At 40.4% G+C, this 144179-nt stretch overlaps 2 protein-coding genes across 7 annotated transcripts; both read left to right on the top strand.

Moving 5' to 3' along the window:
- The first annotated feature begins 782 nt into the window (after positions 1 to 782).
- On the top strand, positions 783 to 99474 carry LOC124155333 (DNA replication ATP-dependent helicase/nuclease DNA2). 5 transcript variants are annotated; one of them, XM_046529060.1, is made up of 18 exons: positions 783 to 942; positions 1081 to 1712; positions 8865 to 8996; positions 11369 to 11510; positions 14163 to 14375; positions 19940 to 20308; positions 20993 to 21126; positions 34198 to 34398; positions 45658 to 45852; positions 52263 to 52496; positions 58486 to 58638; positions 66051 to 66202; positions 75717 to 75976; positions 81655 to 81851; positions 85456 to 85657; positions 92820 to 93023; positions 95545 to 95733; positions 98474 to 99474. In XM_046529060.1, exons 1-18 carry the CDS (start codon positions 925 to 927, stop codon positions 98732 to 98734), a joined length of 3888 nt encoding a protein of 1295 aa, XP_046385016.1. In that variant the 5' UTR covers positions 783 to 924; the 3' UTR covers positions 98735 to 99474. The 5 variants fall into 5 exon arrangements, with proteins under 5 accessions (XP_046385016.1, XP_046385017.1, XP_046385018.1 ...); XM_046529061.1 differs by having other exon boundaries at positions 19940 to 20092; XM_046529062.1 differs by lacking the exons at positions 45658 to 45852; positions 52263 to 52496.
- Positions 34405 to 39453, top strand: LOC124155335 (piggyBac transposable element-derived protein 4-like). 2 transcript variants are annotated; one of them, XM_046529067.1, is made up of 3 exons: positions 34405 to 34937; positions 37057 to 37125; positions 37230 to 39453. In XM_046529067.1, exon 3 carries the CDS (start codon positions 37258 to 37260, stop codon positions 38212 to 38214), a length of 957 nt encoding a protein of 318 aa, XP_046385023.1. In that variant the 5' UTR covers positions 34405 to 34937; positions 37057 to 37125; positions 37230 to 37257; the 3' UTR covers positions 38215 to 39453. The 2 variants fall into 2 exon arrangements, with proteins under 2 accessions (XP_046385023.1, XP_046385022.1); XM_046529066.1 differs by lacking the exon at positions 34405 to 34937 and having other exon boundaries at positions 35639 to 37125.
- Positions 99475 to 144179: the final 44705 nt, after the last annotated feature.

Here is a 144179-nt window from a genome sequence, read left to right on the forward strand (position 1 = left end):
ATTGAGCAATACGTGGCAAGTACAGAGATGCATGTCAGAAGAGGTGAGGAACTGAAATGGAAGCGATGATGGCAAGAAGGGCACAGAGAGAAGAAATTGCTATAGATAAATGCAGAGAATGAAACAAAATCAAAGAAAAATGTTAAGAAGTAGCGGGAAAGATTTAGAAGATGAAGAAATGGAAATCTTTGCTTTGGTACAAATTGTTGGCAGTTACCTGAATTAATAAATCTGGTCACCAAATGTATGACACCAATATTTTCACACCAAGTTCCTTGCTGTTTTATTGATTTTGCCTGATCTTTCAAACCAAAATATCCATTGATCAATCGATCGGGCAATGTGTGGACGGTTTTACTATTTATTTTGCTGAACATACTGTCTCATTTTGTAACTTACTACATATTTCTTATCTGACTATGTTTTCATACAAATACAAATCAATGATTATGGAAAATATGTTGATCTACGTGTGTACCCAAACGTGTTTGGGCACCTGGAACGATTGACATCCTTAAACCTTCAACTACAAAATTGAAATATAATTGCAATATACATCTATGGGCATTGGATTTCGTGGAAAATAATGAAATTTTAATTTATGAGAAGATTTAAGCTATTCCTATGATTAAAACATCTCGTGAAAACTGGAGAAAGAATGAGTGTTGAGTGCAATATGCCGAGTGACCCGGACTTTTAAATTACGCGGTTCTATCGACTGCATCATCTCGTGCCGGAATCGAATCCAATCGAAATATGACACATCGATATCACGGTATCGACCAAAACGCGGGAAAATTGTGAGGGGATGTCAGCTATACAGTTTACGCTGAGAAAACGTGTAAAATACACGTATAGCGGGTGTAATTCTCTCACGATCATTGGAATTTGTATGTCAACTGAGTAAAAAACAGCTTCGTAATCATGAGGAAGCGGAAAATGGTATGTACGAGGTATCCATTCAATGATATTGCCATGACATGGAAGCTACCTTTTTAATTGATATAATAAGTTTGAGCAATGGGCATAGGAAGTGTTCGCTCTAGTTTTTTGGTGATGAAATGAGTGAATTTTTTTCAGGTAGCAGACCACTGTAATCAACAAAGGATATCTAAATTTTTCGGTAAGACTGTTGAATCTGGTACTTCCGATGTAGGGCCCAATAGTGAACGGAATAAAGTCTTTCGTGGATCTGGATCGAACACTTTAAGTGTTGGCCCTGTCAGATCGAAAGATGACCTAGTCACATTGTCCGCCAATGGTAACTCAAATGTTGATTCGGAGCGATCGTGTAAACCCACCTCAGTCGGCACGTGCATCGGCAAGGAAATTCCAAATTATTCCCCAAAGTGTGGCCTAGACTTAGAGAAAGAGGCCGACCGTTTGAAGCCCTCCAAAGGCCGTGGGGAGGGCAGCAATACTCATACCGCAGATGGAGATGTGGAGACGACTTTATCATTAATTGAGCTGATCAACTCGTCTACGGGCGAGGTATGTGAATTACCGCCGATCCGTACCGGAGGAGGCCCAAGCCATGAGGAAGAAAGTGAAGCAGCGAAGACAACCGAAAAGACGGCCGTGCCTCTGTCGGAATTGGTGCAGGCAAAGGCAAGCCCTGATCACGGCTGTTGCCCATCATCGGTGGTTTTTGAGGAGGACCTCTTCCTCCTCGACGATTGGGACTCATTTTGTGAAGATGAAGATGCCGATGGGTAAGTTAATCCTAATTATTTTTGAACGCATCACTACACCATAGTGCTTTCAATACCTCTCCCTCCTTCATTCAAAAGCCAGTTATATGTTTAGCGAATTAAGTGGCTTTGGAATATTGTATCTATATAATATAGTCATGGTATGTCAATGTGTGGTTATCTCTATTTCCCATGTCTTGGAGGTAATTTTCAGGTAGTTATACAATTGCCACCGTTACGGAATATGATGTGACCTCTGATAGCCTAGTATGTGTTATCAGAAGCACCCATCCCATCCCTTTGACCTATCGATTAAACAAACTATGCATCAGAATCTGTTTTGTTGGAGAAAAATTACCCCCAGAGGTCGGAGAGGACTCAGGGTTTGATAATGTTTTTAGGTACCTACCTCAGCTGCTTGCCTTTCATCTGTATGATCTAAAGCTTACTTAAATATCTTGGACTAACCAATAGGTCAGATCTTCTGTCAAGCAACAATGCAAGCGAGTATTATGACAACCTTCTCAGACACTGAATACATTTATTTGACTTTGTAATGCCACTTATTTCCAAGACAGTTCGGTGAGAACAGTATCACATTCCAATGAAAGAAATAGCAACAGTAATCAAATGTCCAGTCAGCATAAAAAATTTTTCCTAGCAAAAGCAAAAACCTCAAGTAACTCAGGTTGCCAAACCCACTACAAAAATGTAGAAAGTTTCTCGAAAAAGTTGTGTAATTTATACTTATAGAAGAGTCTCTTATATAATTACGTTATTTATAGTGGAATGGCAGGTCAAAGCAAAAACCTCCCATGTTGCGGTGTTGAGAACAGAACAAAAAAAACATTAGTTTTTTCCATTTATTTAAAACTCATACGCAAGAAGGCAGTACAGTGCAGAGAAATAAACAACGCACTCAAATGGAGGCTATGGCACAAGAATACATATGAGAGAGTAGTTTGCTGGTAGAATATCGCTACCAAACTTGGTACAATCCAACACCTTTCCTCAGGAATAAAAAAAATAATATTGCTCCCCATCTCTGCTCACCACCTACTTTCCTGGCGCTCACTTTCTACAGAATATATATTGGCGACGGACTTGTACCCCATCCTTTCCAAACACAAATCCACCTCCCAGATCTTCCCCTCTACTCCTCATATCACATTTAAAAGAGACCACCGAATTTAAATACCGTATTTGAAGCCACCCGCCCTCTTCAAAACATGTAGTCAGTCACCACCATCCCACCCTCACCTTGCAATCGTTCCAGGTGCAAAACCTGCAAGATATTCTCTTCACCCCCTGCCTCTTTTCTCCCCAAACTTAAAAGCCCACCGATTTTCCCCTCCACTACTTGTACATCCACCAATATCATTTAGCTCCTTCATTGCAATTTCTGCCCCACTTTCTATGTCGGCCAATGCACCACCCCCATCAACCTCAGAATGAATAATCACCGCACATCCGTCCCCTCCACACGCATCTCTACCAGAACCTACACATCCTCTCTCTCTCTCTCTCACGAATCCCTTTTCGATCAGTGCTTCAAATTTTCAGTTATTGCATTCCTCCCCCCCTCCCACTGACTCCACCCTCATTCTCCAAACCTTCGAGTTGGCGTGCAGGGCAGGCCTGGAAGCCCCTCCCCCCTCCCACAAAGCTACCCCCTCACCCTTTTCCAACGCACTTCTTTCCCACAACCCATTTTCCCTTTAGCTGCTGAAGAGGTGATAACCTTATGTCTTATATTATGTACTTGTATTAAATGTGGTTGTGGTACCCTAACTTTACCTTTTTTGACACTAAATATCTAGAGACTTGATGGATTGGGTGAGTACTGTGAGCATTAGACATAACATATACGAGATTATTATCCGTCCTTGCAACTGCAACTATATTTTCCACTTTGTTAATTCGTGCCTCAAATTTTACCCACTCACATTTTTCCATGTATCTTTCTTACTAGGCAAGGGACAGCAATCCATTCTATTTGTTTGGACAGTTCCCGATATTTGCCGCGAGATGCTAATGCTGATAAAAGCTTTGCACTTGTAAAAAAGTTTTCAAAACAGAAATTCACCTCTGGAAAGTTTCTCTTGAAAACATGCTTTCTTTAGGACAACGGACGCACCATGCCCTACACTAGGTGGTTGGGTGTCGCCAGTCTGTTTTCCCTGGTATCAATCTACGTCAAGGGTGTATCCCTGACGTTTGGCAGCTACCCAAGCTTTAAAATCAAAACATGTTGGTTTTCCCCTAATGTATTGTTTGCACCCATCCCTTCCAAAATAAGGAATCTTGGATTGTCAACTGATACATGCCTCGTATCTGGAGCGTTTGCAATGAATGATTCATTCAACTTATTTAGGAAAGGTCTCACTTTAGCCATTTTTCGCCTGGAGTTATAACATCATTTTTTCATACAAGTAGAAATTGAAAATCTCCTTGAAACTCTCCCAATACATGCATTGGCGGGGAAGTGGGACATGATCAGTCAAATGTAATGCACCAATGAAATAGTACGTCTCCTTTACAGTTAGTTGAAAATTAGGACAATTCTTTGGAACAGCAGATATGATATATCTATACTGAATAATAGGCATTGCTATACTCAATATTTTAAACCATTAACTTAAATTTTATTTTTTAAGACATTATTTTTGAATACCTGATTTCCAGTAGGGAGTTTGAGTTGCTACAGGAAAAATTGCCTGTATTTTTTTGTTTCAGCCTAAGAACACAGTTGAAATGTTGAGATAAATATGCGTGGCATATACTTTTATAAACATGTATCACTGTACCTCATCATGTTTTCAACGATGACCTATATTTGCCTTTCGTAAATACAGTAAAATCTCTATGCAGTGAACCTCTTTACGTCATAAACCTCCCTACTTCATACCACCCCTACGGTCCCATCAGATTTACATGTAAATTTATAGGCAAACCTCTTTGTAGTGAACCTCTATATCTCGTAAACCTCCACTTATCATACCAAGGAGACACCCCCCGAGATGGCCAAACTACCTCTGCAAATTGTACCGAGACAAATGGACTTACGTACATAGAATGACATTTTCAGCGATAAATGTTTCACACCTTTTTTTTCCTTATACACCTTTAATGTGCTGTAATTTTCACGTTAACCATTAGTTATGGCCATTTTGTTCCGAGTATACCTAATAGTGAATAAGAAAAAAGGTATCCGACTATCATAATAATTTTAAGTGACTGTTGAATGAAGAGAGCTCGCATTGTTTTCTCTCGAATCATGGTAAAAATCACACGATAGCACTCGCTTTCTATAATTATTAAATAATAAATATAAGTTCACTAATGCATGCATGTTTGGTTAAACATGCATGCATTCCTCCACCACATTCAACCACAAGTATATGAAGAAATGGTGCCTATCACTAAAACCTCCCTATAGTGAACCTCAATTCATCAAATTGGCCAAATTTAGGTCCCCTCCATAACGATGTAGGTTTTACTGTACTAATAAATCTACTAAAATAATCTACTTACCAATATTGAATTGATCTCCCAAAATGTCTTCTTGAGGCAAAATTTATGATGATATTAAGATTGCTTATAACTATTGAATTACTCCTTTCACCAATGATATACAGCATTAGAAAGCTAAACTAATAAATTGTGCAGTCTTCAATAACAGTTTTTTCGAGAAATTTTCAAAGTTTTATTGAATCAAAAGAAATTAGAAAATAAATCCTGTAAACTATTTATTTGCTTCTAATCACTGCAAACGTTTAGCAAATGTGTGCAATGCATTAATTTCTTACACAGTTTACTGTATGTTTTTGTTTTTATATCTTTACCTCTCGGAAAAACAACACATCTTCCAACTTTTTTCCTTGTTTTCTTCTTATCCTTTCCCAGGCTCATTTTACACATACTTATTCAAGTGTCTGGAGATTGTGTTCATTGTTGATCTAATTTTAATGCATGGGAAAGTTAAGGATCTATGTAATTATCCCACGAAGAAAACTTCTGCAGTTTTGATTGTGAATTGGAATCCCTTAATATAACAAATGCATTGATGTCAGCAGTGTTTGACAAATGAAAGAAAATGGCCATGGACCATCTCCTGATGTTTCTGTTGGTATGATATGTGTAAAGTGTTCCCGGGTAGAGGAGGTCCGAATTAACAACCACATAGCCCATTTAGATAAACGCTTTATTGCTCTCGTATCGTACGTAACACTCACAACCTACAACGTACCATTACAACATGGCGCCCACTCCCTCACGCTAGAGAAGTTACATACATCTCAAATACTCTCGACCAGTGGTGACATCTACAAAACAATAGACGCACACACACTTAAATACATTTAATCCCTTCCCCAAGTTACATACAAAATTCCAATCCCTGATAACAATGGTAATTATAATGGCAGTTACAAGTGACATGTTACAAATGTACAATTTTAAAATAATAGAAGTCCTAAAATTCAGCAGGTTTCAACAATTTCCCGTCATCAAAGGCTACCATTATCCCCTCATCTGCTGGCTCCAAAACCTTTTGTGAACCTCTAGACTTCATTTAGGTATCCCACTACCCTGCCATGATACAAAGTAAAACTATATTAACATATAATATTTTACCACAGATATGTACATCAGTGCAACATAAGCTTTTTTTTTTTACAAATCCAGACGTTTGGGGAGGACCACTACTCTATTACTTCGGCGTAATTGCGCTTGGGGAACTGCAACCCCCTCACTTTGACGTGTGATGGCTGTAGACTCCAAGCCTTGTCTCTCACCTCTCCCTGGCTCTCTGCATTGGGTGTTTGGGGCATACTTTTTTGCTGACCACATGAAATCATCCCAGGCTCTATGGTTTCCTTTATTTAATTTTATTTTAGGTTGAGTGTCACGCAGTTTCCTCAATTGATCTAGATGTACTAACCTTACTCCGTTTGGAAGTGCTACTTTGAAGGTCGCTTTGCTCATAACAGCCACTATTTGACCCTTAATATATTTAAATGCCCCTGGATTGGGATTCCTCACCAATACTTCTTCATGAAGTCTAAACTCTGGGATTGTTTGCCCCTTACTAACAGCTCTTGGAGTCCTTAGAATCCCCCCTTTGGGGACTTGCTGCTTTTGAGCCCTAATTGGCTTCAGCGATGCTAACGTGGTCCTCGGCTGATGCTTATAAATTAGTGATGCTGGTGACACTGTCGTGACCGAACAAGGGGTATTTCTATAAGAAATCAGAAAATTTAGTAAGTGGTGTTCTATACTACATATAGTGGTGCTACCGCCGTTCACATCACGACGCTGTGAAATTCAGGCCGCTTTCAGATGAGACGACTCTCTGCCACGCTGTGGGCTGAGGCATGAACAGTGGCCCGGTCCCAGCCAACGCCCGTGTAGAAGTCAACGAAATTGTTACATTATACCCACACTCAAGGTTTTCCTGCAACAAGTTATCCAATAACGCTGTCTAATGCGTCGCGGTGAGTCACCGGAGTTACTACTCGGCATTGACGCATGCCGGGCGCGTGAGCTTGTATTTCCGCTCTTCCGCGGCCGCGTTAAATTTCTTTCAGCACATTTTAAAGTTATAATATCTAATTATTCAGGTGAGAAAGCGCCTCATTCTAAATATTTCAGGATTGATACATGGGAATCCAAGAGAGAGGCTGTGTTAAATTTAATGGCAAATTCTGGCGGAGAAATCACTACAGTGCGCGATATTACGCTGATGCGTTATGCGCGAGACTAAGCTAGCCAACTGACCATGGAATCGTAATGAGATAGAGCAAATGAACGTCGGCAGTGTTAAGCAATGAAGGCTTAGGCTTTAATAGATTATGACTCCTTAGATGTGATTTTTTCTCTAATCCACCTAAAAACGTGAAATTTCGTTTTTATTTACTGATTTCTCGCTATTTCATGATATTGCATCTCGCAAAATTCACAGACCTCTAAATATTAGCAATAAGTTAATGAATTTACCTTAAAATAGTATTCTTTCTAAATTTCAAATAATGCTCTGCAAACTTTGGGAGGGATTTATTTTAGCTATTCTTGAAACAGGTATTCTAAATAAATGCTTCAAGGAATGTCTCTACATGTCTCCTGATTAAAGTAAAAGAAGTAAAAGAAGTTTTTTCTAGTACATTTTTATGAAAAATAATTGAAGTAATGCTTATCTTTAATTAAAACTTATCTGATGCTAAAAACCTCAGTGTGATTTTCAACCTCTCAGAGGGTGAAATTGCTCTCCGAAATTTTGTATCCTGGTGTTTAATCTTCGGAGAAACCCTTGCTAAAAGAAACTTGTTGTTCTCAGGACATATTCGAAAACATTGTGGTGAGAAGATACATCCTCATGTAAAAGCTCTCTCAAAAACTTCGTATGCTCTTCTTAGTCTGGATTTAATATCCATTACTGCACCCATGTTCCTTAGTTTTTTCTGCATTTTTTCTTCTTCAACAATCATGCCACAACTGCTGCAGCAGCTAATTGCCTGACACTCCTCTGGCCTTGGTCTTCTCACCCTCTCTGAGAGGACACTGGCGTGACAGCAGGTGAAGAAGTTAAGGTAGAGCTGCTCTAAACTAAAGCCTATGAGTACAGCAGATGAAGAAGTTAAGGTAGAGCTGCTCTAAACTATAGCCTATGAGTACAGCAGATGAAGAAGTTAAGGTAGAGCTGCTCTAAACTAAAGCCTATGAGTACAGCAGATGAAGAAGTTAAGGTAGAGCTGCTCTAAACTAAAGCCTATGAGTACAGCAGATGAAGAAGTTAAGGTAGAGCTGCTCTAAACTATAGCCTATGAGTACAGCAGATGAAGAAGTTTCCGTAGAGCTGCTCTATGCCTGCGGAGATTGAGTCTCTTGAGAGTAAAATTTTGCTCTGATGTGAACAGTCTCTTGAGTAAGACTCACCAGAGAAATCGAACCCTATCCAGAATTTGCTCTACAGTGTACACGTATGTTAAGCATTTCTGTCCTGAATTCAGCAGTAGAGAAAATTCTAAAGAATACGAGCTCACAAACACAGACATCAAAGAGCCACTGAATGAAAGCAGGCAGATATGTCTTGCATATATATGTATGTAGTCACATACTCACTGCAAGTATAAGTATAATGAGCATCGCTGCAAACTGTGCTGTCTTCTTTTTCAGGTACACATTGGATTTGAGCAAGGTGCATCGCTGCCGTGTGGAGGGCGTGTGTAATGGTCCGGCTGGTAAAATACTCACAGTGTCGTCAACAGGAAGCAAGGAGCGAGCCAAAGTTTTGGTCCAAGGCATGTGGTATGTTGTACCCCTTTAGTACATATCGCATGCATTTGTGAGCTTGGCTCATTCTGTGGAGGGCAATAGGATCTCTTGTGCCACATTCGTGTCCACCATCTTCCCATGTGGAGCTACCTACATTCATATTTGGTGTAGCCACAAACTCGCTTCCTGCTCGATGATTGTTGCTCTCAATGGGTCTATGCACCATTCCCCTCTAGGCTTTGCATGTGAGGGGATTAATTGCGACAAGCATAGACATGAGACTATTTTTTTATCATCATAATGGCGTTTAGGTATTTAAGCAGTGTCATTTCCAACATGGAGAAGTGAAGGCTCCACTTTCTGCTCTCCTCAAAAACATACCGAAAGATTAACGAGGGGCTAAAACAGCGGCTTTTTTTTTTCAAAGAAATGAAATTTGTTGTTGGGCATCTTGTTATTATATTGGAAGGGCTACAGAAGACTATGGGAAGCGGCAAGCACAAGACACATTTGGTGTAATTGTTGCTTTTAACCCTCTAGCGGGCACGACTGTTATTTCTACACAACCGGGCAAATGGCGTACCTTGCCCATGTTATGTGCATGTATGATAACACTCGATTATTGTTAAAATTAATCTTTATTAGTAGAAATTAGTAAACTTGCAATATAGACATTCAAAGTACATTGTAGGAATATACGAGACCATTCTAGCCCAGAATATACTTACGATGTTGAAATCCTTGGTTTTCGAACATTGATGTATTTTAGACGCCAGCACGCCCGGTCCAGGGTCATCAACTTTTATTTCATCCTATTTATTAATGGAAATTATATTTTAATTAATTATTTTATATTAATTATATTTTCGGAGTGGTTCTATAAGCACATAGGTACTGTGTAAGTGAACTCCCTTTGGAGTAAAGTGAATTAGAAGTGTTCGAGAAATATGGCATTTTATAATCGTTTTGTGTTCTTATTAATTATGTCTGTACGCATGTTGTTGATTGCCGCCAGCCTTTAATGGCATGTGCTCTTGCAAGGGTGGTTTTCATTTTTAAAGTGGAAGTTGATCATTATAAGCAATGAAAAAATGAACATTTTGGTGCACACCAACCCTTGCTAGTGTAGTCGTCGTATCTCCGTGTTTGAAATGACACTGCTTAAATGCCTAAACGCCATTATGATGATAAAAAAATTGTCTCATGTCTATGCTTGTCGCAATTTAAATTAATGAAAAAGTTGACGCCGTATGATCACAATGAAGACAACAAAATTTACAACCATCACAAAGCCTTGAAACCTGGTCCCCTGGGTGGTAGCCTTACACGCAACCACTACCCCACCTGACCCATCTGCTGAGCGGTGCGATATCATGGAACTATACGCGGCTTGTTAAAAGTACCGCATGAAAATTAATTAATTACAGTCAAACTAAGGCCCATTCAACGGAACCACTGCTAAGAATTAAAATCTAATGCTTTCCTGGCAAATATATTCAAAAATGGCTATTCGGGCTTCCAGCCGGGTGGTCTCCTTCCGTTCAGAATGGAGGGATATGTACCACCCGATTGGAAGCCCAAATGGCCTTTTTTGGAACCACTTCAGGGATGTGTTCACCATTCTATAAAAAATACGGCATTGAAAAAGGCGGAGCAACTTTCGTGGTCTCCCCTTGTCAGTATTATCTTTTTTATTCTATAGCAAGTATAATAAGTTACTATCTAGTTATGAAAATAGTCCAAAGCCATAAAACATATCATCTGTGTCTCTGCTGTGCATGGGATGGAGTGAATCAATCTATGCATGGTAATGCGTGTGTACTAAGTACATACATTCATAGGTACTTCATTACATTTCAGGCATTTAGCTCCTGTTGTTATGGATTAAAAATTGTTTTCATATTGCTATTGCTGGTATGTGTTATTCATCAGCTGAACCCATCGTGCTCAAATGATGCTTTTTAATCTGCCCCTTTGCCTTCTGGAGGTATTTGTTACGATTGAATAACAGGTGGTTCGCAAACGAATCCATGCAATCACAAACTCATTCCGTCTCTTCTTCACCTCATGTAATCCTCTCCTGTTGTTCATCTCTCGGCTCAAGGAGCACCTTCTCTCCCTCACTGAGCACCAGTATATACGCATCAAATGATCTCACCGACTCATGAAAATTATACCACAACTTTGGCATTGTCTTATTATAAAGAGAATGGCTGCATGAGGAAGATTTGTATTTTGTCATATTTCCCTTCTCCTCTTTGGATGAATTTCATTTTTGGGCTTGAGTGAACACGACCCCAGTGGCACTAAGTGTCTCTTCAATTTGTTACATTTTCTTCATGGGAAAGTTGACCACAACACCCTCGCAGCGCATAGCGCCTGATGAAGTGTCCGAATGTGCGCAGGTTGCCTTGCCGTGCAGCCGCTGGGGACGTGGTGAGCATTCAGTGTGCCGCTCAAGACGATGCCACGCGCCTCTGGATGCTCGGAGGAGAGCCAACGCCTGCACGTCTCCACACCCACCCCTCCTCGTCCCTCTCTGGACTCGTAAGTACCCCTCCCCCCTCCCTTCCCCCCTCCCCTCAATTTGCTCAGCCCTTGCGTTCTGGATGCTCGGAGGAGAGCCAACGCCTGCACGTCTCCACACCCACCCCTCCTCGTCCCTCTCTGAACTCGTAAGTACCCCTCCCCCCTCCCTTCCCCCCTCCCCTCAATTTGCTCAGCCCTTGTGTTACCTCTGCCAAAATCGTGAGTAAAATTTCTCTGAATTTACAAAAGGTTGACCATTTAAGAATCTTCTAAAATAAATCAAGATTATTTTTCCGCCTCTGATTGTTGTCTGCAGTGAAAACAAAATGAGTAGACGTCGAAGTTAACTTGAAACATTCCCTGTCAGCAAGTAGATAAAATAATTCCACTTTAAGAAGGGGATTCTAATGGAAATAATCAGCCCGGAGTAACATTGTATTTAAAAACCCCGATATCTTTGTGCTTTTGCGTGCGATTTTATTTTTTTTTAAAGATAGTAGAAAACTTGGAAGGCCATTAAACTCATGCACGCATAATCCACAACGCAATGGGATAAATGGGATCTGCCGTAGTATTTTCACTGCTGGAAATCTATTTAAAATTCTACAGTGCTTAAAAATGTTATTTATTCTTATATAAGTGTAAATTACTGAAAATCATTAACGATACTTATTTAAAAAAGAACTATTGATGCAATAATTTGACCGTAGACTCCTGTTAAGAGTGGGTTGGATGGTTTAGTCCAGTGGTCACGGTAATGACTACGTATGTGCGCCATTGAGTAGGGTCCCAAATCGGAGCAATAAGAATGCCAGTGTAACTCACCCCCCCCCCCCCCCCCCCACCCTCGGTAATAGATCTCTGTTGGGAGAGGATTAGAATACATAATCTTGGCTAACTTGTAGCACGGGAGCATTTTCCTTTTGAAGGCACCTGCTGCAGTGAAGGGTTAGGGTTGGGGGTATTTCATCCACATGCTTTTCTGCTGCTGTGTATCTTAATCTAAGTCATAATTGTGTGGTCTTTCAAGAGATAATTATTGCTAGGACCTTTTTGTATCAATTCCTATCAGCATTTTTCATGTGGGCTTTCGATCACCTAAGTCAGATTTTAGAAAGTAATTTTGGCTGTTGATTACTACACCTCAGTTGCTATTCTATTGTTTGCATATATTTTTCCAAATTCCTCTCATAATAATTTGAGCCACTCAATGAGAATTGTTGTCAGATTGAGATTCATAATTAATTTGTTCATTGCTGTAATCAGGGTCAGAAACTAAATTTATCTCTACTCGATATCTGTCATTGAATTCACCCACTAATTGTCCTTTCTCCCATTACATACTTTTCCCACACATTTGACCCAAGCTCAGGTGTAACTGATTTTCAGGCATCCTAACACCATTGCGGTGTGACGTTCACACTGTCCCCCTTCTCAGCTGCTAATTTAACTTTCGATAATATATTTTTAACAAATGCCCATGTAAGTATCCTTCATTAAATGTTCTTGAGGTCGCCACTGGGTTGCAGGAACTGCATAACTGCTGACGTTTCGATGTCCAACTTAGCCATTGTCCTCATTGGGGCTGTGAGCCAGGTCCGAGTCAGACATGGCAACGTTGGCAGCTCCTCACGCAGTGGTGATCCCGAGAACATGTTACCAAGTCTATTTGCCGGGAAAGCATTAAATCTTTCTTTGCCCACATAAGTATGATTGCATTTAACTCACAATGCGATACTGGCTTCCAAATCAATTGCACAACGCTCCATAATTCCTTGAAAGTTTTCTCTATCTTTTAGACGATGGCCAAAAAATATGGCCGTGCATGAGTAAACAGTGACTTTTTTCGCATTTGTTGTACTTGATAATGATCTCTATGGTTCAAAGCATGTCGTACGGACGAAATACATCAGTGGAAGTCAACGAAGTTTCCTTTTCAATTTCGAATATAGTTGAGTTTCCACATAGTTGAGCGTAATACCATTGAACGAATCAGTGCAGAATGAGCAGTGGGTGTTTCAAACAAATCTGTGTTGTCAGGTGACAGAAAATTTTTCTTGTCAGCCATTAAATTATGCATGTCCACCATCGTTCTGCAAGCCATCAAGGTCATGTTCATCTTGGCATTCATTTCCTCTGGTCATTCATGTTTATCTTGCTTTTTGCGATCTTGCGTGTGTTTGTGTTCATTGAGATGTTTGCCTACATCAACTCATGGAATCTGATGCTGTCTGTATGGTCAAATCAGTGCTAGTTCAGCTGCTTGCAGTTTTACCTACTGTCATTTTTTAAAATTTGAGATTAAAATTTGTTTTTGATGAGAAATGTTTCTTTGAGAAAAGTTTCATGAGATCAAGATTTTGAACAGAAATAATTGAGTTGTTTTCTTTTCTCTTTTGATATTGCCTTTGCATTATGTGTGTAAATAAATTTTAACTCGATGGATGTGTACATATATTTCTCAGTTTTTCATGGAAAAGAAGTTTTTTTGTTCTTTTGTAATCCAAAGTCACTGAATAATGCATTGAGGTTTAGTTAAGATGTTGAGTTTTTGTAATCATAAACCTTCTGATATTTCTTCACGTTTTTTGGCTTTGTATGTAAACAAGTTGGCAAGGGTGCATTGTTGCACACTAAGTTAATGGCTAGTACTTGCTTTGTTCATCGCAGTCTTTCCTGGTTGAGGAGCCTGATATGCTCATCTCGGGCACAACTGTCGTGGGGAGCCTATTCTGTGCTCGAAAGAGTGTCCTTGCTGAGCGCTTCCGTGGCTTTGAGGCGGCTGCCGATGCTTGTTGTGTGGAGGCTGCTGATGTGGCCCAGCCCCAGGCGGCAGCGCGCTCCATGCTGATCGGGAGTCTGGTGCATGAGGTGCTGCAGAAGGTGAGTCACAGACAGCAATCAATTCGAATGCTTTCTTGCAGAGAGTGAGTGGATGCAGAGCAGGGAGGTTGTGAGCGAGGCAAATGAATGTCAGGGAAATAGTTAGCCGAGCTGCTGATGAAATTGGACAAGGTTGAAGGTCGACTTATAAAAAAAAAAAACGATTGTTTTCAATGGTCAAGGCTTCTTAATTTTTGCACACTTGAAATTTTGCAATTTTTCGTGATTTTTGTCACATTTTCAGTTTTTACACTAATTTTAATGTTTTTGGCTTTTTTTTAAGATTTGAATAAGATTTTGAGGGGGATAGAGACCCTCGAGGTTGTGGCTGTGGTCTCCATCTAGAAGGCAGGCGATGAATGACATGCTTCTTCCTCACTTTTGATGCTCTGTGACGTATGACCAAACAACGTACGTTACGAGGAGCGAGAAAAAGGGGGGCAAGATAGGGACAAAAGAAAGAGAGCAGAGAATGAGACAAGATTTTTGCGTCTTAAAGGAATATTAGAACTTTATCGACACACTTAGGTCATATTGTTGATCCCTTTCAAATATCCTAAATGACCAGGGACCAGGAACGGAGAACGATGAATGCGGGAAAACGATCAATGCAGGAACGATAGATCAGGGTTACACTGTATTTCATATGGCAAATGCACAATCATTGCCGTGGCCTTGCATTCAGTTGAGTACGGCCCAAAGGAACTGGAGATTTCGTAGCATTCAGGCATGTTTATGCTGAGACTAGTCAAGGTCAGACTGAAGAGGAAGGGAATAGTAGAAGTGAAGGAAGCAGGGGAAATGGAAGTAGAGGTAGCATGAGTCATAGCGAGGCACTTGCCTGCGTAGACAAGTTGCCTTAAGCCCTGTTTTCCCATAACCGGTGCTGGACGATGGGGTGATTGCATGCTAGTTGCCTTCACGGGAGTACCCTGTTCCTGTTTTCCAAGCATTGCGGTGTACGATCGCGCACAGTGTTCATGTATCTGCATCCTGGGCAACTTGTGGGAGACACGGCGTTGTGCCTGACGGTGTAGTTTCCAACGTTGTGCAGTGCTTTCGATGCACTTGTTCAAACCACGTTTCTGAATCCGTATTCTCGCAGCTACAGATTTTCAGAACTGGGTGTTGCACGGAAATTCCGAAACTGGGTATTCTTCTCTCTGGGTATTCTATCCATTCTGGAAGCCACTGGTTTTCGAAAACTAAGTATTACACGGAGCAGTAAGAATACCAGTACAATTACATTATCGCCGCTAAGAAGATCGTAATTCTCTAGATAATAATAATCGAAAAAGCTCTTAATGATTCCGGAAAGCATTCTGAAAAGACATGAAATGTGGTAGTGGAAGAGCCCCGATGCTCAAAGGGGTGTCGCCGATCGATTGGCTGGGATTTTTGGAAGGAAACTCATAGATTTCCGAGAGATGATTTTATTCACCCGTTTACATTATTTGCCGTCACACGTCTGACTCCGCGACGTTCGTCTCCCAGTGGCCCCCATCTGCTGACCCTCCCCTCCTCCCCCTTCCTCATCCTCAGTCATTGTCTTTGTCTTCCACCCAGCTCTGCAGTTTCCCATGGGAGGATGGAAAAATGGCCGCAGGAAATGAGAGCAAAGTGACCCGACTCTTTGCAGAGACAGAAACTCATGACTCATGGGAAGGAATATGAAGGAGAGTGTGGGTGATGGGTGGGGGGGCGTGGAAAGGATGGGAACGGAAGTTGAGTCTGCTGTTTCTGTCTCTTACAGTAGATAATAATAGATTGATTGAATTACGTATGTATATGATGAAAATTACGAGAAATTAAAGTGAAAGTTTGGATTATTCGTGTTTTCTGATTATTTGTGCCGCCTCTTCCCATCATTTGGATGATCGGGAGTACATGTGTGAAAAAAGTACCAAACAAACTGGGAAATGCATCTACATTGTGAATATGGATGATGCCACCTAATTTTTCTAGTAATCAGTGTATTTATGTTGATGGCGTTTCGGTTATGGAGAATGCAAGTGGTGCAGAATATGCCATACTGAAAGTGGTTACAGACTGAGGGATTAAGTTTGAGATGTGGTAGCAATGGCTACACATTGTGCTAGTTACATGTGTTGACTATTTAATTCAGTATCATGCAATGGAGATGAGTTACCTAACCAAATTTCTTTTTCTCCAAATGATGTCGTCCACTTCATTGGCAACGAATTGAGGATTTTATTTGTAGGCACTCGAAAAATCCTTTTAAAAGATTCAATATTACTGTAACATTTCTATAAAAGGATCAGGTTGATTGGAGAGGTGACGACTAATATGAGCAGGATTAAAGTTAGTAAAACATCTGCGAATATTCAATGATACTGCTGAAAGAGGAGTTACATTGGTAGGAGAGATTTATAAAATTATCACGCAAAATAAAAGCCGTAATCAAGTTTTGCTGAAGGCTGTGACTGAATACAGTTGAAAATTTCCAGACTGCCAAAGAGCACTTTATGAAAAGAATTTTGAGAACCTTAGTGTGCAGTAAAAAGGACTCTACATAAAGTTTTAATTATCACTTGTGAGCGAAAGTAACATCTTTGCGATTGTGATAAGAAAACTTTTATCCTATGATATTGGGTAATTGTGGAAATTGATTTGCTAGAAAAAAAAATAAATGTAGCATAAGAGTTATTAAATGAAAAAAATTGTTCATTTTACAAATTGAAATGTGCATACTTTCTTTTATCACTTTTATTTCATTAAATACGGAAGCTGAATACTATGTAATACCTCATCAAAGAAATCTAGTTTCCTAGTTTGCACAAATCATCAACAGATATCCCGGGAACCAAGAGGCAGAAATGAAAGATATCAAATATGCCGTATGTAGGATAGTTGCCAACTTACATTAAGGGCTCAAATCAGAAATTTCTCAAAATGGGACAATTAATCACCACTGCTCGGGCCCCAAAGTTAAAGATTTTACGAACAAGGCTGAATTTAGACAGAAGCACTTAGATATAAGATTTAGGTATGGAGAATAAACCACTGCTACTATGCCCGTTTTGGTAATAAACAGAGATTAATATAGCATCTATAATATGTACAACCTGATGCGTGGCATATACCTCACTGACCACTGACTGATTCACGTATACAAATTCCCGACCACTTCCTGACATGCTGGGATGACGAAATTTTTACCGTTGGTGGCGAAAAAATATTGATCGGGGGAAAAATCCGAAAACTCGAAAAAGTCGATCGGTTTTCGAGATATATTGATCCGAATTAACATTGGAGCCTTATGGGACTAAAATTTTTTCCTTTTATTGCCTACTTGTAAATGTACATGAAATTTCTCTGACGAAAACTAGATTTTTTGATGTGAAATTTTTTTGCCATATTTTGATTTGAAGTATTTTTTTTTTTTTAAATTTCCAATGCTTTTCTTATAGGCCTATTTTGGGAATTTTTTTTGACCAAGTTTGAATAATTATACGACAAATTCCTTGAACCAACAGATACTAAATTTTTTGTTTGATTTTTTGGCCATCTTTGAATATCCATAAGTTGAATGAATTTCGAGTAGTTAACGATTATCAATTTTCCATTGAAATGCGACTCCTACAACGTTTGGTAACTTACAACACATCCGCCATGAAGTTTGCATTCCCTCAATACACAATTTTAGATTTTTGGGAATTTTTTTTTTTTTCCACTTCCAGACGAGGAGGGTTTTAGGGGTGGTGCACAGCCCCCCCTATCGAGCGCGTGCAGTGCAGCGAGCGCGGCAAGATTATATTGACGAAGTTTAAAGTTTATCTAAAGAATTTTATGCTTTTACGACGAGTGAGAATGAGCAACAAAAATTGGGAGTCCATATGCAACCCGCAGAGTGCCACCAACCAAAGTGCCTGACTGCAGTGGGGGTGCACAGCGCTCACTCACTCTCGGTGCGACATCTCGGAAACCAAAGGGCGGAAAGAAAGAAATTTTAGGACATATTCTGCAAATGTCTAGCAAATCATTGTAGAAGGCAAAAAAGTGATAGAATAGTCCGAGAGTAACATCATCTTCACACCTAAAAAACCGAAATTTCAAAAGTTGAAGTGCGATGTGGCACGTTTTCCCAGTATCTTATTGCAAAAATAATTTTCATGATTTACTTTCTCACCAAATGGACAAAACTGGGGGGCATCCCAAAAGAAATTCGAAAATTTTTAAAATAAGGTCCACCCTAATGTCACACCAAGGCCAAGAACCCTAATCTTGATGACTCTTATAAAATTAATTTAAAATAAATAAATATAATAAAATAAATAATATAATATAAATAAAATTATCCATTAAGATATTGTCGCGTCCTCAGGTGAGGTTGCGGGAGTTTAGGGACGTAATTGCTCAGAGTTAGGATCGCATGTCAATAGGAGTGGTCTTTAGGAAAGAAAACACACATTTTCTTAGATAGTTCCATTTAATACACAGTTATTATAAGTACATTTACTCACAAACGGTGTGACATGGCGCCGAAGTCAGGGGGCGAGGGCCTCAAGTGGAGAAGTTGGCTGGATGACACGTAGGCGTCGCGATGATTAGCAGAGGGGTCACGGGCCGTAGCTTCGCCGTCAGAGTTCAGACAGTTAGAGAGCGTCTTCATCGGAAGACAGGGTATTTATAGTCTCGTAGGAGAAGCTTCTAGAATGTTCCATGACACGCCCTAGGTGTTACACGTGGGGTGGGAGGTGGCGTCAGAGACGCATCCTCTATACAATGACCTTTTGAGGGGATGGAAAAATACCAGCTCGAGAAAAAGAGGCGCATAAGCCCAACTAATGATGCATCGCCTTGAAGACGGAAGAATGCGGTCATCTGAATGCATCACTAACGAGTCAACAACCACAGTCCAGGAGATAATGGCCTAGCGCTTATGCAGGTCGCTTGCGACACCTTGGGCGCGGCCTGCATCGAGGGAAAGGAATTTAATCTTAAGAAATTAATGGGATAATGGCTGTGGAAAGTTTTGGAAAGCGGGCTCCGATGCGCCCTGGGCCGATGCACCTGTCGATGGTCAGATAATTGGGTATCTAACCTTGAGGCTCACCTCCAGCGTCTCACCTCTAGAGGATGGAATTCGGGGGTAGTTGGAAAGGATAATAGAAATCGGGGTGAGTCGGGGTGAACGGAAAGAAGTTACGGGCAGGGGCATAGCAATATGAAAGTCATCATCTTATAAATTATAAGTAATAGAAATGTTTACACCATCAATGATGTGCTCTATTTCACAACAATCCTCTTTGCTGGTGCTTTCTGGATTAAAATGTATATCACTAGGAGTACATTACTAGCAGAAGTTGGACGACCAGAATTCTCGATTGGATCTGTGATCACATCACATTTTGTTACCTCTAACAATGCTGACAGCAATGTTTTCACTGTGTGAGCTCTTGTTGAAGGGCTAAAAGGGCATCCATTTTTGCTGATCACATTTTCCTTGGCTGTCAGACCTTGACTTGCTGTCTGTTGTAGTGGTGGTGGCTTTGTGTGTATTGCTCCCCGAGTACATGTTTATTGCCCACATTTCCCCTCAGTGTCTGTCGAGTGGGCTCTGCAAGCCATTTGACGTTGGCCGGGCATGCCACGATGTTCTGCGTGGGCGCAAGGCAGTCTGGGACATGTATGCAGCCGGTGTGATTGGAACGAGTGCAGAGGTGCGCCAGGAGGTGATGCAATTTGTGCCGAAGGTGAGCCGATTCATGGAGCGCTTTGTGAGCGTGGGAGGAGGGGGGGCGTGGGGGAGCGGAGGCGATTCGGAGAATGTGGATCGCAGTGGCGAGTGGAGCGGCTCGATTGTGGAGGTGCGGGACATTGAGGAGAGCGTGTGGGTGCCGGGCCTTGGCCTCAAGGGCAAGGTGGACGTGACGGTGCGGGCACGCAAGGGAAGTGACGGACCAGTCAAGGTGAGGCTCCTCTCATTGCGACACGAAAATCAGTATTAATTTGAAAAAAGTGTTTTAACCTCTCCATTAATTGATAATGCTATTAAAGATGTATTGGAAAAAAAAATTTGGAAGTGCATATCCCTGTGGGCATACTAGCCAGTTGGCCATCTTCAGTGAGGAATACTGGAGTAACCAATGTTCGACCAAAAATAAGTTTATTCGAGGAATTGCATCATAAGCACTCAAAGTCGGAGGGTGAGGGGGGTTTGGAGGGAGTGTTCCTTCGCTGCAAGGGCACATTCCTCAAAAGTTGAAGAATTAGAAAAAATTTGCCTTGACTGGAAATTGAATTTTGAGAGTAATAAAAGAAGTTCAACGACAGCAGCAGCATGCATTCAGGAGATGCTGGTTTTGATTTGATCCCGCTGGTCACGGCAAATGAAATTCCTGTCAGTGGAAATTTTGCACATTACAAGTAAAGTAGCATTGATGGTGAGGGTGTCTGGTCACCGCTAAGCTTGTTGTTTGATTCTAGTGGCTCCGTGAGTGAATTTTGATGTATCATCAGGGTTCTGAAAATTTTTGGATTCAAAGGAGTTGCATTTTGGATTTCTATGTACGTAATGTGCTGGAAAATTGAGTGTTAATCATAAGTGGTAAATAATGGTTTTTGTGTAATTGGATGTGCTTGTATGACGACAGGAAATGCCGCTCGAGTTGAAGACGGGCCGAGGCAGCTACTCTGCTGAGCACCAGGGTCAGGTGCTGCTGTACAGCGCCATGATGGAGGCGGTTGGTGGTGCACCAGTGGACAGTGGCCTTCTCCTCTACCTCAGGTCTCTCTCTCTCTCTTTAATGCCATTTGGGGAAGAGTGAACTCATAATGATAATAATAATGGAACAAGTTATGTTACACCCACAGACGAAAGTGGCGGCTTTCGTCGACCGACCAACGGGTGGCATTTCTAGCAGTTGAATCAATTAAATTCTACTGCAATAGTTGTGGTCGTGGGCTTCGTAAATAATATATTATAATGGTATTAATTCTACCGTACTATGAATAGGCAACTGCCATTAAGGAAGCAACTTGAAAGGCCTCATTCAAGAGAACTCTCAACAACAATAATTCGCAATTTTGAAAAATGTGTTTTTGAGAAATTATATTCTGGAAGTCACTGATCGCCGGAAATTTTTTCCGAACTCTGAGAAACATTACGTATTTTTCTAATTGAATGCATCCTAGTTACCCCCCAGAACTACCCTTTTTTGCCCAGACTAAGAATACGCACACTAGTTACATCCATTTCTGAAAAGAATGACTTCGTGAATAAGGATAGCATTCAAATCATAAGTTAGAGAATTGTGAAGTTAGGTGGAAATTTCTGGATGATAGTCTTATGTCAAGAAACAATGGGAAACTTATAATGCACGAATAAACTCCTTTCTGACAATCCGTACTCTAATGGTGAAGTAATGCAAAACACAAACCAAATTACTTACTTCAATGATGCGAATCATCGTCGGTAATTCGGAGAAAACCTGTGTGAGAATAAGGATGAAAATAATACAAAAAGGCATGAAATATTATAAAACAAATTTATTTATTTTCAACTTTGAAATATGATAGCAAAGATGGTTGAGATTTCTTTCCCCTCAATTCTTTCGCCACAGCATCTTCCACTGTTCTAAACGCACTCATCACACTCTCTGAAAGCCCCTTGCACAAAATAAATGTTTCAATCGAGTCCATCGCTTCGCTTACCATAACAGAGTTGGGACACTCGGTCTCAGGTCCATCATCTTCTTCCGGTGGCATCACTTCCTCCGTTGGCACCTCCTGCAGATTGGGTGATTCATCGCAGGTTATTAAATTGGTGTCTACCTCTGAAAACTCACCAAACGACACTTATAAGTTCATTTTTTTCGAGAGATCCCGCCAGACCTCGCCGATTTCGGCATCACTCTCCGCCGAGGTGTCCCAGATTTCGCTGTTGACAACGAACCTGGCTTTTGTAAAACAATTGGAAATGGTGACTGATGTCACACACTTCCATGCTTCGCAAAGCCGCTGCAGCATTGCGTGCAATACAGTCCACTTTAAATTGCGGAGATCACTTCCATCCATGCAGCACACCATAAACTATTAGCATACGACGGTAATGCCGCTTCACTGCCGAAATAATCCCTTGGTCTAAGGGCTGCAGTTTACTAGTACAATTTGGGGGGAAGAAAATAACCCGCACGTTTCTTAAAGTCAGCCCTTCAGTGCTGTGGGCCGTGCACCGATCGATGAAGAGCACTATTTTTCTATTTTCCCCCCCATGCGCATGCGCATCAACACCCGCCAACCACCGCCGAAATAATGCTGCTGTCATCCAAGCATTTTTGCTGCTTCCATAGGGGCAAGGCATCACTTTAACATTTTTAAAACAGCACGGTTTAGCGAATTTACCCACCACAAACGGAGGCAACTTCTCCGAGCCGTCACTATTGGTGCACAGGAGTACCGTAAATCGTTCCTTTCTCATTTTACCGCCATGGCACGCCTCTCCCTTTACAGCCAGAGTACGGTCAGGAAGCAAATTGTAAAAAAATCCTGCTTCATCTGCATTAAAAATGTCCTTATGACTGTAGCCCTCCCCAATTAAAAACTTAGATTCTCCACCACATCCGGATTCACGGAGGCTTCCTCCTCACAAAGAGGCATGAGGTTCCGCCTTTTTTTAAATTTGTGGAGCCACCCATTCGATGCCGTGAAGCCATCTATTCCCAACTTCAGGGCCTCCATTCTAGCTTGCTCTTGCAGGATGGGCCCTGAAATTGGAATCATCCTCGCCCGTGCCCGAGATAGCCAGTTGAAGACAGCCTGGTCGAGGTCCTCATTAATGTTGGTGATGAGGCATTTTCGGTTTGCCCCCTGAGAGGCAGCGTTGATAACTTCGGTCCGTTGAGACAGGATCATGGACAGAGTTGACGGCCGAATATCGAACATTTTCGCCCCGTCCGTCTTCTTCATTCCGCGATCCAAGGCCGTCACAATATCCACCTTCTCCTCTGATTGGCCCTCCCACGCTACGGATATGAGATTACCGTATAAGTGCGTGTAAGAGGCGCACCTTTTTTCCCAGAAATGGGGCCGAAAATGAGGGTGCGCCTCTTACACACACTTCTTATCTTCCCCCCTCCCCTTCACCGGTTGCAAGTCTAAGGGGAACTGAGTGGCCTTTGTTTTCAGTGTGAGTCAGTCATCTGTAATCCTAGGTCAAAAACAAGCGGCAGGCAGGGGAGTTTCTCCCTTAGTGACGTATTTTTAAAATGCTCCTGTTTGCTTTTCTTGTAAGAATGGCGCCGTCACGTCGGTACCCCAGAGGTGAACATTGAAAAGATCACGCGGGGGTTTTTCGCTCCGGATGGCGCGCTAAATTTACTGCCACGAGTGGGCATCCCGCGGCATTAACACATTCAGTGCGGAGCACGTCAATTGACGTGGTCCCGTCCAAGCCGAGATACGGAGCACGTCAATTGACGTACTCTGCCGGTCGGGCGAAGAACCAGTTTCTCCACCTTCGTACATGACGAATACCCTTTCCGGAGTCTTCCGACCGTGTTTATGGCCTTCAGTAGACCTTTGGTTGTCATAGAGTGTGCGTCGTTTCTGAATTGCTGTGTTTCAACGTAAACTGTGGCTCGAGAGACTCTCGTCTGTTTTCGTCCATATTTTGCAGTTCACGTAAGTAATATATACTTTTTTTTACCAATGTTTATGAATCAGCTACTTATGTTACTTTAATTTTTGTAAACCAATTTATCTTTCTTAAATTTTTTCATAATTTTAATTTTTTTATTTTCATTTTTTTTATTTTTCTCTTTTTTTCACGCCTAATTACACATTCTTAAAGCAAAATTTTGCATTATATTTTAACTTTTTTATCCTTTGTCTAATTATTTCCTTCTTCTTTTGTAGAATTTGAATAACTCTCCATCTTTTGAGCCCCGTAAGTTTTTTATATTTTTTTATTTGCGGTTAATGTTATCATATTTGTGTGTTTTATCTTTTACGTAAAATTTCTCTCTATCGTTTTTTCATCGATATAACCACTAATTCATCTTATTTTTAATTCAGAACCAGGTCCATCTTCCAGACCGGAGTTTTACTCCGAATCACCATCGGCCTCATCGAGACCTCAGAATAAGAAAAAATCCTCGGTTGCTCCTGGTAAGTGTGGCAGAAAATTCTCTTGACAACTTTGCGTATATATTTAAGCTTTTTAGTTTAAATAGGAGATTGCCTTCACATTTCATAGTGATACCGGGAAAGGTGCGTAATAAGTTAATAAATATAGAAGTAGGATTCGCATCGAAAGCATTATGTATAGTGAAAATAATGTTGCTTATTTATGTCTATTTATGTAAAATTTGCGAACTTAACTGTTACTTTTATGATGACTTCAGCACTGACTTCCTATGAAATGATCTGGCTCTCTATGTTTTAAATTATCCAGTAGCCTGAATATCAGCTTATTTACGTCTATTTACGTGCGTCTAGTACCCCTTCAAGCCGATGGAAAGGTGTGTGGCAGAGGTTACGGGCGTCTAGTACCCCTTCATGCCAACGGAAAGTTGTGTGGCAGAGATTGCCGTTGGCAGGCATTCACTGCCATTCAAACACCATATAAAACTATCATTGCTACATATTTTTGATAGGTATAGCCATAATTAGAATATGGTCGTAATTTTCTCCAATTTAACATTATGGATGAAAATATTTTTTATATTTGATTTATTATCAGTGTTTCACTATGCGCGATGTGTAAACCCTTATGCTGGGGAAATGCCCAGATTTTTAAATAGATCCACTGCGTGAAGGAGTTTGATATAATTGCATTTTTTACCACGTCTATTTTTTCATGCAAACATGCTTTTTCTGTTTTATATTTTGTTACTTACGTTTGGAATATCAAAGTAATAATAGAATGAATTCATCTAGCTATTGCATTCACCACATGGCTTTTTAGATATCCGATCTTCTATTTTTTATTTCAACGATCCTAAAATACGTATTTAAATGCATCCATATGACCTTGTACGGAAAAACGCATCGTTTCATTGCCATACATTACTTTATAATTTCAAGTAATTCGAAGAGTTTTGAATACACACAAGATTTTTTTTAGGCTCTAAGCATTTTTTCTTATATAAAACGAATGCACATATTTATCTCTCTCTCTCTCTTCCTTTCCTTTATCTGCAGTACCGTTCTTTATTTTTCAGGGCGGCTTCCTTTTGAAAAGGAGTCTTATTTGGTTACGGACGTGGATTCAGCGGAGATTTTGTCCTTCCTCGAAGCGGCGGATGAGGGGGAGACTGATGTGGGTAGTTCGGAGGATGAGGAAGAAGAAAAACAGGACCCATCTGGGCGGGAGGCAATTGCCATTGCGCATTTACCTTCGGTCCCTTTTTCTGGAGTCAGTGGTCCTACTATTCCACCCGTAACCACACCCTCTACCCCTGTCTCTCTCACCCAACCTCCCTCCCCTTCTCCCCCGCCGAACCCACAACCTAGACCTTCAACACCCTCTCAACCAAGCGGTATTGTATGGGTTGATAATCTTGTGGACCCTCCCAATATCCCTTTTCGAGAAAATAGTGGCCTGAAGATTCAGCCAGTGGGAGACGGGCCGCAGGATTATTTTGATCTCTTATTTACGGATAGGTTTTTTCAGTCAATTGTCGAGGAAACCAATTCTTTTGCGGAGGAACTCTTTCTCAGAGGCGTCTCCGAAAGAGCTCGCATAACAGACTGGAAACCCCTATCCGTGGAAGAGTTCAAAGTTTTCCTGGGACTCGTCTTCCACATGGGGATCATTCCTCTACATCGGCTGGCCGACTACTGGAGTACTGATGCGAAATTCAGGCTTCAATATTTCTCCCATAATATGTCCCGGGACCGGTTCATGATGGTGAGACAAGCCCTCCATTTCGCCAGAAATCCAGTGGAAGGAACATCTGAAGACCGGCGGATTGTTTACGTGGTCGATGTCTCGTCGGGCGGGCACAACTTTGCACTCGCAAAAAAAACTTTCACTTGTTGCCGTTGTGGTATATTGATATTAAAAGTCAGTATAGTACGGCCTTATCATGGAAAATTGACACCAATTCTTTTTCTTATGATTATCCACAGCAAAAGTAAAGTAAGGCAGCCCTAAACCGATATAATTAGCATTACTGAAAACTGTGTAAAAATTGCCTTTATCCTGAAATCTAGGCTACACGTTCAGTAATTAAGCCTGGCGATCGTGAAATACGGAGCACGTCAATTGACGTATTGTCAATTTTTGCAAAATTAATTAAAAATTTTACTCAAATCATATATAAACATGTATTATGAACTCTAATAAATACAATTTAAGTTTAAAAAAAAAATTTATTTTCGGCCGTTTCTGACGAATTTCATGAAAATCGGGCCCGCATTGAATGTGTTAATACTGCATATAGTAATCGCTTATCAAACGTAGAGAAACGAGTAGTTTTGATGGAAATACCTGGTTAATAGTCAACATCTGTCTTGCCGAGTAATTTCCATTACGCTGAGGACATCAAAGAATCTTCAAATATTGATCAAGAGTTTTTTTCCTTCTTCGTCAGCACTGCTAGAGCAGGCATCCAAGTAGACTTGAAGCATTCCTTGTCAGCAACTGAATGTAATAATTCTAGTGATGGGTCGGTTCGATTCCTCGATTCTTGACCAAGAACCGGAATCGAAAACGAGTACTTGCCAAGGTGAAAAATCGATTCCGATTCCAGTAGTACTTCAAACCACAAAATATACGACCGCGTTTCCAACATTCATTTGAACTTTCGCGCCACGTAATCGTGATAACAAAACACACATCTTCTAGGGAAGTGCGAGTTGTCGAAAATTCAAGTCGAGTCGAGTAGTTGGTACTCGACTCGAGCGTTTCGAGTAGCATTACGAATGTCGAGTCGAGTAGTTAAGGTTACAGAGCTTTCGAGTCTAGTAGGCCCAGCGATCTGCCGACAGGAAGCGCTATTATGAAACTCATGTAATAATGCAGTTTTTAAAGCCGAATAGTCATTCTAATGCCTTAGCCTGGTAGTTTCAGCTTGCCGAATACACTATAGTTGTAGAAATGGGCGCCGAATACCTTTATGCCAGCCGCGGCGGCCGATCGTCTTCCTACCCGGCGCACACTGGTCCGAAATCGGAAAAAGCTGGAATAAAGTCCAAAATGACCTTTTTGGGGATAGAGACTTGAAACGTAGCATAAATACTCATAAACCATTGCCAGATATAGATTTATATGCCATTTTACATAAATACGACTCTTTAGTGAGATACAGTGGCCCAAACATGACCAATTTTTCAATGCCACGCGAGATATTGTTTTTCCTAAAAAAATCTTTGAATTTATCCAGGTGGTTTTGCGTTGATATGAGTTTTATGGAATAAAAAAACGCAATATTTCTTTGACCTGGTGCTTTGCCTATACTTTCAATGACTTTTGAGGATTTTGGCTCTCATCTGTCTGCTTTTACAACACAAAATGGCCGACCCGTTTTTCACGTGAAATTAGACATCACGTGAAAGTAGACATTATCTTTCGTTTACGAAAAATATCACTCGGAAAATTTGAACTACAATATAAAGTAAAGATTTCTAAAGATTACTTAGTAGAAATCTTGGAAAAAATCTTGCGACGAAGGAAATTAGAGCGATTTTTTAATCGCGCGTCAAGGATGACCTACACGCCGCGGAACTCTGAGGCTCGGTAATAGGCCAATTTTTCAAGTTTTTTAAAACATTAGCCTTGAAAATCGCCACGTAAAGCATGGATAATCGTCTTAATTGACTTAAAACACTAAACTGAGAATGTTATAAAGGATTATGTATAGATCGACTTGGCCAGTTAGCGCATTACTCAAAAGAAAATACTAAGGATTGGATATTTTTCGGAACCATCCCACGCATAAGAAATATGGCTCGGGTATTGAAGTAAAGTGAAGAAATTAAGTCAGCATGCTTAAGAGAGAAAAAAAGGAACTATTTCCATGAAAGGCAACAATTGATACCCTTATTCCCTTTCCACCTTCGCCGAGGTGAGTCGCGCGGAAGGAGGAGTTTTCATATCACAAGGCATCTTTTAGCCTTTTTTATTACTGCGTCCGTCCGATGTGAATTTCATTTGTAGAGCTTAGTTTCATTCTTGAGCTTAAAAAAAAGCAAGAGATTTTAACGCTGATTAAATGACGTGAGAAGTATAGAATTTTTTTGGCTCTACAAAACTGAAATTTAGTTCTATAGTTCGTTCGCTTCGTCCACTTGAATTCCATGAAGATTCAAGATCCAAATAAATCGTTCATATAATTTTTAATAAAAATTCCAAAGTCTCCAAAATCTTGCAATTTTGGTAGGAAAGTCACACAAGTGTGCAGCAAAAGCCAATTTTCTGCAGGCAGTAATACTGTAACATATGGAGATGTCAAAACCAGCTGGCTGAGCATGTAAAATAATTGGATTTTCTGCTTGAGAATTTGAAAGGGCCAAATATTACATGATTCATATGCTTAGTATGTAATCTTTATTAAAGCTGCAAAAATTACTATACTCAGGGGTCTCCCTTGTAGTTTGGATATATATTATATGGTCGACATATTACTTGGGGTTAATTAATTTCAATTTTCCCTATAGAACAGTTGAAGACGCATTAATTTTCATTCATCTCCTACTTCTGGCAATAACCATGAACGATCCTCATTATATTTTCCTTTTTACATTCATCATAGAAAATTGGGGTAGAATATATAGTAGTATGCATTGCTGTAATGCCTGGTTCAGAAATTATCATACTCGACATGATACTTGCAAGTAATTTTCAACTCCACTCGAGATCAAAAAGTGCTACTTGGAAATCCCTTTTATATTCCGGAGGAGCAAATGCAGACTAGGGAGCCTGTGACAGGTATATAGTCAGAATACAGTGATGCATTTGGAAAAGTACCCTAAGTCACCATAGCAAACCCTGTTGAAGCTGAAGTGGAAGATTATTTATCATAGATTAATGCACCACCAAATTCCTTCCCTGGGAAATACTGGAAGACTTGTATCTCCTATCCAAGGCTGAAAGTATTAGCGAAGAGGTTTCTTGCCATACCGCCATCCCCTGTGTTCAGTGAAAGACATTTAGTTCTGCAGGAAAAATATGTGAAGTAAAATGCAACAGGCTTTATGCTGACAGAGGGAAGATGCTTTGCTTTCTGAGCAAAAATTTAAAGTCTGTAAAAGGAGACTAAATTTGTGAGACATTGATAATGATAAGATATTATCAATAAAAGATAGATATTAAAGAAGATACTTTTATTTTAAATTTAAACATGAGTGCTAATATTCTAAAGTAATACCTATCATGTAACACCACTTTTCAGGTATGTTCTGTTTTGAAGTTTAGCTATTATATTTTGATTACATAGTGATGATACGAAAGATGCTTTTGTTTGACTGACTCTTTCACAGAGTAATATTTTTTTAAAGTGGTTTTCTTGTTGCCTGGAATTAAGTGATATTTTTCTTGGAGCCTATGGCATCAGAATCGATGGAATCGGTATCGGTAGAATCGGAATCGGAATGTCAGAATCGGGATCGGAATCGATAAAATTTTGGAATCGACCCATCACTAAATAATTCTATTTTGCGAAAGGAATTTTTATAGAAATAATAAGTCCAGTGTAGTCTTGCATTATAATCGAAATATCCTGGTGATTTTGCGTCCTTTTTATTTTTTTTATAAAGATCACGGAAGGCATTGAAGAAGTGTAAGACTCATGCACGGATAATGTGCGACGGACGGATAAATCACTGCCGGATAATTGGGAGTGTGCTGTACATATATAGCAAAGAGTGTTTATGGTATGTGTATCTAACAAATGCTTAACTTCTTCCTTTAGCATTTGCTTTGACCCTTCTTTATCAAGGTTTTTACCATTAAAAAATGTATTTACTATGCTAATAAGCATTTTTACTGTCGAAATTATTGTTCTTGGGATAAAAAAGAATATATTTATGACGAGTGAATTTTTATGACAAAACTATTTTTTATGACAAAATTGAAATTTTAAACCGAAATTGACAGATTTATATGACAAAATTCACAGTTTTTATTCACCGATAATTAATCTTTGCCTCCACACATGGGGTTTGTTGAAATAGTGGCAAAAGTTTATCATTGTGGCAAAACAGTAAGTAAATTTTGTTCTGGCTGATTCCAGAAATGTACTGACGTTATCAACAGAGACTCTGAATATTTTTTTGTCTCAAAACGAAGCATTACATTGAAAGGAAAATTTTGCTAGATGAAATGTTTACAGTTTTGAGTGAAACAGTAATCACAAGAATTATCCAAATGCTTCAACATACCGTCGTAAAATTCTTTACTTATTACCGCCTTTTAGCTTCCGGGTGTAAATTATAAAAAAGATCAAATCATCACAATCAATATCTTTCGCAGAGTAGCTGTTTTTTCTTTACCTCTGAATGAAAGAGTCATCAAAATGAAAGAGTAACTCAGAAACAGGTATATTTATATGAAAATATCCATAAGTTCTCTTATATTTACGCCAGTGTTACACGTACAGTCATTTTCAAAAGAGGAAAATGTTAGTGACACCACCTCTTCTCAAGGAAGTTTAGTATCCTTTACACCTTTTGTAGTTTTTGGCTCCACTCCACAAATATTCTGCTTTTGAGTGAATATGTATGCACTCATAGGGATAAATTTTTTTATAACTGCAACTTTATCATTCTGCATCTATTTATGATTTAATGATTAGTTCATGTGCATGCACTCCATACTTATGATGGTTATCATCGTAAATGCTGACACGTAAATGTGACTGCAGTGTCCAATGTTTGGTGTTGGGGTGGGGAAGGTTGAGTGATCAAGACTACCGTATATCTCCGAATATAGTCCCCCCCCAAATATAGTCCCCCCCCCCCAATTTTGAGACCTCAGTTTTGGGAAAAATTTTAAAATGTAAAGGAAGGCAATTTTTCTGTGGTTAGCAAGTTAAGATTCTAGATTCGATAAAAACTATTATTTTCTGTGAAGATTAAGAACAAATCTGTTCACATATTTTCCATCACAACAAACTAACTATACCTAAAACATGTTGTGATCCATTGCATGTATCAGTAATTTATAGTTCCTTAACCAGATGTAATGAAGAAATGAGAAATTTTTTTAAGTATCCAAGGCTATTGTATTTTTTAAACCTTCACAAATTATTGATATTTTTGATTCCCAAATGATTACAGACAATGTCAATATATAAGCTTTAACTTAAAGCCCATAAACAGTATTGCATTTGGCCCTGAAACTTCCTTAGATCCAGTGTAACACACCCATCAAGTCATCACAAATCCAAGTAACCTGAAGAATTTAGGAAATCTAAATAAAATTGTGTTAAATAAATTATAAATATTATAAAAATATTGCTATCAAATGCCTGCTAAGCAAAACAATTAAACTACAGGACTTACAAATATTAAAGTAATAAAATTAAGAAATAAACTTTTTCCAACAAACATTAAAACTGAAAAAAAATTATATCAATTTTCAATGCCTCGTCGCGAATCATTGCATAAGTTACACAAAGAGCTTCTGCTCTGCATTTGCGCACAAATTCGACGATATTTTCCTCTAATTCTTTGAATCTGCCACATCGAGACCCCCGAAATGACTTCCGCGATGTATTAGCGCTTTGCAAGCGCTGTAAATACTATGATTTACGGCGTATTCTGCCACGGCTATTTTTAAATTGGCATCGAAACTCCGTCTTTGAAGGCCTCTAATCTGCGGCAGGATTGATCCTCATCTTTCTACTTGATCCATCACCTCACTGTTGAACGTAAAATTATTTTTAATAAAGAAAATATCGCGGAAATAATTGCGAAACGTTATGCGACGTAATTTATCGATCCTATTTACCCTGATGAATTGAAGATATTCCTCAATAAATTGATTACACTTTCGATGCTGAGTCGCTGTATTTCGATCAAATGCAGTAATGCCGGCGCTTCTGGTTTAAAGTCGTCGATTATTCGCCTTTTCAGAAACAAATGCATCACCTATTGCGCATTCTTGTCCTGCGAAGGCGGTAAAGGCAGTGGTTGTAAACACGAACCGCACGGGCACATGGACGTATAGTAGCTACGTACGCAATGAAATGCTAAATCGTCACGAAAGGTTCACTTTATCTGTTTATTTTTCGCAATTATTTAAATCGTGTAGTTATTAAATGAGCGACGGGTACATATACTATTGATTCAATTCTAGTGTTCGATTAATGTAAAGATAGTGTGTGTTTAGTTTTCATTTTAATTATTTACTGTTTTGCGTCATTAAGTGATCAGTGTCGATTGAATTATTCTAACAATACTTTTCCAAGAAAAATTAGCGGCTACCCGATGGATTCCGTGAAAACGCATATTCGATATGCTATTTGAATCGGAATAATCGTATCTGTACAACATTTGTGGTAAAAATTGTCTTAATTTCCGGTAAAACGTGGCAGTATTTACTAATATCTCCGATTATAATCCTCATAAATATACTCAAATAGAAAGACTACGAGAACATTAGCCATTATGCCGTTATTTATTACTTTATGGTCACCTTTAGTATGCTAAACTGGATTACACTCGATTATAGTCCCCCCCCCTTACTTTTCCGTGGCCATTTTTGGAAAAAAAGGGGGGACTATATTCGGAGATATACGGTATATGTATGTCATAATTTTTTTTCTGTTTTTTCTCCTGTTTATTACTTATTTAAAGGTTTTTTATCAATGTAATTTTGCTGCCATTGTTTTACATGTAGTTATTAATGGTGATGCGGCTTTTTAACATTAGGTTCAGGTAAGAGTTCAGGTATCCTTTATTCGCATGCATAGAATGTAGGGACTTGGGAAAGTGGGTAACCCAGCAGTAAATGGTGGATAAAATTCTGGCATTGGCGGTAACGTTGCAGTTTCAAGTCTGGCCTAAGCATTCACACATTTTGTTGTATTATTTGACACTTATTCTGTTTTGATTAATGGTAGTTCAAAATATTTGCTAGTGTTCACTCAGTATGCACTTGCCTCTGTTTCCTCTGTTTTGTGGCATGACTTACAAAATTATCCGTTTTTATTATTTACCATTTGTGCTTCTATTTATTCCCATGGCAAAACCTCCCAGTGTAAGTTGTGCTTGTTTCCGCTTAGTTGATATTGCAATTTAATGCTTCAGCTGTTTCTATAAATAACATGTTCATTGTTGTTGTTATACTTCTGTCTTACCTGACTGAATAAAATGGAAAGCTCAATACTGAATCGCAGTGGAAGTTTTTTTTAATCCTCAAGGCAAACCTAAATTCTAAAATTTTGTCAATTTGGGGACCATCATGAGGGTGGGTGTTTGAATGTGGTGTTGGTGGATGTTGCCCTCTTGGTATGGACTGCTTGGCTTGAGTGGGGAGGCAGGACGCTTGGCCAATGAGTTTATTCACCAACTGCACACTTCCTATGTTCCCTCCGTCATTCATCTGCTTCTGGCTTAATGTTGCTGTGGAGTGTGTTGATGGTCTGTTAGCTCCTTAATGGACGCAATGTCTATGGCAAAAATATACTCTCTGCGTTGCGTTAGTGGGTGTCTCTCACCCCCTGTACTAGAGCAGCCTCTCTTCTCTCAATGCTTCCAATGCAACGCAAGTTTTCCCAAGAAGAAGGAGTTGTCAGGAGGCATGCCCTGCTGTCTGTCTGATGGATTGACATGGCAGGGCTGGGGGAGGTCTTCCTTTGGCAGATTGTGCGCATTGTGCTTGCTTTGATGTGTGCATTCTTCTTGGTTTCAGGGCAGAATCAATGCGCGAGATCTCGGCAAGCCGTCACGCCCTACGTGACTTGATAATGCTGCGCAACGACCTCGTCAGCCACTTGAAGGCGGGGCCGAGGAAGGAGGGGTTGCGTCTGCCGTCCCTGCCCCAGCCGATTTTCCACAGGAAGGCCTGTGCCAGCTGCCCCTTCCTGCTGCCCTGTGCTGCTCATCTCCGCTGGTGCGTCTCACCAGGGTGATTGAGGGGGAATCGTAGTTTGCTGTGGGTTGTCCATCCGTCTCCTATTCCTCCCTGTGAGGGCTCCTTCCATTCCGCACGCGCTGCTGCGTCTTCATCCCTGTCTTATCTTATCTCAATCCGGTGTCCTCATATGCAGTGGGGAGAGAGTGAGACAGCGCTTGTTTCTCCATGTGGTCTTGAAGAGTTTATGGGTTTCAAAGAAAACTGCGGCAAATTCGTGATGAAGATGAGGGAGATGCGGTTCAAATAATCGGAAAATACGGATAATCCAAACTTCCCTTTAACACGTTCAACGCTGACTGACGACGATCGTCATCCGCCGGTTGCTATCCAGTGACGCCGGACAACGATCGTCGTCCAAGTCCGCTCTCCCTTTCCAAGGCCATATACGAGAGACGCCGACCCATAGTGCTTCCGTTTCGCTTGTCAGTCGTTCATTAGCCCTCAGAGCAAGTGCATCGCCAGTAGCCGGAGCGATTCATCTCCAGGAAGGTTCCTACAGCTGTTTCTTTTCGGTGGTAAGTTACACTTTTTTTTTTGTTAATTATCACTCTCCTTTTGTGGTTTTAATGTGTACCGACCCCTATTTAATGTAAAACAACTTTCGTATGTGGTAAAAATCATTAGTTGAAAGTTTTGCATTTTTTTATTGGCGATTTCCTCCCCCCCCCCCCCCCCCCCCCCCCCACACTCTCCCCCCCTTACACCCCCGCATTCTCCTCGTACCCATAATTACGATTTCATCGGTGTTTTTTTTTATTTTTTTATAATGTTTTTTTTTGTAGATATATCGCTTGTGATAAAATTTTGAAATTGCGTTTACAAAATAACTTCGTGAATGTAAAGTTGTTTTCTTTAATTGTATTTTTAAGCAGAGAAGTAAAGTCGTTGTTCAGTAAAATTGTTACATTATGTGAAAAAAATTTCCGTTTTGGTCAGATACTCATTATTCTAGTTTGGATTGAGGCTAAGCATTACAATGCATTCCGGACCATGTAATTACATTGCTGCATTTAATTTTACCAGGAATATGCTATTAGCAAATATTTTACATTTTTTTTACTACAGTAGACTCCTTCATACGAACAACGTTATTACGAAGTTCTCGTTATTACGAAACAAATAGTTGGTCCCGACGAAAAGGCATATGCTAGCTATAGTAAAAGAAACGTTATTGCGAAATTTTCGTTTTTACGAAATTACGAACCTCAGTCCCGGTCCCGGCGGCTATAAAATGAACTTTATTACGAAGTTCCCCGCACAAGCAACGGCATTTAGGTGCATATTCACTACGCTGAGTTATAATAATCGCGCCGCGTTTAAGTTCTTCTCGTGAACTGTACCCAAGAGCGTCAATTATGGCTCTTTCTTCAGTGTACACGCAACATCATGTAATAAGTTTCATTCCTGTGGAGCCATAGTGACCCACTCGTAACCACTCTTAAATTGGACATACAGTAAGTCCTCTTCCTACGCGCATTCGATTTACGAATTTTCAGAGATACGAGCATCCAAAATTTTCAAATTTCGAATTTGGTGCCTTTCGATTAGGCCGATGCTTCGCGGTTTGGCTTGGCGTAGAGGAACTCTCACTTTGGGCACAATCTGAAGAAAGTATTATTGAATCCGGTGTGAATTTAGGAACTGTTCAGCGTTTCGCCCGTTCATCCTCTCCGCGAGTAGTGTTATTTTTCGGCTCCGGCTGCGTCGCACGCCCAGCTAGATCAGTTCTTAATATCGTGAGCTAGAGCACGATTGTGATTCAGTGTTGCATTTTGTAGGATGACCGTATTTCTCATGATGCAATTTCATACAATCCGACCGGCGACAGTAGCCCGATGACGGCACAATAGGAGGGGCGGATAACCCTCCGCCAGCACGGTTTACAGTCAATCGCTGTCCTCCAAACGCACCCTCGCCTTGTCTCTCAACGTTATCAACTGCATAAGGCGCCCCGAAATATGGCTGATCATCAAAAAATTCCTTTCTTCGAATCACCAAAACAAGTGATTCTTCCTCTGGGTCCATCACGCGCGGCGTCCCTTCCGCATCCTTTCTTCGTGGAACCCTTTGTAGGCGTTTCCCTAGCTGGCAACCCTGCCCCTACCCTGACCTAATTCATTCTGTGTCATCGGACAACTCTCAGCGGCCGTTCTGTAGGTTTATCAACTTAGGGAACAAGGTCTTGGAACGCAACCAGTGCGTATATCGGACTTACTGTATTCGGGAAGATATCAACCCTCGATTGCGTCGTGGCGCTTTCTTCTGCTGAGAAACTGGAATGAATTTTCCTGTTTAAACAAATTTCCGCGTAATTTAATCCTGATTATTTAATACGGTTTTTTCCCCCGATGATTTCTAAAAGAAACCTTGATACGAACTTCGTTATTACGAACCTCCGGTTTTTTCGGTCCCGCGAACTTCGTAATAACGAGAGTCTACTGTAGTTTGTCTTCAATAGGTGATAATTTGCAGTATTTTACTCCAGTCACTTGTAACTTGAATATTTCCTTTATGACATTCGATAAATATTTATCATCATTTGCGCTTGTTGTTATTGTAATTTTATTAAAAGTACTATTATTGATTTGCTTCAATTCTGTCTGCTGATATTGTTTCTTTTTCTCCTGTATATAGCAAACAAGTGGAAGCGAAATTTTACAAAAATTTCCTGCTAACTACCGATCCAAGTGCTTTGGCAGTAAGGTACGTGATATCATAAACATTACTCAATTATTTCAGTGCTATGCGATGTTTTTTCTTGTTATACATTCATATAAACACGTACTTGTAAACATTCTTGTTTTCAGAAAGGAAACGCGGGGGTAACACGGAGGAATGGACCGCAAAGGGAAGGGACTACCGGGGAAAGGGGTCCCGAAGAAAGGTAAGCGGGGTGTCAAAAGCCCCAAGAAAACCACCCAACTGCCCTCAAAACTGCCCCTTCCAACCTCCAGCAGTAGCCCCAGCCCTTCGAGTTCTGGTGAAAGCCGCCAACCCCCTGACACCCCTTCTCGTCCCCCAAGTCCGCAGCCATCGGCCTCGCGGTCATTTCCACCCCCAAAAAGGAAGAGAAGGGAGGAAGAAAGAAGATTCGGGAGGGTGCTTTCTGCAGAGGAGATGGCGGAACTTCTTTCAATGGATGAAGAAAGTGAAGATTCCTCCTTCGGGGAAACGGAGTGGGGATCCTCGGAGGATGAAGAAGAAGGCAGGGTGGGTGATCCCTCAACATATGCTTCTCCTTCCCCTCCTGGCCCTCTAGGCTCTCAGTCCCCTCCCCTTACGACGAGAACTGCGACAAGGACGTACACTTGGACGGACAAAAGACCAACCCACCCACAATTCCCCTTCACTGACACCCCTGGCCTCAATACCCAAGACTCAGGAGACGATCCCCGTACGTATTTTGACCTCCTCATGACAGATGACATGGTGGACTTGATAGTGACGGAGACAAATAGACAAGCAGACGTTTTAATTTCTGCTAATGTATTTCCCAGAGCAAGAATAACGAAGTGGAAGCCGCTCACATCGGTGGAATTTTTAACGTTTTTAGGGGTTCTCTACCACATGGGCACATGCCCATTGAGTAGAATATCAGATTATTGGAGTGTAGACCCCCTTTTCAATTATCCTTGCTTTAGGAAATGCATTAGCAGGGACAGGTTCGCTGCGATCATGCAAGCTCTGCATTTTGCGAGTAATCCTGGTTGTGATGAGCCGCAACCGTCTGATCGACTCTACAAAATAAGGCCCTTATTGACATTTTCCATAGAACAATGGACGATATTGTGACCCCGACTCAAAGACTGTGCATAGATGAATCCATGGTTCTCTGGAGAAGTCGTCTTATCTTTCCTATTTATATGAAAGGTAAGCGACATAGGTATGGGATTAAACTTTACATGCTCACTGAACCTTCCGGATTAGTTCTAAGATTTCTCGTTTACACTGGGTCCTCCGATTCTGATGTGGGCGGGCCGGGTCATGTTGACAATGTTGTATGGAAATTGATGGAGGGGAGATTAGATTCTGGGCGATCCCTCTTCATGGCTAACTATTACAACAGTGTTGACTTGACCCACCGCTTGCTTGAGCGGAGTACCTATTGTACGGGAACTCTTAGATCTAATCGGAAGGGGAATCCACCTCACGTTCTTTCTAAAAAACGAAAACGTGGTGAAGTAGTGGATGCATTCAGTTCCGAAGGTGTCTGCGTGATGAAGTGGAAGGATAAGCGGGATGTACTGATGATCAGCTCTAAATTTGGGAGTGAGCTGATCGATGTCCGTCGCCGGCAAGGAGGTGGCGTCACTTCCAAACCGGAGGCCATTGCTCAGTACTACGAGTCAATGAGTGGCATCGATCTCCATGATCAAATGATGTCATATTATCCCATTGAGCGCAAGACACTGAAGTGGTATAAAAAACTGGGCATCCACATACTTCACCTCGTTTTAGTGAATAGCTTTTTCCTATTCCGTAAAACCCACCCTAAATTTCCTCTCTATGATTGCCGCTTATCTGTAATTAGAACACTCCTCAGTCCGTCATATTCCGAACCTATTCCTCGTTCCTCTCCCAGCCTAACCCCCAGGGTCCTTGGATTGTCTAAGCACTTTCCGGAGACACATGACATCGACCAAAAACGAAAACGTGTCCCTCAACGACGCTGCACGTTCTGTAAGTCTAGAGGGTTCAGGAAGGATTCGGCATATTTTTGCCCCGCCTGTGAGGGATGCCCACCCCTGTGCTTGAAGCCATGCTTTGAAGCATTTCATAGAAATGTTCAATGTTAGTCCTCTCCATGATTTTATGTATTAAATATTACATTTATACTTACTCCATTATTAAATGTTATGTAAAATTTAAGTATTAAATGATAATAATTTCAAAATATTTTTTATTTTGCCTGGTTTTCAGTCCCCCCACCATGTACCTGGTGAAAACTGTTGTTTCCTTTAGGGAGTGCAGAGGAAGAGCGAAAGATGTAAAATTCTATTGTTTCCTAACTTTGGTATTCCCTCCTGGAACGGGTAAGAAGCATTAGCGCTTAGCATTAGAAGATAGGGATCAGCACCCAGGTCGGGTTCGGGTGATTAGCACTTCGGAAGTTGTCGTCTAAACCCAATTTTTGTATCCACTCGAAATGTCGTCTCCTTCTCCGTATTACTCCTCCTTTGTTTGTTTCAACGCGAAAATATATTTCCCGGAAATTGCGCCGAAAAAATAAAAACGTGTCTGAAAAATTATGCTTCGAAATATTTTATACATTTTAGTTTCAACGAATGAAAAATCATTTTTTATACATAGATAAATGGTTAGAGCAGGTCCTTTTTTTCATTTAAAACAATATAATTTTGAAATTTGGGCGAATTTACTTTGAGACTCATGACAACTGAACATAATATAACTCATTATTTTCAGAAATAATAATTACGTATTGTTTTCAACAGAAATACCATTGTTAATGCTAAGATAAGTTTTTAAAGAATGGATTTGAACAATATTACAATAACACCGTCAATGGGTAGAAAAACGGCATTGAATTCGATAAAAGGAATTTGTGATCAAATGAACACTAGCCGTCCTTATAGGTGGGGCGAAACTCCCGTCCTCTTAGTGTTAATTTAAATATATGAAATTTACATCTTTATTTGTTTTAAATTCCCACCTCGTCTTTCATTTGAAAGATATATTCCTCGTCGGATCTTTCAAGTAGAAATTCAAAAAGTTGAAATAGAAGAGGTTATGCCACATAATTCTCTATCAACGACTAAGAAATTCGAATATTACACAGCCATCAACGTTCTTGCTAATTAATATTTACGGCACGGATCAATTTATATTCAATTGACATGTCAGATTACATACAGAACATGGCATACGGTAAAAAGAAAAAGTCATCGGAAAAATGGGCTCGATTATGCAACCACGCATTACACTACTGCAATGCTATCCGGTGACGTCGGACGATGATCGTCGTCAAATTTTGAAATTGCGATTTTTCATAAAAAAAATTTTTTTCGTAACTTCCAATGAACAATCTATTCAAAATGAGACCAAAACCATCTAAAACCAAAGAATTAAAATTCAGTCACCGGCAAAACTTAAAAAAATTACCACCACGTTGAAAGTGTTAATTTCTTGTAATGTTCATAATTATTGTAAATCAAAAAATGTGTTATTATCTATACGCATATTCTTGAGCAAATTGTTTTCAAGATGTCAGCTGATAGTGACGCGTGTAAATGTGGCTGCTGCGTAAAGTCAATGGAAAGCAAAGATAAACTCGTTAGCTGAAACCATTTTTCACATAACTGTATGGGCCTTAACCCACATATGGATTTACAAAATTAGTTACGTCGTTGGATTTTCGGCGCCGCAGCGGCGCCGCGTCATTTTATGCTATTATCTTTCAAAGTTAGCCTAAATTTACAACTTTTCTGATTGATAATGGTATATACATCTATTATCTTTATTTCTTACCGTGTTTTGCTAGATATAAAGCCTTATTGTTGAAGTTATAACTAAAAATCTTGAACGCTGCATTCTTTTTCATTTCTTGCCGTAATGCTCTTTATTTCAGTTCCCTTTTTTTGTTATTTTCAAATGAAAGTTTTAATTTCGTGTGTAATGGTTGTTTGAAATATATATATTATATGCACAGCTCGACAAACTCTGCTTTTTAATGTTTATATTGTTTATAATTGTATGTATCTATATGCTAAAATGATGACCGAATAAAATTCGTTTATGCCCATGTGACATAATTTTGCTTCACTGCGTCCACCCATATGTTATATCTTTGCAGTGTATATAGAAGGATAAGTTATTACACGTTAATAACGGAACAGCTGTAGGTTAAGTGTTAAGAGACGAGTGTTCTTTCGTGATTTTTACAAGATTCTGGCGATCAAGACAAATCTTATGAATATTCTGGGAGCTTACATCCTGCAATTAAAAAAATCAAGTCTTTTGGGTTTTGAAATATAAATAATATGGGATAATAAGCGGCATGTCGAAGAACCCAACGATGCTTTGGAGGTGGAGCTAGAAGAGTCAGCATTCTTCATTACTCTTTTCCAACCACGGAGCCCGATTTCCCCACTGCGGACGTGTAGCCCAAGGGAAAGGTTTCCTTGGATATGGACGGGTAAATGTTTTGCTTGGGAGTGCATCAAATTAGGTTTTACTCCTGGATAGGTGGGAAATCCAAATAAATAACTTCTTAGAAGTATGGGTTATTGGTGGTAGGGGAGAAGGAGCAGCTGCCTTTTTTCTTTCGTCCAGCTCTGCGTGAGAAACTGAAGGAGGAATGTTCTGGAGTGACAAAAATACCATCACTTTGGAAGGACTTCCCTTACATTTTCTTTCCGTAGCGTTTCACTGACCCAAACATTGACACTATCCATGCCTTCCCACTAAGCTCCTTTATTCGTCATTCACCACCTTCTTCCCCCCTCCCTCAAAACTTGATTGAACTTCTCTCCACCCTAATGACCCACCCGAGCTGCACATTCTTGGAATAAAGGGAGGGCCACTGCGGGGCGTTTTGACAAGGCTTTTGTTCCCTGTCCCTCATGCAGCGTTGGAAGGATGAAGAAAAAGCAGGCTTTTATATCTAATTGTCTCCTTGCACTCCCAACCTTTTTTGCGATAAGGATTTTCTACTCCTACCTGTCCTAACGATCTGGGTATTCCCCGATCCTTGGCAGTCGACACACTACCACCCCTTCACCTAAAATCAACCTACCTGGCATTCCTTCTCCTTTCTCCTCCTCACTCTCCCCTTTACGTTAGTAACACCCCCAATGCATAAAATATCTGTGCATTTAGGTACACAAAGGAACGAGAAATATGTTCACAAATTTTCACCTCACGGTAAATTGTCTTTTCACCTATTCATAATGAAACGATTTTTACCATGTAAATTCTAAACTCATCGTCAGGAAAGAGAAATTTTTTTCTATCACACAATTAGTTGGGTAGTTATCTTGATTTCATCCCAATGGTAAACTGTCATGTCATCTGTAACTATATAAACGCCAGCAATTTTGTATAGACTATCGTAGCCGCAAAGGGATTTTTTTTGAATGAAAGGTACAAGACATATAGCAATAACTGAGCGATGTGTTCTTCACGGTAGTCAGTGAAACTTCTGATCCTCCTGGCAAGTTACAGTGACTCGGTCAGCGAGAAATATTCACACAACGGTGAGGAAGCATTACTCTACGAATTCGGATAATGCATTGTGTTAAATTTTTCTTAGAATTGCTGCCTGGAGTAATTATAAACAGAGTCACCCTAGGATTTACCAAAAGGTGACTATCACCACGGCAGGTACGTGGACGCGGAGCGGAGAAGGTGCCCAAGCCAAACTAAGTCGGAAGCCATGGAAAAAACAACCTTGGCTAGCCATGTGTTTCTATGAATAACTCTTGCGAAAAGATGAAGTTTTGTCAATGAACATTATAACGAGGCAAACGTAATGATTCTTAGCTAAAAGAGAAAGCACAATTGGTAATGTAATATTTTCCTTTTTTCAAACAATTTCACTTGGTTTATAAGTTTAAATAATAGGATTGTAAATATATTATGGCATTTCATATAAAACATAATTGCTTTGACATTAGCGTTGAGGGCGCAGTCCCGGACGTAGCGACGAGGAAATTCTCGGCACAAGCAAAACTAAGTCGGAGGCCCATGAAAAAACAACTTTGATTAGTCATAAGTTTTTATGAATAATTCTTGTAAAAAGATGAAGTTTTGTCAATGAACATTATAATGAGGCAATTATTTTGATTCTTAGCTAAAATGGAAAGCAAAATTGGTATGGTAATATTTTCCTTCTTTTAAACAATTTCATTTTGTTTATAATGTTTAGAAAAATAAATAATATGATTATAAATACATTATTACATTTCATACGAAACATATATGCTATGACATTAACATTGAGAGCGCAGTCACCGACGTAGCGACGAGGAAATACTGAGCGCCGCTGCGGCGCCGTAAATACAACGACGTAACTTTTTTCATTAGAGGCCAATAAAATGTAAACTATTGACACTATGCTAACAACATTTTATATGTGGACGAAGAAAGTAGAAAAAATAGACTACTGAAAATTTCAAAATGATCCATTGGAATGGAAAATTTTTACACCACTTTTAAAACCACTAGCGCCGCTAAGGCGCAGCAAATCCATATGTGGGTTAAAGAAATACTATCACTAAAAGCCTTATCTGAAGACCCACATATACTCTGGAAATGTTTCTCCTGCCAATAATTTCACAAGTTTTTTTGAAAACTTCATATTGCTCTCTGAACACTGCTTCCCAAAAAAAATAAATACCCAAAAATATTGGTAAAAAGCCAAGGATTAAGTGGTTCACCCATGAATTATGAAATTTATGTTCTGAAGTAGTACATCTGCACTCCAAGTGTAACAACTCGGGCAACATTAAGAACAAAAGGTTTGGCTTCTTCTAAAGAATGAGCACATTAACCAAATTAATCAAGCTAAAATCAATCATGGTAAATGGTACAGTGACGGAATAAATTAAAGCCCATTGGCGTCTGTAGGACTGGCGCCTGTTCTAGAAGTACTTGTCTTCCAAAATTTTGCACTCGTATTGCTCTTATAAAACCTGGAATTTTAAAAGCTACATGCCCCCTTATACTGGGGAAATAATCATATCCACTGCATTATGACAATGTGCCAGAGGTCCAGCTACGAATTCTTCCCCATACCCTCAGAATGTGCTTCGGCCACGACTCACCTAGCATGGAGTTTACTACTCTCCTCGGGATGACTGTGGACACAGCCGACATATTGGGCATTGAGACTGCCTCGGGCCACAATCGTTCCAATGGTGTAGTGGGTAACTTATCATGCAACGAATCATAAGTTCCATGGATCAAGTCTCATTGTCAGTGACGGATGATTAAATGCTGCACACACTCTGAGGACATTTTTCTGATCTTGAAACTTCGAAAAACCTATCACGAGGTCCAGAGGATGTTGCATGACCATTGAATTCTCACACGCTTATTTATGTGTCGAAATTCAACCCCTATGTTGCACAAGCAATTGGGCATTTGACTGTGGAGTGAATTTTGACTTCCTTTTCCGCATTGACCAGCCCCACCTCAAGGCCCGTAACGTTAGCTGCATGTGGGATGTGTCACGGCGTACACTTCTTCCTCGTTCAAGGGATAATTCCTAAAATAAGTTGCTTTGGAGCTATGAGAGTCTGGGGCAATAATAAAGATTGTAGGTAATTCTTCTCTTAAATCATGATTCCTTAACCATTGAAGAATCTTCTAAAATCAATTAATTTTATTTTTTCCTGCCATTGATTGTCGTCAGCAATGCGATAGCAGACGTCCAAGTGCACTTCAAAAACATTCCTTGTGAGCAATTATGTAAAATAATTTCATTTTACGAAGGGGATTTTAATGGAAATGATAATCCCAGTGTAGCCTTACGTGAAAATGTAAATATCCTGATGCTTTCACTTCCAATTTTATTATTTTTTATAAAGAGATCTCGGAAGACTTCGAAGGAGCGTGAACTCTTGCGCGGATGAGCCGCATAACTCGGATGAGCCACAGCCTCGGATAATTGGGAGTAGGCTGTGTCAGGAAAATTTCTGTTCTACTTTTTTGCACGAAATTAAGTGTGCACTCCTTATTTTGCGCCAAATTCTCCGCGAATCTAAAAGGGATTCTGAAAGATACCAATGCAGTGGAGTGCATTTCATAATATGTAATGATTTTACACTGCTTATTCAAAATCAAGTAGAAGACACCAAATTTTCTCTAAGGACTCCGAATGGAGCATGAAGTGATCCAAGCACAAGGCTGGGCACGCATAGATGAATATTTTCATCAAATTACGTTGATAACTTTAGTCTGGTGTCACTCGTGAGGTGAGCTTGTGAGAAAAGACCTATGTACCTTCAGAGAGCTTCACTCTGAACGCAATTCCCTTTGCTGCCTTGCAAAATGCTCATTCACTTGCATAGCTATTTTATGGAGTTTAATGTGTGTAATTTGATTGCACAACTTCTTAGCAGAGTTCTCATCAAATGCCTTTATAGAGGGTATGGTCAATCGACTTCATGCTTTCTCGGACACTTAACAGTCCGTCTAGGTTCCCGCAACAATAATCGCTGCGCGTATCGATCACTGTGTGTGGTGGAATTTGCGATTGAAGTGCCCTCATTGCAGTGGTACAGATGGTGTGGAGGCTCTCACCCACGATCACCCGCTGCGACTGCTGGTGCCCCCTGCCTTGAAGCACCTGACGGATGCGCATTTTGCCTTCTTTGCGCACTGGAGCAGCTTAATTGCAGTTGAAGTGGACGACTGCGCACGCAACGGGGGGGAGGAAGCTTTGCTGTGGACAATGGAGCCGAATGAGAGGTGAGTGCCATTTTTTGTCTTCTCTGTTTGCCTGCATCGTCGAATAATTGTAGTTTTGAGACATTTCTCTCATTTCTTGATATGAATGATTCTGTGCAGCCCACTCAATTGTTTCAGGCATAACTTTGTGAAAATCCATTTCTAAACAATAAAAATGTGTGGTACTTTTTCACACAATTTATTTAAGACGACTGGTTTCGTCACAGAGGCGACATCTTCAGGTACAGAAATCGTTATTTTGTTGTTTATTTAAATTAAATATTTAATTTACTTATGACGTGGGATATTAATAATGCGATATCAGAATGATAAAATATAAGCATATCTTTACCTCATATATTTCAGTTATCAGACAAATGGATGGTAAAGTCGCTTCTTGTTCGAATAGTATACCTGAAATTGATGACATGACCCTCATGGAATTTGTTATGACAAATTATTGCTATAGGTTGGCAGAAAATCGTGACGTAAAGGAAACTTGTAATATATGAGGATTACGATCACTTTAATTATGCACGAATGACTCTTTCACGATTTATTGTGATGATCCATGCTTCGGTGCATTTTCTAACCAAGTGCCACTCCGTTTAATCCATGTCCATCAAGTTTTATGCTTGGGTAAAAACACTTATTACTTGACACACTTGTAGATATTCAAGGATTCTTTGGAAAGTATCTATGTCAAAGGTTTACTGGGAGAAATAGCTGGTGTTGACCTAAGGAATTATACACCAACACGTCTTTAGATGCATCGACTATAATATGTGTAAGTTTCAACAGGGTCTAATAAATAAAAGCGAACAAACTATGTATAAATCCACCAATTTATTTTTGTGGTACTACTAGTTTCGACGCAGCGGCGTCATCATCAGGTACAAAGGCTATAAAGAAACAAACATCCTTATATATCATGTGGTATCGGGAGGAAGAAGGTAGGTGGAAGATACCACATGATATATAAGGATGTTTGTTTCTTTATAGCCTTTGTACCTGATGATGACGCCGCTGCGTCGAAACTAGTAGTACCACAAAAATAAATTGGTGGATTTATACATAGTTTGTTCGCTTTTATTTATTAGAATGAACCTCCACAAAGTTGAGCCTGTTACGATAGAGATTTCAACAGGGTCGCTAGCCCCTACCTTTGTAACAAGGGAGTTCAACAGAGTTGTGATGCCATAAGCGACTCTTTTTGGTGAGATTATTTATTTATTTATTTATTTATCACATCCCCCGTAAACAGCACATAACGGCCTTTTACAACGAGGGTTTCCAATATTAACAAAGTACAACACAAACATCCATGCCCTGGATAGGGATCACCTACCCAGGCGGGATTCGAACCCACGACCTACGGTTTGGCAGGCGAGGACTTTACCCCACCGCCACCGAGGCCGGCAAATAGTGAAGTGAAATATGAACCATATACCATTAAATGATCACCTTAAAAATCATCAATGGACTCACTTATGGGTTGAGTAGGCACGCTTGAATCACATATTAGTGCGCTGTTAGCCCAGCGGTGGACTGCTTCTGGCAATGCCTTGTTATGCTTATGAGCCGCGCTGTTTAATTTGGCAATGACGCATTAGCGGAGAAGGTAGTCCTGTCCGTCCTACGGTGGTCTGATTCTCTTCCAGCTGAAAATGCTGAAATCTGGAGAGCCGTAATCACAGATAGAATCACTTAACTCCTGTGAAATAACAAATAATCAGTTGCTCTCCATTCTTTTCGTGTAAATAGTGGCGTTTGGAAAGCTTATGCCAGTTCAGAGAGCACAAGAAAAGCACTTTCTATGATAATGAAAAAAAAACTTAGGCCGTTATCTATGATAAGCAATGGACTGTTAAAGAAACACAAGACATGGAGTTATTGTTAAAAGAAACTTTTATTTCGTAATAATATGACATACTTTCACCATTTCCTTGGTTCCACGAATATGAATTCGCAGCAAAACAGTCTGCACACAATTTGCATGTGAGATCACGAATCGTTTCCACTGCCAACACACGCACAAGCTACAACATATTTCAGTAAGAGGGTAGTTTCCTTCATCAAAGAAAACGAAAGGCATTCATTGCGATTCCTTACCCACCATTAGTGTATTCATAATATACAAATTATTTGGTTTTAGAAATACCGGTTTAGACGAATGGCAATGGTCAGTTTTTATCCTCATTTGAAAAAGGCCAGATTTGCTGAGATCACCAATGCATGCATGAGGCACAGAGTTAAGGGAAACATGTGTTAATAATCACCTATTAAAACTGGCAAAGGTCGGAAAGTTTTCTTCGTTTGATAAGGTATTAATAATCCTTATTTAATCAAAGTGCTACCAGCTAGCAGGGTACTCAGCAACCTGCTAGCATCCTGCGTCATATCAGCGCTCAGAGCCTCGTCCCAAGGTCACCTCATTTGCGGCAGCGGGAACCAGAACGACGTCACACGGAGTTTTCCCGGCATTCATACATAGCCGTCGCGTTTTCGCGCGCTTGAAATTTTTCACTTTTTATTTAATCGCGAAAAATAGATATCATCATTTAAAAATCTAAAAGCGTGAAATACGTAATCCAGGAGTAGCAATATTTCGATTTAGGCTATAAAAAAATAATAGGAAACCACCCTATTAAGGAAAAATCTATGAACGATATAGAAGCTCACACCGTTAACAATAATGGGAAATAGGCATATACAATAATAAAAAACTTGAAGTAACTACCATTCTTATATTCATCGCGTACAAAAAACAATATAGAGCTCGTTACGATGAAAGCTATTATTGATTCACTGTATCAGCCCATGTAAGCGGTGCAGGTGACTTTCTCACTGCTATTCGTTGAATTGGTTGATAAACTAGAGAAACAAACATCACACCCAGCTTTGATCTTGATAGCTTGATTGTGAAATGTCATAACTACGGTGAATGATGCAGTTGAACATGTCACTGATGATTTTTGCATTACTGTCAGACATTTATTGATAGCTTAATAATGCTGTTTACAATTCAGTCACAATGGAGCACTGATAATAACAACTCTAGACCGATACTTTCCAACCTTGTCAAACTTTGTGCGTTACAATCACTGACACTGTGATTACCAGCAGTAGATTAATGGGAAATCTCACGTTGAAAATAACATTATTTCGGCACAAAAGATATTCATAGAATTCTCCAAGCAGCAAGCAAAAGTTGAATTCACCTTTTAATGCAGGCACAGGCATTCCTAAACGACTTATTTTCCGATACCTACAAAGAAATAGATGAAGTTATTGTATATAAAATCATAGTGGACATTAGAAAACATCACAATTTTTCAAATTACATAAATGAATGAGGTGCCGTCAATAACACCATCTTACAATCAACGTATCCCCCATCCAAAGAATACAAAATATGAGAGCTTCCGAGCCTTTATCGTCGGATATTATGCTTTAAATTGGAAATAATCAACACATCTTACATACGAAGTTCTCACCACTGCCTGCAACTATTACAAACAATCACAATAATTGCTTTGTGTGATGTTTCGGCACCTATGACATAATCGAGGCTTCATCGGCATTGGCTTGGGGGTGAGGGAGTTTTTGTCGTGCTTTAAAATTCGTAATATTTATCATTGAATATCTCGCGAAGGAAATCTCAGATTTACAGGTAGTTTTACTTGTTTAATTGAGAAAGTAATTTTCAGTCTGCCTGTTAAATAAAAAGAATTCATACAAGTTCCCCATTGGTATATACAGTGGAACCTCGTTAAAGCGAGTACGGGCTATAGCGACACTCCCGCTATAACGAGAGATAGCCGATGCACCGTCAATTGACCCTAAAATAAGCGTGTTAAAAAATTCGTTTTTACGAGACCCTTTGGGTGTTGGCTCTCGTCATAGCGAGGGTTTCACCGCCGGAAGACTTTCATCAAGACTCCTTAACCTCTGTAAATGCTAGCGATCTGTTAGAAATGAAGTTAATGGAGTGCTCAGTCTCAAATTTATTTGGTAAACTGTCGTTCGATAAATAAGTAGTTAATTTTGGTGAAAATATTGTGGCATTAGCATTCGCGAATGCTTAGTCTTCTTTTGTTCCTCGGGCGGCAGAAAGCAGTCGGCAGCATACCCGCACGTCCGTGAGTTGCGTGAATAGAAAGCATTTGATGGCAGTCACCATGGCCAAAAAACACCAAACACGTCTAAGCGAGAAAATAAAAATAAAGGAGTAATATGAGAGTGTCGAAATCAATTTATCTTCCTATTCGCTCTGCAAAATTAAAAAAAAAAAAAAAAAAGCGCCCAAGGAATGCAGAGGATGAAGAGTTATAAGGAGCTTTGTTCGGGTGGTTTTGCCCATTCAAATCTGCGGGAACTTCTGAGAAAGGGGCTACGCCCAAGCCTGAAGCGGAGTATTTTAGGGATAGATTGCGAATCGAGAATTTTAAGAGTGCAGAAGGTTGATTATACTAATGCGAAGCACCAAAGCGTTATCTCCATTCACAATTGCTGGTGATGCCTGCGGTGTAAACCTGAAGTCGTAAAAGAAAGGACTCTGATCATAAGTATCTTTAGAAGTATTCCCCGCGTCATATAACATAGACGAAACGGAACTTTTTTTTTACATACAACTCCCCGACAAAACCCTTGCAGTATGAGGTATTTCTTGCAATGATGCCTCTAAAGGCCGTTTTACACGGTAGACGGTATTGCGCAGTCTGACGTACGTGTGAAGGCGCAACCAAAATTGCGTCGTGTAAAGCGGTGAATTTCCATGAACACATGCGAGAATGCGTGGATGCGAGACGGCAAAATAGCCCCTGTTCTAATTTCGTTCATGCATTCGCGCAATTCCAAGCCATTTTAGAAATTAATGCAGCTCTAACCTGCGCAATTCCGTGTACCGTGTAAAACGGCCTTAAAGGTAGGTAGTGCGCCTTAGCGATGATATACGATGTACGAAGCAATGATACTCAGCGTGAATTGTCCGGATGGACGTATTTATTCTCCGTTGCGGATTTACAAGTGTGAACTATTCGCGTCACTGGTCGGAGTCATACTGGCGCTCTCTTTTGTCACGTGGGTAGCCGAGAATCCCCTGGTGGCCGCTGGAAAAACTCACAGAACAACTAACTCTCGTTTGCAGTGCCGTGATAAACTCGGTGTATCATTTCAAATACGTCGCGTGCGTAATACTCAAAAAGAAACTTTTTTTCAACAACGGCAATTTTAATCACGTCATTTTTCAAGCTTAGCAAACTTTTTACCGTAGATGATGAAGATATTACATTATCTGATAGAAAAAGTCTTCCAAGGCGGGAACGTTATAAAACCTTCCACCGTTTTCGCCTGTAGAAACAAATGTAATGCGTTATTTCACTTCACTGCCGCTTAACGTACAGAAACAATAAACATACACCAATGGAAACCTTTGAGGCATTAAATAACCGCGATACTGTTTTATCAGTTAATTTTTGAATTTTCAGTGGAATATACCAAAATAATAGAATGATCACGTAAATGAACTAATTAAGTGCATAGAAAAATGACTTTGTCGGATGTGCATTGGCATAATGATTGACAAAACAATGATTTCCATGATTTTTATTCAGTGCGGCGCTTATAAATTGTTTGAATAGTTAGTCGTTGTTTGAGTTGTAAGGAAATTTAGTGATGCAAAAAAACATCGCCTTTCGTCTGGATTTATGCTTACGTTTATCGAATAGATGTTTATCTGTCGCCGCACCACTCCTGTTCCTGTATATCTGTTCGCAACAGGTATATTGACTATTATTTGCTCCACCTCCGGTAAAGCGACAATTCGCTATAGCGAGTGTTTATTAGTGCACCGTGGGGTGTCGTTATATCGAGGTTGCACTGTAAGTAACAGTTATTCCTCCAAGAGACCCTTAATGTATTATAATAATATGGAGATTACTTCCAGGTACACATAACACAGGGAAATGACACAGATGAAATTGTGGTCATCTTGTTGTACGACAAGGAAGGATGCAAGTGTTTCAGCCACTGTGACAATTTCGATTCGTCCCTCTTGTTGCCCTGCCGAAATTGGACATTCATAAGAGTTCATTTGTTATTACACATATTCCCAGTGCTTATTGGGTTCATCCATATGAGTGAAGTGCCGCCACTTTAATCCTAGATTTCAAACCAAGTGGACATTGTTGTGCATGTGGCTGTGCTGCACTTCACCTTTAAGGACATTTTTGGGCCCCCTGGGCGTAACCCAAACAGGCCCACAGCCACAGAACTAAACGTTTTGTCAAGTGTCGTGTCGCATCCTTGGTTGACGTGCAATATTGCTGTCTCTTGGCTGGTGATGTCGGCATTGCATGAGATTGGCTTCAGTGACGCTGGTTTGACTCATGAGTGCGTGGCACTGCCACACTGTGGTGTTTTGCTTGCAGGGAAGCGGCTGGACGGTGCGTGAGCGGCTTGCGCGTGGACAGGGTGTGGGAGGAGGAGATGGGGCTGGAGTGCGTGTTTGTGCACGCATTTGCGCGTGGGGGAGGTGGCACCCCTAGCGCCGTATTCACCATTGGGGAGAGGGTGGTGGTGAGCTGCTCAGGGGTGCGCGTGGCCATTGCTTCTGGCTGTGTGCTCTCGGCAGATGCGCACTTGCTGTGTGTCGGCATGGACAGGTGAGCAGCCACCGATTCTTCTTGTCTCAGTTGGATTCGTGGGACCACATGCTCTTGCTCGTGTGCCTTTTTCCTTCCTCTGTTAATGCGCAATTTGATATTTATGATGGGAATTCCCTGAAATGCGAGTACTGTTTCTATCCTACTGTCTGTGTGTGCGTATCTTTCATCCTCTATTGTGTGCACATTTCTTCCATGGTGGTGGGAAATGAAGCCCCATCTCTTTCCATCTGTTGGCTAGTCGCACACACATTTGGGCCAACTGGCTGCATGAACTTCCTGCCTGCACACACTACAGAAGTACTTGTTAACATTATCTCATGTGTCTGACGTGGCTCATTGGTCTAAGCAACTGAAAGGAGGAGGTCTGTGGTTTGATTCCTGGTCATAGCATGTGATTTTTGCCTCTTTGGAAGTATGTATTGAGATTAAAGTGCACTTGCGGATGACTCCATGCAGGTGCACCACTTTCCAGTCCACTGTGTTTCTTTGCGCAACATCCAGTTGGTGAGTGCCCTTACATTTGCGCTCCAGTCGTGGTCGGAGCTGTGTGCATCCCTGCAGCACATTTACGCAACAATTGGACCAAAATTAATAATTACGTGTGTATTCAATTCATAAAGGGTTCAAAATTCTCCACAATGACATATGGTATGATGGTTTTTGAGCTAATCACTCTTGTGAATCAAACATTAGAAAGTATTGTCAATTAAATACAGAAGTACGCGTGTAAGAGGCGCACTTTTTTTCCCAGAGATTGCAGCCAAAAATGGGGGTGTGCCTCTTACACAAAATTCTTATCGCCCGCCCCCCCCCCTCCCTACCCCCGGTCGCAAGCCCTAGAGGGACTGAGTGGCCTTGGTTTTCTGCGTGAGTCAGTCATCTAAAAACCAAGGTCAAAAACAAGTGGGAGGCAGGGGAGTTTCTCCCTTTGTGACTTATTTTTAAAATGCTCCTGTTTGCGTTTCTTACTCGTAAGCATCACACTGTCACGTCTGTACCTCCGATGTGAGCATGGAAAAGATCGCACGGGGTATTTCGCTCTGGAGGGCACGCTTAATATACCGCAGCATTTATACTGCATATAGTAATCGCTTATCAAACGTAGAGAAATGCATACTTTTGAAGGACAATACCTGGTCAATAGTCAACATCTGTCTAGCCGAGTAATTTCCGTTACTCTAAGGGCCTGATTTTTCAAAAATCATCTTCAGACACTATTACAAGGGTTATTGCAATTGAAAATCATATTGGTGTCAAAACTGCAGTTTAAAAAGTTCAAACGAGTGTGTACATTGTTGGACTAAAAGGCAAATAGAAGAAATCTGAAATGCTTGCAAGTGAAGAGTGCTGAAGGAGAGGTGGAGGGGAAGGAGCGAGCTCTCTCCGTCTTTCACGAAACGAGGCTACGGGCGAAGGAGAAAGGGAAGAACTCGTCTGATCTTGCATGTGACGTCGTTGCCTTCAAAGCGAAGGGGCAGCAATGTGATATGTATGCAGTTTAAGTTGCCTGAAGTTTCCAGTCCCTCTTGTCTTGTTTGAATGTGCTCATGCGTGGGCTGATGGAGGGCCAGGGGTGATTTTGTGAAATCTAAGCCGTGGTTATTTTCTTACCGTGCTGAGATTCCCCCGATTGTTGTCCAATCTCTTGGGAAGATTCACTCTATGTGCCTGTCGTGTTTTGCTTTAAAATTTTCCACGGCTGAAATTCTATTGCAATACGTACTCCTACAAGAGCCTTTAAAAAAATTGTTCTTGTGTAGGGCAAGCATCATTGTGCAATGGCGTATACGAAGGGAGGATCAGAACTCTTTCTACTCCCTCTTATGGGACGTTGCATTTACTAAGAAAGCATTGAAAATTGAAATTTTGAAAATTGATTGAAAATTTTGGGTTGAGATTCAATTTCTTTGACGAATTTGGATCTGAGGTGCATTAAGGTGAAGGGTAGTATTCGTGGATATTTGGATCTGAGGTGTCCGATCTGACTGTTCCTAGTAAGCGTCATAAGGTAAAGACTACAAGTGAACTCCTACTCATCTCCGAGTGCCATACATATCGAGTTAATTTAGCTGAAAACGCTGCGTGAATAATAAGTATTGAAAGTGGAAATTTTGATGACTGTCGAAAGGCCAGGCATAAGTCTGCAACACCATAGTGATACCACGTGATAGTATAAAAAAAATGCCGAAAAGTTTTTTTTCTTTAGCTCCGGTGTTCAAAATAGAGGTGCGCCTCTTACACACGCATACACTGTAATTTGTTTGGTGCGTTTGCTGCTTCAGTATCATTGATTACATTGATGGTATCAATACCTTTGCAGTTGTTGCCATGATTATTTCAAATTTAAGACTTATATGGCAGTGTGCAACCATTTAAATAATGTATGGTAAGAAGGCTTGTTATAAGCCAAAGCAGCACTCCACATTGTCTACTGCATATGTACGTATGTAATTATTTGTGTACTGGTGGTGGCTCATGCTGTTTGAATGTAGTTTTCATTACATAATGTTCTTCCTTTGGAAGTTTTGCAAATCGAGGACACTTCATCAGTGAAAATTTGTAAATCAAGTTATAAAATTTAAAAGCATCGCTGGTTGTACTTATTTGCAGACATAAAGTATCCTATTATCTATTTATGCACAGTTCTTAAACAAACCAATCTCTTGCACTGTCGCGTCACGGGGCCGTTGTGTCCCGCCCGAAATGCAATTCATGCAGGGCCGGAAATTAGCCTTACATTTACGACGAAAAATAACAAGAAAAGAGAAATGAGGGACTGGAAACCAAAGAATTAACTAAAGTGAAAGGAAGAAATGACGGGGGTGGAAGAAAATAAGTAAGGGAATCCCGCCTTACCTTGGCTTCCACCCTAACTCTGCACCCCATGCGTCCTTCCACCACTTGATCCTCGCCCGAGCTTCGGCGAGATAAAAACGCGTCTTCGCCTTGACATCAGGTGAACGAATGCTGTCCTCTTCGCCTGGACTCAAGCGAAGGAATGAATACTGGTGCCAGGGCTGCACTATTCTTCCTGGGCTTCTCAAGCCCTCTTTAGGCGAAAAAGTACGGCACAAAACAAAAAAAACCAAGGCAGGCGGGAAAAAGAAGAAAGGAGGGAAATTCAAATGAAAAGAAAAGAAAACCATAAGGCTGTTCCGGCCCAAACATGCACACTATTGATTTTTCAACAATTGTGCAGAGCGGAGAGTAAACTTTTTATCTTGATTTGAATTAAGTTAAATGTAATGTTATCCTTGGTTCTTTTTGTTATACCGATCTGTCTGTGTTGAGAGTTTTTATAATGTCCACATGTACAGCCAAATAAATACAGGGTTTGCTGCTGCACTATCGTGCAAATTTGTGTTTATACAGTAAAACTTCGATTTTACGCACTTCGATTTTACATCAAGTCTCGTTTTTACGCAGCGGCACTCAAGTCCGGCTGGAAAGCATAGGGAATTGCAATGGTGAAACTTCGATTTTACATCTTTTCTTGATTTTACGCAGTTTTTCGATTTTGCGCAGCATAACCCCAGCCCCTAAGAGGTCGCTAATCTTGATTTTACGCAGTTGTCTTTCGGCTTGTTTTGAAAATCCGACTAGAGCAATATGCAGTTAGGTTATTATTTCGTCTCAATGAGTTGCAAAAATGAATACAGGAACGGTTGAAATGACATCGCGCTGTTGAACGTGAAACTAAATACATCGCGAATCTAATTATTGCTTCCCCGTGAGCCCTCTCAGTAATATTTCAGGCTCCATTACGAACGCGAATGTCGCTCTTAGTTCAAATTCGCCGTAGAAGGAAATCGAAACCTAAAACACACGGCAATCGCCGTGTATGCGTAACTACTTTTAATTAAGACATGATCGCTGGAGATATTAACATTATCACCTTTCGTTTATTATTCGACTAATTGATCGACGCTGTTTATATCCAGAATTATGAGCTACGGAATATGTATCCCCAACGCAAGGCTTTCTAGAATTTTGCCAACGCTATGTTTTCCGTCGCCCCAGCGAAATATAACGGCGAAATGAGTCGTTAAAAATACTCCCGTGCCAAAATTTTGGCTTCCAAGGTGATCTAACAAAGATAGTCGTACTTCTAGTATTGACGTAAGTCGATGGTGATTCAACACGATGGTAAAAGCAGCATGCATTGTCTCATTCCCGGGCTAACCCCACATCTGCGGGACAAATGGAGGCGAGGGAAAATTGCTTGCGCTGCACGCTTATCAGAACCGACTCAACTTGTATCTCATTGTCAGACGGTTTAAGTTTAACATGGTTGGAACTTGAATAGCTATTAGCTTAACTCCGCTAGGTGGCAAGCGTTTTAACGGAACGGGAGTTAATGCCCTCGGAGAATAACTCGCGTCGTCAATCGTCATGTAATCATTGAAGTCAAATTCAAGACGTGAGTGATAAGGCAGTCCCTTTAAACTCAGGAATGGCTTAGTACCATTCAATCGAAATACAAAAAGTGTCCAGTGTTGTTATCAGATATGGGGAAGCAAAATATTACGTGAAGCTGAGTCACACGGCTTGTGAGTCGAAGGTCCCGGCGCTGAATTTGCGGAAGAATGCCGACAGAGAAGCTATTCCCGGAAGAGTCAATCTACTAATGCTAAAATTTCATGGGGAAATGCTTTTTTAATGCGTATTAATTATAGAGAAGGAAAAATTTTCAGGACTATTAGTCATTTTTTATTCATCACGGGCGGCATGACGGCAGTTGCGCGGTCATTTAAATAGCTCACTTCAAAAAAAGTGATCTTAGCACCGGAAAAATCTGAATTTCCGAATATCCCGGGTCCTGTGTGCTCCGTATTATCTATGGTATGCTATTTGGAGGTAACCAACTACTGGGGTCATTAGCGCCGTGAAGTAAGGGCTGGGGGGATAGGAACCCTATGTTGGCATTAGCCAGGTTGTAATGATAAGCTCAAAAGGGACCAGGACTTAACTTCCCATCTGATGGACATAGTGGTGCACTGGAAGTGCCCTCCACATTAGACTCAAGTAGGGATAAGGCCATCTCTGATAAGTCTTTGCTACTGCCAGGACTTGAACCCAGGCCCACAGGGTGTAAAGCCTTTGTGATGTATTAGCAAAATTTTGCTCCCTGTTAATGGGGTTAATTTGGATGACTATCCTCAGGTATCTCATTTCTTCAATCTCCAATCTTTGTTTGTCTGCTGGTGGTTAAACGGATATCCTGAAAACTGCTTTTAATGAGAATATTTTCGAAAATTAGCTTCTCTGTGACCATTTAGTATCACCATTCCGAAATTTCTCCTGGGTAACAGAAGTAATCTTAGTGCCAGAAATGCTGGCATTTCAACCATTTTGTTCAACCATGGGAAACACTGTTCAGGAATGCAAAGATATTTCTCTTAGGGTAACACGTCATCTGTGGTGTTGCTTTTGAGTAAATAAGATTATTAGGCTTCATTTTCCGAGCAATAATGAGCTAGTGTTATCCTGAAAACTATACTCCTCCTCAATACCAACTCTTGATTTTACACACTTTGATTTTACACAGTGCCCATATTTCGGTCCCTCCAACTGCGTAAAATCAAAGTTTTACTGTATGTCTGGTTTCGCAGCTATGCATTGCTTCCTATTGTCATCTACCAAAAGCGTGTAGAAGAGGTCCTAAGTTGAACTTGACTTATTTGTATTTCAATTCGTTATAGTGGGCAAATTTTCTGGAAAATAACTAAAAAGTTTTGCACCTAGTGGTAACCTCCAAAAATTTTGGTTTAACATAGTGTAAGTTCAGAGCCAATGGGGAATTGCGCCCTCTTCACCCCCGCTCCTCATAGGTGATGTACCACTGTTTGTGCGCACACCATTGGAGAACGGATGGCGCATCTTGTGTGACGTGAGCTTCTCAACTGTTGTGTTGGAAGTGGTTGAGTGAGGTTTCCGTGTTGTTTTGTAGCTCAGTATCTGATGTGTGTGCCCTGTTGCTTTTCAGGGACTTGCGCAAGCGCTTTGGCCAGACTGCATTGTACCATGTGGACAAGTGGGCATCTTCATCGGGCTCATCATCACTTGGACTGACGTCGCTTGCAATGCTGCTTGTGGATGCGCAGCCTGCTCTTCGACTGAGGCAGCTATTGGTTGACGGGTGAGTTAATAATAATAATAATAATAATAATATATATTTATTTGTCCAATGACCTGTAGATTGAAGACACTAGTTACATACAGTCAATAATTAGACTTATTAATAGAGGTCCGTGAATTTCGCGAGACGCAATATCGCGAAATAACGCGAAATAAAACGAAATAACGCGAAATCGGTGAATAAAAACGAAATTTCGCGTTATTTTGCGATTTTAGGTGGATTAGCGAAAAAATCACAACTAATGAGTCATAATCTATTAAAACCTAAGCCTTCATTGTTTAACGCTGCCGAAGTTCATTTGCACTGTCTCATTAAGATTTCAAGGTCAATTGGCTCGTTTAGTCTCGCGCATAACGCATCCGCGTATTATCGCGCACCGTAGTGATTTCTCCGCCAGAATTTGCCGTTAAATTTATCACAGCCTCTCTCTTCGAATCCCACGTATCAATCCTTAAATATTTAGAATGAGGCTCTTTCTCACCTGAAGAATTAGATATTACGGATTAAAAATGTGCGGAAAGAAATTTAACGCGGCCGCGGAAGAGCGGAAATACGAGCTCACGTGCCCGGCATGCATCAATGCCGAGTAGTAATTCCAGTGACTCACCGCGATGCATTAGACAGCGTTATTGGATAACTCGTTGCAGGAAAACCTTGAGTGTGGGTCTAATGTAGCAATTTCGTTGACTTAAACACGGCCGCTGGCTGGGACCGGGCCGCCGTTCACTGCACGACCCACAGCGTAGCAGAGAGTCGTATCGTCTGAAAGCGGCCTGAATTTCACGGCGTCACGACGTGAACGGCGACCGGCGAAAAGTCGTTCCGTCAGAAAGCGGCCTCAATGTAGCACTGCCTGTATTTCACGCCGTAGACGGCGCACCGCCCGGCCGGATTGAAATGGGCGCCGTGGTGATCACGGCGGCCGTCAACGGCGCCGTGCGGTCAACTGCGCGATTCGATTCGTTTGAAGACATCCGTAGACACATATGGTTATTTGGAAGCACTAGCAGTGGGGGAAGGGAAGGAACAGAAAGGATAGGAGGAGAGGGGATTCTCCTTATTAGCGGACGGATCGTCAGATATTCGGCTCTCCTCTGAGCTATAATGCAAAAAAATCATTTCGACATTGGCCAAATCTAATATCTAATTCTTTGGGTGAGAAAGCGTCTCATTCCAGATGTTTCAGGATCGATAAATGGGAAGTAATTTTTCAAGTTTCTTTGAATCCGATTATGTTTTGTTAAGTGTGGCTAAGTAAGATAAGCTTCTTTCACTGACTTTCCTAACCGATTGGCAACAGCTGTAATAAAAATTAAGCAATTTTGTTGTATCTAGCTGCTTTCCTACTTTCCCTCAACACCTGGGTGAGGGGTATTGAATGGGAACCCATTACATGAAACATTTCGGCCAATTTGTAAGTTGTACAGTACTATGGTTATACTGTAGCTACCCAGCACACCATTGTGACAGGTTGTGTTTTGCTGTTGGACTGTTTTTTATCGTAATTCCAGCTTTAAATATCGAACAAAGGATAGGAATTTTAAAATGCCAAAAGCTAGTGATAATGTTCATACCAGGGCAAGTGAATTCACCTGAGAAGTATTTTATGTGAAAGAGTAATACTGTGCAAAGTTTGTGATAAAAGATTTTAATTCGAAAGATGTGACACTTTGTTAAAGCACATCAGTAGCGATACACATAAACATGCGAAAGAAAGGGGACCCACAAAACGACAGCTATCATTTGAAAACACAGTCACTCAGTCAAAGAAAGCAAAGGAGGAGCTTGTTGTTGCTACTACAGAAGCGTTTTTAAAGGCTTTATTTAGTGTAGAGAAACTTGACAATCCAAAAATTCTGGAATGGCTCTCGAAGTATACACATATGAGGTGGTGGGAATTTGCAGTTTGCCGATCGTATTCACCAAGACTAAGTACATATTTGAACCATTCATATACCTTGAACCATTTCTTTCATTTAGTTTTACAATAAATTTTGTACAATCGAAATTGTGTTAAATGTTATGTAAAATGCTTAATAAAAGTAAAGTATTCATGAAATGGGTACCATAAAAAAATAAAATGCGTATAAACGTGGGAATATTGTAGCATTATAATAACACCGCCAAGATTTCCTATAACACCGAAATCACATGGTTTTAAAACGAATTTTAGCAAAAAATAAAACCACTTTCACGGACCTCTACTTATTAATCATACAAGCAACAATTCAGTGTTATATACATACCACAACAGGTTAGAATATCCAAGTTAAATTTTTGTCTTACAGGTTAATGTACTTATTCAAATTCTTCGACACAGTAGTACATTTCTTATGCAATACTTTTTTATCTTAACTTTGAGTGAATACATACTTATACAATTTACAATGTCCATTGGTAATTTATTATACGTACAAGCGAATACCCATTTCCTGTGGTCCCAGTTTCATCTTTTGAGTTCTTATGGTTGAACATATTTGGTTTCTACATCTGGTTGAGTGTGAATGGTAATTCCAGTTATATGAGTATTTATTTATATTTGTTCTTAAATAAGTCAGTAATGAAAATAAATAATGACAGGGAAGAGGGAGGATTTTAAGAGAATAAAATATTGTCTTAAGGCCCCATCCAGAAACCGCACCACTCCAAATTGCTGTAAATTGGTGGGAGGCAGTGTTGCCGTATTTATTTTGGGCTAGATTGATGACTTATGTAGCGACGTAGCTAAATGTTTATTAGTTGCAGAAAAGTTTTTCGGGTTTTCCACCGGTTGATGTCGTCCATGTCTCCCGCTGACGTTTCGATCAGCAAGTCGCGGATCATCCTCAGAGGATCTTCCGAATCAGGATCCCCTGAGGATGATCAGCAAGTCGCAGATCGAAACGTCAGTGGGAGACATGGACGACATCAACCGGTGGAAAGCCTGAGAAACTTTTCTGCAACTGATACGCCGGGAAAACCTAAGATCATACAAATGTTTATTAGATTTGTGAAGTAACAGTACGTGTCGTGTTGCTCTCGATTTTCTTCGTGAGTACTTTTCCTGGACAATTGTGTTTGTAAAGTGTGTTCATTTTGTTTATTGAATTGAAAGTGATCGTTATACTCCTCTTGATGCTAATAAAGAAAAGTTTGCACACTCATTTCTTGTGATGGTAGTTATTGTTGAATAATCCTTCACATCACCAGTGCAATTCATCATTGTGGGTAACAAATATACTCGTACAACTGTCGATCGTATTGGTGTAGTTGGATATTTTAGACATTACCATAATATAATAAATATGTCTTGTATTTAAGTGCCCAAAGGTGTATGTGGCATTCATAATGAGATGAATATCACGGGTTATTGTAAATGGATGGAGAAGCAGTACATGCCATGCAGTTCCATTGACCCCTGAGACATTCCCTTAAACTTTTACTCATCATTTTAGTGACAACCAGGGTTCCCACTCAACTGTGAAAACCTTATAATCGTGAATAAGCCGTGAATTTTGCCATGAAACCTTAAAAATATCTCAATCTTGATGATAATACTACGAGTGACTGATCAAATTCGATATGTTAATCATGTTTCATGGTCAGGCACTTAATCAATGAATTTTTTACTGCATGCAGCACCTTTTAGTTACTTAAAATAATACTTTTTATTCATAAAAAGCCATTCCAATCATTACAGACCCTAAAACCTGAAAAAAATGACATATCCTCATTTAGTGTTTTTCTGCATTTAGTTTTTTAAATTTTGTCCCCCCTGAAAAACGTTAAATCATGATTCTACTGTATTTTTCTAAGCTAAACAGAACTGTTACCTACACATGGAATTTTATTTGATTGCAATATATTAGGTATAACTATTTCTGGTTCTATAAATATGAAGCCCTACCATGTCTTTACATCAGACAGGTGTAAACACATTTTTACACACATATATGCAACAAAAATTAAAATGACAAGGGCTTTCTCGGGTACCGGGTAAGTGCTTTTTGTATAGGCAAACTTGGTGTTGGATGAACGCAGTCCAGTTGTTTGAATGAGGAGACAATCTGATGCTAGTCTCTCACTCATGTCTGAAAAAAATGCCAAATGCTGAAATGTAATGAAATGCACCCAACTGATGCAGTTTCTGAGAGAATTTCATTCCCTAGAAAAACAAAAAAAAATTAAAATGTATGCACTGAAATCATTTGTATGAGTTTGCCTTTGACAACTATGTCGCTACCACTGTTCCACTGTTAGATAATCAAGCATCTGATGCAGTATTCCGATGGGTTTTTGCATAAGCCTGTGAATGACTTTTTCAGTGTAACCTTCCTGTCTGATATTCTAATAGGGTGGTTTCCTATTATTTTTTTATTGCCTACATCGAAAGATTATTACTCCTGGAGTATGTATTTCACGCTTTAAAATTTTTATATGATGATATCTGTTTTTCGAGATAAAATGAAAAGTGAAAATTTTCAAGCGCGTGAAAACACGACGGGTAAGTATGAATGCCGGGAAAAACTCCGCATGACGTCGTTCTGCTTCCCCCTGCCACAAGTGAGGTGACCTTCGGGCGAGGCTCTGAGTGCTGATACAATGCAGGATGCTAGCAGGTAGCATAGTACCCTGATAGCTGGTAGCGCTTGGCTTAAATAAGGATTATTAATACCCTATCAAACGAAGGAAACTTTCCGACCTTAGCCAGTTTTAATAGGTGATTAGTAAGGCATGTTTCCCTGAGCTCTGTGCCTCATGCATGCATTGGTAACCTCAGACGATGTAAAACTCCTATCTACTCCTATAGAAACTAGGTCCCTGTGACGTCACGTGGAGTGGCATCGCATGGGCACCAATCTGGCCTTTTTCAAATGAGGTTAAAATTGACCCTTGCCATTCGCCTAAACCGGTATTTCTTAAACCAAATAATTTGTATATTATGAATACAGTAATGGTGGGTCGCAATCAATGCCTTTCGTTTTCTTTCATGAAGGAAACTACCCTATTTGTTGAAATTCCAAATACGTAATTAGGTTTGACAAACGTTTATTTTCATCTTATTAATGAATATTATGAAAGTACTGCTATACTGGTATATGTTCGCTGTTACTACCGAGGGGGTGCTATTATTGCTTTTTAATATCACAAAAATACCGGTACTTTTTTACGTAGCGTCCAGGCCTAGTCTCACGCTCTCGTGGCACGCTTGAACATGCCCTGCTCACGAAGCATTATACATATTTTTCCTCTCCGGCTAACGCTCTGAAGCCCAAACGAAGCAGTTGAGCAGTTTGTGGGGAAGGAAGGCAAGAGAAAGGTAGAGGGGGAAGGAGTGAGACCGACAGAGGGAGGGGAAGTGGAGGTGGGGGGATCCTTCTCTGGAGGACAGCAGCGCCAGTTCCCTGCTGTCACTGTGAAAGAAGTCGAGCCGTAGAAAGGCCAAAACATCCATCGCTCTTAAGAAGATCACGCGAATATTGTTACAGGCATGCACTACAGGTATATATACATTTGAAAGTGTGAAAGAAACATCTTTGAGTCAAAGTTTTGAATAGTTCTGTGTCTCTATTTGAAGCGGAGTAATTATCAAGAGAAAAAGTCCAAATTTTTGGGAAGGTAGCAATTTTTTTCCTCCCAACAGGTTTCTCATATGTAACTGTAAAAAACATATTAACCAAAGCTACATCTTTCCTATGCTTTCCAATGGAAAGGGTTCCTTGTTACATGCAAAAATGGCCCCCTAGTGATGTTAACGGTAGCATACTGCATTTTCAGGTGTAGTACCAAGTCTCCTTAAAATTTTCCACGGCAGAAATTCTGCTGCATACCTCCTTAACAATTATGCTTGTTTTTGGCAGTGAAAATAGGTTTCAAACTGCAGAAAAACTAATCGACTGTATTCTAATTTTCCTCTCTTACGTTTCCCCCTTAATGTTTTACGTGTAATTTGATATCATCCTTTGAAGATAAATGATTTATGGACTATGCGTTTGGTAAGGGAAAAAATTGTCAGAGGCGTTGGCTGATGGAGGTTTTGTGAAATCTACATCGTGGTTACTTATGACATGGTTGTTATCCTACAGCACTGATATTCCCCTGATTGTTGTTCAATCTCTTGGGAAGATTCACGCTATGAGCCTGTCGTATTGTCCCTTAAATTTTTCCACGGCTGAAATTCTGTTGCAATACTCATAGGAGAGCTTTTAAAGAAAATAGTTATTGAGGAGGACAAGCGTTGTTGTGCGACATCACATGCGAAGAGAGGATCGGAACCCTTTCCACACCCTGTTATGGGACTCTAAGTTTAAAATTTCGGATCCAAATCCAATGCCTTCAAGGAATTTGGATCTATAGAATCCGGCATAGGGCAATATCCGCGTATATTTGGATCCGAGATATCCGACCCGACCACCTCTACGGAAGAATAATGAAAAATTTTCACTGCCTCCAAAATATTGTGCAAATTAGCATGAATGGATGTCTGTGGAACTTTTTAGGTTACAAGTTCTGTATCTCATGCGGAAATGTGCTGGATAAAATAGAAATGTCCAGCTAATTGTTGACTATGGTCCTGTGCATAAATTGGATGGCCTTGAGGTACATAATTTAAAGTCATTATTTTTAGAAAGGAACTCTATGAGCAAGATAGAGCCTTTGGACATGGGGAAATGATACAAAACTCTAAAAGTATGCATCATGGCTATCTTCTCCAGCATTTTAAATACAACATAGGTATGATAAAATACAATGGCAAATTATTTTATTTTAATGATGTTGATCATGCACATTTCAGCAATGTAAAATCTAAGATTTTTTTTACCATAGATCAGTGATTTCATAAAAAAAATTTTTTTTTACTAATTCCCATAAATCAGACGGTAAATAAAGTATATAACTAAGTTTGGTAATTACACAGTGCAAGTGTGTTATCCCAAAAATTTAACTCCTCCATACCAACTCTTGATTATGCACACTTTGATTGTGCAGTGCCCATATTTTGGTCCCTCCAACTGCATAAAATCAAGGTTTTCCTATTCTAAACTCGTGCTGAGAGAGAGAGAGGGGATTTTGGCTTTTGCTCGAAGGATACTCTCTACGAGCGTTGTCGACACTTCTCTTTCAATTTTTCTCTCCCCATGATGTAATCTCTAACAACTGGCTGCCTTCTCCCACTTGCCTCTTGTCTGCGCTTCCTCTTCTGTGGATGTGGGCTCAAGCACACTGCTCACTACTCATGGTTTACATCAATGCAATGATTTTGGGTTGTTTCTGGATCTCTGTGGTGTGGAATTTATAATCTTTGTTTGAGTGAGACATTGCCATTCTCAAGCATAAGAAAACATGTCATGCAAAGTTGGCATGCTTGTGTGTGGATAATGTGTGTTGCGATGCCTCAGGTGAGTGATGATGTGGATGACCACCTTTTGCAGCAAGGCACCAACCTTCCGGTCGAAGCTGAGTGGCCAGGTGGTGTCCAAGTGCATGCCTGTCCTTGAGGAGTTGAACGAGAGCCAAGCACGGGCTGTGCTGAGGGCGCTGGCTGCACAAGACTTTCTGCTCATCAAGGGGCTGCCAGGCACAGGTGTGTCTTTTTACAAGAGCATTTAAGATTAAGTTTCATACCTTGATGTTTAAAGCCGTAACAAGTTAAAATTTGCCATTTTAACATTCGTGAAATTTCACAGTTAACCTTTTTTCATGAAGTTGTACAGTTAACAGCTACTAATGTTATGTTTTTGCAAAATTATGCATATTTTAAACATAATTGATGATATTTTGAGGAAAAAATATGATAATGTGAAAGTTTTCTATTGATATCTACATATGTTCCAATGGATGGGTGTGTGTTTTCCTCTGTTTTGGTGACTCAATGTTTTTTCCACTAAGAGACTCTCCTTGACTGGAAGTAATACCTTTCGGCAATGATCCCTATGCTAAAAAATGTTAAGGAAACCTCCCTATCACGAAGCCAAAGCACCAATCCCTTCCAATGGACAATGCATTTAACAAAACCTCTCTAAGTATGAAAACTGAATGCAACGAAGTCTGCGCTTGTGCCCAAAGCAGGCAAAGTGCATCTCTATACGTAATGGGTTTTTGTGAAAGAAAAGTACTACAGTAGACTCTCGTTATTACGAAGTTCACGGGACCGAAAAATTGGAGGTTCGTAATAACGAAGTTCGTAAGAATGTTTCTTTTAGGAATCGTCGAAAGGAATAGTGTATTATAAACGCGATTAAACTACGCCGAAATATATATAAACAGGAAAATGCGTTTCAGTTTTTCAACAGAAGACTGCACCATGACGCAACCGAGGGTTGATATCTTCCCGAATACATGAACTCCGATATTCGAACTCGATGCGTCCCAAGACCTTGTTCCTAGGTTGATAAAATTAGTCCGGCCACCGAGAGTTGTCCAATTAGAGACAAAATGGTCTAGGTCCGGGGAGGGGGCAAGGCTGCCAGGTAAGAAAGGGAAACGCTTACAAAGTGTTCCGTGAAGAAAAGATCCGGAAGGGACGACGAGCGTCAAGGACCTAGAGGAATAATCACTTGTTCTGTGATTCGAAGAATGGGCTTATTTTGGTGGATCAGGCTTATTTCGGTGTTTGTTTATGCGTTTGGGGGACAGCGGTTGGCTTTAAACCGTGCTGGCGCAGGATTATCCGCCCATCCTATTGTGCCGTAATCGGACAACCCTCGCCAGCCGGACTGTATGTAATTTATAATGTAATTTTATGTAATATTGAGTAAGGTTATCCTGCGGGATGCAACACTGCATTACACGTATGCGCTTACTCACGCTTGTGGCGAACTGATCTGCGATGCATTCGGAGCCGAAAAAATAGGTCCCCGCGGAGACGAAGAACGGGTGAAACGTTGAACAGTTCCTAAATTCACACCATTTTCATTGATACCTTATTCAGATCATGGTCACAGTGAGAGTTTTCCAGCGCCACACCGCGTAGTATCGGCCAAATCGAAAGGCGCCAAATTTGAAATTTGAAAATTTTGAATGCTCGTATCTCTGAAAATTCGTAAATCGAATGTGCATAGGAAGAGGACTGACTGTACATCCTATTTACGAACGGTTATGAGTAGGGCATCCTGACTACACACGAATGAAGCTAGTTATATGATGTTGCGTGTAAACTGAATAAAAAACCATAATTGACGCTCATAGGCACAGTAAACGAGAATAACTTAAACGTGGCGCATTTATTGAAACTTAAGCGTAGTGAATATCCACCTAAATACCGTGACTTGTGCGTGCAACTTCGTAATAAAGTTCATATTGTAACCGTCGGGACCGGGACATAGGTTTGTAATTTCGTAAAAACGAAAATTTCGTAGTAACGTTTCTTTTACTATAGCTTGGATAGTCCTTTTCGACGGGACCAACGGTTTGCTTCGTAATAACGAGAACTTCGTAACAACATTGTTCGTATTAACGAGAGTCTACTGTATTCTGGGTTTACTGGTAACTCTTACGTGGTCATTTTGAAGAGGTTTTCTATGTAATGATGTACTTTGCTAATTCTGAACTTAAAACTAGCTCTTTGCCTTTACACAACCACCTTTTGTCACAATCCTTCCACCTCCAATGGCTTAGAGTACATTTAAAAGTTAGCATTTCCTGTACCTATACAGTGGAACTTGTTTAGTACGTTTCTGAAGGGACCACAAAAAATGAACGTACTAACCAGGAAAACGTGCTAATGAGGAAAGTAAAAAATAACAGTCGGGGTAATTGCATTCTGTGGAAAAGTCGTCATAATTACAATTACTATCGGTAGTTCTTGTAGGATCGCCTTCCTGAACTCTTTTAACCTTTAATATAAAGAAAATGGGCGCTACATTGAAAAACAATACCATGTGAATAAAAATCACAATGTTTCATAGATTTCCCGAAGACAATTACATGAAAACGGCATCTTTCTCCCGTGATTTATCCTATATGTATTTATAGAAAGAGGACAAGTAAAGCTAAGTCATTTCTGTGCGAAAAATCCACAGAAAAAATCATTCGCCTTGACCGGGATTCGAACCCGGATCCCTCGATTTCCGGCTGAGTGCTTTAGCCAGTTAAGCTACCGAGGTGTCATTCTTCCCTGTGGAAATTTGTGGACTATACCGGACATGGTGGTATGGACTGCCGAGCATATTATGCGACGAGCAGTCCAAATCGTGCGCATGGCGCCACAGCCGGAGAGTAAAGCCCAAACTTTGAACACAAAGTGACTCACCTAGCGTTTGGCCTCCAGAAACTGGGTGAAATGAAGCTAGGAGATCAAAAAAGGTCAGTCGGTGAGGCGGGGTAAGGATGAAACGTTTCCATTGTAACTTGAGATTTTCCTTCAAAGATGATGAATTATTGTCTTTGTGGTCACGGAAAGGAAAAAAACCTTGGAAGCATGGGCTGATGGAGGGCCGAGGGTGGTTTTTGTGTAATCTATGTCGTGGTTATTATCTAATGGTGCTGAGATTTTCTGCAATTGTAGTTCAATCACTTGGGAAGATTCACGCTATGTACCTGTCGTGTTCTGCCTTCAAAATGCGGTGTGTTTGGTCGCATTCTCCAGGTATTTGTCTGCAACACCATGCAATGGGATAAAAAAATTGCCCGTAAAATTTATTTTCTTAAGCTCTGATTCTCAAAGTGTTACGGGGTGTGTCTCTCTTACATCGAATATATGGTAATCAAGAATGTTGGAATGAAGTATGTATTTGAGAACTGGAAGTAGTAAACTATCAGGCAGAATACATTTGATGGACCTCAGTTTATATTGCAAGAAGTTTTGAATGATTTAAGTGTGCAATTTTAATTTGTCCATAAAGCAAGGTGAAATCTTAGGATCATGATTGAAGGGTTGGAAATTTCTGGATCCAAATGCGAAAATTTCTGTGTATCAATCTTGCCATGAGGAATTTAAATTATTATTTTATCAAGAAAACAACCTTACTTTTTGCAATGATGTCCACTCTGTTATGAAAACTAATAGTTATGAATTCAACAAAGATGATTGGCATATGTTCATTGATTCCTCTACGGTCAGTTTAAAGGCTGTTATTTTTCATAATTGAATGAACTCCCCATGATATTGCTAGCTCATGGAACTGACATAAAAGAATCTTTTGAAATATTCAGTTACTTTCAGAAAAAATCACTACGAAAAATGTGGGTGGAATATTTGTGGTGACTTAAAAGTAATTGCAATTTTACTATGCTTAAAGTTTGGCTACATGAAATATTGTTGCTTCATCTGCGAGTGAGATAGCAGAGACAGAAAATATTATTGCTCGAAAAAAATATTTGCCGGATCATAAAGCACTCGTTTCTGGATCTACATAATAATTTTCTTTTTCAGCTTTCTAAAAAATATTCTTTTACCACCTCTACATAATAAATTATGGCCTTAGTGACATAAAGATCAAAGAAGGAATTTTATTGGGCTACAGGTTAGGGAAGTGCTGAAGGATTAGGAATTTCAACAACAATTTCGTCAAATGGAAAAATGAGTTTGAGAGGCATTTAAAATGTAGTTGAACGTTTTCTAGGAAATATCATGACTGAATATTATTGCGATCAGGTCTTACCAAAAAATGGGCTGCAATATGTCTTTAAAAATTCACTTTCTTGACTCACACACGGACCTCTTTCCATCAAACGTTGGCACCGTTATTGATGAACACGGTGAGCGTTTCTACCAGGATATTTTCAAATGGAAAAGCTGTACCAAGGAAAGTTATTAGCAGATTACTGCTGGACATTGATAAGGAACTTATCGAATGCAAAATATGCGAGAAAATCCTAAGTAAGAATTCATTTTTTTTGCATATTTTGTATTCACATTTTATTTGCTGAAATGTCTTTGAAACCTTATTTTATCCAGTTGTCGTAAGAAAAGTAAATGTGAGAAAAATCTGAGCTCTGATTTGGAATCAGCACAATAAATACCTCTAGTATCACTCAACAACTTGCCTAGAGTAGAAAAAATCTTTTTTTTTTGTTGACCAGTGTAATATTTCACCATGTTTCAGTATTTTGCATTTTTTCTACTATTAATTATAAACATGTGACGTGGAGACAAAAAGGTCTCAAAACAACTTAGCATAGTTCACATTTGTTGATTATGAATAATTTTTGCAAAAAGTTGAAAAATGAGGGCAATAAAAGAAATTGAATTTAGTCGATAATGCACCCAACTGCGTAACATGGCCACGTGCACAGACTGAATGGTTAACTGGCTGAAGCACTCGACTGGAAATGGGGAGATCCAGGATCGAATCGCGGTTAAGGCGTGATGATGTCTGTCTGTTATGCATTTCCATAAGGCTGCACAGATTGTGACCAATGTTAGTTTGTCGGTGCATCTCTTGCTATAGTGCTATTTTTGGTTTTGTCCTACACATCTTTTGCATTGGTATGTCTCTACCGTTTGTTATGTCACATCGTACAACTTCTGCAATTGGACATGCGGCTGGGTATGCATACCTACCTCTCATAGGCACCATCAAAGGGGAAATATAAAAATCCTCTATGGTTGTGAAATGCAAGTTCCATGTTTCCCTTCTCTTGGTTCTTCCCGAGCAACGCCGTGTGGTCTGCCAGTGGTAATATAAATGTGTAATGAGCCCAGACATGACAGAGACCGTATTTAAGTTTTTTAGGCATAGTACCAGTAATTCAATTTATCCACCAATCATGAATTAGTACATTTGACTGCATCCAAAAGACATTTCCACAATGAAAATCAATCCTTGTTGAATGCCCTTCTTGATGTCTTTTGAGCATCAGTATTAGGTATTTTCTTATCCCCACACATGACCCACTGATTAAATGGCTGCATATTTCATTTTAACCAATTCAGATATGTACCAAATTTTTGCATTACTCTAATTGATACTAGCCTAACTGGCCTGAAGAATGTATTTCGTTGGTATTCAACATTTGTTTACATCAGTTGTCACTCTCGGTTTGATATGTTAAAGTGTTCCTGCCACTATATTTTAAAACTGTTGCGAAATACGTAGTTATAATGGTGTTTTTTGCATCTTGCTAATTATAATCCAAAATTATTGTAATATAATGACGTTTTAATGTTGCTTTTCTTTGGGTTATGTTGATGTGGTGTCATCTTGTTGTTGAATAAGTGTCTGGACGGAGTAATTATTAACCCCTTCCAATTCGAATAATTTTCCGAATATCGTTCTCCAATACTCTATTTATTTTTTCTGTGGTTCTCTTTTAAGTGATAGGTAGAGGTCCGTGAATTTCGCGAGACGCGATATCGCGAAATAACGCGAAATAACACGAAATAACGCGAAATCGGTCAATTAAAACGAAATTTCGCGTTATTTGCGATTTAAGGTGGATTAGCGAAAAAATCACATCTAATGAGTCATAATTCATTGTTTAACGCTGCCGACGTTCATTTGCTCTATCTCATTACGATTCCAAGGTCAATTAGCTCGTTTAGTCTCGCGCATAACGCATCCGCGTAATATCGCGCACTGTAGTGATTTCTCCGCCAGAATTTTCCGTTCAATTTATCACAGCCTCTCTCTTTGATTCCCATGCATCAATCCTGAAATATTTAGAATGAAGCGCTTTCTCACCTGAAGAATTAGATATTGTGAACTAAAAATGTGCGGAAAGAAATTTAACGCGGCCGCGGAAGAGCGGAAATAAAAGCTCACGCGTCCGTTACGCGTCAATGCCGAGCATTAATTCCGGTGACTCACCGCGACGCATTAGACCGCATTAGAGAGCGTTATTGGATAACATGTTGCAGGAAAACCTTGAGTGTGGGTCTAATGTAACAATTTCGTTGACTTAAACACGGCCACTGGCTGTGACCGGGCCGCCGTTCACGGCACGGCCCACAGCGTGGCAGAGAGTCGTCTCGTCTGAAAGCTGCCTGAATTTTAGGGCGTCGTGGCGTGAACGGCGGGCGGCGAAAAGTCGTCTCGTCAGAAAGCGGCCGCAATGTAGCACTGACTGTATTTCACGCCTTAGGCGGCGTACCGCCGCACCTTAGGCTGAAATCGAAAAAAGCTGGACAAAACCTCAAAATCGATTTTTTTTGGGTGCGGAAATTGAAACTTTGCAAAAATGTTGTCAATACATTAGTGCAAATTTTGACGCATGCCGTTTTTCATTGGCATTTTTTTTAAACAAATTACTTTGTCTCAAAGTGGAACAAATTTTGCAAAAATTGCCCTCATTGAATTTTTATCAAAATTCAGCATGTTAAAACTAATGCCACACCTTCTGTAGTTATTCAATAGAAACAAAAATTTACAATATTATTATGTGGTTTATTATTGTTAATTCTTGGCAACTTTCATAACTCAGTTGTATTATTTGTGGCGGATACGATACAAAATGGCGGACCCTGTTTTTCGTCGAAATTTTGTGTTCTTGTAGGATTATAAAAAAAGATCACCGAGTTACCTCGAGATATTTACGTTGAATTACATTAAACGTTTTAGAAAGTTCATCCAAAAAAATTAACTACGACCATTAGCATCAAGCAAAATAAAAATCGATGTTTTGAACCGCGTGCAGTCCGTGAGTATAAGTTGAACCATTTCTTTCATTTAATTTTGTCAGAAATTTTGTACAGTTAAAATTGTGTTAAAGGTTATGTAAAATGCTTAATAAAAGTATAAGTATACATGAAACATGTAGCATAAAATAATAAAACGCTCATAAACATGGGAAAATTGTTGCATTAAAATAACACCGCCAAGATTTTCTATAACACCGAAATCACATGGTTTTAAAACGAATTTTAGCAAAAAATAAAACCACTTTCACGGACCTCTAGTGATAGGTAATGAAATGATATTTTGTAATCGACGTAGACCCATGAAATAAAATGTGATTACGTATTAATCATGGAGAGCTACACAGTTATCGCTAATCGAATAAAATCATTTTAATCCCTCCAATGCATCATGTTTCTTAAAATATGAATTATTTATGTATAATATTGAATGAATAAAATAACTTTGTTTTATTCCACCCTTTATTTTAAATAGCACGACCTGGGTTTCAACATCTAGTGCTATCATCAGGTACAATTAGATGGGTGGCATGCTCTTAAATAGGTAAACGTGGGTGGATGGGGGGGATCAAAAAAGGGGGGAAGGAACATTGATGGCGGGTAAAGCTGATTTTTGAAGAAAGGAGTGGGGGTGGCCTTGGGGTGGCTTGCATGGGAGAAACGACAAGGAAAAAGATAAAGGGGGAGGGGTTCTCAAAAGGTTTAAAAGACGAGGGAGTCAAGTTGATGGTCGTAGGGGGGTGGTAGTGTGACTTTAAGCAATGGTGACTGGGAGGGGAACATATGGTCATTGCAAAGTTTAGTGGGCGATTCACTATCTCAAACTGTTCTAAAAAGTCCATTTTTCTCCCCTTGTCTATACAATGTAAAATCCTGGGTTCAAAATTACACCAATGGTTTTCGTCACGTATATGTTTTGCTATTCCAGAGGATTCGTCATTATTTAGAAAACATCGTCGATGTTCTTTCATTCTTACGTTAAAGTTTCTCCCAGTTTGTCCAATATATTTAATCTCACAGGTATCACACTTCAACTGATTAACACCACTTTTTTGGAGATCGTCATACTTGTCCTTCGTATTAAAAAGGATTTTACCCACTGTTACAGGATTATAAAATGACACTTTTACATTATGAATTATATCACACAATTTGTATGATACATGGGGTATGAAAGGTAGCTTGCACCAGCATGAAGGATTTTCTGTATCAACTTGAAAGGAAGTTATAAGATTTATGGCTTGTTTTTTGTTAGATCTTTCAATAAGTTTATCGATCAGTTTTGGGTCGAAGCCATTTTGTTGGGCAATGTACTTAATGGTATTTAATTCCTTCTTAAAATTGTCTTGAGACAACAAGTATCCCTATAAGTTCGGGAGCAATAGCTGAATATGTGACGTAAGGTACCCCAAAAGTCGATTTTATTTTCCACCATTTTCAATTTTTTTGAGGGGAAAATCGGGGATTTTCAGAGTTTTCCCCCGATCGCCTTCAGCCCCCCCGTCGAATGATATCAATCTATTCACCACTCCATGCCCGTTTCACCTGGATGCCTACGGTCCACACCACACGCTCTGAATAAGATTCCACTGACATAAATGGAAGCTTAAACATGAGTGCGGACCGTAGCAGGGCATGGAGGAGCCATCCACGTGGCCCCTCTGCGCCATTTGCGCGTGTAGGGGCCACAGGCACAGCGGATGGCTGATGTGGACCAAGGAGGTTTGCCAGTAGAATTAGAGCGAGCTTGGAGATAACAGTGTGTCTTTTCGCTATGGATAGTCTAATTGACACTGGGGAAATAACTGAAAAAATTATAGTCATCAGTGCGTAGTTCAGTGAATAAGGTCATAAAAGCGGGTTTTAATGTTCTTCGTGCCACAATAATGGGATGCACCCAAAACCTCCTTTGACGGGCAGTTTTCTTCTGTTTTTTCTTACCTGGTACACAGCAATAGCTTGAATTGCACTTGGCTGAGTGACGTTCTTCTACCTTGGCAAGCTACACACAGCTGACATGGTGCCTATGTGAACAATGTATGCGTCTGTTCATCCACGCCTATGCAAACAACAGCGACCGCTCTAGGCCCGCATGCATAGAGCTGACCATCCACATCCATGTGAAACAGGCCTTATCCGCAAATTTGATGTAGTTCATCAACTTGCCTAAAACGACGCTGCATGCTCTAAACAACTAGAGTCCTCTATGTTATTTCCTAGTCAACTACGAATGACGTGCATGCGGCAGATTTTGGTGCAAAATCCAAAGTATTCGAGATCGTACTTGAAGCATAATTATTTGAGATCTCGAATATCGAATACCTTCCAGTATTCAAGGTAATCGAGTATTCACAGATACTATTTGCACATCACTAGTTCTATGCTTTCTCATTGACATTACAGCAAGGAAATTATAAAAAGATTAGGGGTGGAAATCAAGGAATTTGAAAATGCAAAGTTGGCTCTTCCCTATTTGCGTGGACTGACTCCTTGTTCGCTAATGCTTCTCTTGTGCTTGTAGGCAAGAGCACGGTGATTGTGGCTCTCTTGCGCGCCCTGGTGGCCACTGGACGCAGTGTGCTGCTCACTGGCCACACGCACTCCTCGGTTGACGGCGTGCTCTGCCGCCTGCTGGATGCAGATGGGGGCGCCTCCATTCTGCGCCTGGGAGCCACCCACCGCATCCACCCGCGCCTGCACCCGCACGGCGAGGAGGCCATGCTGCAGAGCGTGGCGGCGTGCCACTCTCCTGCCGACCTGCACACTGCGTTCCTCTCCAAGGTGGGCCTCTTCTCCTCCTTGGTGTGAATTTTGTCTCATTCATTGAGAGGCGGAATCTTTTGCTCTGTGTGAGTGGATAGTTGGCATTGGCCGCTAGATGTGATTGATTGGTGGCTGGTGGGAAAGTGTCACTCATACGAGTTTGCTATCCTCCCAGTGGACTGTAAATCATGCAAACTTGATGATGCGTACAACCTTTGTTCCATCGTGGCAGCCATTACTGAATGGTAAGCAGCCTCACACCTGCAATCTGATTCAAAACAAACGGCTCTGAACACAGCAAAAATACCCATTCCTGATCTTCTCTGCTGGAACTGAAACTGTGATGAAAATTATGTGAAGGATGTGCGATGTGGCCTTTGTTGGAAATTTGGGTTTAGTGAGTTGTATCTCGTTTGTCTTGTCATCGGCAGAGTTATCATCTCACAGCGCGGCATTCAAAGTGGCAGGATGGGAGTGTGCCAACTGAAGGTTGAGCATAATTATTTGCTCTGCGTGGGAATATGTTATTTAATATTAAAAACAAATACAGTAAACTCTCAATTACATGAAGAAGGATATTACAAAATTTTTGATATCATGTCACGCCATCCCTCGGCCTATGATCCGATGGGACCGCCTACCATTAGCTAATACCTGGCAGCTCTCGGCAGGCTCCGATCTCTTGAGTCGTGGGCTAACCTCATAGGAATTTCTTTTTACGGGCGCCAGGCAACCAAAGTTGCCTTCCTATGGACAGCACTGAAGGGAGGGCTTCACACAATTGTCACACTTAACATGGCAATTAATTTATTGCACATTTGGACAAACATAAAATTTCCTTTTAAACAAATACCAAAAAAATTACAATGCAACATACATACAAGATTTACCATGAGAATAAGAATATTGTCTTTTCTTCTGGTACCAAACTTGAAAATTTGGGACAGGAGAATGCTGGATCTCGGCTCATATCTGCCAAAAGGCAGCCGAACCTCAGCTACGTATATCCAGGAAATCACCTGAGTGGCGTCCACAGCCCCAGAGTACTTGCCCTGGAGAGAACAAGAGATAGGATCGACCCATGTCTCAGCAACCGGCCAGAAACCAGTTAATTGCACCCAATGCTGTGCACTTGCAATAATGAGGCTGATCCACTTACCGAAGAGCGTCGGGAGATACAGCTTGATATCCTTCGGGCGCTTTCTCTAAACATAGGCTGGACACTCATCTGAGTCGACCACCTGGTCTGTCTCCTGTCCTCTGTCTCTCTCACACACACACGACTCGCTCGCCTCTCTCACCCAGACTCGCTTCCTGGCTGACGCATGGTTACCCGGGCTCTCACGGCCAGCCCACCGACCTATCCAGATGGGGTTGATGGGAGGTGGGTGTGTAGGTAGGGGTAGGATTATTTGGGAAGGGGAGGGGTGTTTTCCTGAACCAAGGCTGTGCATACCCAGCGAAGGGAATGCAGGGCAATGGGTGAGTGAGTCACAATGGAACCGGCCGGTGAAGGCAAGCCCAGTGGAGATTTCAGGGTGAACGCTACAATCACTAAGTGAAATTGTGGTCCCAGCGAAAAGCCTTTGGTAAATATGTGCATTGTGCAATCTGAATGTGCAAAGTTTTGAAATTACAGTCTTTGGGCTCAATCCCCAGGAGCAAATGGAATTCGTTTATACGAACAAAGGCAAAAAAATTGTCAACAAAGCTAGTTATGCTGGCTCCATCACCGAAAAACTGAGGGTAGGAATTGAGGGAAGGTATGAGGGAATTCAGCGAAAATATCGTGGCTGACACGATGCCCCTATTTACATGCAAACATCGGGTCGACAATACTTCGTAGTTTAACATGCGAAGAAGGTCGTGCAGGGTATTTCTTACACTCCTACTTAAAACCCTACGTAATTGGATCATACCAAGACAATGTGAGGAGTCCAAAAAGTTGCTCAAATTTCAGCGTTTCAAGGGTAACTAAGCAAATAAACAAATTATATATCTTAAGTATTGGTCTCTATTTACCACCAAATTCTTTTTTTGGCTACTCTTAGTGAGGAGGCACTTCCAACTCTTAACCATGAACTTTCCTCTAGCCTCCTACCTGTTCCACCAATCCGAGAGAACTTTCTTTCCAAATCCTTTGCTTACTCTCTCCCACTGATCTTCTGGTGCTGAGCTTCCTGACACCCAACTGACGGCATCCCAAACCTCCCATTTCCCACCCCTCTCTGAGCTTGAGTGCGATACGTTGTGACGGACGAGATGTCACCCGCCATCAACGAGAGGACAATGTCAACGGGGTAAACATTTTAAGGCATCAAGAGTGAGGGCTCAACAATTGCATTTTGTTGTTATGTTTCTTGATTTATATGTCTTTTTATTTATAATGGACATTATAAGTGGAATGTCAATTTAAACACCAAAAGGAAGTTTCACTTGGTACCCGTAGCGGAGTTCTTCCTTTTTTTAAACTTTTATTTACATTTTCTGTGTATTTTCGAAAGAAATTATGTATATAATGTGCGGAATTTTATTAATGTATAATTAAATATTAGTTACTAAAAATTAGAGATGGGTCGAATAGCAGATTTCTTAAACTCTAATATCGAATTCGAATATTAAATCATTGCTCAAATATTCGAATAACTCGAATACTAGAATTGCACAAAGCATATTATTTCTTTAAGCTTCTTATTTCTTACCAAGTTTCTATTTCCCTTGATGAATGTATAAATAAAAAGTTATACAGTGGAACCTCGATCTATCGTTTTTCAGGGGGGACGAAAAAAACGATGAATGCGGGAATGTTTGACTAGGTTGCCTATGCTGCAGGAAACCCAGGATTTTGGCGAGTAATTAAGATTTCCTTTAAAGGATTCAAACCGGAATTTAGATGATTAATGGAATATTTTAATTTTATGGAAACAATTTGGGCTCATACAGTGAGTCCTCGTTTAACGTCACTTACCGTTCCTGAAAAATGTGACGATAAACGAAATGACGTTAATCGTAGCACAATATCCCATAAGAAACAATGTAAAAAGTGAATATTGGCTCCTAGACCTCACAATTCCTACGCGAAAAAATTTTAGCGTATCATATTTGGGCCATTTCTTACGATGGGAATGCCAAACTATGGCATAAACACGAGTCCCTGTCTTCATTGACGGCAATACCAGCAGCGATGCACATCCTTCTCCATTTTTGTATCTTCCCGCGTTTGTTTTTTCGGCTTTGCGTGGTCACCTCGGCATCATCGCCTGGGCATCATCATCGCTGAAACATCGTCGTAGTTACAGGAACCAAGATTAATGAGAACACGGCGAAAAAGTGACGACAAATACTCCGAGTTCTACACGGAAAAATTCCTAGAAATCACTTTTCAGGTTCCAGAAAACTGTTATGTCAAGTAAAATTTGCTAAAACTTTACTTGACATTTACACACTTAACATTTGCACACCTACCTAAGAATTCATTTAGCAGAAAATTTGCTATAAACGTAATCGAAATTGACAATAAACACACCGTTTTACACTTCGTTTAGACTGACTGTATTACCGCCCACAAAACGAACAACCTGCAACGCCCGCCGCTTCGCATTTTTTCTGGTGCGAAATTTAAAAGACCTGACCAGACCTGACGTTATCGCGAAGCAAAGGTGCGATAAACGAATGATGGTATCAAAATGTTCGTGACGTTATCGCGAAATGACGTTAAACGGGGTGACGTAGAACGAGGACTCACTGTAGTTGATTCAACTAACATCTCTTTCAAATATCCTAAGGGGACACACCACCTTGTGAAAAATGATTGCCTGCCATCTCGGCATTTACACTGCTACGATGGATTTCTGTCTGATGTATACATTCTTATCTACCAAACGCCATTTCAGTGGCACGCCGATCTGATACTCGGCTTCATCCAACTTCTTATTTTCAACAGGTAGCTCGCTTTACCCTCAATCCTACTGTCAAGTGCTGGCGGACAATCCAAGGCGTTTTGCAAAATACAGGCGCTTTTCCACCGGATTTTCTTCAATTATTTTCAGTCCATCTGTGGAAGTTCTCATGAGTTAAGCAGATAAATTCAAATTGCTAGCGGGGAGAAACCAAATATCCTGAGAAAATATCCCTTCAACTTTGACAATAGAGATTTATAGCATAACTCATAAATTGTAACTTGATACAGTGGAGCCCCGCTAATCCGAAATCCGGTAATCTGAAAATCTGCTTAATCCGAAATCAAAATCAGGAAAAAACAAAACTTCTACAACGTAGGTTGTGCTGCTACCTATCGGATTTCTTAGCAACTAAGAACTCAAGCAGTAGCCGTGCAGAGCGTTGCTGTACCGCGTACATAATGAAGTTGGTTGTTTCTCGTACCGTATCGACGTGAAACGGCATTTCGGCGATTAATTTATGTAGTTGCACGTTGTATTTAATGATATATCGTTAAATTAATAACAGTCCGCTTAATCCGAAATATTCGCTAATCCGAAATGGGTCCGGTCCCAATTATTTTGGATCAGCGGGGCTCCACTGTATATGTTTTCGAAAAAAAAATACCGCATCAACTTCCGAGAAGCTCTGCTGCTCATATCGAGTCTCGCTAGAATGCTAAGTATCTGTCGCATTTTGACATTAATTTCTTTGCGTAAAATGCTTAAATAAACTCAGAAATACATTGTGTTTGGTTTTATTCTTTTTGAAATTACACGAACATTACTAATATTTAAATCCAATAAAGGTGTAGTATCAACTGACGAAAGTCACTCTTAGACATCTTTTGTGCTTATAGATGACTCATGCAGCGGTTGACCTCCACAGAAATGGGGAACTTTGAAGCTGGTAGGAGAAAAAAGGTCAGTGGGGGAGGAAAAGGAGGGCCCGAAACACGTTTCTATTGTTCTCGTGTAACTGGATATTTTTTTTTGAAGGTAAGGTCCCTTATAATAAGATCCCTGCGCAAACTGGGACCTTTTGTTTGATTTCAGAGAAGAGGAAAGCGTCAGAGTGGGTGAGACGAGTGCTGAATGGAGGGGGATAGCGGATCGTGGGAAATGCCCTAAGGTTGCTATCACACGGCACTGAGGTTCTCCTGGTGGGGGGAATCAGGGATTTTTTTTCACCCGACCATTTTCGGTTCCCCTCGTAGAACTCTTTTCACCGCTCTAATCCACGAATTTGATGTAATTCGTCAACTTGCGTAAAACGGCGCTGCGAGCACTAAACGACTACAGTTCTCTAAATTTTTCCGAGTCAACTACCACCGATGTGAGTGCGACAGTGTTTGACACGAAATTCAAAGTATTCGAGGTATTCGAGACGGTATCTCTAGCATAACTATTCGAGACCTCGAATATCGAATACTTTATAGTATTTGAGTATTTGCGGGTACTATTCGCACATCTCTTCTAAAAATAAAATTGTGAAAAATAAAATGCATGTATGTACATATATTTTGCTCTTTTGGAATATATAATCCTTGATTTATAGTCTCAAGGAACTCAATGGTTTGACTTTTGTACAAGTTTTCAGGAACACATTTGGGTACGAAAGTCGGGGACTGCCTGTATTTTGTTTTCATTTATGAAGTAAATCAATTGTGTATTTAAATTTCGGGGACCTCGCTACACCACTTCTACCGGGGTGGTATCCTGCATCCACTCTGATTGCATTTCCCATTGTGGCCACAGGCGGTGGTTGGCGCCACGTGTTTGGGCCTTGCATCCCATCCCATCCTGGCGAGGCGCACATTTGATGTGTGCGTGATGGATGAGGCTGGCCAGGTGCTGTTGCCAATTGCGCTGCGCCCTCTCTTTGCGTGCCGCTCCTTTGTGCTTGTTGGAGACCCTGAGCAGCTGCCGCCTGTTGTGCGCAGCCCACGTGCAAGGTGAGACCCCAATCTCTCCACTGTGTGTGAGTTGTGCAGCAAAGTTGGCATCTTGCATTTTTTTCAGACGCTTTTGCAACCATGCTTCCTGGATATTAACTTTAACAGTAGATTTAAAGTAATTTCCCAGCATGTGTGTGTGTTCAATGGTTTTGTGCACCATCTCTTCAAATCAAACCGCCGTTGATTCTGATAAAACTCGGCCTCCCCGACCACTGCTCATCATGGATATTTTCCCGTCCATCAGAAAACTCCCGTCACTATTTTCGCACATTTTAGATGCCCACACACTTCTCATCATACAGTTCCACTAACTGTTGACGAATTTCTATCGGAGAAAACATTTTTGCTTTCAGAAATCGAATGACGTAGCGTAGTTCATAGGTGGCGGGCAAATGAAGCGGGAGCTTCATCCTGAACGACTGCCATGCAGAGGCAACCGACTGTAAAAAGAAGAAGCAAGACACCCGAGTTGGAGGAGAGCTCCATCGTCCAAACGAGGCAATCAATTTCAATGCAACAAAACTCAAACGATAGAGAAGTTACTTCTACGTTGGATCATTTACTTAACCCTTTCACTGCTGTGAACGCACTTCTTCTTCCTCCCTGCCATTGGCTTTCGCCGAAGCACTCCGAAGGGCCCCTAATCCGGGACCCTTTCCTCGACGAGCTCACCCTCACTGGCCCCTCTTTTCGACCCTCCGACCCTCCCCAAAAGTAACCGCTCTGACTGCATTTTGAAAATCTATCAATCAATGCCATCATCAAAAATAATTGTTTGCATCGCAATCCTGCCAATCAAGCAATTGAGTTTGTTTTTGAACCGTGTTTCTGCGATGAAAAATAACAATTTTGTTAACAATGCTAAAATGGCCAATTTCCGGTGGTCCGCAAAGTTGATAAAATTATTATTTTTCATTGCAGAAACACGGTTCAAAGACGTATGTACTTGATTGCCTGATTGGCAGGAGTACGATGCAAAAGATCATTTTTTGATGATCGGATTGATTTTCAAATTGCAGTCAATTGCAGGTCACGTTTGGGGAGGGAGGGAGGGAGGCCCCCCAAAGGCTTGGAGGGTCAAAGAGACGGGCCAGTGAGGGGACCCTACGAGGGTGTACCACGCCCATCCTGGAAGTACCTGCCTGCTCCATGGCCCAATGAAATGCATTTTAACCTTTTTGCCGCGTGTGAGGAGAAGGTTTTCGGAGATTGAACAGCAGTGTAACAAATTTCCACTCCATAGTATTTCCTGTACTTAATTTTTTCTAAAAAAAAGTACCCATTTTTTGCACGTAAAATCAAGTTGCCCAACTTTTAGTGCTTGGTTTTCCCGTAGTTTACGTTCAAATAACTTGAAATTTTGATGTAAGAAACCCAGATCTATTATTGACAATTTGCAGAAAACAAATAGTTTATAGGTATCACTAAATTTGATGGATTTGTCCTAAATTCTGCAAATATCTGCTAACTTTGAAACCAATGGCCCAATTAAAAATTGATTGGCACCGTCTTGTACCATAGTATGTAAGTAATGCAAGTACGTAGATCATGCACGTTCAGTGTCAGCAGCATATTCATTATCGTTTGATATTTATTATTGTTTTGAGCTCTGGTTGTTGCTTTTGCTCTGCCTAGTGGGGCAGGCCAAAACAAAGCAACAGAAAAGTGAAAGTCTGTCAAAGCCGTGCAAAGTTGCCATGTCTTGCATTGTGACACCCTAGTACCCTGGCAGTTTACAAATTATCCACTGCCTGCTTCTGGCAACCAAGCACCTCTTTTCTACTCCCTCTCCCAACGGAGCTGCCGGTACGCGTGTAGAAACATTTAGAAAAATATTAAACGATATTCATTTTATTAACGATATTTGATGTAAATGTTATACATTTATACTGGTGTTCATTTCATCGTACAGCATACATAGGTACTGATCAAATTTCAATTGACCCATTGGTTTCAAAGTTAGCAGATATTTGCGTAATTTAGAACAAGTCCATCAATTTTTGTGGTGAAAACAATTTGTTTTCTGCAAATTGTCAGTAATAAATCTGGCTTTCTTGTGTCAAAATTCCAAGTTATTGGAACGAAAACCAAAGGAAAACCAAGCGCTAAAGGTTAGGCAACTTGATTTTACGTGCAAAAAATGGGTACTTTTTTTGAGAAAAAATTAACTACTGGAAATACTATGGGGTGGAAATTTGCTTAAGTAAATGATCCAAGGTAGAAATAAATTCTCTTTCGTGTGCTTTTTGTTGCACTGAAATCAATTGCCTCGTTTAGATGATAGTCAAACTCGGGCGTCTTGCTTCTTTCTACAGGTAGTAAGTGGTCAAAGGTAACGTTAGGGGTTTTAAATTTTAGCATTGGAACCAAGGAATGCAGTGCTGTAGTCAAATTTCTCCTAGCGACTCATGTTAGGAAATCGCGTCGTTGGAGAACTTACTTTTCAGTACACCCTCGTCTATCTATGTGCCATACCCCTGTTAGGTAGGTTAGGTAGGTTTATCACATGTAAAATCTCTATTTTTCAATATTAGCATATCTTCCAAACGTTGTGAGCAAATGAGCCTTTCTTGAGAACTTCTGTTTGCGAAACTTCATTCATTTGCGTCATCTCTGAAGCCATTTCTCAGTGGATATGAGGTGCTGCATCCAGTCACTCCATGGTGACATTGAGGATCGTCTCCTGAGCAGTGTAAAGCAGACAAGGATTCTTGTCTTGGGGTTCTCGTGTCTGCAAATGACATGGCAGCTCTGCAGGCAGACCACGCTGGTATCTAGTTCAAAAGGGTTGTCTCTCAGGTGGATGAAGTGCTGCTAACTGGCTCCAACAGGGATACGGATAGACTGGACTCATTGTATGCAACTTTACAAACAAGAGGGCTTTGGGGATGCATTGGCAACTTGTAGGTATCCTCGTGCTCTTCCAGTAATGAGAAGAACTTAGACATATTAGTGGATAACCCACATGAATACTGCCAAAATGTACTTAAAACAACTTCTATCGAAGTGGGAATTACTGATCACCAGGTAGTGCAAAGTATTGATGCTTAGATGATAACTTCAGCATAAAAATAATAATAGAAACTTCTAGCTTAACTAAGCAACTGCCTTACATAAAAAATGATCAATTTACTTATGCACGCAACTTAATATCATAACTATTCTTTCTGATTAACCCATGCTCCCAGCATGACTTAAAAGTTTCCTGGTTTTAAGCAAGTCTTCAGATCAGTTAAAACATTTCCGTATTTTGAAAAGGCTCTTTCACCATACACATTTGAAGCTGTACACTGTACACTGGCTTCAACAAAATGCAAATGATTTCCCTGGATTGAAGCCCAGGAGGACAGTGACTGTGTCTACTTTAGCAGACTCCCTCCCCTTCTAACTGCCTGGACTTGAAATACCCCATTATTTCCCTCACACAGCTCCATCGCGGATGCAAGTGTTAGACAGGGTCTTTTTTATGTTATGATTCTGAATTTTCTCTTACCATGAGGAAATGTGTGAACTTATGATCATAATGTTATCTCATAATATGCATGTATTAATGTTTATTGTTGAGGTGTGTATTTGAGTGACATGGTTTCCATTTGCACAGGCGCTTGGGGATGGAGCAAACGCTCTTTGATGCCCTCTACTCCCCTGACGCGTGTGTCACGCTGGGCGTGCAGTACCGAATGAATGCTGGCATCACTCAGCTGGCCAATGCACTTTCTTATGGCCATCACAGTGCCTCGAGCCGTCTTGTTTGTGCCAACCAATGCGTAGCGCAGGCCACACTGAACATCTCGGATACGCAAGTGAGTGTTGAAGGGAATGTTTTGTTGGGCTGGGTTTTTTCTGACAGTTGCCAAAAATCGTACGAGATGAAATTTTTGTTTACTTTTGTTTCATGTGCTAGGAATATTTTATTGAACTTCAATGATTGTAATGAAAAAAAACGGAAGTAAATTTTTTATGCAGGTACCAAGTACAATGACGGTAAATATTGTTTGGTTGCAGGGAAATGTGTTCATTTTTCAACAGTATCTCTACAATTCCTGATTTCTAACTCATACTTGTATGAATTTAATTGAGTTTAGTGAAATTGTGACATAATGGACACAGATATGGCTAAATTTTGCTCTTACAAACGGCTTTTTGAGCTCCAGACATAATTTGTATGTAAATATATGTGCATGCTTCATCATTGCAAAATTTCACTATTATAAAGAGTTAATTCAGTATCCATTTCAATTATTAAAATTAGCATGTATCATAATTTTCTTCATTTTCTTCCAAGGATGGAAGGATCCAGGATATTTTTGGATCCAGATTGGATAATTTATTTAAGGTGTTACATTTTTGGATATTTTCGTATCCAAATGCATTTTAATATCCTGCCTACAAAGTAATTATTCAAGTTTCTTCTTGGTACATATGGTCAAAGGAATGCTATTTAGATTGTTGTTCATATTTCAATATTTTTAATGATTCAAAATCATTTTTATGAGCTTTCAAGTCTTTTTAAAAACATAATATCTTTACATGCTCAGGATTTAAACAATTATGCTTGTTTTTGGCAATAAAATAGGTTTCAATCTGCAGAAAAGCTAATAGACTGTATTCTGATTTTCCTCTTTTACGTTTCCCCCGAAATTTATCACTCTCACATACTGATTAGCATTGAAAGAACAGAGAGAAGGTTTATTATTAAAAATATGACATGTTTCGACCATGAGGTCATTATCAAGCATAATGACGGTCGAAATGCGTTGTACTTTCAATAATAAACCTGTGGACCAGTGCCATCTCTCTGCTCTCTCCATAATAATAGGATGTCATTCCACTACATAATCACACACTGACTTGTGCTTCACTTACAAATCCTTTGGTTGTGGTGAGGTGCATTTAAAATCACTTCCTTGTGATAGTTACACACCATACAACCGAGCATGGAATACATTGAGTTCTCCTTATCGCAATAAAAATGTTTCTACATGATGAATGACATTTTTATCAGTATATCATTATATTAAATTGCAACTGCTCAATCTACAACACAATTAGCAATGTTAAGAACAACATTAGCATCACGTGCAATGAGTTGCGGGCACAGAATGAGACGACAGCTCAGCGAGAGGAAGGGGTGGGCAGCAGAAGTGCGTAGAGGTGGAGGTGGAGGGGTAGGAGCACACTCCCTCTGTCTTTCAGCCAGCGAGGCTACAAATGAGGGAGTCGAGGGCGAACATGTCAGGTGTTGCTAGCGTCTGATGTGCGAGCCGGGTGAGCTATGTGATATTGTGACGCAGTCCCACATTGCAGGAAACATGAGTTGCTAACTTAAACGAACGGATGAACGTTCCTATCTCCTTTCTCAAACCCATTCCACAATTTCAGCAACTTTAGCTTCAATAAGCTCTCCTTTGTGCTCGAGATTAAAATTTGAAATTGGCTGGTTTTTGTGTGATGCAATCCCACGTTGCAGGAAACACAAGTTACTACAGTAAACTCTTGATTTTACGAAGCAGGATTTTACGAAGTTTTCGATTATACTAAGTGATATTGCGGTCCCGGTGAAAAGCCTATGCTAAATACATGGCGCTATTCGATTATACGAAGTTTCTATTATACGAAATTTTTTGAATTTACGAACCTCGGCTCGGTCCCTAGGAGCAAATGCCATTCGTTTATACGAACTACGGCGAAAAATTTGTCAAAAAAACTAGTTACGCCGGCGTAAGTAGCTAAAAAATCAGCGCTTCCAACTGTGGTCCATCAAAAGAGCGAAATCGTAAATGATAATGCAACTTTGGAGAGAAATGGGTCGCCAAAAACCTCGCTGTGGGAATTTAGGGGGAGTAGGAGTTCAGTTAAAATATCGCGGCTGACATTATGCCCCTATTTACGTGCCTGTTCGTAAACATAGCATCGACAATAATTCGTAGTTTAACATGTCAGGAAGGTCGCGCGGAGTATTTCGTACACCCCTAATTAACCCTTTGCACTGCTATGAACGTACTTCGAAGACTACTTGACTACTTTTCGCCGAAGCACTTCGAAGGGTCCCTAATCCGGGACCCTTTCCTCGATGAGCTCACCCTCGCTGGCCCCTGAAACTGGGCTATTTTTTAATGCATTACCTGACGCAACCCTGGGTTTCAAAGGGCAAAGGTGCCATGGGGGAAAAAGAGTAAAGTGCGTGTTACTGTGGGGCTGTGCGTCAACCAAACGGGCACGGACAAAATAAGCCCGTTGTCATTGGGAAATTTGAAAGGCCACGGTGCTTAAAACATGTAAAATTGGAAGCCCTCCCCGTTTTTTACCATGCAAATAAAAACAGCTGGATGACCCGAGAAATTTTCCAACAAACGGTTTTACGTCTACAGAGAAAAATTGCTGGAGAGAACAGCAAAATTGTTTTAATAATGGATAATGCCACCGTTCATAAATACGTGGAAGATCTAAAATTGGCTAATGTTCGAGTCCTCTTTTTACCCCCGAACTCGACTAGCAAGTCCCAGCCCTTGGACCAAGGCATTATCCAGGATTTTAAAGTCCTGTACAGGAAGAAGCTTGAGCGGTATTACTTGCGATGGATCGGTATGTATCCTATCTATATACAGCCCTCGTGGTGACTGACTCACTGATGGATACAAATTCCCGACCACTTCTAGAAGTGCTGGAGAGCTGAAATTTGGCAGGCGTGCGGGGATCCGGAAATGATCCGGAGGAAAAATCCGAAAACCGGAAGTTTCTGCCACGTGTCGTCGCTAGGTCGACAAAATGGCCGAAATCGCGCCTTTTCCGGGGACCGTCTTTCGGTTTTTATTTTACTGCGCGGGAACAGTGCGTGCCACACGAATCATTAATGCATGTTTTAAAAGCTGATAAACGTGGTCATGTGACTGTGTAATGCTCTTAGTTTCATTGTAAGAAAAATGCAGCCAAAATGGCGTCCAAAAAGTGTTTTTTCGAAAATATTTTCATAACTTCCGCTCCCCTCGACTTAATTTCAGGTGTAAGATAACGAAAATGACTATTATATATGCTCATAACATTCTTTACGAAATGATGGTAACAATTTGTTTTCATCGTCCTTGCTTACTGAGAAAAAAATTAAAATATTCCGAAAATCACCGAAAATTACGATTTCTAAAAGATCAACACAAGATTTTGTCTATTTCAACCTAACCGATTTCCTTCAAACTTTGTAGTTTCATACAACTATGCATTGTCTTTCAGAAAATATAAACATTTGATAAATAATTAATGGATTTAACAGCGAAAAAATAAAAATGGCGGGCCCTACTCACTTTTTTCAGGGACTGGTTTGCTTTTTATTGTATTACTCTCGAAATATGGTTGTCATAGGGCACACTTCTTTTAGACATGACAGTAAATGAATGTCACCATATAGTATCGTCATCTTTAAACCCCCTGAAACCCCCTAAAAAATTAAAATTTCCATATAAGTAGCCTTTTCGGGTACTCTTCGTTCCAATTCCGCCGCTTTTCCAATCCTTACCACTCATCGCTACGGAATTGATGTGGACGATTGATGACCGCTGGCAGTAAAAACCTATAAACCCCCGGTAAACCCACATACACCCCCCACCCCCAAAAAATAAAATTTTTCATATAAGTCTACTTTTTGGGTACTTTTCGTGACTATTCCACCGCCCCCAACGACTCATCCCCACGGAACTTATGTGAACGGATGGTGACCGCCAGGAGTACACACTTTAAAACCCCCGGTATCCCCCTGAAATCCCCCCCAAATGTAAAATGTGTCATTTAGCCTCCTATTGCGGAACTTCTCTAAAACATTGCGCCGCACTACCCGTCCCCTCTGAACTCTAGATCCGGAATATTTGGTGAGGGCAAGCCACCGTAAACCATACAGGAAAAAATACCAGAAAACCCCCGATCACCTCCTGGAACATCGCCGAAAAAAAATTAAAAAATTTTAAAGTCCCCTTTCCGAATAGTTTTCGTCACAATTTAACCGGTGCCCCTACCACCCATTAAAACCCCCGATAACCCCGTGAAACCTCCCAAAATAAATCGCCTCTCCAGGTAAAAGAATCGTCAGGCCACTGTTCCGGACCCCTAGGACATATCGGCACGGAATTAATGAGAACGATTTGTGACCACTGGTTTAACACAAGTTTAAAACCCCCGGTATTCCGTTGGAACCCCCCGCAAAAAATGAAGAACTTGCCATTAAGTCTTCTTCTATGGGTACTTGTCGCTACTATCACTCCGCATTGCACTACCCTTTACAATCATCGCTACGTGATCACTGTGGACGATTAGTGACCGCATGCATAACACATTAAAACCCCCGAATCCCCCTGGGCACCCCTCTCGGTGGAGGAGAGCATTAATGAGGACTAAGCGGAGCAGCCGCGGGGGGGCTCCTCAACCCCAAGGCGGCGAAGCCGCCCCACAGCGAGGAACGGCGGATCCGTTCCGAGGAGTAACTGGCGTAGGCGAGGAGGAGCTTCAGTAACCCTCGGGCGGCTAAGCCGGTGTTCAAGCGGCGCAGCCGCTGTAGACCCCCCCATCTCAACTCACATTCAACCCCTGGGCGGCGAAGCCGCCCTTCAGCGAGGAACGGCGAAGCCGTTTCGAGTAATGAGTGGGGCGCCTCCCTACCCCTTGGCCGGCGAAGCCGGCCCCTAGCTGAGGGGAGATTATTCGAACTTTAAAAGTCTTCGAGCGACCACAAATGTAGACGGCGAAGCCGGAACCGGGGTTTTTAAGGGGCGGAGCCCCTTAACGAGCGCGCGGAGCGTGCGAGTACATTCATCTATTTTGCTCATGTGCGCTTGGATATCGATTTAGATATTTTTATTCATGATTATCATTCTTTCAAATCTATTTGCCACTTTTATAAATGGGAACAGAAATTAATAACATCCCGAAATGGACATTGATACATGCAATCCGCGCCATAATATCTTTTCGTGTATATATTGGCCTTTGTGAATGAACAACTTAAATATCTTAAGTATTGGGCTCTATTTACCGCCAATTTATATTTCAGGCTTCTCGTAATGAAGACGCACTTCCAAGTCTAACCATGAACTTTCTTCTCACGCGCTTCCCCGTTCTCCCATGCTGGGTTCTGTCTTTCCAAAGCCTTTGTCCCTTCCCTCCTGCCGCCTTTGGCTTATCTTGCTGACACCCACCTTACGCATCCCAAACCCCTCCTTCCCCAGCATTTCCCATTCACTCCCTCCCTAAGGTGACTGAGCTTGTGTGCGTCGCAAAAAAATACGGCCCCCAAAAGTAGACTGAGGCAGAGCTGAAGGCCATTTCCCCACCCTTCTTTGTCCTGCCCCCTTCACAGTCCTTGTGCTGACCACACTTCTTCCCTCAGGCAATCCCCATCCCACTCTTATTCACCCCACCCACTGGGAACGTTCTCCGATTGTGGAGAAGGGCATGGTTCATCTTTACCTGCAACGGGGGGAAGTTATTAACCGGAGAGAGGCGGAAGAAGTATCTTCCACTATCGGGAAAATGGTGCCGCGCTTATAATTCTCTCTCTTCTTCTCAGCTGACTTTTCAATTGAAATTATTTTCGTTGCTCTTTCCACACTATATTTATTTACGATTATGGCGCGACTATTTTTTAGTGCTAAAACTAAGAAAATCTTTTCTCTATGTCAATGATCCTTTGCATAACTTTCAATACGGCGGAGAAAGGAACACGAAAACTAAATGAGGTGACGTACAGGTTTTTGCGTGTCATTTTTTGGGAATTCACGCTAGTGAACCAATACTTAACCACGTTGAGAAATGATAAAACGTCTCTTGTAGGAAAACAATCAATGTGGATAATAACGTTTCTATCTATATTTCTCCGATACTGTAAGATGTTTCTCCTGTATTTTTCCGGTTGGAACCTTGCTCCTGTCGGCATAAAAGGAGAGAAACATACTATATGAACAGGTCACCTCACACCCGGTATGAAGAATACAGTCCTGATGAAGAATCAAGTCTTTTATGGCAACGTCTGCGAAGATGATGGAACACAGTAGTCGGACGGAGAACTCAAACAGAATTTACTTCAAATATTCGCCAGAAGATAATCACATCCTACGTTATTTATGATCGTAATTGAATCTCAGTGAAAATAGAGCACATTCTGCTGAAAATACGAAGTAACTCGAAATATTAACTTACGAAGGTTATTTTGGAAACGGGCTAAGACCCTTGTTTTTCTTTTTTTTCTCGTCACTGAGCGATAGAGGGCGACATAAATGGCGGTTAGGCCGGCTGCCGCTAAAATTCCGTGGGTGTCAGAAACAAATATCTATCTTTTGCATACTTAATAGTAGCTATTGGCTCCTAACCACAAATTTATTACTGTAAATCCTTATAATAAACATTGCAATTCATTATTTGATAACGTTTTCTAAACTGGTCGGGAATTTCTTTAGCGATCGTTGATGTTGAAGTATGAACAAGAAATGGGAATTTAATGGTGGTATAATTATTTAACGATTTTTCACATCATAAATCGATAGCAAAAAGCCTTTTTTATGAATTATACCGAGAATAACCACCGAAAACATTTAAATAAGACCACTAAAGACAAAAAACGGCGGAAGAAACAAAAGCGAACATTTTTTTCGTGACTTATGAAAAAGGTTTGAATTTACGAAACTCGATTTTACGAAGTGCCAATTTTCCGGTCCCACTGACTTCGTAAAATCAAGAGTTTACTGTATGTATTTCCTCATGAAATTTTTCCGTGTCCTCAAACAAAAGCAGCGGTAGTTACTGTGGAAAAATTTGTCACATGATGCTATTAAACAGTTCAAGGTTTCTGGGAAGAATCAAATAATATGTATAGCAAAGTTTTTGCTTTCAATCATTTATAATTTGATGAAGATACATGCTAGTGGAATGTGATCGTCATGAGTGTAGGGTTGCTTCTTGATGTAATGTTTATTTATCCCATTGCAGCTGTCCAGTGCTTATGCTGATGAGCCATGGGTTCTCATGGCATTGTCGTCACACATGGATCAGTCGGTAGTCTTTGTTGACACTGGAGATGTGAGGAAAGTTTGTGGGGAGCGTGCTGCCAGCAGTGGTGATGGGCGCAGCAGGGACTACGCAAATGTGTGTGAAGCGAGCGTTGTCGTCCACCTCGTGAGAGCCCTGCTCATGGTGAGTGAGTCTATCCCCCCCCTCCCCTTGGGCAGTCCGTGACCACTGCCGACCACGCCGAGAGGGGAGGCCTCCACCCACCCATTCCATTCCCTCTTCGTTGTCTCCCCTCATTCGCCTCAAGTACGTGCGTGATTGGTTGAAATTGCATTGCGTCGAGTGTGGGGGGGGGCCAGGGGTGGGGTGGGGTGGAGTGCTCTCACTCATAGGACGCGACCATCACTGATTGGTCTCAGGGGTTCTCGGGAGTCATTGCCTCCATCCACCCATGTCCTCGCCACTTTTCAACGTTGTGCATTGACAAGGAGAATGTCCAAATTCCGTTCTCAGAATTCAATCAAAATGTGTAGTGTCATACTGCATTGGGTACTGTTCTCAAATCACTCCCCATATGTGCTTTGATAAATTATAATTTAAGCAAAAAAATGCATTTTTAACATTAACTGGTCAAATATATTTGCTATTGAAAGATCTCTTGTTGTTGACCTGTGATTATGGTGTTTGTTTTCATTTGGTTTGGTCCCAAGTTCAAGTTTCATATGAGTCACATTTTTTTATCATGCATTCATTTTTACTTTTTCTATTACACAAGCATGCAATTCACCTGATTTTTACTGAAAATTTCATTTTTATTTATTTTTTGTTCTTCAAAATTCTGATAGTTAGCTCATGGTTAAGTTTTGATCCCAGAAGTTGAGTGGAGGGGGAAAAGAGGGAATACCGTATCAGCGCGTGTAAGAGTTCCCCTATTCTGTGCATGGAAGCTAAAGAAAAAAGTTTGTAGCATTTTTTTATTGTATGGCGTGGTGTTGCAGATGTATGCCTGGACTTTCGTCATTTATCAAAATTTCCTCTTTCAATATTAAAATTTACGCGGCAATTTTTCAGCTAAATTTACACTATATGTATGGCGCTCGGAGATGAGAAAGTATTAATTTGTAGCCTTAACCTTATGATGCTTACTATGGACGGTAGGATCGGATACTTCGGATCCAAATATCCACGGATAATGCCCTTCACCTTATACTCCAAATCCAAATTTGTTAAAGAAATAGAATCTGAATCCAAAATTTAAAATCAATGCTTTCGTGAATGCAACGTCCCATTAGAATGAGTAGAAAGAGTTCCGATCCTCTCTTCGCATAAGCTGTTGCTCTACGATGCTTGTCCTACTCAAGGAAAAATTTTGTTTAAATGCTCTCATAAGAGTATTGCAATAGAATTTCAGTCGTATAAATTTTTAAGGCAAAACATGACAAGCGCATAGGGAGAATCTTCCCAAGACATTGGACAACAATCGGGGGAATCTCAGCGCCGTAGGATAATAGTTACGTCGTAGATTTAACGGAACCACACTCGGCCCTCCATAACCCAATGCCACTGTCTTTTTTTTCCTTTCCGAGACCCCACAGACCACAAATCACTTGCCTCAAATGAAAATATCAACTTACACTGGGACAATGGAAACGTGTTTCATCCCAATCCCATCTCACCAACTGACTTTTTCGGTCTTCCAGGTACAATTCTCCCAGTTTCTGGAGGCCAAATGCTAGATGAGTCACCTACTGAGCTGGAAGATATCTCGATATGTTTCAGTATGTAATTGTACGAATGAGACCTAACGCTACGCATATCTGAAAGCATTAAAATTTTTTAAGCTCTAATTTATTGACCCAAAGATTTTTAGTCACAACAAGGCTACTAATATTCAACATTGTCCTAACAGGACCATTTCGGAGGAAACAAGCGTAGCATCAGCACATTCAAACGAGACGAGACCAACTGAACTATTGAAATTTTACTTTCGTTTTGACTTTGGTTAAGTTTCGATTGCCATTTGTGGTGTGCATGGTGTTGAGTCGCAGGAAAGATGAATGAAGAGTTGCCCTGTGGACACCTTTGGCACTTTGTCCTTCTCTGCATTTCAACGGGTCTCTTCGAGAAATGTTTATGAGCCTGTTTGCTGTTGCACCTTCACCCCCAGTGCACAAGATACGACTGTGCTAGTTGCTGTCTTCAAAATTGAGTGGAAGTTGTTGCTGTTAGGTTTTGAGCTTTCAGTGTGGGTAGGTCTTTGATAATAATGGAGTTGTGCATGTGCAAGTAGTGGACGCTTCCTTGTGTGGGTATACTTTGGTTACAATCAAATGATTAAATTTAGACTCTCCTAGTACGTACATGTGTGGCGTGAAAACACTTCATCTTGGGGCACAGACATAACTTGGTTCAGAGTTGGCCTCCGTGTGAAAAAATGGGTATCCGAGGTATCCGATGTAACTGTCCCTATCAAAAATGAGTAAAATCAGTGCAGCCGCTCCGTAATTATAAATGGTTTGACTAAACTTTGATTTTAAGGGAAAATTGATGGTAAGGTGGTGCACGGTTTGCCGTGTCATCTAGTTTACCTCCACTAAAGTACGAATTGTTATTAATCGTGTTTCTATGGTGACTGGAATGTAGAGTAATGCATGTGAGGGGGATGGGTGTACGTTGCAGTCTTGAAGTTGTCTTTGTGTTGCAGGCAGGCGTGGCCGGGGAGGATGTGGGTGTGATTGCACCCTATGGCCACCAGGTGTCTCTGCTGCAGAGGGTGCTGCCACCAGGGGTCGAAGCAAGCACTGTTGACCGCTTCCAGGGACGAGACAAGGAGGCAATCGTGTACTCGTTCACACGCTTTGGTGACGTCTCGGAAAATGAGAACAAAGCCAAGGTACAACTGGGAATGGGAGGGGCTGCTAGTGCTCACTCGCGTCACGTCTGCCCCTCTCTGTGGGTACCACTCTCATTGGTGGTCTCAGGAAAGTGTGTAATACTTAATATAAGAAAGTTGGATTTGATTTGGATCAACAGGCACGTATCATATTATGTTTCAAGCTTTAGAATCAGTCACTGGAACTACTATGTATGTACTGTGGAAGCCCGGCTTAGTGAGTATGGCTTTTAACCAGAATCCCGTTTTTGCGAGTGATAGTCTTTGTACTGCCAAATGGCCTATGTTTTACATTTAAAAAAAATCTGATTTATTGAGGTCAAAAAGTTCCTTCCACCGTGTATTACGACAGATATTTCTTGAGGGCGATGCACTGCTGAGCAATCATTAACTATGTATGATGTTTTTGTATTATCTGTTTATTAAACTAAAAAAAGATATGTGTCAGATCTACAACACATAAAGCCAGTCATGTCCATCCGTTCGTGTGATTTACAGCCGTGGGTACGCTCCGTGCGCTCCTATTTTATGTTCTTCTTTTGTTAGGCGCCGTCATCAGTGGGAGGGGAGTGGGAGGAAGATGACGTTGGGAGATGTGCTAATGTTTGAATATATTCGTCATTGTATAAAATGAAACAAATCCTCATGCTGCTCTAATAATTAAAATTCATCCCTTTCACCATGTTTTTGTTTTCTTTGGTGATTCCTAATTTCACCGGTAGTTATCATTATTCATATCGTGCAGGCCCTGGAGATGGCAGTACAAGGTGCCTTCACAGTTTGGCGCTGTGTTGACGCCGCGGCTAGCGAGCCAATCAGAGCCCGTTGCAGAAAAATCTGGCCGTGTATCTACGTGAAGGCGGCAGTATGCCGGTGATTTCGAATTGGTGTTTTTTTTTATGGGAAACTTTTATGGGAGTACAAATATGCTGGAGTGGTTCTCACAGAAGTGACGAATGCTATTAATTTCCATTATTCACTATTATTTTGAAGTTTTAAGCATAGATATTTGGTATCTTTCCGAAACATAAGACAAATGTTAACTGTAGATTAGGTTACAATCACGGAGGTGCATAGATTAGCATAACACGTACCTGCCAACATGGGTGTACTCAGCTAGGGGCAGCTGCCCTCCCCCCTGAAGCAAAAATCGCAATAGTCTTTAAGCAAAATCAGTACTGAATTGACGCGAAAGCATTCAACAAATTTTTTTAAATCCACAAAAAATGATATGTATTAGTATAAGATATGCTACTAAAATAAAACTATTTTTTCAAGGAAATAATCTCGTAAACTAACGTCACAACTTGGTTAGCCCCCACTCCCCTAGACCATGGCTTGCCCCCCCTCCCCCCAGTTATAATCCTGGCTCTGCCCTTGCCCCTCAATGGTATCACAAGCTAAATACAGCGTGAGAGCTCCTTGCCGGTTACTGCAGTCGTTTAAATTCAAATTTATATTTTATAATTTTGCTCTCTTGATGTGCTCAGCTGAAGCTGTTTAGATAACATGGCTGAGACAATCTGTTTGAACAACAGTTATCATGCATAAATGTTCCCGATAACTTTTCACATAACTCATTTTCACTGAACATTTGTTATTTTTTGTATGTTCTGAGATAGGAAATAAAACTTAAAGGTCATAATAATGCATAGCCACAGGCCATCACTACATACATGATTAGTGACTTTATGGTTGCCATATTAACTTCCAAAGCTATTAATAGTTAAGAATATTTTAAGAAATGAAATTGCGTGAAAATGCACAAAAAAAATATGTGTTGTGCGTATGGTTTGATATTATGAGGTGATATACTCCCGGGCTAATTTTTAAGGAGCTGACGCTTTTCGCCTTTCATTTGTTCTTGCAACGTAGAGCTGTGAAGGGGCAAAATTTGTTAACGCTGTGAACGGGAGCTCTCGTGGCGTGGCGTGAGGAAATGGAAAAGTTCCAAAAGGATGGAAACGTAGGCGCCAAAGTTAAGTCACTATCGGGCGGCAAAAGAGGGCAAGTGATGTCTAAAATTAAGGCTAAAGATGGGGGATGCTAACCGAGCGAGAAGAGGTACAGAGTGGATGGAAGGGATATGTGGAGGACCTGTTTGACGGAAGAAACAGACCGGAGAGACGGCGTTTAGAGGAGGAAAGTGCAGTGGAGGAGGATAATCTTGGGCCGGGGATATTACATTCGGAAATCGAGAGAGCCCTTCGTGATATGAAGGCTAGGAGAGCAGTAGACGTGGACAATATCCCGTGTGAGCTTCTGAAGAATCTAGGGAGGGATAGTAAGAAAAAGTTTTTAGAGCTAGTATGCAGGGTCTATGAGGAGGGATGTTGGCCGGAAGATTTCATGAAGACAGTTCTAATTCTGCTACCGAAAAAGAAGAAAGCAGCTTGTCAGTATTCATATGATTTTTTATTTTTGCTGTGAGGTTTGACACACACACATATCTTCAAAGATTCATAATTTTCCATGGTTTAGGTTTTGAGCTTTAATCAAGTTATAATAATTCAACATGAGGATACTTCTTCTGCATTTATAACTTTTTGGGAAATGAGCAATGTTACCTGGGATGAATTTGTACAATGTGCCAGATTTAATTAATGACCGCCTTTACAATTTTATAGGCTCCATATCAATTGTTACACCTGCAATTGATGATAATTAGTGCTTGTAGTTGTCTTAGTGCAATTACATTTGCCGTTTCATTCCTCATGGCTAATCTTTTGACGCACTCCAGGATCTCGAGTTGCTGAGCGACCAGCGACGCCTCACTGTCGCTATCACGAGGGCCAAACGGAAACTCATCTGTGTGGGGCAAGCAGAGCTGCTTGGCACGTACGCCGTGCTGCGGCGCTTCCTCTCTCTCATTCCAAAAGGGGCTTTCGTTCGTGTGGACGACCTCAGTTGGCCGCGGATTCTCCTCGGACCTGAAGTGATGATGCCAGCATCTGCTGGTGGTGGCGCTGCTGCAAATGGCAGTGTCGACTCTGGCAGCTAGCAGCACAAGTTTCCCTGGGTCATAAGTTGGCTGAGTTCAGTGTGGCTGTACTCTTTCCTTACATTTTTATTTCGCAATCTCCACCTGCTCAGATTTTTCAGCTTTGATTTGTTGAATGGTTTGTGGGCGTCAGTGCGCAACTATACACCGTTCACATTATGAATATCCTTACATTCATCAGCGCTAATGTCACCCAAAACTACATGTGTACACATGAACCAACCAACATTACATGTGGCTTGTGACACAGATGATTTACGAAGGTTGATGCTGTTACTTCAAGGAGAAGAGATAGTCATCAAATGATGAACAGTCGACATTTCTCATTTGACCTGAGTACAGCAAAATTTCAAAGTCCTATGCTGTACCATATGGGTTTGTACTATGAGGTGAATTCGGAATTTTTGTTCAGTATAATCATGCAGGTCCATATCATTGTGCTCTTAGATGAGATGTAATGAATGCGATCATAATGTGTGATTGCCATTGTTATTGTGTGTGTGTCATAGGTGATGAGACCATTGTTTATCAAATGATGTGGATGCTAACTAATGTCACGGTTTTGTTAAGGGTCTTTTCTTCGGCTTTTAATGGTCTTGTAGTGGTAAGCAATGTCTTTTAAGTTGAAGAAAACTATGAAGTGCCTACGGCGATTTGCAATGGTGTGAAGAATAATTTACTTCCTCTTTTGAGGTACTTAAGACTGATAATCTAATAAAAATGTACAGTACATTAGTAAATTATTGTTTTGTGTTGGTACATTCATCTACATCTACGTACTAGTCCTCCAGCCATCTCAATTGGCATGTGGGAGGTGGTGGTTGGACACCAGCTGTTTAAGTATAAAAAAAGAAAATGCTTGAATGAAATAATGCCTGGCATTTGTTTTAGTGCATTATCGAGGGAAAAATTGAAATCCCATACCTATGCGTTTGGCCAAATATCTCTCTTAATTTATTATTTCTGTTGGACTTGGAAATATAGTGCGGTCCTTAAATAATGTTCACCGTATGACTTTTAAAGATATCCATTCTCAATTGCTCAAGCAATCTAAGCCTTAGCGTGCTGCCCCCGAGTCTGTAGTGGCTCCCAACCCAATTTGTTAAACATCTTTGCAACACCTTGTCCCAACATCCCAAACTCCTTTTTGAATGACATCCACCATTTTGACATCCTATTGTTTGTGTGGTTGCGTACACTCTCAGGATGCCTGCCGGCGGAACGGAAGCTTGGCAACGCCGTTCTCCCTAAGGCCCGTGCTGCCGGCTGTATGTGGAACGCCCCAAAGAAGCCCCAGTAGCAGCAGCGGTCGCAGGCACGTCTCGCTGCGACCAGCAGCAGCAGGGGCGCGGCGGCGTCACGGCGCTTACGTCGCTGCGATCGACGTGCCCGCAACGTTCCGATAACCCACGTCACGTCAAATTGCGACCCTCCACAAATCTTTGCTTGCGCAGAACATACCATTGCGATAATCTGATTCAGTATAGCATATTTAGACGGTTCTTTCTTTTCCTCAATCGATTTTTCCATGAATTCCCTCCGATTGAGTAATGGTTTACGTTTTAAGCGCGATTCATGAAAGGGCTTTGACCCGAAAAATAACTCGGACCATCACCAATAGCGTTGCCGCGAGACACGAGACTGTCTCGTCTCGTTTTCGAGACGAGACCGTTGGGTAGAATTCGAGACGAGACCACATCCTCGAGACTCACGAAAGTCTACAGATATATGTCCTCAACCCTTTCGCTGCTGTTCAATCTCGGAAAACCTCCTCGCATGCGGCGAAAAGGTTAAAATGCGTTTCTTGGGCCCATGGAGCAGGTACTTCAATAATAATGGGGATGGCACGCCCTCCGAAGGGTCCCTAATCCGGGACCCTATCCTCGACGAGCTCACCCTCGCTGGCCCCTCTTTTTGACCCTCCTCCGAACAGGGGGCCTCCCTCCCGAAAAGTGACCGCTCTGACTGCATTTTTAAAATCAATCAATCAATCCGATCATCAAAAAATGATTGTTTGCATCGCACTCCTGCCAATCAAGTACGTCTTTGAACCGTGAGCCTGCGATGAAAAATGACGATTTGGTTAACTTTGTTAAAAACGTGGCTGCGGACCACCGGAAAATTGCCATTTTTATCAAAGTTAACAAGATCGTTATTTTTCATCGCAGAAACACGGTTCGAAGACGAACTCGATTGCTTGATTCCTTTCGCTGCGGCCCACTCTGCGGAAAGCTACTCGTCACATTCGGCGGAAAAGTGAAGGGGATCACTTCGCCGCAACCATTGTCTTTTCCTATCTTATAAGTAAAAATAAATGGATACAGATACACTGCTTTTAATCAAAAAAAGTATTTATTAAGTAATTTTATAAAAGCCAAATTTTAAAAGAATTTCAATGCATGAAATAGACCATCTTTGAAACAATTATCAAAACACAATGCTTTATCACATTCACGGCACCTGTATCTAGTGTCTTTTCGCACTTTTCCCACGGTTAGTGCTTTTACACTCAAAGCATGGTCTTTGAGATTTTGTGAGTAAACTTCTCTCGGGTTTTTCTTTGGTTTGGGTTTTGGTTTTCTCGGGTTTCGGTCTTTTCTTCTCTCGGGTTTTTCTTTTCTTTAAGATTTTGTTTTCTTTTCTGTTGGTGGAACCTTTTCACAGAAATGTCGTGCACTTATCTTTCCGGATTGTTTCCCACGCCTCCCAAACTTGCCCCACCAGAAGATCTGGGTTTTACACTGACACCATATTTTTCTAACAACTGTCTCACCACTTCTTTGACTAACTTTTTCGTAGGTTTCTTGACTGTGTTTATTTGATACAGATAAAAATAATTCAACAAACAAATCTGCCAAATGGAAAAACAACTTTTTATACCATTTCAATGATTTTCTTAGGCAATCAACGGACCCAATCATCATGTCTGATTTGTCCACTAACCTCATATTCACATCGTAGTGAATGGCAGCGTCAGGTTTCATTACCTTTTCTTTTGTTTTGCAACACTTTTTCACCAGTGTCAATCAGTTTTCTGACCACCAGGACGAACTTTCTCTTTTCCATACCCTTACTCTTTCCGGATAGGGTCGTCTTATCCCCAGACCATTAGTGAGTCATACTTTTTCCCCGTACTGATAGATAAAAGTCCCTTTTTCTAGGAAGTAATAGAGTTTATTTTCCCACATCCTCACCCCATTGTGCGTCTTTGTTCAGAATCATTACCTACCTACCGAATTGCCCACGCATTTCCTGGAATTATGACACTCGAGGAAATCTCATTTTTGGCTTGAAGGCGTGGGAAACAATCCGGAAAGATAAGTGCACGACATTTCTGTGAAAAGGTTCCACCAACAGAAAAGAAAATCTCAAAGACAAGTCGTTACAAGTTAACAAAATCGTTAATCGTTATTTTTCATCGCAGAAACACGGTTTAAAGCAGTGGCGGCTCGTGATTCAAATGCTGGGAGGGGCGCACTACACCGGGGGGTCGTAATTTTTTAAATATTTCGTGTATTTAATTAAGTTTTTACGGCAATCTAGGAATAAAATTTTGTGATGCCATATGTTCCGTTTTTTCAACAAAAATACTTAGTTTTCTAAATAAAGCTTGATTAATAAATACTAAATGCATTAGACTCTCGGTCATACGGATCGGCTTAGTCCGGACTCTCGATTATACTGATCAATGATCTTGAAGAATAAAAATATATTTGCTGCGATATTTTGCAAATACAAACGAAAATACATAACTTTAGGTTTTAGCGCCTACATTTTTCGTGCGGATATGCGTGCAATACACTTATGTTGTTCGTTTTGCAATCATAATGCGTTATTTGTCAAATCTATACAACATTTGCAATGATTTAGGTAGCAATGACACTTGTAACACCTGAGGAGGGAGGGGAGTGTCACTGACTTCCACTAGGTAACAAACACTACTAGAATGCGCGCGCTTCGCTATTGCAGATGTAGTAAACTTTGAATGCGGTGTACGCGTTGCTTCTTGAATACAGTATGATTTAAAATCAATAATTAAACATTTCTCACACATTTTTAACAAAATCTGAAATACTCACATGCCTTTAGTTATATTGCAGAAGTCCATCCTTCTTTCCTTTTGTCCAGCAAAGTGATCAATTACACGTTCGTTGAAATCAGCGCCAGACAACAATTTCTTTCCGATTGAACACATGGCAAGGGCACTAGTCTATAAATAAACAAGGGACGACACAAAATAAGCCGACGAAAAATAAGACCAAAAAGAACAATTTGGGGACAATTTTTCCCTATATTTCCCTAAAACAAAAACGAGCACTGTTGATTAATTAAAAATTGTCTTCTTGAATGTACACACAGCACTAAGAAACTTCTTAATCGGCAATTAAGCACAGTTAACTCCTCGAAAATGATGTCTGAACTCATTTCACTCCGTTCTTTCCGAGAGTCTTGCCGTTACTATAAGGACGACTTAAGGGAGATAGAAATCGTGGTCCACTAATGCTGATTCAGCTGAGGGACAAATTTAAGGTCAGCAAAGGCATTCTAGCAAACAAAAGACGTCACGGACCATCTCCTTGAGTCTAAGATTCATATGTGGTAAACATACAAAACGCCAACGGGTCGCACTTGGAATAACCATGTCTTCGAAATCATTGCCATGATATAATAGAATAAAAATTCTAGATCGTAAAAGAAGACGACTCTGAACCACAGATAGGAGCTGTAAGGATCTCCGCACTGATATGAATTCTTCGAAGCCACTTAAATCAGACCCAAGTGGACATTTTCCGTCAGACAGCTACCGCTCTGCCGCTGAGGAATTAGGTGAACATGAACTAACAGAACAAGGACGGCTAGAAAAATGATGAACCTACACACAAAAGGTGCATTGTACGCGGAACTTCTTGACATTCATTGAATGACTCTATTTAAAGTCACGTTTTACGGGTTAAATCATTATTAATCCTTCACCCTATCACGCACCTATTTCTTAAATTATACATCAGTGGGGAATGTTAACTGATTTTTCCTAATACTGCAGGTCTTTGATAAATTTATCTGAAAAATAGGTTCCGCATTTCTAAACATCGGGAAGATATGAATACATTGTTAAGGCCTAAATATTATAATATTAGTTTCCCCAAGGTTCTTGAAATTCGTAATCATAATAGAACTGTGGCAAATACTCAAGAATACTTTTCCTGCAACAATACGGCCTTGAACTGGTTGGATTTTTATGTGTTCCGGAATTCATACACCAAAAAACGCAAGCATAATGGGATAATTTATTTTCTGTAGCAATACCTACCAGTAATTAAAAATTAAAATCGTATAACTACACCCAGTACAGTGACCATTCTGATTCCGTACGTCCCTTTTCTGTAGCAGCACCAAGTAGACGCCAGATTATACGCCCGCCGGCCTGCGCAGCGATGTCAACTCACACGTCGCTCTGCGCATTCTCGGACGACGTCCCAAGACTTCCATAAGACACAACGTTAGACGTGTCATAGCACCAGCGGCCCCCACCACTACCACTCTCCATATAACTGCATGGGGATGGATTGGGACGTTCTGGCCAGCGCCCCACGGCTACAAATACGAACTTCTCGCGCTATTTCTTTTCATGTTTTTCCAACACTTTCGATGTATGTGACTGAAAAAACACTTTGATTAATTAGATGTATAATTATAAATTAATGGATATTTATTTTTTTTACTTTTACAAATATTTGGGAGGGGCGGCGTCCGAGAGTCCTTATGGGCAAGCCGCCACTGGTTTAAAGACGTACTTGATAGCTTGATTGGCAGGAGTGCGATGCGAAAAACAATTTTTTGATGATCGGATTGATTGATTGATTGACTTTAAAAATGCAGTCAGAGCTGTTACATTTGCGGAGGGAGGCCCCCCGAAGGCTCGGAGGGTCGAAGAGAGAAGTGCTTCGGCGAAAAGGCATGGAAGGGAGGAAGGAAAAGTGCGTTCACAGCAGTCTGCCGCGCGAATGTACCAGGTGCGTTCACGGCAGTGAAAGGGTTCATTGGTATTCGGTATAGCTTTATCCCTAAAACTATGTCCTCCTGTTAAAAGAAATAACCTTTACCTTTTTAATGAGTATTAAATTTGAAATATGATTCAAATATAACTTTTCGATAAATTATCTAACTATAAAAAAGAATTTTTGCCGAAAGATCAATTTCTGAATGCATAAGCGTGACTTCTGGAGCCATGTGAGGGAGTGTTTATGGCCGACTACATTTCCTTGTTTCCTGCGATAATAACCTTGGGAAATTATCCGGAAAAACTCGAACTATTTTTCAAAGTGGAAATTTTTAGTGCTTACTCCTATGACCAAAATATCTAAGATAATACTCGCAAAGGAGTAAAGTATCGCTCAGCGGAACTTGCAATCCTTCTTATAGTCTGCTTGCTAGGGGGAAATGATGGCCCATTTATATTGCGCAGAGCACATAACCTCGGCAGAAAGACGGATAATAGTTGAACTAACTATGTACTATCGTTTTCAAAAGTATGTAGACTCCCAGGTGAGGTTGGCACATAAAGCGACCTGCATCCCTCACTCGTATGCCACCAAGAGCCGACGAGGACGGAGGTGGACGCGACCTAGCCACCGAATATGGAGTCAAACTGCAGGAGAATAAGCCCAATCAGAATTAAGGTTAGCGGATGGAATGCACTGAGGCAACTGACGTTGCGCCGTCCGAGTGTTTTCTTTCGGGCTCCGTGGCAAGGTTTTCCTATCTTTAGAGTCATATATCCACTCGCCGTTTCTCTACTGCTAATACATGTCTCCGTTGCCGAGTAGGTTTATACTGTGGGCGGAAGTTGCGGGAAAGCTCTTGAATGGTTCAAATCCGAGATTATAATAAGTTTTTCACTTTTAAAGTGAGACATCCTGATCATCAACATGATCTATGCAGACGCCTCAAGAAAAAGTTTATACTGATTTTTTTTAAACGACTGAAGTTATTAAAATGATGACTTCATCTACGCTGACACATTTCTAAACAGATTCGTTCACGGTGAAGAAATAATCAGGGGAGGTGAGAATAGTTGTATCTTCGTGTCTTTTCAGCTAATTACTACCATATCTCATTTGACTGTAATTTCTACACACAGTCATTAAAATTCTCAAAAAATAATCAGATACACTCGTATTTGAAATCCTTTTAACGACCCCATTGTAATAAAAAATAATCGTAATTGGATCGATAATCATAGTTTTAAAATTTCTATTTCTTCGTCACAAAAAATGTGGGAAACGACGAGATTAAAATTTCCGACGCTTTCCTTTTTGTGAGTGTGGGTGCACTATCAGTGCAAGGACCACGTGGAAATAAATCGGTTCCTTCTCATTTCACTGTTGACAACTTAAGGAAATCAGCAGAGTCGGTTCATTCACCCCACGTAAATATATCACAGCAAACTCCGGGGCGAGCGCCATTAAGAAGTTTGAAGATATGGGTGATATCATTGCATTCGTAAGTGTAAGATTATTAATAGTGTATCATCATCATTTTAATGCATCAACGTCTACATACTACCCCAATGCAAGCCGCCTCAATAGGTGTTTGACGGGGGTGTTGGTACACCTGCCGTTTAAACACAAAAAGAAATACTCTTTCGAAATTACGCCTAGCATTTATTAAGGTCATTTATTGTGCGGGTGAAAAACAAATCCTATCCGTTCGGCAAAATATCTCTCTCATTTATCGTGTAGGACCTGGAAACGTTGTGAAGCCCTAATATTATGTTCCCCGCGTCGCTCATAAAGATATACATTCTCCATTGTTAAAGCAACATAAGTAAGCCTAGCGCGCAGCATCCAAGTCTCTTGTGGCTCCCAACCTAATTCGTTTAGGTAACATATGTGCAACACTTTCTGTACCCTCGTCGCAGTTTTTGAGTGCGAAATACCACCTATCTTTTACTTTTTCGTCGGAGAATATTCTCACACTCCGATTGACTAATAGGGAACTTGCATATATTTCAGATATAATCAAGAGCCCCAAAATTATATAAAAATATATGTTTGCATACCACGGTGAAAGTTTTTTATTATTATTTTATGACGTGGTTTGCGATATTTAATTCATCAAAGTTCACGAGAATTTTCAAATACAAGTGAGAATCGAAAACGCCCGATGATTGGCTGGTAGAAAAGTGACGTCATTATTCAGTACGAGGAGGCAGAGCTATGGTAGTGGTTGCATACTTGAATACAAGCGACGGCGTGGTTATGATTCATTTATTGAAGTGCAGACGTATCGGAGTTGTTCATTGTGACTTCAGGGCTATTATTTGATCGATTTCTCCTCCATTGAAAGCGATAGATTGCGTAAAGATGAAGGAATATGGTTATTCTTAGGCTCATCCTAGCAAGCTTCCTGTTTCCGATTCCATCATGATACCGCAGGGTATTTTAGTGAAACTGTAGACTTCGTCGGCGCCGAAAGTCGATGCCGAGAAATGGAAAGGTAGCAGATGTGCATCTGAAATGTTTTATAGTTCATAACAAAGTGAGACTTGCGTGTAATATTGGCGAAAGCGTATACTCATGTGAAATGTGTATTCTTTTTGCAGTCCGGTAGAGTCTTATGGTGAACTTATTTCCACCTCGAAGCAGTCAATGATGCTTTCAACTTGAAAATACCTTGCCTGGAAGGCGATAGGAAGCTCTTTAACACTGAAATCTGAGCGATCCAGACTACTAATTTTCAATTTAGTAGCGATAATATACACGAAATTCCAACACAATCCTGGAACCTACTCTCAATATGAGCTCATCGTCATTGCGATCGTTGTCACTTAAAAATTCCGTATCGGAAATCCTAGAGGGATCAGCTTCACCTGCACTCTCACTATCACTGGAATCCGTGGTGAAAATATCATACCAATCCAATTTCTCTTTGGTTTTAACTGGGGAAAGAACAACATAGAACTGCACATTCTTTGGGGAACTTTGGGTTGGACTTTCCCTCAAACACCCCATTTTCCCTGTGGTGCACATCAGTCCTATTCTTTATACGATGGCCTGACAACCTTTAAATGGATCTTTGCTTTATCCCTTTAGCCAAGATATAAATTTTCAAAGTACAGCGGTACATCATTTTGACGCCGATAGTAGGAGGACACGCTGTCTTCTTGGGTGGCAGTCGAATGTATGAGGAACAACGTTGCTCTTTATTTTCATATTTTCTCCCTTGATTTTAAACATAATGCAATTTTCTATATCCTTCCGTAACTGAAATTGAACAAGTGCCATGAATAATTTGAGTCCATCGTACCCATCGAGAAACAAGTACATATCTCGAGAATTTTTTATTCTACGGCGGCTGAATAATTTATTTTACTTCTAAGAACAATTTAACATATATTGTGTTTTCCGGGGGAGTTGTAAACACGAAAAGTAAGCTTTTTACGAAGGTTTTAAATTCGACACACTGAAATTCTAGATGGTGATTATAATCACCATCTAGAATCTATAGAATTTTTTTACAAAAATTTTAAAACGTATCTGAGCACAATCGGATTATAATTACAGTTTCTACACTAGAATTATGATTCGAAAATGTGTTTTGCGGTAGAGTTGCAACCACAAATCGTAAGCTTTTATCGAAGGTTTTTAACTCGACACGCTGTAACTCTACATTGTGAATTGAATTTTTGTTCCGAATATTTTAAAATGTATCTTAAATAATGAAATTATAATTACAGTTAATACGCTAGAATTTTGATTCTAAAAAGATTTTTCCGGGAGAGTTGCAACCACAAATCCGAAGCTTTCTTTGATGTTTTTTTTCATTCGACGCGCTGTATTTCTACAATGTTATTTGATTTTTTTTCGAACATTTAAAAAATATATCTGAACACAATCGGATGTTAATTACAATTTCTACGCTAGAATTTTGATTCTAAAAAGTGTTCTCCCGGATAGTTGCAACCGCAAATCGTAAGCCATTTTGGAAGGTTTTTAATTCGACACGCTGAAGATCTACAATGTTATTTGAATTTTTTCTACGAACACTTAAAAGCGTAACTGAACACAATTGGATAATAATTACAGTTTCAACGCTTGAATTATTATTCTAAAAAGTTTTTTTCGGGAGAGTTGCAACCAGAAATCGAAAGCTTTCGTCGAAGGTTTTAAAATCGACTCGTTGTGCCTCTAGAATGTGATTTGAATTTTTTTTGATCATTTTGAAACGTATGTGAACACATTCGGATGATAATTACAGTTTCTACGCTAGAATTTTGATTCTAAAAAGTGTTTTTCGGTCGGGATGCAACCACAAATCAAGCTTTTTGTATCAGGTTTTTAATTTGACACGCCGTTACTCTACAATGTGATTTCAATTTATTTTACAAACATTTTAAATTTTATCTGAACAAAATCGGATGATAATTACAGTTTCTACGCTAGAAATTTTATTGTAAAAAGTGTTTTCCGGGAGATTTGCAACCATAAATCATAAGATTTTTTCCGAAGGGTTTTCATTCGCCAGGCTGTAACTCTACAATGTGATCTGATGGTTTTTTGGAAAATTTGATATCGCATCAGAACACAATTGGATGATAAGTAGGGTAGAGTGGGTCAAAACCGACTGGGCGGGTCAAAGCGACCTTTTTAAAATCACCCGGTAGTTGTTGCTTTCAAGTAGCAACTTTATATGCTAGTTGAAGTGGCCGCCATTACCAGCTGATCGAGCTTGTTTTAGTTTGCGTAGTGGCCGCCGTTTAGTCTCTGTGAATTTTTCAAATTTAATACAGTTTTCATAATGATTTTTATTATGTTTGTTTTGGATCTGGCAGCTATAATGCCGATCTGATTTACCTACGGTAAGTTAATATGATAATTTAGTGTTTTTAGTTGTGTTTTAAGCCCGTGTAGCCGAGTAGTTGATTACTCAAGTAAAAATTTCTTCCTTGCAACTTGACTGAAACTGGGAAGAAACTACCTTGAAACTCACTGACTTGCTTCTATGCTGAAACTGCATTGAAATTGAAACAAACCAGTGGAGTTGGGAAGAGGGATGGCAGTGCAGTAGCAGTGCAATTAAGAACCTCAGCTACTCCAATGAAACTCCCTTGGCCGACTAAACTGAAACTCCCTTGGCTAGCTACACTGAAACTCCCTTGGCCACTAGCTAGACTGAAACTCCCTTGGCTACCAGCTAGACTGAAACTCCCTTGGCCAGCTAGACTGAAACCCCCTTGTATGCCAGGCTGAAACTCCCTTGTTTGGCTGAATACGTTTCCCCTACCCAATCCATTAAAATTCCCTTGTCAAATCATATGAAACACAGTAAATTAACAACTTGCGCAACCCAGCCAACAGTGGATGATCACATAACAGATTTCTCCCGCAATTTTGCATGCATGATAAGAGATAAAGGGTGGATAGGTGATCAACAATATATAGTTATTATAACTGCAATGACCACAACATTTTTCAAGACACAATTTATTAGAACATGAAAATACATCAATAAATTAATAACTGTTAAAAGCACATACAAAAATATTCCAAATGAAAGAAGTCATGGAAGTTAGATGCTCCTGAAAAAGAGAAGAAACATGACTGATGAGAGTCACAAACGACTTAACTGAAAATCAAATTAGCAAAATTGCACATGAAAAACTCTCCTTTACTTGGCTTATTAGTTATATGTTACATTAATGTGAACCATTCAAATTATAGAAAGCAAAACTTAAATTATCACTGAGGAAGCATGCGCTTTGCATCATAGTTAAATGAAAAACGCAGCGATGACTCGTTACTTAGGCTATGTGTGAACTCCAAACGAAAACCACGTAAGATTCCAAAACATTCAGCAGTAACTAATAAGTATAAGCAGTAAATATACATTGCACTATAGCGAAACCCACCCGCATTCCTTATTTCTTCGTAAGCCCGCTCGAGCTCACCGAGTCCGGTCCTCCGCAGGATGACTAACGGACGGCGCGGCTCCGCGGCATTGATGACCGGTCGGTGTATTATTCTCCTCGTCCGGGGAATCCATGAGGCAGGAAAAGAGGACGGCAGTCGCCAACGCGTTGAAAGAAGAATTCGTTATTGGCTGCATAACCCGAAAAGGAGCTTGAAATCCTTAGACGTGCCTGGATTAAAACACGAATTCAATGTCAACGTTCTCATGGCTAAACATGGAAGGAATAAACATGCCATCAGAGAAGTTAAAACGCTTACCTCCAATTATGACTGCAGTCACCACCACCGACCTCGTTCTCCCCTTCACCTTAATTTCGATTAATTCTTGCCGTTAACAACTGTCGAAGTACCGGGAAAATATTAATGCCATCAATCTTTGCATGCCAAAACCCACGCTCACCACTCGTCTTTCGCTCCTAGCAACTTGAGAGAAATAACGGCAACCGACAGCTTGACGCGCGGGAAAAGATATACGTGTTGCCAAAAGCTAAATTAAAAAAATACATTTCCGCTGAAAACAGGGGTCGCGTATATGTCCGGTAGAAGGGTTCCGTATGTTGGCAAAACTTACGGTGGGTAGCATACGCGCAGCAAGGGAGAAGCAGTTCAAATTCATGAGGGAGAGGGGATACCCAAATTCTGCAGCAGCTTGGTGGCAGGGCACTAAAGGCATGCGGCAAGAGTGATTCAGTGGAGTTATTGAGTTGGCCTGGCCTATGAACCTACCGTCCAGTTCAGTGTCAGTAGAGCTCAAATGCAGCAAGGGAGAAGCAGTTCAAATTCATGAGGGAGAGGGGATACCCAAATGCTGCAGCAGCTCTGTGGCAGGGCAGTAAAGGCATTCGGCAAGAGAGATGCAGTGGAGCCATAAATTCGACCTGGCCTGAGGCTATTGTCCAGTTCAGTATCAGTGGAGCACACATACAACAAGGGAGAAGCAGTTCAAATTCAATGGACTTGCAAGGGAGAATGGCATCAGGGTTTCAGTTGAGTGCTCTTTTTCTTGTTGAGGACAAGGCAGTGCAGTACAGTGACAAGGTTGTTTCAAGGCAGTTTGAGCGCATTCAGTGGAGTTTCAGCCCAGAATCAGCTCTGTTTCAAGGGAGAAATTTTTACTTGAGATATGGATACGCCTGTATTGACATATTTCTGATGTTGTGTGTCGAGGGGCAAAGCCATCACCGGATAGTGGGGCAGGACCGACAGAGATACTCTTAAAGATAGGGAGGATTGTGACGGAGGAGACGAGAAGGCTTGCATATTTTGCAATTAGTTGTATTCCGGTTCCAAGAATAAATAGGGTTGAATACAATGTTACTCACAACATTGATATCGAAGCACACAGCTCCAATGAGAAAAATTGACAAATCCTTTTATGCACATCGACTGACACTACATAAATACCACCTAAATTTACTTCAGTGCTATTAGTGAAATTGCCACACAAATGCACATCTCGATAGTTTTTGTTTATTATTCTTAATTTGTAACTCAGTGGAGCACAATAAATGACAATAAGATATGAAAACAAAAGAAATTTATGAAATAAAAATATGGTCATAATTATAAGCGTAAAAATGACAGAAAAGTCTCGATAAGGCATGGCTGCTCAATTCATTCGCCTCTTTGTCTGCTTTCCTGAAATTACAAGGAACACAAATTACAAATTTGTATCTAATTAACTTTTCTGTCAAAATATGACTATTAAAATTTATCTGGATTTAATTTTAGAGATGTTGAGTACTTATCCCCTGCCAGTGGCGCAGTTAGGGGGGGGGTGAGCGATAACCCCCCCCAGAAATTTTTAAGTTAAATTTATTTTACTTAATTGCATTAATATTACTTATAGAATAGTGTAAGGATTAATAAAATATCTCTCTGAATGCCGTAAAACTCACCCTTTTGAACCGTTTATCTTTATTTTTTCTGGCGGAGGGCCCCCGCACCTCCCGCTTACCACGTGAGGTATGCCACACCTCCAGCACCCTCAGTATTAGTTACGCCTGAAACCCCTCCTTGCCCTCATTCCTCGCTGCGCCCCAGACCCCAGCAGCCACGATGCAAACTGCACTCCATCGTGATGAAATATATTCAGCCAATTAGAGGTGTTTTAATAGAATACCGTAGATTTGTTGTTGTTGCTGTGCTCTTAACAGAGTAAAAATAAAGAAGTGCCTCTTTTTCAACTCTCTCGTCCGTCGCAATTGCGCGTCGTCGGAATCAATCATGGAAAGTTGATTCATCGTGAACCACACGGATTTCAGCAAAATCGACAATATTGAAACTTCACCCGCAAGAAAAATTCCCGGCTAAGTAGCTGATTTCGATGTGAGTGATGTAACGTTCACTTCTTCACGTTCTTAGCGTCGATCTTATATCGACGCGACGTACCTATCAAGCAGCGTAGAATTCATAGGATGAGATCACGTAAACAAACAATGGTACACAACGCCAATGCTGCGCAGCAAAGATGGCGGAGTATCAGCGGAAGTTGTTCTTTTGATCATTGTTTACCAAAATGATAAGCAAGTTGGAGTTATGCGTTGCAGTAGTAATGTCAACATACAATTATTAAATGATATGCATTCATTTTCTCGCATGGAAATGATAATTGATCGTATTATGAAATAATATATTTTCTCCCGTCAACGACTGGTAAAAGTAACCATCCAGCCCTATCGCAGTGTAGTTTGAGCCTTAGTGCAGTTCCAGTCATGTTACCCAGTCACAGTGCAGTTTGATTCACAGAACAGTTCCAGCTCAGTGATTGAGCATTGTTTCAGTACAGTTCTTCTCAAATTCCAGCTGCCATAGTACAGTCTGGCACAGAAAAGTGTATTCTGACTGTGCTAAACACAGGATTTAGTTCAGTTACAGTGCAGATTTAGTGCAGTCACAGCACAGATTTTTTGTATAGGTAGTCTGGTAAAATAAACAAAAAGGACCTTTTGAGTAAGTTGCACAGTTTTCTGTTTCTTAAGGACCTTCCCAACATTTTTGTTGTACCAGCGAGGTTTTCTTACGACCAAACTTCAGTTTGTACGGAATATATTAGTTGATTCGTTGGCTTAGAATTTCTAAGAAGTATTTCCATTATACTTCAGTGTTTTATTATCTGCTTTAGCTACGAAGTCCGTGTACGATGTATTAAGCTTCTTGCCAAATTTAATGAAGTTGCAGGTATCAAATAAACAAATATTCCCTTTTGCTTTTTAAATATGAGTCCACTCTAATTTTTAAGGCTGTAAAAATTACTCTTTGTTCTCTTAAACCGTTACTAATATTGATTTGTTTTAACAGCTTATGATGGTTTACTGCGAAAAGGCCTTATGTTTTATTTTCCCATAGACTAGTCAACTACTTGTGTGAGTTAATGGCTAGTGTGTTAATTAAGATCACGCTAATTTCCCTACTCTTTGAATTCAGTTTGCAGTGCAAGAATAACAATTTGGAAATGGGAGATTAAAATTTCCCCTAACAATTATTACACCTTTATATTGTCTCTCAAAGTTAATGCGGATATTTGACTTTTCTAATAGGGTGGTTTCCCATTCTTTTTTATTGCCTATATCGAAATATTTCTACTCCTGGAGTACATATTTCACGCTTTTGGATTTTTAAATGACGATATCTATTTTTTGCGCTTTAAATTACATATTAATGAAAAGTGAAAATTTTCAAGCTCGCGAAAACGCGACGGCTACGTATGAATGCTGGGAAAAGCCCGTGTAACGTCATTCTGGTTCCAACTGCCGCCCTGTGAGGCCACCTTGGTGCTAGGCTGATATGATGCAGGCTTCTAGCAGGTAGCAGAGTGCCCAGCTAGCAGGTAGCGCTTGCCTTAAATAAGGATTATTAATGCCTTATCAAACGAAGGAAACTTTCCGACCCTAGGCAATTTTAATAGGTGATTATGAAGAGATGTTTCCCTGAGCTCTGTGCCTCATGCATGCATTGGTAATCTCAGACGAGGTAAAACTCCCATCTACTCGTGTAGAAACTAGGTCCCTGTGACGTCACGTGGAGTGGCATCGCATGGGCGCCAATCTGGCTTTTTTCAAATGAGGTTAAAATTGACCATTAACATTCGTCAAAACTGGGATTCTTAAAACCAAATAATTTATATATTATGAATACACTAATGGTTGGTAACGAATCGGAATCAATGCCTTTCGTTTTCTTTGATGATGGAAACTACCCTATTGGTGAATAATTTAACTTCGAAGTTTGGAGGTCTACAAAAAGAGAAAACGTGTATCCTTTATTTGTTTTGTTGTTTAATTAAGCAGACCATACTTCTTCTATTTCATTGTCGGTAATTTCGTGGGCAGTGCTGTGTAAATGTGAATTACCTGTTATTAAAACTCCGCCACCAGTCCTAACGCGTCGATCGCATCTGTAAGTTTTATAAAGCTTTGCAGTCGCTTATATATCATCTGTAATCCAACTCTCAATTCCTATGAAATTTTTGCACGAATTTTGCTACGGCATTAACTACGATAAACATGATATCCTATTTTGTAGACTGACTTTCGGTTGATTCTTTTCCACGCTTATGTTCCACGTGGGCGAATTACACTGGAATCGCCTGTTACATTGATTTAATTGCTTTCTCTGGAGTACCCGTTTTGTAATTTTTGTTTTTTTTTCGGCACTACCGCTCCTAAGTTAATTTAATGCTAAAGGTTTCGTTAATAACTTTAGTCGTTTAGAAAAATTCAGTACTAACTTTATCTTGAGTCATCTTCGTAGATTATGTTGATGTTCAGGATATCTCCTAAAAAAAGTGAAAAAAGTTCATATCATAAATTCGCATTCGAACCCTCTCACAGCTTTACCGCAACTACGGCGCACAGTATAGACCTACTCGGCCGCGGAACAGCGTGTTGGTAAGAGATCAACGGTGAGTCCAAATATGAATCTAGAGATAGGAAAACCCTGCCACGGAACCCGAAAGAAAACACCCAGACCACGCAACGTGAGTTACCCCAGTGTATTCCATTCGCTAATCTTAATTCTGATTGAGCTTATTCTCCTGCAGTTTGACTCCAGCTTCGGTGGCTAGTTGGTGTCCACCTCCGTCCTCGTCGGCTCTTGGTGGCATACGAGTGAGGGATGCAGTCGCTTTATGTGCCAACCTCACAAGTTTTCACGAACCAGCCCCATCAGTTAACTGGGACTATGGGGTATCTACATACTTTTGAAAACGATAGTACCTCTTCCTGTATGATATATCTTCCGAGGTTAGTGAGGATATGTAGCATAATGTCTCTAAATTGTGTTGAGGACGTTACAATTAAAAAGGATAGCTACGATTGACTTTCCTTTGACTTATTTTGCTAGCCGAAAGTCCATTTAATCAAAAAGTCCACACTGGATCATCTGACCGGCATTTATTCGTCAGCCACTACTTCTAACTCCATTCATCATATTTTCTCCAGAAACACTAGTTAGGGGATAGAAATATTATTTGAGCAGCATGCAGTCCATTCTCAAAGGGGCCAGAAACCTCTAGAAAAAATCTACTCGCACGCTCCGCGCGCTCGTTAAGGGGCTCCGCCCCTTAAAACCCCGGTTCCGGCTTCGCCGGCCGGGGGTATGGAAGCGCCCCACTCATTCCTCGAAACGGCTTCGCCGTTCCTCGTTGAGAGGCGGCTTCGCCGCCCAGGGCTTTAGTGTCCCCTCCGGGGGCTACCCCGCTTCATTCTCGGAACGGCTTCGCCGTTCCTCGTCTGGGGTCGGCATAGCCGCCCAGAGGGCGAGGGCATTTCCGAACTGTTTCACCGTTATACCGTTTAAGGGGCGGCTTCGCGGCTTGAGCATCGGGGCGGCTTCGCCGCCCGAGGGTTACTGAAGGTCCCCCTTGCCTTCGCCAGTTACTCCTCGGAACGTCTTCGCCGTTCCTCGATGTGGGGCGGCTACGCCACCATGGACTTGAGAAGCCCCCCCGCGGCTGCTCCGCTTATACTTCATAAATGGTCTTCTCTACCGAGAGGGGTGCCCAGGGCGATTCGGGGGTTCTAACGTGTGGCGGAATTCTGACGATTCTTTTACCCGGAGAGGCGATTTATTAGGAATTTTTATGGGGGATTTCACGGGGTAATCGGGGGTTTTAATAAGTAGTAGGGGCTAAAATTGTGACGAAAACTACTCGGAGAGGCGACTTAAAAGTTTTTAATTTTTTTTTCGGCGAGGTTCCAGGAGGTGATCGGGGGTTTTCTGGTATTTTTTCCCTTATACTTTACGGTGGCCCGCCCTCACCAAATATTCCGGATCTAGATCTCAAGAGTGGACGTGTAGTGCGGCGTATTGTTTGCGAGAAGTTCCCAAATAGGAGACTTAATGACACATTTTACACTTAGGGGGGATTTCAGGGGGATACCGGGGTTTTATATGCTTGTACTCCTGGCGGTTACCATCCGTTCACATAAAATTCGTGGCGATGTGTCGTTGGGGGCGGTGGAATAGTCACGAAAAGTACCAAAAAAGTAGACTTATATGCAAACTTTTATTTTTTGGGGGCGTATGTGGGTTTACCGGGGGTGTTTTAGGTTTGTACTGTCAGGGGTCATCAATCGTCCACGTAAATTCCGTAGCGATGATTGATAAGGCTTGGGAAAGCGGCGGAATTGTGACGTAAAATACCCGAAAAGGTTACTTATATGCAAATTTTAACTTTTTAGGGGGTTTCGGGGGGTTTAAAGATGACGATACTATATGATCGCATTCATTTACTGTCATATCTATCAGAAGTGTGCCCTATGATATTCATATTTCAGGAGTAATACAATAAAAAGCAAACCAGTCCCCGAAAAAAGTGAGTAGTGCCCGACATTTTTATTTTTTCGCGGTTAAATCCATTAAATAATTTATTAGATGTTTATGTTTTCTGAAAGACAATGCATAGTTGTATGTAACTACAAAGTTTGAAAGAAATCAGTCGGGTAAAAATTGACAAAACCTTGTGTTAATCTTTTGGAAATCGTAATTTTCGGTCATTTTCGGAATACTTTAATTTTTTTCTGAGTAACCAAGCACGATGAAAGAAAATTGTTACCTACATTATGTAGACGATGTTATGAGCATATATAATAATCATTTTCGTTATCCAACACCTTAAATTAAGTCGAGGGGAGGGAAAAGTCTGAAATTTTTTTCGAAAAATCAATTTTTGGACGCCATTTCGGCTGTAATTTTCTCAAATGGAAACTAATAAATTTACTTAATTACGTGCCTACGTTTATCAGCTATCAAAAAATGCATTAACGACTCATGTGGCACGCACGATTCGCGCGCAGTAAAATAAAAACCGAAAGACAGTCACCGGAAAAAGCCCGATTTCGGCCATTTTGTCGTCCTAGCGACGACACGTGGCGGAAACTTCCGGTTTTCGGATTTTTCCTCCGGATCATTTCGGGTTCCCCGCACGCGTGCCAAATTTCAGCTCTCCAGCACTTCTAGAAGTGGTCGGGAATTTGTATCCATCAGTGAGTCAGTCACCACGAGGGCTGTATATAGATAGGATTTGCGAATATGTGTGATATTTTGAGATGAAAAATCATACGCCCACGGTGGCAACCTCAAGTACGACCGGGCATATGTCAGTGTATTTTGGGGACCAATACGTATCATGTGACATTCCATTTTTTCCCTAGTCCGCTCTTCCCAAAGCCTCCAGTTCCGTAGCGATAACCGATATCCCCGCAGGTGTTTCTGGGTAGTGGATTAACCAATTCATTCATCGATAAAAAATATCAGATTACAATATCTGAGTATAGTTACACATCCCTCTTGTATGATTTTTTGACAAAGGGTACCGTGGGAATCAGTGCCTAGTAGTTTTCCCAGGACTGGAAGTAGGAAAGGAAGCGTTGTTGGAGGGGGAAGCTGCGCGCGCACTCAAATATTCTCCTTTTTTCTTGACACCTCACACAGATCGCGAAATCCTTAGTACACCTCAGTAGTTCAGTGAATGCTGGTTTGGTTAGTGAGAGAGTTTCATCCACTTTGAAGTGTTAATATGAAACGTGTTTACAGAAGCGGTGTGCAGAAAAGAAATGAGATGAAGAAAAACCTCTTTTATGCTAATAATGTCTTAAAAAACTTGAGTGCTAGGCTGAACAAGAACAGTGGTTCCTGCATCGATTTACTGCACAATGAGAGTTAAAATATATATTCAGGGACGTTGGAATATTCGTATTTTCATTGTAATAGTTATAGCGAGGATTGCTATAGGCAGTCAGCTATATTTTAAGGCAGTGTTGTTTTTTTCTTTGTTGCGAGGCTAGTGCCAGGAGTGTAGTTAGTTGAGGTTGAGTGTATACCTTATTTGTTTATCCCAATTCCCTTCCCCATATTCCCGGAGATGAAAAGGGAGTGGTTTGGTCGCTATCGCGATCCTCCCAACTTTCTGAGGGAATTACTTTCTCCAACAGGGGAGTTGTCACCAATCCGAGTACGGGCGGAATTATTTCTCCCCCTTACGCAGCATCCCGTACTGGCACCCAGAATTCCGACGAACCCAGACCCACGGCTTAACCCGCGGCACAACCGTTACAACGTGTTTACAGAAGCGGTGCGCAGAAAAGAAATGAGAAGAAGAAAAAACTCTTTTTTGTTAAAATTGCCTCAAAAAAACTTCAGTGATTGGCTGAACAAGAACAGTGGTTCCTGCATTGATTTGCTACAAAATATAGATTCAGGTACGTTGGAATATTCGTATTTTCATTTTAATAGTTTTAAAAATAACGCCTTGTGACGCGCTTCGAGTCAACTTTCCGTGCGGTTCTTTCCTCCCTCTATAATTGCGTTTATTTTTTAGTTCGTTTTGTACGCGTGTTTTATTTTTTTCTGCGCTTAGTTTCTATTTTAAATATACGTATTACGCCAAACGCAAGCAAAGGAGAGAAACCATCTACTATTTCACAACCTACTGTGATACGCATGGTACCAAAGGTGGATCTAAGTTTGGACCAAAGGGCGGATCGGGGGATGGGGATTTTCCCCCGCTTATTTATTTGGGATTTTTAAGACTCAAAAACGGTAGTTTTTGGCAAATTCTTTGATAACTAAAGACAATATCATGCACGTGTAGTAGGCCGTTTTCTCAATAAAAGTTTATTAGTGGTCATTTACATCTGCGTACTACTCCGCAAGCTGCCTAAATAGGCGTGTGGCGGGGGATGTCGGGACACCCGCCGTATTCTTATGAAAAGAAAATGTTCTAACGAAATTACGCCTAGCATTTATTAAAGTCCTTTGTCGTGCGTGGGAGATGACGAATTCCCGCACCCATCCGTTTGCCCATAATATCTCCATTATTTTATCGTTTTTGTCGTATCTGGAAATGAAGTGGAGTTCTAATATGATCTCTGTGTCGTTCTTGAAGATATCCATACTCAATTACTCAAGCTGTATAAGCCTAACGCGCAGCCTCCGAGTCTCTTGTGGCTCCCAACCCAATTCGTTTAGCATCTGTGTAACGCTTTCTGTACGCCCGTAGCAGTTTTTGACGAGTCGCGAATCTTGGAGTCCAGAGGAAGGACTCCAAGGAAACCTCTACATTCTATCTTAAATTTATCTCTGAAATAAAATGATCCAAAAATGTTAGGAAATTGATCTCCTGAACTATTTTTCTGGATTTTCTGCGGGCGCGTTGCTTCTGTTTATTTGACGTATGCATGTTCTACATGTTGATATTTGAAACCATAGCTCATATGCCAGTCGACGGGAGTTTTCGGGTAGACAGTTGAATTCAAGTTCGGCTTCGTGTCAAATATCAGCAATATTTAAAGAATGTCAATAGTGTAGAGTTGACCTTAATAGCTAATTTTTTATTTCTTTCCTTAAGTGTGTAGAAGTTGGTTGTATTAATGCAGTTGTAATTATTTAAATTGTCTGTATTTTTACGAGTTCCTGAACACATAATGACCGAGAAGGAAAGCACTAAAATTATTGAATTATTGTTCGGGTCCATTAACGTTTGACAGTTACCTACTGATAAAAATACTTTTTTAACATCAGCTTTTCTAATATAAATATCAAAATCAAAATAAGTTAAAATATTAAAAATGTATTCTAATGTGCTACCTGTTGTTTTCTTCTCTACCCAACAGTTTTAATTGGTCAGCTGAATTATACGGACGAAAAAAATCGTTAAAAATTATCCCTAGAAAATAGTTCGAGATATGTTTGTTAATTATGGCTTAAATTTTTCTACAAACTTAGTAAATCAATTTTTGCACAAGTTTTTATCTACAATTTAAAACAATAGGTAATGAGTATGGATAAAAATGGCGTACTTGTGACTACGTCTCTATGCCATGCAAAAATTAATTGACATAGTTAACGCGTAACAACCAAAAGTCTTCATCTTGCCCCAAAATGTACTTCGTAATATTTTACATTATTACTTTTGCTCTTTAAAAGTTTATGTTAGAGGTTCATTAATTTCAGGGCATTTTCAAGGATTTGAACCATAATATATAATTAAATTTTATAAGCTGTGAAGTTCCTACTTCTCATTATGTTTTTTCTTGCAAAATTTTATTTTTTAAATTATATCTTGTTTTTAGAGCCAGAATAGCGTCAAAACCCATTACCGGGCATACAAAATCCTAAAATATTCCGAAAGGGGGGGCGGGCGAATCCTTCGCTGAGGGGGGGCCCCATCATGAGCGCCAGCCGAGGGCCCCCAATCACCCCAGAAAGCCCCTGTATCTTCCTTATAAGCTCACAGCCCTCTCTCCTCTTGATGGAGCTTCGAAACCACGGGCTTCAGTCTACTAAAACCGTTCATGTTGCGTGGTGTTCTTTCAGTCAGTGTGTTGAAATTCTCGTCGGGTGCACTTCCTGTGTGTGGTTATTTATATTTAAAATTGGGGATCCTACGGAATGGAAATAGTATTGAAAGGAAAAAAAGAGACTCGGAAGTCTGTTTGTGTGATAGTTTATACTAAATGCATTGGTAGGGTGGATCTCTAGAACCTGTTACTGCATTCGTACCTAGTGGAAAGAAAATTCCATAATAAGTGGTATATGAAGTTATTTTGGACACTGCTGAATTCCGCAGCCCTAAATTCATGTGTTATTCACAGGGAAACATGATAAAAAATTGGCCCTATTATCACCTCGCGTGCAGCTGGTTGAGGTAATATTTTTTAAACATGCAACTCCATAAGGACAGTTTGGACACAAAATAGGGACCTACGGAAACTCCGTAGGTCCTTATTCTGTTGTTTGGACATGGCCGTCACTCCTTAGGCAATTTAGTACCAAGACTCACCGAAGGGCATTTCCAAAGAAGAATTTCTGCTGCTGGGAAGGAAAGGAGGTGTGCAATTTGTGTCAATCATGGGAAAATAAGAGACAGCGTGTACTGGTGTGAACAATGTGCAGTGGGCTTATGCATGAATTTCTTCCAATCATGTCATACAAAGCAGAATTACTTACGTGAAGTCGTTTGAAATTTTCCATATTGACGTTTAAAACAACAGAATGTTATTGCTTATATGAAATTTTCGGTAATAATAGAACAAAGTCAAAGAAATGGGCGAAGTTATAATTTTTCAAGTAGGCGAAACGGGTAATCCTATTGAAAATATCCAATTGATTATGAAAATTTCAACCCCACATTGCTAAAATACATCATGTAATTATAATAAAATGCATGGAATGCTTGAGATCTCGCAGCTTAATCTAAACTAAATTAAAATCTTTGAAAACTGAAAATGTATTCATTAGTTTATAGAACGAGATACATAAAACAATAAATATTTATTTAAATTGGTTGAAAAGTTATCATAGAGTAGCGCATTGTATAACGCATGTTTACAAAAATTTTCAACGATACTGGTCATATGTCATGAAAGTTGTTAACTATTGAATGATATCATGCTAAAAAAGGTGAAGTCATCTAAATCACATCCGGCCGCTGGGATAGGATTCAATTAAATGCCAGCTGCGCTTGAGGGGTTAACACTATTTTAAAGTTTTTTTTCTTAAGCCTTCTGTTGAGTCGTCTGGAGTAAATTTGTGTCTATATTTCTTTTGTAGAAATTTTACGTTTTATGTTACGAGAATATTCATTGAGTATCAATAAAATCAATGATTTTACAAGCATTGACGTAATTGGTGTCCGGATCAGGATATATTTAAAATTTATATTAATGGATTTTTTATTTCGTGGTACTGATTCGGCGATTAACTACGCAAAGCAAACGGCTTTTTATGGTGCTAAATTTATTTTGGAGGTAACGAGACGAGAGTCTCGTCCGAGACTCGAAACCGAGACGAGACTGAGGCTCATGAGACGATACCCGAGTGCGGAAAAGTCGTCTCGCGGCTACACTAATCACCAAGCATGACGGGTAACACTATTCCGCGGAATACATGAGACTTACATGTAGATACACGTTGCTGGAGAGCCTTAATCACAAACATGAACACTTAACTCCTGTGAAATAACAAAACATCTGTTGCTCTGAATTCCGTCGTTTAAGTGTCGGGGTTTGGAAAGCTAATTCAAGGGTAGTTTCCTTCATCAAAGAAAACGAAAGGCATTGATTGCGATTCGTTACCTACCATTAGTGAATTCATAATGTACAAATTATTTGGTTTTAGAAATGCCGGTTTAGACGAATGTTAATGGTCAATTTGAACCTCATTTGAAAAAGGCCAAATTGGCGCCCATGCGATGCCACTCCGCGTGACGTCACAGGGGCCCAGATGCTATTCTAATAGTTAGGAGTTTTACATCGTCTGAGATTACCAATGAGGCACTGAGCTCAGGGAAACGTTATTAAAACTGTCAATGGTCGGAAAGTTTCCTTCACTTGATAGGGTATTAATAGTCCTTATTTAAGCCTAGCGCCGCCTGCTAAAAATTGGCCAAAAATTTGGGATCTGGGAAAATAATTGAGATATGGGCGAAAAAATGGGGATCTTGGCCTAAACAATTGGAATATGGGCTAAAAAATTGCTTTTGTAAGCTAATAGGCCAGGTTTTACTTATTCGATGATGGATTAAAACTTGAAATTACTTTCTCAATCTTTGTATTTCCCCCTGCAATATCGCCCATCATCACCAGCTAGGCGCAATATCGCTCTGTGCGGTACACCAGTTGGGGCAATATCGCTATGGGGGGTTTTTGGGGATAAACCCCCCCCCCCCCCCCACAGAACTTAGAGAAATTTTTAAGTTTAATCCATTTTCCTTCATTTGCTTAGGATTACTCGTAGCATAGTGTTAGGATTAATGAAATTCGCCTCAGAAAGCCGTAAAACTCGCCATTTTGAACCATTAGTCTTTAAAATTTTCTGGAGGGCCACGCAACTCCTGCTTACCCTGACGGGTTTGCACACCCCTAAGTATTAGTTGCGCCTAAATTCCCCCATAGCCTTAATTCTTAGCTGCGCCCCTGATGTGGGGCATAGCCCCAATTGGTATACGGTATTGCCCCAGCACTGGACAATACCGTGCAGTGTAAGGGTTTTGTAAAGTAGGTGTAACGCTCAAAGTAACATAATTGACAGTGTCCGGCGATACCTTGTGGAGATGTTTGATATCCATGAGAATAAACTATGAATGGTAAACTTCCACACAATTTTATATAAGTACGGACACGAGGAGGCCTATTACGAGCGATAGGGCGGAGTTTTCGTTCGGTGTGACGCCGCGAGCGACGCGACGGTCGGAGAGTCACCGCCAGGCGGAGAGAACGTGTCAGGGGGTCGGAGAGGAGCGATGCGGCGGAGGTGACGTTTGTATGAAAAATTCTGAGCTCCTTCAACCCGAAAATGGTGTAGCCAATGGCAAGGACTTGCGGTGTTCCAATTCCGCGGCAACTGTTTCTAGCAGGCGAATATTTCAGCAACGGTATGTGGCAGTCGATAAAGACAATAGTGGTATTTATGGATTAATGGGAATGGGTTCTACGTCAACTCACCTTAAAAGTTTCACAAATGAACGGATTTTGCTCCTTTATTCTTACTTTTAGGATAAAAAGTTGAGTAAAACAATAATTAGCAGTGACTTGCGGAAGAAATCTTCAAAAAATCACGTATGAGCAGACGCAGGTAGTGACAAATTGCATGGCAGACCATCGACAATTTGCGATAGAAGTATTTTTAGGGCCAACGGGCAAGGTGAACCACCAAGTCCATCAGAGCTTTGACCAAAATCCGCATTCTTAAAAATATATGAAAATCCATCACGAACACTTAGCTGGAGAGCCGCAATCACAGACAATGTAACACTAAACATCTGTGAAATGACAAAACATCTGTTGCTCTGCATTCCTTTCGTGTAAGTAACGGAGTTTGGAAACCTAATGCAAATTCAGAGAACAAGAAAGGCACTTTTTAAAATAATGAAAAATAACTTTTTGGCTGTTACCTATGAAACGCAATAGAGAAATAAGGAACCACAAGATATGCACTTCTGGTTACAAGAATTTTTTTCAAGATAATGTGACAGAGTTTCACCATTTATTTGGTTTATTCACGGATACACAATCACAGCAAAACAGTCTGCCCACAATAAACATGTGAGATCGCGAATCGGTTCCGCGGTCAACACATACACAAGCTACAACTTATTTCAATAATAAAGGTAAAATCCACAATCAATACAAGCTCACACCATTATAAATAATGGGAAATAGGCAAATACGATCATCAAAAACTGGAAGTCACTACCATCATTATATTCATCACGTAAACCTTACAATAACAGAGCTCGCTATGATGAAAACTACTATTTATTCATTGATTTTAAGCCTTAAATTAGCCCACGCAAGTGACACTGTAGGTGACTTTTCTCACTACAATTCGTTGGTACGATTGATATATTATTATTATAGTATTCTACCGATTAAGGTAGGTTTCCATGGAGTATTCGAGAAGCGATCTGGGAGCCTCCCTTTCCTTCCAGAACTGCCTTCTTTAATTCACTGTAAGGCCTACTCTCTTTCAATCTATCTAAAAATCCTATTATTTTCCTTCCCCTCCCTCGTTTCCCCAACATTCTACCCTCTAACACCTTTTTCAACATCCCCTACCCGCTAAGGATTCGCTCCATCCATACCTTCTGTCTCCTCCGTATCTCATCTAAAAGCTGCCTCTCCTCACCCACTATATCCAGCACTTCGTCGTTCCTTTTCCTCTCCGTCCATTTCACCCTCTCCATTCTTCTCCATACTCACATCTCGAATGCCTCCAATCTTCTCTCGTCTTCTTTCCTCAAAGTCCACGTTTCCGCACCGTAGAGAGCTACACTCCAGATCAAACTCTTCACTAAACTTTTCTTTAAACTCTTACACAACGATCCTCTCAGAAGCTCCTTCCTGTTCACGAACGCCTCCTTCGCTAATGCAATTCTCTTCCTGATGTCCTTACTACTGTATCCGTTTTCCTCTAACGTACTGCCTAAATAGTTGAATTGCTCAACCTGCTCAAGTTTTTCACCACCCACCTTTATCTTGAGTCTCACATTCCTCGCTCGTGATGCTTTACAAAACCGCATAACCTTATTTTTCTTGTGATTAATCCTCATCCCATACTCCTCGCAACGTTCGTATAACGCAACGATTGATATACCTACTTGTATAAACAAATTTCACACATGGATTTGAACTTGATAGCTTGGTCGTGAAATGTAATCTCTGCGGTGAATAACGAAGTTAAAAAATATCCACTGACAATTTTTACATTACTGTCAGACACTTCTCGATAGTGTAATGCGACTGTTTACAAACCAATCACGATGGGACACTGATAATTACAACTTTGGCAGATACTTGTCAACCTTGTCAAACTTTGTGCATTACAACCACTGGCACTATGATTAACGGTAGTTGTCACGCTGAAAATAACACTATTTTGGAACAAAAGATGTTCGTAGAAATCTCTAAGCAGCGAGCAAAAGTTAAATTCACCTCATAATACTAGCAGTTATCACGTTGAAAAAAATACTATTTTGCCCCAAAAGATGTTCATAGAAATCTCCAAGCGGCGAGCAAAAGCTATATTCACCTTACAATACAAGCACAGTCCTTAAGGTAGAACCTCTACTACAAGAACCTTCGAAAACACGCCGTGATATTTTCATACATTGAAGAGAAACGATGCCTTAGTCGATCTGTGAAAAAATAATTGGAGGTCATCGGCCATTTAGCAGCAATAACTGGATTTGAAAATCGTGATATTCAGCTTAAAATTAAATTGCTCTTATGGCCGAACGCAGTCGTCCCTCGTTTGAACAAATTGTTTTTAGGGACGGTTTTAGCGACGAAAAAAGCGACCGGACTAGTGATGAAAAATAGCGATGGGAATCCTCATCGCGAACGCGCGAAAGTGATCGCGATAGTGATCACTTTCGCAACGAAAAAAATGATCGTGTGATTCAGGCTTAATTTCCCAGTGCTGGTTGTTAAAGTTATTCCTGTAAGCATCCAAATTTCATTAAACATGCGAATAATCCTGACCGGAATATAGTAAGTACATCTCTTGAAATTGTAGGCGTATCGCTTCAAAAGCGAAAATGATAGAGTTTATTGAGACTTGCGACAGTTTATCTGTTCTTAAGAATACTGCTTCAAATTTTTTAACGTTTATTTCGAAAATTATACATCGTTTTCAACTTGTAGAAAATACTTATTTAAATAGAAGTTCATTATCTAGCGCATTATGTATTTCATAATCAATTTAATTGATATTAAAAGTCTAGAATAAGGTCCACAGGTAAATGAATGTACCACGTGAGATAAACATATTGCTGTTGAGTACCGACTACGTAGTGTTTGGAAATACAACTTCGCGAACGTTCTAATTAATCGAATATTCACCCATGTAATTCTTCGAAAGTATGAAATAGAATAGATAAGAGTACCTCTATTTTCCACTGTCCAACCAATTTACTTTGATACGTTTTCCAAAGGTCCAATTAGCATAATTTGAAAAACAACAGTAAATACCTCTATTCATGAAGTCATTGCAGGAGGATAAAAATTATGATGCATTTTTGAACAATCGGTGACAGCTGGCATAAGTGAGTCTGTAGAAGTTGCAATGCCAGCCCTTCAAATTTACTGAAATTCAGGTACTAGGAACAAGGATTATTTAATTATTCTGATAATAATGATTGGAATTGCATTTGGGTTATAGATGAAACATTTGTGTCTAATTTTCACTAATCAACTCCTTATTAATGGTATGGAGGAGGCTATTAAATGGTAAATCTACAAAGAAATAAAAATTAAAGAGCTTGGTGTCAGTCATTCGACAGGGACTTCAATCTTCTTAAATCAAGGCATAAACATGTATTATTTAAAAAAAATTATGGACACTTTATGTTGGGAAATATTACAAAAATTTCTAAAGAAATTAAAAATCAGTTGCTTATGGTTTCTTTTGAGATCTGAACTTTTATTGCTATTGAAGTGTTTTCATCTTCAAAAACCAATGATGATGGAACCTAATTTAAATAAGTTTGACGAAAGGATTTGAATTTCCATATTTGTCTTCAATTTTATCATGTGCTAAAAACTAATATATTTATGAACCTGGATTAATATGGAACTAAGCAAATTCAATCTTAGCAAAGATAGAAGATAAAATTATCAAAATTAAATGAATCTGAAGTTGACAATGATAAAATTGAAGAACAATGCGAACAAATCTTCTGCTTTGGCAAAAAATGCTCGTCGACGATTCGGAATCCTTCAACAGATGCACTCGTTGGAATCACTTCGATGGAATTGATGGATTCACTTTCGGCCACATTTCGTTTCCTAAAATTATCCAAGCTCTTACCTTTACCTTTAGACACGAATTTGCCTTTAAAGCGGCATAATGAAGCCATCACTTCAGCTCAAAGGTATATTTAATAATTTAAGGCTAAGTAAATTGGATAATAAAACGATATAATAATATTGTCACAATGCAACGTAACGTTAAGTTACAATACGCCGCGGCGCAGCAGCCGAGTTTTCATAATTTACATTGCATAGACAAAGGGCAAAAGCTGGACTTTTAAAAGATTTTTGAAATTGTCAACAGCCCGCATAATATTCGTAACGATGAAGTGTATTCTAGCCAATCGCCTCTTTTAACCCTGAACATTCCTCCCCGCTCTGTGAATACATACATGTTTTTAATTTCTGAACTTCACCAACACGTGCTCCTTTATTTGTTGCTATGACTTCTCTTCCTACCTCCCCCATTCACTGCCTTCATGTAATCCCTCACCCCCCCCCCCCTCCTTCAAAGACTTTCCCTATTACCCATCCTTTAAGTCAAACTGTCCCTCCCCCCTCCCTTGCTATCCCCACCACCCCACCTTTCTCTTGCTGGACGGTACATGTATACTGAACGAGGAAGGCCAAATTTTGTACCTTGATAATGACACTACATGTCGAAACCGGGTCGGTACTTTGTAAATAAATTGTGTGGAAGTTTACCGTTCATAGTTTGTTCCCATGGACACTCAAAGTAAGTAAAATTTTCCAAATATGAAGCAAAGAATTGGTGGGAAATCAAATTTCCTTCAAAATAATATGAGTGCCTCTTTCGTTGAAGTTTTCAATTGAAAGACATGAAATAGAAATGCTTTTACCCCGCTTTCCCCTTAGAATCCCGGCGGGCCGTTCGTCCCGGAGCAAGGTTTTCGTCAATTTGAAGCGTGGTTATCCTTCTCGTGGCTTCTTTCCCCGCTCTCGTGCGCCCCTCCCCACCCCCTCTTTCTCACACACCCCCTCCTGCAACACCCTCTCGTCCCCCTCCCCCCAGAACTCCATCTATCGGGCGAAGGTCGTTCTTTTTTACCTTCATCTTTTGTTTACGAGCAGTCAGGTGAAAATGCAGGCAGGGACGAATCCAGAGGCGTTTGATGTTCTCCTCCGTTGGCTATTTTGTTAAGGAATCGGAAACCGAATCTGAGATTCGCAAACAATTTGTGGCCAAAATATGGCGTAAATGGCTTAGCTTATTTATTATTTGGTCCATTTTTTTCATCCTCGGAAGCTTTCACTTGTTCGCATGGAAATTTTCTATTAAACTGCGTGAGAAAAATTTCCTGTTTTTTCCGGTTAGATAGCAAAAGTCCTGGCCTAGGCATCATAGTTGTTTCTTTTCCGACTCACAAACTCACTCGAACAAGGATACGAAGGATTCCTTCTTTTTATTTTAAATAATCATCTGTCATTTATGCCGAGGGCTGCTTCCGAAAATGGCTTTCATTTACTCGCATCAACTCAGATTTTTTGCACATCACATTTTGAAAAAAAAATCTAAAGCATGACAACTAAAGAGTGAAGAGTAGTAAAGCTGATAAAATCCTGCTACATTTCAATAGTTTACGTGCGACGAAAAGGCCCTTAATGTATGCGCTCCGGTAATTTCATTAATGATTATTTCTCAAGCTTGTTTTAACCCACCGACGTAAGTCCTCGCCAAATAAAATAATAAGCTTTAGCTTTAAATGAAGACCAATAATGCCATTTATTTGATCAGCGGTTCATTTAATCAAGTGGATACAAATACATGCTTCGAGTCAAAATTCTTTTCCTTTATTATCGCTATTCTTCTTGAAAACTGGAATTATATTGAAATAGTATAACACGGGCAGTCGACTTGAATCGTTTGCTTGAAAACAAAGCATTTTAATGTCCAAGTTGCTCGAAAAAGTGATGGCATATGGGGTATCATCGTTCAACACGAGGCAATCAATACCGTACACCTTGCGCCTTGCACGGATATTGCCCCTTGCAAAGTGAACGGAATTGTCCCAAAACGACATGACGGAGTATTTTCAACCCTTACCTAAAATAAGAGCAATATACGTAAGTGGTAATTTAGTACTTAAGTTTGGTATTTGAAAATAGCCCATGATATGGTCTATTCAAAACCACTAGTTGTAATATAGCCACTAATAAAATGTTTCCCTTACCTCAGTTCCAGTTAGTCTTTATAAATTATAAGAAAAGTTGACAAAACAGAGAAAACTTCGTCACATGCACGTGCGTAAAGGCAGAAGCTCCCAGATTGTCTTTATTGGTTTCGCTTTCCTTCCGCTATGCAGCAGCACTTCCCAGCACCCATTACCTACGTACTCAAGGGGATCTAAAATTATGGTGCACGGTATTACCCCGCTCTCCCCAAAATTTCGACCTGTACTGCTGATTGGGGAGCATGACCTTGCGAGATCAGAACTCAGGGAAAATATTTTTGCTTTCCAACTGCTTTGGAACCCTTTGAAACTGTTTTGAAACACCAAAATCTGTCATGGAACTGCTGTGGAATTCATTTCCACTCATTTGTACCAAAAGTTATATGAAGACGTTTGTAACTCATTTGTAATCCCCTTTCGAACTCCTTTGTACAGTGCGTTCGTGTGGAACTGCTTTATACACATTTGTAACTCCTTTTGAACGATTCAATAGGATTTCCAGACGTCATAATTCGTATTGTAACTGCTGTATACGGGGACGATTAATGTGTATCTGCTTTCCATACGTTTGCAATTCTTTGTGAACGAATCCATGCCATTTATAGACGTCATCATTTGTTTTGGAACTGTCTTCTACGCGCCAACATACCATGGCCAGGTTCATTCTTATTCGTTTGGTCGAGAAAACGAAAATTCTTTAATATATGCAATAAAAATGCATAAGTGGTTTAAGAAATAATCGCAAGTCAGTTGATGGAAACGGAACTCCCAAATATTCACTCGAATGAGTTTAAAAATTATTCTATTTTCCTTGTTACTTAAATCGTATTTTTGGGTCCGATTTGAAATGCGACAAGATTATCTTCACTACGTACCAACTCAGGGAAAAATTTTTGCTTTGCAACTGCTTTAGAACCTTTTTGAAAGTCAGTTAATAGAAACGGAACTCCCAAATATTCACTCGAATGAGGTTAAATAATAATAATTCTATTTTCCTTGTAGCTTAAATCGTATTTTGGGGCCGTTTTGAAATGCGACACTGTTATCTTCACTACGTACCGAGAATCTTGGTTGCGCAAGTTAAGGTATTCAATAGCAACTTCATGGCAAACGTCGTTAATAATGGCGTTTTTTTGGTGTTTCCAAGTAGATTATAAATGTAAAAACATCAAAGTATATGCTTTCAAAGTATATTTCGCACATAAATGTTGAATTTTACGGTAGTGTTGAAATTTTTTGCAATTTTTTTTGTCAAATCTCTCTTTAATACATATTAATTATTTTCGAAAAAGTAGTATTTTGCATCGATTTATGTACATAAAACAAACCGGTCGACGTATTGTCTTCCTGATCCCCGGGCAATGGTGTATGTCGATCTTTTGTTTCGTATTTCAGGACTTTCTTTTCGCAAAAAATGAATCCCTCCTTCGAAAATCTGTTTCAATGTTGCGGTATTGAGACAAGTTCAGGTACCCGGAAAGGCCTTTTTTCGCATTTTGCATCGGATTTTGCATCGGATATTTAACATGACGATTTTCAAGAAAAAAGAATCAAATACGGAGGCATTTCACTCAGAAATAAACACCGAATGATCCACGTAAGACCGGAGTTAAGCTCTCGATGTGGACTTTCTTGACCACCAAATTCACTTTCCCCCCACTTCCATATCAGGTTTTACGGTTATACTCTGCGCTAAATCTGTGACTGCATGAAGATCTTCCAGTAATTTGTAATTGCATCGGGATTATTTATAGGACAGTGGCTGTTCCCAACGCAAGACCACAGATACGGCCGCACTTCACTTCGCCATCGTCGCCTCACCGAAATGTTCCAAACTATCTCCATGAACTTCAAGGGAACTTTAACAGCCATCTTCAACTGCTACAATGCAATTTGCATCGTGTACAAATGAGTTCCGACTGGTACGAATCTGTTCCATCGTTAATTCCAAATGAGGTCCAAAGGTTGAAAATTAGTCCCACAGCAGTTTCCAATGGAAATCCAAAGCCGTTCAAAATGTGTTACAAATGAGTTGATGGCATGGTAGGACGCTATGACGTCATGAACTGCTGTGTGCCGTGTTTCAATTCCACAGCAGTTCGAAAGCACATACAAATCGGTGGTTACAAAGCAGATACATGGCAGTTCCAAATGGCTTACACAGCAGAAATGTTTCCCTGAGAAGGACTTTTGCTGACCGACGGTCCATTGGTTTGTTTACCAGCATACATTTCTAAGTTATAAGCATAAAAAACTCTAGCATCAAACAAAGCAAACATTTTTATCCCGTATTTGTTAGGCTTTCTTGGGATGTATTGCAGGAATGTGCACCGGCCTCGAAAACCCTTAAGTTACTCATCAATTCACAAATAGTGCAAGCACTCTCGCTATTGCTGACAAATTTTTAAAATATCTCTCGAATCGGAGTTAGCCTATACGTTTTTTTCTGTCTTCCCTGGTGTTCTTTTCGTCAATACGTAAACATTGCAGCAAAAAACGGAAACGTTATCTTGATATAACCACGGGAAACATCTCAATCCCAGTCTTGTCAGAAGCCCAAATGTCAACAGAGTTTAGACTATTCATCTAACGGATACCAGCTAAATAAAGAAGGCCTAATAATGAACGCCCTTATTTCAATAGCATCTGTCCCAGTTGCATCTCAATCTTGGGTATAACGATCTCCATCGGATTGAATTTGGATATTTACATTTTATGAAATTGTTCTAAGCATTTTACTATAAAAAAAACACTACCAGCAAGCTAAAACAGAATCAGCACTTTTAGCCTGATCCCAGGAAGTTGTGGAAATATGTCATGCGCTCTCGTTCGAACGTTTTTAGGTGGTGAATCTGCTACCCGCTTTGTTACTTTGTCATTACCGAGTAGTTGAGCTGAAGCGCTAGTCCCAGAGTCACTGTCATTATAGTGACATTGAAATAATACTAAGAAGTCACCATAATAATACTAAGAAGTCACGCCACCCATAATTCTGAGGTTTGGAGGGTCGTGTCTCGGAGGGACGGTGGTAGAGTCACTCTGAGATGAGGTTTGAGGGATGCTGAGGCAAATCCCATCCCCGTCTCGAATAGGTACCAGTTGCTGTCGGATGGAAACTCCGAGGTGCCTGACGTGCCTACTCCTACCCCGAAACCGGCACCTAGGAAGGGGCGTCAGAGTGGGAAGGGGGGGATCATAGTGTTAGGGAGTAGCAATGTCCGTCGTGTGATGGTCCCATTACGGGAGAGGGCAGACCTCGAGGGTGCAAGCGACCGTGTGACATCATGGTGCACCCCTGGTGGCGGTGTTCCTCAGGTGACGCAGGCGGTTGGTGCGGCGGTGCGGGGCACCAAGTGCTCCAGACTGATAGTAGTAACTGAAGTGACTCTAACCCCGTTAAAGACTGCACCATCTAATACTACTCTTTGGACGCGGTCGCTCAAAAGTTCCCTTATCCAGGAAATGACATCTTCATCTAGACAGTAAGATGTCAGTTTTATTACTAAGTTTCCGTGGGGTACTTTATCGAATGTTTTTTGAAATCAAGAAAAATCGCGTCTACTGGAATTTTGTCCTCTCCGGAAACTAAAATATCGTGGGCGAAAAGTGCTAACTGGGTTTCGAATGAGCTACTATTCCTGAATCCATGTTGAGTTCTCATTTACAAGTTTTGCGCGTCTAGGTGTTTCATTACTGAGCTGACTACGATGTGTTCAAGGACTATGCATGAGATGGACGTTAAAGATATCGGTCTGTAATCAGATGGGCATTCCTTGTCTCCACTTTTGAATATTGGCGTTACATTAGCAATTTTCCAGTCATTAGGTACCTCGTTTTGCTTGATAGATTTACTGAATAATAACAGGGGATTTATTTTGACTGAGCGATTTCTATATATTTTCTATTCCGTGCCTATTCATGTCAATAGGCGGCATTTTTCTTATGCAGAGATTGTCAACTGTCTCGGACGAGTTCTCAGAAGGCTCGGTGAACACGCTCATGAAGTAGGACTTTAATAAATAAGCTTTATCGGAACTGTTTGTCAACACATCTCCATTATCGTTTCTCAGCGAACATGCGGTAGACCTTTTACTTAGAACTTCCCTGACAAAAGACCAAAATGCTTTTGAGTTATCCTGTAAGTGCTCTACTTGTTTTTTTCTTTCAAAATGCGGGAATTTAAAACTTAATGCATGTTTCCGAGGTTTAATATTATTCTAACAGCATATGGTAGTATAATTTGTTAGTATACGTGAGGTTTTTTGGACCGTGTGGTGTGCATGCTGCATGCTGGTGATTGATCACCCCCTAACGTAAGACCAAAATGCTTTTAGGTTATCCCGTAACTGATCCACATTTGTTATTCTTATAAAATTCGTGAATGCATTCCTGAACGCTTCTTTCGTGGAGGCTTTAGTCATCCTATATTTTTTAATTATTAACTCGCGTTCATTAGCGGATAAATCCGTGCTGACTCTTTTCATTTTAGCATGGCACGCTCTCTGTCGCCTCAATGATTTTCTAACTTCCGCGTCGTACCATCACGATTCGCTGCATTCACGATTTTTCATTTTACTAGGGTTATAACCGTCCCTCCCGTCCCGTCCGTCCCACTCCCGTCTTATAAGAAGGAGGTGGGTCAAAAATATCGCCGTTATTCTGTAGATCCTCATAATTTTCAATGGGGATATTACTAAGGTTATCAAAAATCGTGTCATAATATATCCAAGAACTGGTTGTGGGGCTCTCAATGGATTTCTTCTGCGGGTGGGTAATTTTGGTAAACCTATTACACTTCTTTTTGAGTTTCTTCCAGATATTGTACAAAGCTGTTTGAGATGGATCATTTTGCCCTGGTTTCTCAGCGTCTTGAAACAGTTGTAAATATATATAGGTCCTAAAAGTAAAAATGAACAAAAATTTGTCTCGATAGGCGATGGAAACTCTCAACTAGGAAATCCGTAATAATAAGTTGATCTTTAATAAGAAGGAAGCGATATTTAAAATCGCAATACAAGGAGGGATGTTTTGGAAAGAATAAAAGATTAACTTAAGGTATCGAGGCCGAATTCTACTGGTTAGCCTTGTGGAGGGCATACAATTCGAGCGAGCGAGCAGCTGGAGAAATGACTAATATGAAATGACGATTATACCTGTGAAACACTACAACTGCCCGTTTCTATCACTATGATTATAGAATAAGGACCTTATTTTAGCAACTGCTAGATTAGGAGAGAACAATGTGATTTAATTCACGATTACAGCACTATTCATAACATCTTCTCAACCACAATGTACTATCGTTTTCAAAAGTATGTAGACACCCAGGTGTCTCACTCAACTGATGGGGCCGGGTCGTGAAAACTTGTGAGGTTGGCACATAGAGCAACCTGCATCCCTCACTCGTATGCCGAACAAGAGCCGATGAGGATAGAGGAGAACGCGACATAGACACCGAAGCTGGAGTCAAACTCCAGGAGCATAAGCCCAAGTGGAAATAAGATTAGACGATGGACTGAACTGAGGTAACTCACTTCCACGCTCACGTTATGCCGTGGGAGTGTTCTCTTTCGGTCTCCGTGGTGAGGTTTTTTCATTTTTTTTAGATTCATATTTGGACTCACCGTTTGCCTCTCACCAATACGTGGTTCCGTGCCCGAATAGGTCTATACTGTGCGTATCAGTTACCGTAAAGTTCAGGGAGGGTTCGAATCCGGATGTATTATACTTTTTCGCTTTCTAAAGAGATATCCTTAACATCAACATATTCTATGCAGATGCCTCAAGGAAAAGGTAGCACTGAATTTTTTTGTTAAATTCAAACTTAAATTCACCTGAGTCAACTGCAGAATTGATAATTGAATTGAATTGAAGCAGCACTCAGTCATGATAAAGGTGCAGTGAAGTGAAAACATGTTGACTCATTGTAGTGCAATTTTGTTGACAAAGTATCTGCTTTTTCCAATAAATTTATGAAATTACTCCGCATTGAGTAACTATAAACACAGCTTCAAGCTCATCGATTCGAGATAAAGATAAGCGATTCCTTTCTCCTCTCAAGACACGCAAATGTACACAGTAGGAGTCATCACTCTCCTTATCATAGTCTAAAGTTTGCTTTGAATACGGTAACGAACGCGGGGATCTAGGGGTTCAAACCCCCGGATATGTTCGGAAGACGAGGTCATCAGCGTGACCTCTCCAACTGGATCCCCCTTCCGAAATCCAATCCCTCACCATGACACTACCTTCCCGAAAAACCGGCTCATCCGTACCTTCCGCACATGTTACCTTCCTCGGTAGAATAGAATAACTCTTTTTCCGTACAGTGGCCAAAACTGCCTGAAAGAAATTCCTGGCTACACCACTGAAGGAAGAGATGGTGGGACGAACTAAAATCTATTAAAATCAGAAGAACTAAGCGTGATGGAGTGGAATTTTTCCATATTGAAAGAAATCACGTGCAATTTTCCACAATTATAACCTTTTATTAACATTTACCCCAGACCTAAGTTTCGATGTTACTGCGTCATTTTCAAAGTACAAAATAGTACTATTGTAAAGTATCCCATAAAACAAAAATAAGAATATACAAGATTGATCTTTCAGCCACTAAAATCTGATATGGGGATGGTTGGAGCTTCAGAACAGGAAGCAATGGACTGAAAAAGACGGAGGGAAATTGTTGGTGCGGTTAAATGTTAACTAGGACATAAGGGGTACTGGGAGTGAGTGAGTTTTGACGGTCATAAAATGTGCGGAATACGGAGACGACCCGGAAAACTCTCCGTGCGAATCATCGACCTACCCCCCGAAATACACACCTTCACACGAAACACCTCTCCCGAAATTATTCTCTGAATACGGCCTTGATAACTAATCAAAGTCATTACTACTGAAAAGAGAGGACTATAGAGACCGCAGGCAACAATGCACTTTGAGTGCCTTTAGTGGGTACGCGAAGGATGGATGCATACCATATGGGAAAACGAATAACCCTCCAGTATTCATTGTAACTCCAAGGCTAAAAAATCAATGCCGCAGGCTGTCAAAGATGAAAACATTCACCTTATGTCGCCCAGGACTTGAAGAAAAATGTGTAGTGTGATCGTTTCAGCATTCGTATTCGATCCATTCAATATAAAGAATAAGAGTATTGAAATTGTAAATCATTATTTATGATAACAATAATGATGTAAATGAGCCTATCTGACATTAAGCTAACATAAGGCCTACGCTAATAAGGTACTCTAATGCTTCGAAACCAATGGAGCAATTGAAAATTGATCCATTGATTTCGAAGTTAGCAAAGATTTGCGTTGTTTACCACAAATCTTGCAACGCGTTAGGAGTAAAAAATTAACAAACAATATGGTTGATTTCCAACAGTATTAATACATTTAATAACCAAAGTAAGCTTTAGGAGCACAATACATAAACTACTAAATTGCCTGAGGATAATGTACTCTTGCCGTTGGGAAGAAGCCGGGCACGAGAGAGAGTTCCTTCCTTGTCTTAGGTCAGTAGCAGAGAGCGCGAGCCAGGCGGCTTACAGGATCGCGGCCGCGCTCGAAGCAGGCGTGAGAGGGGAGGTGTAGGCAGAGGAGGGGAAACAGGTTTCACACTGACGTTTCACCTTACAATTGGGTAAGTGGTGGCGGAAGGCAACGACAGTTCACACATGGCATAAAGAGGCCGACACCGTTGGTGAATTCACTATAAATTGTGAGCATTTCACAGGACGCGAGGATCAGCGGCACGCGTTGATCAGTCAGGCACGACGTACTCTGGAGCTTCGCGAGATTGGTACTCAGGAGCTCGCGAATCGTCTCCTCGTGATGAAGTCTCCGAGGGATAAAGGCTCCGAGGGATTGAGGCTCAGAGGGATTGAGGCTCAGAGGGATTGAGGCTCAGAGGGATTGAGGCTCAGAGGGATTGAGGCTCAGAGGGATTGAGGCTCAGAGGGATTGAGACTCAGAGGGATTGAGAAAGTGCCCATTATGGCACAATCTATCAATTATCGTGATGTAAAAAAATTATTTTCTGCAAATTGTCATTTATAGATCTGCTTTCTTATATAAATATTCCAGGTTATAGGAACGAAAACTACGGGAATACCAAGCGCTCAAAGTTGGGCAACTTGATTTTACGCGCAAAAACGGGTAATTTTTTTAGAAAAAATTAAGTACAGAAAATAGTATGGAGCGGAATTTTTTTAAGTAAATGATCCAACGTAGAAATAAATTCTCTATCGTATTCTTTTTGTTGCATTGAAATTGATTGCTTCGTTTAGACGATAGAGCTCCTCAAACTGGGGTGCCTTGCTTTTCTTTACAGACATTAGTTTCACTGATCATGCGCTGAAAGAAAGGGATTGTGAATAGTAATGGCAGTTTTTTCCAAATCCACGTATCCGTATATCCTCCCAATACCTGAATACTTCTTGCCTCAGGAGCTGAATTTCAGATATGTAGTTTTTTGCTGTATTCTCACAGACTCCGGAACGGTGCCAAAATCTTTTCTCGCACATTCGTAAGAAAATGCGAAATAAAATTCAGGAGTCATATAGCCTTTCAACATATTACGGCCTATCCTTACCCTAGTCAGAACCGCGCTCACTTGCCGGGAAAAGTGAAAGGGTTTTAATAAAAAAGTGCTACTGAGTTTAATTATATCTACGGTAAAATCATTCAAAGGAAAAATTTCTAGGAAAGAGGCGAATTTTATGACATAGAATATGTTTTGGGTGAACTTTGAATTTTCTAAAGCAGCTTCCAATGAATTGTTGGCTTTTTTTCCATTTTTCCCTGATCGACCTCCTCAAGGTAACTGCGTAGAGGAGACCAAATTCCATTCCACAGCAGGCTGATTTCTGTTGAAACTTCGGTCGCATATTAATCGGCTTTCAAATATGTCCGCAGCGCGGTGATGAGGGCAATCCGAACCAATTTTTTCCAATATTTTGCTGTATAATGTTTGTAATAGCGAGGAATAGCATTGAAAAGTTTTGAATTTGATAAACCGTTTTTCCCCGTGAAACTCGCATCAATTTTTCCGTCAGCGACTTGAGCGGCGACTTCTGTAAACCCAATTAAATTAACAACACATTATGAGACCTAATTGAGGATCCTGTATTGTAATATTCGCGGACCTCTTCTTGGGCGTTAGGGTACTACTTCCCCATCAAGAAGTAAGCTACCTGACAAATTCGAGAGTGGGGACACTTTCCTCATCCCAATCGTGACTTCAGAGCGTTCACACGTTAGACATGCTCGTATGATGATGGATGAAAAATGGGGGTCAAGGTTGGAGAAAGGACTCCTTCAACTTTCATTTTCTTCTCGCATGCTTAGGAATCTATGATTATGATTTGATGTTCCTCGTCATTGTAAACATTACTGATTACATGACACCCCTTATTCCACATGGGTTTTGCTATCTACCATATATTTAGGGTTTTTGGCACATGCTAGCCTGACAGAACCAAAATAGGGCTTTCAATGGTTAAATAAATGACTGTCGCTCAGAATGAAGTTTCCCTCCACGGAATCTTCCATTCATTGGAAGCTGCTTCAGGAAATTAAAATCTTACCCAAAACCTACTCTTTTTCAGGAAATTCACTCCAGTCCTGGGAATTTTTCCTCTGAACAATTGATAATAGGGTGGTTTCCTATTATTTTTTTATTGCCTAAATTGAAAGATTATTACTCCTGGAGTACGTAATTCATGCTTTTAGATTTTTAAATGACGATATCTATTTTTCGCTATTAAATGAAAAGTGAAAATTTTCAAGCGCGCGAAAACGCGACGGGTAAGTATGAATGCCGGGAAAACTCCCGTGTGACGTCGTTCTGGTTCCCGCTGCCGCAAGTGAGGTGACCTTGGGGCGAGGCTCAGAGCGCTCCGCCTCCGTCCTCGTCGGCTCTTGGTGGCATACGAGTGAGGGATGCAAGTCGCTTTATGTGCCAACCCCACAAGTTTTCACCGACCTGGCCCAATCAGTTAAGTGGGACTACTGGGTGTCTACATACTTTTGAAAACGATAGTACATTAAAGGATAAAGTTCACCATGAAAAAATATTTGAAATTATCCCGGTGTATTTAAGTACAATTTTGCTGTCCCAGGTAAAGTCAATATTCTTCATAACCGCGTCGCACACACTTATATGCCAGAATATATTAGAATTTCACGGTGAGAGCTGATAATTTTATCGATATTACTACATCATGCCCCGCCTCCGAAAGATTTCATAGAGTGGGTGATTTCTCTATATACCTCCTCTCATACATTTTGTCCATGTTATTTCATAATAATTGTTTCGCTGATGGCATGATAAACACATGGGCGAGGCCATGGAATTTGAGTGGGGGAGTCCAAGTGGCCGTCCAACGGGGTATCCTCACTTTAAGAGAGGGTGTCCCTAAAATTGACCTTCTCTTTACTTAAATAGAGCCTAATTTGTGATGAATGTTTACTATAATACTGAAAGTTTTGATCTTCCGATTTGTCTAATTTATCTGGGGGCCTTGAATATTATATGAGCCTTATAGGGGCCCCCGAGACCCTCGTCCCATCCTCAGGTAAACCTCATCTTTCCGATGAAAAAGTGGATTGAAGTTATTATGGATTGCATTTACTGTTTTTAGTGGTAGTTTGCGCAGCTTTTTCCCATATCCTCGGCAGTGTTTTAGTGCTCATTTCTCGGTATTTGACCAGGAAGGACAAAATGTATATCGCTCGGCCTCTACGAGGCAATCGCTCGCATCATCTCTTTACATTCCGATAAACTTATCTTGGAGGTATCTTTCTCCAAGGACTAATCTTAGGTCAACATTTGCGACACACGCGCCCTGTGGCGCTATCCCGGGACAATGCTTCTTTGAAATTCTGAGTCAACTAATATAATCCGTAAAAACCGAAATTGATAGCAAAAAAACCTCGGTGGTACAACAACGATGTTAGGAGGGTCCCTAAGAAACAGAGAAAATTGTAAAACGTACTCAAAAGGTCATTTATATTCATTATTACCGGACTAGACATGATTCGCTCATTATATACATAAATACCAATGGCTCTACACTTCTTGCGAAGGTCGTATTGGTCGTATCCCCATGTATGTGCTTTGGATACTTTCAACATAAAAGCGATATATTAAGTAAAGATAAAGTTCTGAAGAAGTTAGAATAAGTCAAGCGTAATGTTAGAATATTGTCGGACGAGAAAGTAAAAGATAGGAGTTATTTAGCACTCAAATACTGCTATAGGCGTACAGAAATCACAGATGTTAAATAAATTTGGTTGGGAGCCACAAGAGGCGCCACGAGAGGAGCCACTAGGCTTACTTAGATTGCTTGAGCAATGGAGAATGGATATCATTATGAGCGACGCGGAGAACATCATATCAGGGCCTCAATACGTTTCCAGGTCCGATACGATAAATAAAGAGTTATCATGCCGAACGGATAGGTATGGGAATTCCTTTTCCAATCGCACCATAAAGAACCTTAATAAATGCTAGGCGTAATTTCGTAAGAGTATTTCTTTTTTTGGGTAAACGGTAGGCGTCCTAACACCCCCCGCCAAACACCTATTGATGCGGCTTGTAGGGTACCTAGTATGTAGATGCCGATGTATTAAAATGATGGTGAAATACTATTTATAATTTTACACTTATGAAAGCAATTGACATCACCCATATCTTCAAACTTATTAATCGCGCTCACCCCAGAGTTTGCTGTGATATATTTAGGTGGGGTGAATGAGCCGACTTTGGTGTTTTTCTTAAGTTGCCAAAGGTTAAATGAAATTAACCAATTTATTTCCACCTGGTCCTTATACTAATTGTGGTTCTCTCACCCACTGAAAGGAAAGCGTTGGCGCTTTTAATCACGTTATTTCCCACATGTTTTGTGACCAAGAACAAGAAATTTAAAAAAATATTACTATCGATCAAATTACAATTATTTTTTTAAACCTAGGGTCATCAAATAGATTTCAAATACGAGTGCATCTTATTATTTTTTGAGAATTTAAATTACTGTGGAATGTAGGAATCAGTGGCGCAGCGAGGGGGGGGGGTTTTGGGGGTTAAAACCCCCCCTTAGAGTTCCGAGAAATTTTTAACTTTAATCCATTTTACTTAATTGGATTGATATTACTAATAGGATAGTGTAAGGATTAATAAAATACCCCTCAGAAAGCCGTAAAACTCACCATTTTGAACCGTTTATCTTTAAAATTCCGCAATTTATTAATCTCGCAACTACCGCTTATCCTGGTGGGTAGTCCATACCCCCACACACCCCGGTACTAGTTTCACCCAAACCCCCAGCCTTCCTTCCTGGCTGCGCCCCTGGTAGGAATTACACTCAACGTATATTTGACAGTAATTAGCCGAAAAGACTCGAAGATACAACTACTCTCACCCCATACCCGATTATTTCTTCTCCGTGAATGAATCGGTTTAGATATGTGTTAAGGTAGGTAAAGTCATCATATTAATAAATTTAGCCGTTTAAAAAAAATTCAGCATGAAATTTTTCTTGAGTTTCTGCATAGCTTATGTTGATTTTCAGGATGCCTATTTTAAACGTTTGACTTCGGATTCGTACCCTCCCAGAACTTAACCGAAATTACCGCACATAGTATATGTTGTAATGTGAAAATTAATATTTTGTAGAGTTTTGCATTTTTACGTTCAAGGTGATGATGAATGTTTGTTTTGTTTTTTATTTACGTTGCCAATATAAAAGTGATTGTTGTGCGGCCTTGGGATATTGAAGACGAATAAAAATAGTTTAAGACGTAAAGAAGATTTTTTTTTCGTTTTTTGATAGATTATGAGACTTAAACACTAAGTGTTGATGCGAAGCGAAGTTTTTCTTTTGATGGTGTGAACGGCGAATACGTTTGAGGTTAGAAGAAGTGAATCCCATAATTGTTCTTTGTAAGTTCGGAATCATCAAAAATGGCGGAAGAAAAGAAGACGTGTATCCCAATACTCGACAGCGATAATTACGATGTATGTGCTGTAAGAATTGAAGCTTTTTTAATGAAGAAAGATTGTTGGGAAGCAATAAAAGGTTTCCATCCATACATAACATTCGGCAGTGATGGAAACGAGATAGAAATGGAAGACGAAAGCCAACTCCCACCACAAGAGGTTAGGCGCCGTCAGCGACAAAATCAACAGGCCAGAGCCATTATCATACAATACGTAGATGATTCATTTTTGGATGATATCGTGGGACTGGACCTAGCGAAGGATATGTGGGAGGCATTAAGAGACATGTGCACCACTTACGACGTGTTCCAGGAGATAATGTTCCTAAAGGAAATGGTAAATACCGAAAAAACGGAAGACCTTTCCATGATGGAGTACATGAGCAAGATCCAGAATTACAACCGTAAAATTACTAAGTGTGGCATTAATCTCCCGGATAGAGCACTGGCTGCGTTCTACCTCATGGGTCTGCCTCGAGAAAAATATGCTGGGTTTATACGAAGTATTTACAGAACAAATGAAG

This window comes from Ischnura elegans, chromosome 3 (assembly GCF_921293095.1).
Source record: "Ischnura elegans chromosome 3, ioIscEleg1.1, whole genome shotgun sequence".
Lineage (NCBI taxonomy): Eukaryota > Metazoa > Arthropoda > Insecta > Odonata > Coenagrionidae > Ischnura > Ischnura elegans.

Excerpts from the sequence above, each read along its gene's own strand:
- LOC124155335 (XM_046529066.1), top strand. The coding sequence starts at position 38,199 with ATGGACGATATTGTGACCCCGACTCAAAGACTGTGCATAGATGAATCC.
- LOC124155333 (XM_046529060.1), top strand. Across the intron at positions 34,399-45,657 it reads TGTGCTGCTCATCTCCGCTG|TGGTACAGATGGTGTGGAGG; the intron begins GTGCGTCTCACC and ends CCCTCATTGCAG. Across the intron at positions 75,977-81,654 it reads ACACTGCGTTCCTCTCCAAG|GCGGTGGTTGGCGCCACGTG; the intron begins GTGGGCCTCTTC and ends TTGTGGCCACAG.